The sequence below is a fragment of the Canis lupus genome, chromosome 23, assembly GCF_011100685.1.
Source record: "Canis lupus familiaris isolate Mischka breed German Shepherd chromosome 23, alternate assembly UU_Cfam_GSD_1.0, whole genome shotgun sequence".
NCBI lineage: Eukaryota > Metazoa > Chordata > Mammalia > Carnivora > Canidae > Canis > Canis lupus.
The window spans coordinates 17943380-18087558 of NC_049244.1; the positions used below are offsets into that span (position 1 = coordinate 17943380).

General features: G+C 38.6%; 1 long non-coding RNA gene and 1 pseudogene across 1 annotated transcript; one reads left to right on the forward strand and one right to left on the reverse strand.

The window, feature by feature from the left end:
• Nucleotides 1-26821: 26821 nt before the first annotated feature.
• On the reverse strand, nucleotides 26822-113222 carry LOC102156347. The gene is made up of 3 exons (XR_005376947.1): nucleotides 113019-113222; nucleotides 58881-58985; nucleotides 26822-27616 (listed from the first exon to the last, which is right to left on the reverse strand). It is a non-coding gene; the product is annotated as an uncharacterized LOC102156347 (long non-coding RNA).
• On the forward strand, nucleotides 55477-55703 carry LOC119877430 (annotated as a pseudogene).
• Nucleotides 113223-144179: the final 30957 nt, after the last annotated feature.

The window sequence follows — 144179 nt, forward strand, 5'->3', positions numbered from 1 at the left end:
AAGAATAATGTGAAGCAAGCCCTCAGCCTACCGTTGCCAGGTTTTGATGGGTTAGATAAATGAAAGAATTTACTTCATTTCTGTTAGAATTCCCCTGTAAGAACTCAGCCCAGTCTCTATTTGGAGCTTTGCAGTTTTCTCCAATCTTTCAGTTGTCTTCTGTTAACACTGAGATTTCTATGTGTGATGAGCATTGGGAGGTGATTTTTTTTACCAGCCACACACCAAGATGACTCTAAATACCCTCTCATTCTTCTCTGGTTTACACTAATAATAGCTTCCAAGTAGGGAATGTGCCAATCATTTCACATGTATTATTTCATCACCATTATTCAGACACAGAAATTGAATCTCAAAAGATGAAGCAGTTTGTTCAAGGACACACAACTAGTAAATGTCAGAGTAAGAGTGGCAACCAGGCCATTCTCTCAGGAGTATACTACTCTGTCTCCCTTACTAAATATTTACAGATAAATAGAATCTCAATTGGACAAACTCATAATATACTTCTACTCTCCTGGCGCAATGTTTGAATATGCTAAGTAGAGTTTTCCTCTTGGCCACAGAAGACCACTATTAAAATGATAATCACTTAGTACAGTGTTTCCCACAGTGTGATGCAAAGACCGCATTGGCATCACCTGCAATACAGTTGAGGCTACCAGGCCTTTAAGTTTCTCTCCCCCCCCAAATCCTACCATCACCTCCTATCAAAATTCAGTTTCAGGAGGCTGAAGTAGAGGCTGGTCATTCACAGTTTCAATAAACTTTCACTTACTGAGTTTTCTTTTGTATATTGAGGTTAAGCCGTCTTTTGCACACTGAAGTTTGAAAATCATTGACTTAGCAGAACTCAGTCCTTGCCAATGGAACTTGTAAGAGTACTACATTTGGGTACCTTTATTAGTAAAGGTCATTTCTAAACCACAAATCTGAAGACATAAAACACAAACAGGTTGATCTGACAGGGTAAAGGAGTCCAGAGATTAGTATTTGAGGAGGAGGCCTAAGTTATGTTGTTTGTTTTGTATTGTTTTGTTGGGATGGCAGAGTAAAACAAGCTTTGCCTTTTAGTGATTTTTGTCTATTCATTCCCCTCTTCCCCCCAACATTTCTTGAGAAAGCCAGATTTAGCCACCTGTGTTTACTGGTAAATTGCTTCTGCCGCTTGTTGGAAAACCCCCTTAGAAACCAGGGGATGGCAATGGCCTCTGCAAATGATTACAGATAGCTAAGATTCCATCCCGAGGGCAAATGCCAAGAATCGTGACCAAGAGCAACATTCTTAACCACAGGGGAGTCTTCCCACTGTGCTCACGTATAGTTTCCAAAATGCATCATTATGTCTCCAGAGCAGCCACAAATGCTGAACCCAAGGCATATTCTGCTACAGCAAAAGTGCCTCCCTGGCTGTGATGAGGGAGAAAGTTCCCCTTCTTCCTTGACCTTTGTTCCATTAAACTACCAAGGTCACTTGGAATTTCTCCAGTTACTTCTTATTTTTTTAAAGCGTCTACAAAATACTTTGCAAAATGATCCCTGAGTGGTGCGAGAATGTGAAAGGGTATGTCTCAGTTCCTGGTGCAAAGAGATAATGAAGCCAGAGGGGCAAGAGGACCAGACCCGATTTTCAAGAAGTCCATGTATAGGCCTAGGATTCACTAAACACTTTGACAAGCATTGGTATAATCACCCACCAGTTTTGATGCAGTTGCCCTAAGAGCTTTACCACCAACCAGAGAATGACTTGGCCTGGAGATTTAAGAGTCATCCTGAGGGCTTCCCCCCATCCAGAGCCCACACTTCTCCCTGTATGAACTGGATATTCCCTCTTGATGATTGGCAGAGCCCAAAGAGCTCAACAAAAGCACTGACCCATATAGACCTTGTCAGTCAAGTTAGACAGGCATACATGGTCCTGGAGACCTCTGGGTGGGGAGAGAGGTAGAGGTAAACTTAATGTTGCTTTGACCAGCAATGCTATGCCCCATTTGGATGCCCCTGTAGCATATTAACTAACAAGAGTCCAAGCTGTCAGCTTCCTCATGGGTGAATTGCCATCCTTTTAGTATGTGGAAGGGCCCTTTTTTCATTTGAGCCTTTGAACCTTAAAAAAATTTCATTACTCTTAAGAACCTAAGTGTTTAGACCAGGACCTCTCTCTTCCCCCCATGTATGAAATTTAATCCAACTCCACAAAAATATATTGATTTCTTACTCTGGCCATATAGTGGGAATATTCTGATTTTCAAAACACTGTGTGCCCCCAAAATCACTTGGAAGTTTTGTTAAAACACAAAGTGCTGGGTTCTACTCCTAGAGTTTCTGATTCAGAAGGTGTGGAGTGAGACCCAGAAATGGCATTCTTAACAAGTTTCCAGTGAATGCTAACGCTGCTGGTCTAGGAACCACAGTTTGAGATCTACCATCATAGAAGGCTAAAATATAGCTCTCGGTTCAAAAGGTTTAGTATAAAATACAGTTAATATGAATACAAGGTAATTTGTATACCTGGCAGGTAATTAGTGTTCAATAAATAGCTGCTGAATTGATGAATAAATAAATGAATGAAAAAATGGAATGGAGACAGTATGCCAGGACAAGGAATAGGGGAATTTATTCTGGTTACAGGGCTTGCCATTTGAAGAAGCATCAAGCAAGGACCTAGTGGCATTGTGCTTTGAAGGTCAAATAGGATTTATAGAGAGAAATGGTTGACTGGAGGAAGTTTACAAGCTAAGAGGACAGCATGGTAAAGGCACAGAGATGGGAATGGAGCTGTGCATGGTGGGGAGTGGTGTGGAGGTGGGTATGTGTGACATTTCATATGCCCGCACTCAAGCCTTGACCTCCAGCAGAAGCCACTTTGCTACTGACTGATTCTCCTTCCTCTACCACCTAGAAAGAATCTACTTCTCCTTTTATTATTTCTTTCTCCTCTACCCTCAGTGTTCTTTCCTCTTTAGGAAATCTGAATATCCCTTATCTAAAGAGCTTTTGGGTCTGGGGCAGGTGTTTTGGGGGCCACCGTGCATCCATTTAGCCCATCTCTTATTTGGGGGCAGCTATAGTACAGGTACATGCATATGACCAAGACCCACATCAACCATGCTCTATAGCTTCTCTCTACCTTTCTATCTAAGAACTTTCAACATTGAGAAACTGTGTCATCCCATATGTGGGATCAGTCAGAAGGGTAGTGCAGTTTATATATTTGGGGCCATTACTAAACAGTGGGGGAGAGGATTCAGTGGATGCTTCACCCAGCATCTTGTCCTTTGGAGGTGGGTTCCCCAGAGGGTCTGCCATGGTCTTCAACCTAATTGCCACAGTGATAACCATGTCAAGAACACAAACTTTATTCATTATTGTTGTTGTTATTAGCTTATCCTCCCCTCTCTCACTCTACCTCTACCTCAACTCCATTTCCTAGGATCACCTCCTAAATAAACTACTTGCATTGTATCTTTGTTTCAGGAACCCAAACTGATATCTGCTCAAGGCAAACACACAGCACTGTCCTAGCTATGCTTTCTGCAAATGCTTGTCTGAAGAGGCAGTGTAATTTCAAGAGCAATGACCTTCCCTTTGGCAATGATGAATTTGCAGAAGACATATTAGTTTCCCATGAGACCACAAAGGCATTTACATCACTAAAGACAAAAAAGACTGTTCAGTTTGAATGAAAAATTTACTTACTTCACATTGACTCTTGATTTTTGTGACTTTAGTCTTACAGTTTCAAATGAGAGTCCTCTCCAGGATAATCCAGATGTTCAAAACCCCATCATCCCTCAAAGACATCCCAAATGATGTAAAACTTATGATGTTATAACTTAGGACATTAGAAAGTGAGGTACAAAGTACCTACTTTGCATCTGAAGTGGCAACCTTATGAACCTGAGGGACAGGACACATCGCCAACCATAGGGAAGCTCCAGAATCAGAAAGTCAACCATGTCTTCAGCTGGGTAGGGGAGGGGGCTAGAAACAACTAAAAGGATTACAGGAAAAGCTCCCAAAGCTTCATCTAGGATTAGTTCCAAGCATCTGATTTAAACTGGAAACCTGATTTTGTGAACTCTATCTGGATTTTTGTGGGGTTTTTGGAGGGTTTTTTTTTTGTGGGGTTTTTTAGGTTTTTGTTTTTTTACAGAAGCACAAGCATATTTAGCAGCAAGCAAATTCCCCAATTCCCTTTCAAGAGGATGATAGCAGAGGCTTTTAATGGAGGGAAAATGAATGGTCACCAGCATGAATAGTTCATCATTCACTCCCCAGGCACCAGGAGATCAGCATATACAAATTACACTGATGTGGTGCCAAGAGGAGGCTGCCCAGAGTTTTCCAGGTAGGAGGTTCCGGAAAAGCACTTGAAATTCCAACCACCACATGATATGATTTGAAGACAGCTGGAAACCTCCATAGGCATTTGAGGATCTGAAAAAGCACTCTGAATTTCAGGTGTCTTTACTTTTTGCTAAAATCGCTGAAGATACACACTGGGGAATAACTGTATACTCTTTCAGCCCACATTCTGATCTGAATCAATTAGTGAAGTTGTTCCCTTCTCGTTAAAATTCTCAGAACTCTCCCTGCCCTCGAAAAAAATTTTTTTAAATCCTTTTACTATGGGGTAGTATATGGTACAAATAAAAGACAATAAATCATAAGGTAAGAGAGTGAAAACTAGAATAGGTGGAAAAGAAGGTCACAAAAGAATCTTCCTTTGTCCTAAATAAAGAGCTCAGTTATCTCAACATAAATAATTTATCCCCTGACCCCTCTCCTTTATTATTTGCAGAGAACCTAATATTTCATAGCATAGTTTCACACACATTACACCAATTGATCCTGATATCTACCCACTAAAAATGGACAGGACAGATGTCTTCAACCCTATTTTAGGGATAATGGAATCATGTTTCAAAGAGTGAAATTACTTGCCCGAAGTCTTAGGGCTGATTAGTAACTTGGGACTGGAATCCAGGACTTGGGACTCTCAGTCTAGTGCTTTCTCTGCTACACCGCCTTTCCCAAGCCAAATGACAGATGGGCCTTCAACAATTTCCCTAGAAAATTGCCCTCATTTGTGGGTAAGACATGTCTCAAAGTGAGCTCTGTAGTCTGTTGTATGTTGATCTATCCTCTGAGAACCATATCTTGTTCAGACCACCTAGGCTTGAATCCTAGATCCTCCATTTGCTAGTTGCATGGCTTTGGGAAAGTTACGTACCATTGCTGAGTCATGCTTTTTCTATCTTTTAAACCAGAATAAATACAGTCCTTTCCTGATGAGATGAGAAAATAAAGTAAAAAATTCAAGTAAGTCATCTTAACACAGACCTTGGGATTTCGTTGGTGCCATAAAAATGAGTTGCTATGATGAAGGTAATAACACTGATGGTGATTGTTATTATAAAACCCAACAGGAGCCAGTGAATTAGGCACCGTCTGCGAATTAGGCAAACTCTTATTTTGGCAACACATGCCTCTCTTTTGGGTTACCTTTTATATGCACGTATTTATTCAAACTTTATGTAATGCAGGTTTTATGGAAAAGGAAAACATAGGTAGATGTGAGTTGCTATGGAATTAGTTTTGGGGGATATGTCAGTCCTGTAGATTTTTATTATCTTATTAAACAAATACACAAAAATACCACTATCTATATTTCAATGTTGATAGTATATAGTCAATTAAGGGTGTTAATTCACCCAGTGTTTCAGGTCCGAAATATTACAATTAGAATGAAAAAGTACAAGATCAGATCAACATAATTTAATATATTTTAAAGAATATACAAAGAATTATACAGGGACACCTAGGTGGCTCAGTTGGTTGAATGTCTGCCTTTGGCTCAGATCATGATCTCAGGGTCCTGGATCCAGGCCCACCTCAGACTCCCTGTTCAGTGGGGATCCTGATTCTCCCTCTCCCTCTGCTCTTCCCCCCGCTTATGCTTTCTCTCTCATGCACTCTCTCTCAAATAAATAAAGTATTTTAAAAAACAATTACATAAGATATATGTATAAAGGTATATATTTATAGAGAATAATAGTATTAAGCACAATAAATTATTCTCAAAAAACTTGAAATTTAATCCTTGGGTATATCTCAGTCCTAATTCAACGGTCATATCACTGATGTTGAGTCTTTTCATCCATCTCAGTGATGTTATGACCAAGAATGTACTTTTACAGTCGAGTGGGCTCATATATGGCTAAAAATTTGCCCTCCATGTCAAAACAATTATGTGAATTCTGAGATTCAAAACTCTCATTTCTAAAATTCCAAGGACATTGCACTTTTTTCTGTGAGCATGGCATGCTTGGATCAGGCTCTTTGAATATAGAGGCTTAATAGTTTAGCCTAAAGCAGCTACAGAAACAGAAATCTGTGAGTTAATATTTGTAAAGTACTTTGAAGTGTGGTTGGCAAATAGTAAATGCTATATAAGTGTTTGTTAAATAAATAAATCTCTTTGGAAACAATGACTGCCTTTTCAACAAACTGCTATTTAACTCTTCAAAATTCTACAATTTGTTTACCCTGAGACAATTTGCCAAAGAAAATGAGGACAGCCTCTATCCTGCACTTTGTTGAACATGTTAACAGTTTTTCATGGCCTCCTGCATTTTCAACTCCAGTGTATCATATCGGTGACAACATTCAACTTTATAAAGTCCTAGGAAATCTACCAAATTTGGATTTTGGCAGCTCTTATATTCCAAAATGTTAATGTCTGAAGGCTTGGCTTACTTAGTTAACCATTTCAATGAATGTTTGCAATACATATGTTTAGCCATTTCACACACCGAAATAAATTAAATCTAGATACTTTGCTCTGTAGAAAATGGTATGGTTACCTCTCCAGCATTCATTTTATGCCATCCCCATTGCGTAGCAGAATGTGATTTTTCCAGAAGACTAACCCATCGCTAGCTCCAGAATGTATCCTAATGGGTCTAAGCCAATTAAGAGAATCTCATGCCTCTTGCCAAAGTGATTGAATTCAGAGAAGATAAGAGAGAGGATGAAAACTTTTGTTCAAATAATTGTAGGAAGCCATGCTCTTCCCACCCCTGATGTAAACATAGAAGCATATATTCTGAGTTCTTGCTGGTGGCCATCTTGTGATCATAAGGAAGCCAGGCTGGGTATGAACTCAAAACATAGAGAATTTCTGAGAAACAGATGCAAGACCTCAGTTTAACTAAGGGCTAACTCCACTCTGGAGACCTTAATTTAACCAAAGCCTGTTCCACTTTGGAATTTTAGATTAGTGAAACATAAATCTAATTTGTGAATTGGTGTGAACTGGGTGCATTTCAGTATTCAGATTTCGACAACAGAAATGATGAATTGGCTAAATTGAAGTAATAAAGGACCGTGATGAGGGTTCTTTTATCCATGACTGGAAAAGTGATAATCCTTTTTATTTAGATTCTTCAAAAAGTGAGTAAATCATGAACAAAGGAATAAGGCATGCAGAGAAATATCATCTAGTCTTTGGTGATTTCCATCATCACATCACTCTGACTTGCCAAAGTGATAACTGATAAAATGGTAGCTACACCATTTTACATCAGTAATTCCTTTTACATCAGTAATATCAGTAATATCTACTAAATACCTCTGTTTTCTTGCTGAAAGAATATACAAATTCTGTATTACCAGAAGGGTAGGTCCCATCGATTTATGTGTGCCAGTTTGTTAGCTTAAAATTTTCACTCCAGTACCACTTTAGTGATATTCCCATGTTAGAGGTATTCTGAACTAAATAGAGCTATGCTTTCTGCCCCTGCCTCGGTGCAATTGCTTCACTAATGGGGATACATTAAAATTCAAAAGGGAGAGTAATTTGCATAAAACCACCAAGATAGTGGCAGTACAATGATAAAAGTTCAAAACTCTGCTTTCTTTACCCAGTGCTCTGTGCATACGCAATGAAAATAGAAATATATTGTTTCAGTTAACTATTGCTATGTAATGAATCACTTAAAAATTCAATTTCTTAAAATAATTATTTATTCTCATAAATCTGTGGGTTTGCTGGGATGCCTCTACCTCAGGAGGCAGATGTGTAGGCCTGCTCCACTTGTCTCTTCACCTTCCTTGTGTTCTTCTCATGGAGATGGCAGGGGTGCAAAAGAGATCACCCAAGTGTACAGGTATATTTAAAGCCCCTCCTTATGTTGCATGTGGCAACTTCCCATTGGCCAAGACAAGTCACATGATCAAGTCAAAGTCAAGGAGAAGGAATTGTAAAGTTACAGGCAACCTGGAAAAAAATGAGATAACTGAATCTACTACAAATGTAAATAGACTGAAGAGTATTAAGTAAAAAAGAAAAAAAAAAAATGTACTTCCTAAAGTCAACCAAACACAAAATGTTTGCTATGAAGAGAAAAGCGGTCATTGTAGCTGTGGGTAATGAGTGCAAAGCAAACACCTCATCTGAATCAAGTTCATTTATTTAACTTGAGATGAGGATTAATGCTATAAATTTCTCATTAAATATTTAATAACAGCTCTCTCATCCAGGTAAATTAGTCTGTATATCACTAATGCCAATAAAACTCCAACCAGGCCCTAATTTGAAAGGTATAGATTTGAACACAAACTTGTGTAAAAATAGGAGGCTTTACCAAAGGCAGATAAGCAAAATGTCCTTTTCTCCAATCTTTAAGTCATACTGCAAGCAGAGTTTCAGATTTTATCAAGACCACTGAATTTACTGTGGGTCAGAAATAACATGGTACTTATGTTGCCCACATTTCCAAAATGCCACCCATTTCTAATACTCTAAGTAGTACCAGTCCTCAGGAAGAAAGGGTTTATGACAGGAATATTCAAAGAACAAATGGCCAGCCTCAAAAATTTTGGTTAAGAGAAATGCAGTGGGGTCAAAGAAAGGAGGAGCAACAGGAATATAAGCTGAGGTCATATGAAATATAAATTCCTCAAAGTGAGAACTACAAAAGCAACAGGCAGATCAGCAGTAGGGTGGTGCTCCTGGGCTACTCAGTACATAGCAGGGGGTTTTGAAGGGAGTACCTCTCGCCCCATGATCAATGGAAACTCTACCAGGAGCTGATGTAGAAAGAAACAATGATCATTTATCAGTTTTCCCACCATGGACAAGTAACATAGAGTACAAGTCACATGGTAAAATTAGAATCTGGATTCAAGTCTGGAGGCTACTACAGGAACAAGTCTTAACCCCCACTGCTTCACTAGCTGTGAGGATTCCTGCAACCCACTTAGATTAACCAATGTAAGCCTTAGTTTGTCATCTGTAAAATGGAGAAATTAATAATACCTATCCCTTGGTGTTGTCCAGACAGCTAAATGGAGGTAATGTACATCAAGCAACTAGCAAGATGCCTAGCAAGTAGCAAAGGTTCTTATAGGAAGGAAACTTTATCATGCTGGGAGTGACCCAATAATATCCAGTTCAAGATCCTCATGGTCATGATAGTGGATCACTAAAGGTCAGAGACAGAAAGTGGTGCCATAAACCACTTCATTTATTAATAACTGGGCTAGAATGAGATTATTATTTTCAACTGGTTTCTTTTTGTTTTTCCTTTTATGCTAAATCAATGATTTTCAGCTTAAGGTTCCAGATCTGTAAAAGAGAAAAAGCACAGGCTTATAAGGTAGTTTCAGTATTTCTGGAAATCTGGAATTTGGGAATTTACTCATAAGCTATGGAAGAAAAATTTTAAAATTGACTTTCTTTGTTTTATATAAGCTCAGGATAGTACCATGGATGCTCTCATGCTGCCCAGAAGTCTGAAAAGATTCTTAAAAGATTCCAGAAACTATTGCAATATAACAAACTACCTCATCATAGGATTTTCTGGGACATGGACCTGACTCTGACCCAAGTCCAGAAGACATCCTATCTAAATAGAACCTACTCACTCAGACCCAAATGCAGAGAGACAGCTAAAATAAAGTTACCCATAACAATGAATGGTGTTTACTGCTATATTCTTACTTAATTTCATTATGTAGTAGCATTATAACAGAAGTAATGAGTTCTGCATTTTCATAATATTATGATAAACTTGGATAATTGGTCTAAATCTGGATTTATGCATTTAAAAACCAGTAATAACACAAATGGAACTAATTAAAAAGGACGCAGTTTAGTTAAAAAAAATCTTTCAAAATACAAGTCTTTGGTAGCATTAAAAAGAAAAAAAAATCCTGAAATTACTGTACTATATCAAGCTACTTCTTGCCACAAATTTACATTTTAGGGCTACAATTTTAAGATTTCAAAAGTGAACAGATCTCCAGGAACGAATACCTAAATTTGTCTTTTCCAGATTTGCTAAATTCATTTTTTATTCCAGTGTGGCAAAACTTATGAATCTCTTCTTGGAAGCCGTTTGGCCTTACCTGACTTGCTTTCTTGTAGGATTCATAAAGAAGTACTAGGGAACCTTCGACAGATGAATGGATTAAGAAGATGTGGTATATTTATATACAATGGAATATTACTCAGCCATCAGAAGATATGAATACCCACCATTTGCTTCGAGGTGGACAAAACTGGAGGGTATTACGCTGAATGAAATCAATCAATTGGAGAAGGACAATCATCATATGGTTTTATTCATACGTGGAATATAAGAAATAGTGAAAGGGATTATAGGGGAAAGGAGGGGAACTGAGTGGGAAAAACTAGAGAGGGAGACAAACCATGAGACACTTCTCACTCTGGGAAACAAACAAAGGGTTGCCGAAGGGGAGGTGGGTGGGAGGGATGGGGTAACTGGGTGACAGGCAATGAGGAGGATGCTGATGGGATGAGCACTGGGTGTTATACTATATGCTGGCAAATTGAATTTCAATTTTAAAAAGTTTAAAAAAAAAAGCACTAGGGAAGAGACATTGTGCCAATAAAAAGAAAATGTAGTAATCTGTTAAATATGAACCTCATAGGAAAACTGAAATAAACTAAAAAACCAAAAAATGAATCAAATTGCCTACCTTTTATCTAAAAGCTGCATGTCTCATGGAAAATCGAAGTTTCTGACAACATATTGGAGATTAGGAGTTACTACTCAACATATATGGTCAACTCTGTCATTTTTTCAGAAGAAAAGCTCTACATATTTGTTTGGCTGTGAGCAAACACAAGTTTTGTAGATTTTGACCATTTCAAATGTTCTACATTTTCTGTAACTTTCCTCTCAACTTCTGATAGTTCACAGTAGACTTCTTTCTGAATTTCAAGACTTGTATCCAAAACCCCAAATCCCAAGAATATCCTACAACGAGTACCCAAGAAATGCTCCAAAGCATTTCCTTTAAAAAATGAGTTATTCCTTAGTATGCAAATGATGCAAAGGAAGGGAATTTACATTCAATAGGCATTTATTGTATTCCACACATCATCTTCTGCACATTAGATATAGTATTTCAATATCTATCATCCATGATATTACTCTACTCCCTTTCAAGAAAGAAACTGGGGGATCCCTGGGTGGCTCAGCAGTTTAGTGCCTGCCTTTGGCCCAGGGTGTGATCCTGGAGACCCAGGATGGAGTCCCACATCAGCTCTCAGCATGGAGCCTGCTTCTCCCTCTGCCTGTGTCTCTGCCCCCACCCCTCTCTCTATCATGAATAAATAAATAAAATCTTTAAAAAAAAGAAGGAAACTGAAGCTTAAAGAGACTGATTAGTCTAAGGGTAAGAGCTACTAGATGGCATACTAAAACAACCTGCCACAAGAGAAGAGACTCAAATTTGGACTGCATTATCCTCACTTAATTGGATGCAAGAGTTGCACTCAGTACACATGTCCAATGTATGAGACAAGTGACAGAAGCCCAACTTAAACTAATCCGAACAAAATAGGAGAATTTATTTAACTCCATAAACAAAGCCTAAGAGGGCAGAATTGGGACTGGCTTTTAGGAAGACCGGAATAAAGGTCGTGAACAAAGTTAAAACTCCTTTTCTCCTCTCTACACTGGTTTCTCCAGAGGGTGAAGGGCATGGTTCCAGGAACATCACTCTCAGATATAACAGTCTTGCAATATAAGACTCATATTTAATTCATCTCACTTAATATTCACAATGGCCCTATCAAATAGGCACTATTGGTATGTCTGTCTTCAAAAAAAAGATGTATTTCTTTTTTTATTTTAGAGAGAGCGAGAGGGTGAGCATGTATGAGCCAGCCAGGGAGGGGCATGGGAGAAAGAGAGAATCTCAAGTAGACCCCCACTAAGTGGGGAGCCTGATCTCAAGACCCTGAGATCCTGACACAGGCTGAAACCAAGAGTGCTCAACCAACGGAGCCACCCTGGCACCCAACTATCTCTATCATATAGAAGGAAAAAATCTTGGAAAGGTTAAGTGACATGCCCAACGTCATCTAGCTGGGATTTCAATCTATGTCTGTTCAGTATTAAAGTTGATGTGCTTATCCACAAACAAATCTACAAACGCTTTTGCAGGACTCAAAACTGAAGAGCCGGGGGGGAAAGAAAACAGTAGAAGTAAATCTGGTTCTTCTTTTCCCTTTTCTCCAGTTACTATCTCCCTATTGCCTACAATCTTCTCCTCACCCTCTGCCATGTCTTTCTTTTAGGAATAAAGAAAAAGTCACTGAGATATTTTTCAAAAGTAAATTGCTAATAACTACAGACAATCGATTAACTCAAAACCTAAACACTACCTCACCCTCTGCCATGTCTTTCTTTTAGGAATAAAGAAAAAGTCACTGAGATATTTTTCAAAAGTAAATTGCTAATAACTACAGACAATCGATTAACTCAAAACCTAAACACTACAAAAGGTGAGGGTTAATCAGCATTAATTCCTATTCAGTTATGGCCCATTTCAGTTGATGTTTATGAAGCAAGAGGGCAAAGAGGTGCCCGAGATAATTGCTCTGAAATATAATATCCAGATGATCAGCATCATAAAAGGCAGAATTCTTTTACAGAAATTAGTAGTTGCAGATCCTACATATTTCAGAATGTTGCAAGGAAATCTAAACCAAGCAGAGACTAGGGGAGCTCATCAACATCACTGAGTTCATGGACAGGATGGTTTGAACCTCAGAATAATTACAAACGGAGGTTTCCTTACTTTGAACAGGAAGCCCTGTGCAGAAATGGGGGCAGAGAGGAACAGTTGGTGACTCAAGCTCTGCCCTCAACAATTTGATTCATTTTCATCATTCATCTGTTTGGTTTTAGTGTCTTTGAGCCTAAAATTGTGCATTATGTTGTGCACTGAACCACTTTTTCCTGGTATATGCTACAGTCCAGGGTTGAGACTGTGGTATTACTGCCAAAAGACATATCTTAATTCTACTTAGTCTAATCTAAAGAGATGCTGAGCATGTCTTTTGGCAACTCCAATCAATCTGGGCAGGAAAAACTCTACATGCAACTCAGCACTCTATCTGCATAGAAGAGGTTTTATACCAGCAGAAGCCCGCTCCACAGCTCGTCATTCCACAGTTTAATGTTTTACCCCATTTTTTTTATAAGACCAGGTATGACATGATCCTACTAGAGTCTTCATGTTTAATTAGCTATGTCGTGTCCTTCAAACCAGATATGGAAATCATCTTGAGCCACATTGCATACATCATAATCTTGTCACTTTGTCCTTTTGGTCCTCTCTTCCACTGTCTCCCTAAACTTGTCTATGATGAAATTGGGGTTAGCTTCTCTTAAACAATCTTCTCCAATGTTATTTGAGTATTTTTCACAGTTCTTTTGTTTTGTTTTGTTTCACAGTTATTGAAGCAACCTCAACACAAGCATCAAATTTAACGCAAAGCATGGGACCTTTCAATGATACACCTCAGTGTGCCCAACGGTTTTATACCAGCCTATAACCCAGCAGACTGATTAATCAGTCTCTAAGGCAACTTCCAATTGTAACATTCTATAATGTCATGGACACTACAGCAGTGACATTAAACATGTAGCATATGTCAGAAGAGGCTTGCTGCCATAAGTAGCAGTTAAAGGACTAGAACATGAGCAAGACTTTACAGAGTCCTACATACGGGGCCAAATTGTTTCAGCTTTCCCAGTCTCAAATAACTACGTGATTCCAGTAGTAGCAATCAAAGGAAAGACATGGAGGTCTATGGCCCAGACATATATAACAAAACTCATATGTCTCTTGTGGCATTGAGATGATTTGGAGACTGATAGAAAAATGCCTAGGGTCCCAAGTAGTTTTCTGTATTCATATATAATATGAAGGGAGTTCACCTATATGGACTTTCCTTGCAATACATTGATAACCATGACTATCACTTTACTGAACTTTCTTGTTTTACTTCAGATAGTGAAGATGATGTTGGGGTTAGGATTGGAGGGTGGTGAGATGCTTTTGAAAAACAGCTAAGGACAAATAAACGCAAATCAATGCACTTCCTAAAAGGGCATGCCCCTCTACAATGCACTCATGGAAAGCTATTCTTTGGTATACATTTTTAATGCCAGTTTATTAACTACATTTTCTTTAAAAAGACTCATCTCTTTATATTGCATTTTATATTTATAAACAAAACAAAACAAGAAAAAAACACATAAAAAGAACCAACTTGATTATCCAACTTAATGAGCCATCCAGGTTAGCAGGCTTCCCCATGAAATACTTTGGGCTTTCTCCAAAAACCAAAATGACCCACAAAGTCTTATGACCATGGAAAATGTTTATACACTGTGCCAACATCTTTGGGTAAAATTCTAAAAGAGAAGTTTCAAAGATGTTTTCATCTGTGATAACATCGGTTGCAACTAATTTATGGTCTCTCAAGATAAATATTTTGAAGGTGTCAATACTCATTAAGAAGTATAACTTAGAGCTTGTATGTTGTATGTTTATTATTTTTTATTTAGGCAAGGCCTATACTATTTATTCATCTTTACCACACTTTGTTTCAGAAATAACTGAAAAGGGCTTATAAGAAGAAATTACACAAGAGATAGCAAAAATTAAAAGTGAAGGGAGAAGAGAATCAAAAAGAAAAACACATCAGAGACATAAACAAGGAAGAGGAAAGGAATTTAAAATGCACAGCATAGTGTGAGCCTGTGACCCACAATGTGGCTGGCAGCCAATGGGAAAAGGAAAACCAGGTCAGCTACACAATTCACAGTGTTCAGAAGAGAGGAAGCAAACCAACTGCTTGGGAAGAATTGTGTAATTTAGAGAGTTTCCTTTTTTCCCATTAGCCCAAAGGCTGGGCCAGTCAAGCTTTTCCTCAGAAAACAGTTTTGAATCAATTCTATGTCACAGGTGACCAAGTGAATGAGGCCTCAAATTCTGCTCCTTATTGAATTACTCTATGGAATATGGGCATAATATTCATACCTTTAAAAATATTGAAGTATGTATAACAAGAATCTTGCCTTTATCAAAATAAGATTTTAAAATAAAATGCATAGTTTAGAATGGCATTAATTCCTACAAAGGAAAAATATATATATTTGTAAATGCTTCTTAAAGCTATTTAATTATTTTCAGTGCTGTATAGGATTGTTCTGTAATAAGTAATCACAATTTAAGAAATGTTATCACAAAATGTCTTTTATCAGAATAATTGATATGTCTCCTCTTTATGAAACATATTTAGCGGGGAAGCCCCGGTGGCTCAGCAGTTTAGCGCCTCCTTCAGCCCAGGGCCTGATCCTGGAGACCGGGGATCGAGTCCCATGTCGGGCTCCCTGCAGGGAATCTGCTTCTCCCTCTGCCTGTGTCTCTGCCTCTCTCTGTGTCTGTCTCTCATGAATAAATAAATAAAATCTTAAAAAAAAAAAGAAACATATTTAGCTAGTTGATGCTTTATTAGCCTTCCTATGAGTACTGGATTTATCATTGTTCATTGTGAGGAAAGAAGAATGTGCTGCCTGGTAGGGAAGACTTGCCATTTGTCTTTTTATCTTTGGGACCCTCTCCTCCATGAGATGTCAGCAGCTACCCTGGACACTGGCCTTTCTCTCAGGCCCAAGTGGCCCTACTTATCACTTCTACTAGTAACCATACATTTCTGCCATCTACTGTTTGACAAGATTTGGAGGAGGGAATAACACTGGGCCTCCTGGCTTCTCCACCTGTGGCACCCCACACAGTCATTCTGAGGATCATTCCTGCGCCTCTCTTCCTTCTCCTCTATCTACCTCTCCTGACTTTGAACCTCTCTTGAAACTGATCCTGCACTCTGTTGATGTTGTATTCCATAGATTTCCCATTTCAATCCAATCCTCTATCTAAAGGATTCCTTCTGATTTCCATCATTGTTATGGATTTGTTTTTAAATACTATGTTTCATGTCATTTTTAGGAATTTGGAGTGGGAATGGGAGACAGGTGTGTGTGCTCAGCTCATTCTCATAATCCAATCTCCACAGGTGGATTGTGGAAACACTGTGTTCAGTCCTCTCCTGCACTCACCTACATAAAAATACAATTGGGATTTCCATGAGGATTAGGTTGGCAGAACAGACTTAATTAAGGAGAATTTACATTCTTACAATAGTAATTTCCCCAATACATGAATAGACATTTCTTTGTCTATATATATATATTTTTTATATAGAATGTTATTCTGTTCACATAAGTCTTAGAAACTTATTATTTATTCCTAGGTAGTTTACGCTTTTGTTGCTATTGTGAATGGTATCTCCTTTTCCATTAAAATTTCTAACCAGTTCCTGCTGGTATATTAAGAAAGCTATTGATTTTTATATATTCATTTTGTAACTGACCACCTTGCTCAGCATTTTTATTTTTTTAATAGTTTTTCAATAGATTCTCTTAGGCTTGCCAGGGAGATAATCATAAGACAATGTGCAATATGTGTACCAGTATTTTCACTTCAATATTGTTTGTAATGGAAAAAAAGTAGAAAATAATATGAATCTCCATCAATAGAGAAATAAGAAATAGAATAAGTTATAATGCATAGTGATGATAGAGCACATGTAACCTTTGAAAATAAACATATCTAGAAAGAAATCCACATATGAAAAAAGAAAAAAGAATATAAGATAGCATAAATATTTGATCAAATTTCCTCATTCCTACAAAAAACTCCTTGTGTATTTTTGGGTATAGAAAGTAAGGGAGGGAAGGAGGGAGGATAGAGAGAGAGTGAAAGAAAGAGACAAGAAGATAGAAAAAAAAACTAAATGTTTAAAATAGCTGTCTCCAAGTGGGGTGCCTTGGTGTGGGTTTTTTCCTTCTTTTTTTTAAATTGTATTTATTTTTTCACTAGAGACAGAGAGAGAAAGGCAGAGACACAGGCAGAGGGAGAAGCAGGCTCCCCACAGGAAGTCCAATACAGGACTGAATCCCAGGACCTTGGTATCGCAACCCGAGCCAAAGGCAGAAAGTCCACCACTGAGCCACCTAGGCATCCCAAGGGTATTTTTCCTTCTTCTGAAAGACCCGTAATGACAACATATTACTTTTGTATAAAAGTTATTTTCAAATGCACATTACTAGTGGCTCATTAATCATTCACAACATTTTCTGAGGTGAGCTACACTCTTCAGCTGACCAGCCACCCTGTTCTAGCCTACATAGAGGCAGGATCTGTGAAAAGATGAATGAGTAAGCTAGCCAAATGTGGCTCTTCTGTTGAAGTGGAGAACATAAGAGAGAATGGTAATGGGAGATTCTCAGAGTCATAAAAGGGAAGAGCTAAACAGAGTGTAAGTTGAGGAATCAGTTTGTGAAGTCTTACTGTAAAGTCACATCCAATATGAAATAAGTCCAGCTAGGTTGATTAAGCTAAGGGAATCTTAAAATCCAAAAAATGCCAAGTATGTTTCACTTAAATTATTTATGCCATGTCAAGCACAGTCTGGTGCAAGTCTTAAAATAAAATTTTGATGGAAGAATATAACTAATTGTAAACTCTAGGATATTAGTTTATGTAAAGTTCTCTGCTTTTAGAAATGAGCCAGATAATATGAGTAAACATACCCCTAAAAGGTATTATTCATACACTGGATATTAATCTTTATCTATGCCTACAATTCTATAACATAAATATGAAAAGATCTCAGATAATCAAATATTTGCCGTTATTAGAGTTAAACTTAAAAGATCACAAAATCACAGACTCTCATGATTAGAAAGTGCTTATTGCTTGTTGGATGTAGTCAAAGCCAGGTAAAGTTAGCATCTTTCTATAAGACCCTCACATATTGGGGATCCCTGGGTGGCTCAGCAGTTTAGAGCCTGCCTTCAGCCCAGGGCATGATCCTGGAGTCCCAGGATTGAGTCCCGCATAGGGCTCCCTGCATGGAACTTGCTTCTCCCTCTGCCTGTGTCTCTGTCTGTCTCTCTGTCTGCCTCTTTCTCTGTCTCATGAATAAATAAATAAAAATCTTTAAAAAAAAAAAAAAAAGACCCTCACATATGGTCATTTAGAGAAAGTCAAAATCTTTGCCATGGTAGAAAAAGTACTTTTTTGTCAATATAAGGAATGTCAATAAGTATGCTGTAAGGAAAAAGAAGACATTCATTGATTGCACTGTCACAAGGGCTTTATATACAACACCTCATTGCATCTTTACAATAGACCTCTAAGGTACGGATCATTATATCTGCCTACAAAAAGAAAAGTTGGCAATAAGAAAGGATAGAGCATGGGGATTTTTTTTTAATTGCCCTTTTATGTGATTCTGTTTCTGCTGCAAAAGGAAAAGTGGGTAGGCAACCAATCAGGGCTAAATAAATAACATTGAGGAAACAAGTCCATGATGACTCCAGCCAGACAAGTTTACTAATGGTCCCGGGCATTTGCCTGCCAGACTTTATCTTTGTATCATGTTGTTATTAAGTACTTTAGGAATGGCCATTTACTACTTCTCTAGAAATCTAAATTTCACCAAAGATTTCAGTTACAGTTCAATCTCACCTCTAGCCTATTGATCTTTTTCTTTGTAGTAGCAGTTCCCACATAAGGGATAACTTGACATCTGACTAAAGACCTTGTATAAGATACAAACCCCATTGACTGCCTACCTCTCAAACTATGCTACCATGACCAGGAGCTGACCAGTCACTCATTCTGGAAATGTTAACCCTCCCCATGGGTTACTGCCATGCATTTGGCCCAAGTGGCAACAACCCTGGAGTTTCTGGCTCTCCACCATTTTTGGACTTATGTGAAACCCCACTCTGGAGATGAGAAGAGCTGCCATTCCAAGAAGATACCAAAGGGGTCACATTATGCAATTCAGGAGCATGGGGAAGTTAACTTCCCATGAGATGAATTTGAACCAATGAGAAACAGAGGAGATGGGTAAATAAGCTTCACCTCCTTTATGTCTCTTATAGACTTTCCTGAGCCAGACTTTCTCCAAACTAAATAATTTTTCGCCTTTCTCTTTACCTCACTCTCCCACCCTAGACTATATCTCCTTAATAAAGTACTTGAACCCTTGCCTCAAGCCTTTTAGAACTCAGGCTATGACAGACTCACAGACAGGATGGGATACATGTCTTTCTGGACCACCAGTCATTTGTTCCATCTAGTGTAGAACATTATTGTTTTAGCTCCACTGGTGAAACTTGCATAAGGTATACATAATGAGTACATATTTTCAGGCCACTTTTGGGGAAGATTTAATTTTGTTTGTGGACATCTCAACAGCATAAATCATTAAACTGGATATAAATATTTACCTATAAAAATCTAAAACTATTCTATAATATGAAAAATCAATAAAGCATATAATAATACTTCGCTGCAGAGGCAACATTAAAATCTTCCTGCATGTGTATCACTTGCTGACATGCTGACATTTACACTAATCCATGGGTACCACCTTACTTCATTGAATCAGGATTCAGAAGCACTCTGAGCCCCTAGGGTTACTTGTTAATATCAGCCATCAGAACGCATTAACTAACTTTGACAGTAGGTATATAGAATTTGGAAGCTATAGAAATCTACTAAAAAAGTAAATTTGCCATGGATAATGACTAATAGTCAAATAATCATAAAAATGACCATAGTCAGAGAAAATGTGACAAGGGTGGAAAAGTTCAATCAAATTAGGCAAAAATTATTTTTAGTTGGTTGGCTTTAGGATGAATTTTGTGTCTTGTGTGACATTTGCCTGAGCTCTTCTTACACCTAGAACCAATCTCCTTTACCTTCCTGAGTTCCATTGCCCTATGACCTGTGTTATTTACCACGAATTGTTGCCATGCTTTTGTCCATGCTTTCCCATCTGCCTGACATCCTTCCTTATCTGGTGGTCTTCTGCCTTCTTCTAACTTAGTTCCTGTGTTACCTCCTTTAAGGGTCTTTTTGCACCACTAGACAGAGATTGACACACTATATCCCATGGGCCAAATCTGGTTATTGCGTAGCCCATGATCTAAGAATGATTTCTACAGTTGAATATTTATAATCAATCTAACAATAAGGAATACTAACTTTGAATCCTAATTAAGTGAAATGTTATTCAACCTTAACAAAACAAAACAAAATGGTAAAAGAATTCCATTCTCCTCATTAAAAAATCTGCAATTAAAAAAAATTGTATGTGATTATTATTAATGATTTTCGAAATACCTCAATAAAAATTACGGACATTTCTTTTCTCTCATTGTATAAATACCTATATAAGATCTTGATTTTGTCTCTCGACCTACAAAGCCAAATATATTTACTATCTTTATAGAGAAAAATCTGTCAACCCCTGCACTAGAGTCATGGAGCCCAAGGCAGCCAGAAAAATTTCCTAAACAATGTGCAGAGAAGGGAAAGGACTTGCCCTTCCCATTTCCCAGCAGCATTAGGCCTGCCCCCCAATCCTCTGGGCTGTGCTCTACTCTTCCCCAAGTCACAGCTCAACAGACATTTGTTAAGTGACTGGAAAGAAGCAGGATTTCTCAGAGAACCTATACATCAGTGTGCCCAATCTCCATCAAATATACCTTTCCCCTCCTGCCTTTTGCTCCTTGTTTAATTTAATGGAAATCCAATGCCTGGATGAAATTCAAACTCCACTGTCTCCAGCAAGTGCTCGAGGATGTTATGTGAGAAGCAGCTGTAAAGACCGAGTGTGATCAGTTAAATGTGAGCAGAGCTGAAAGCCTGGAAAGAATTCTATAGCCTAATAATGGTTTATTAAAAAGCCCTGGCAAGGCTGCCCTGGATTGACAGTTGGCCCTCACCTTTCTCTTCCTTTTGAAACAGCTCAGTAAAGCCAATCTGCCTCTGCTAGAGACCTGCCATTCCACACTGCAGAACTTCACCAGGGCACAGTGTTTACACTAGAATTCGATTCATCATATTTACAAAAAGGTCAGACACAACTGAACAGCCTGCCTGGAGATTTTATTTAAATCTACTGTATTTTTTTAAAGGCTTAAAAAAAACAAAAACATTCAGCCTGTGCTTGGAATGAAGGAACCATTTGATTTGGGTGATTTGTGTTTCAAAGGTCATCAGCTATAAGAAACTCAGAGCCTGGGATGAGAGGAGTTGAGAGCTGACAAATAGTGGGACAATTTTCCCTCTGTGTTCACGAAGGCTTATTCAAAGGCATTGTTTGTACACACTTCCAGAATATCCACCTTTTTAGCAGTTGTGTTTGGGGAAATTAGAATCCCAGTTTGTCTTAATGAATCAATTCAAGTCCAAAGAAATTAGGTAGGCAGGTAGGTAGGTAGGTATATCAACAGATAGATAAAAGGACAGATAGGCAGGTGGTAAATGATAGATAATTGATATAGCTGAAAAAACATGACTCTAAGCAATTGCTTGATGATATGGGTTATATATTATCCTAAGTTCAGAGAAAGGATATACAGACACACACTCTGTGCTTAATTTATGGGGAATTCTTTTTTACAAAGAATTTTCATATTACATTATTGGTTGACTAAGGGGTTCTTTGTCTATATTCCTAACTGCATTCATGTGACACGCAACTTATTATTCATTGTTGCCTGCAGTAGGAACTTGTGAGGGCAAAGGCATGGTGGTCATGTTTGTTGGAATTATTTCTTGAAACAGTGTCTTTCCTTCCAATCCATTCAGGTAAATTCTGCACAGACAAATGAAGCTCTCAATTAGCCACAAAAAATATTCCTAGTGTTGATTTGAAAACAAAATCAAAGATCCAGGAAACTTTTGACATTTTAAGAAATAAAGAATCCTATCTTAAGAATGAAAGAAACATGTATTTCACTAATGTGTCAAAGGAAGAATGAGGTACCTGTAGAACTGACATAAGTTGGAGAAAGGGGGTAAAACAAGAGGAAGGAAAAACAAGAGTATATCTCTCATTTAGCATTTTCCAGCATTTTCTAGGATCCATATCTAATACACTTTTGTTTTCAGAATAGCATTGCGGCAGGCAGAAGTCCAAATCAGTGCAGAGGCCAAACTTTACCTTTAGACTTCAGACAATCTGGGCTTGAATCCCAATTCTGCTACCATGTCATTCTCTGAACCTCAGCTTCCACAAGTATAGTGTGATTCTAACTGTGACCTGCCTCATTTGTTTATTGTGACGATTAAGTGAGATAATCTGTGTAAACATTTCACCAAGGTGCCTGAGTTTAATAAACCCTCTACAAAATCTAATGAGATAGAAAGCAAGTGCAAGTTCACACAGGTGCTGTTGGGACTTTGACCTTCCCCATATGATCTTATCTTCACTTAGAATCACGAAACTAAAGAGGCCTCGTGATTCTTAAATTTGACTTCACATCTGAATCATCTGCATAACTTTCTATTTTAAAAATCTAGATTTTTAAACCCTTCCAAACATCTATCCCATTAAATCCTCTGGTATGGATTCCTGACATTGGCATGTTTAAAAAAATAGCTCCCAGGTGATACTGGTAAACATCCATGTATGTGACCTTCTGATATAATCTAACTTCCCATCCCTTCTTCAAAATCCATGCTCTAATACCTTCAGGGTCCTGCAGTGCTCTCAGGTAGACAGAATTTTCTCCAGTGTCATTTCAATAGTTGGATAGTGTTTTCTATAGGGCCCCAAAATCTTATAATTTCTACACCTTCATCTTTATTAGTAGGGAACAACTTTTCTTATGTAATAACTTCTCCAAAATCTTATGGAAGCCATTTACCAATCCTGCTGTACGTTTTTTGTCTTCTCTGTCTTCTTCAAATATTTCTCCTAGGACACAGTTTTTAAACCATCTCAACATCATTTTCCTCCCCATTTTAAACACTAGCTCAATCATAATATTCCCCTTAAAAATCATACTAGAACATAATAGATATTCTACATGGCCTCATTAGCATAAATAATCACTTTCGTGATCTCTCACTAAGCAGTCTGTTTTGTTAGTTTCTATCATTTAGTTACCTCATATTGTTCAGGCTGTGGTCCATTTCAACCACTGATGTTCTTCAGAAACTGCTAGTAAACCAAATCTTCCTTATTTTTACATCCATGTTTAACTATCTTAGGAAAATTAAAGACCGTGTATTCATCACTCCTAAAATTCTTTTTGGAGATTTTGGAATCATCATTCCAATTTGTTGGGGCAAAAAGTAGAATTTTTATTAGAATCAATATATGTGTCATTCTTCCTTGCTTTGCATCATCTCATTTAGCCTTTGGGAAAAAAAAAAACAAAAAACTAGTACCAAGTGTTGAATCCTGTGGAAGTCCACTAGAGATCTCCAGATGGGTGAACATAAGTCCACAAAACTAGCTACAAGTGATGCCACTGAATGCTTTCCGGACCTCAAGAACAATTGTAGTTGGAGAGCTCCTTGGATCTACCATCCTCATAAAGGTATCTATAAAGGAACTAAAGATAGCTTGAGCTATCTTCCTTTTAATGAAATACACAGGTGGCTATGGATCCTTGCCTTTTCTAAACATACATAAACAATTTAATGATCTATTTCAGAATGTTGCATGGTTGTAAATGTCAAGATTGCCAGTTTATATCAACCAGAAGCTAGCCTTTGTGAGAATAATGGAATTATTTGACTGTCTCCGTTTTTCTGGAACTTATTTATGAGCCCTCAGAGGTTATTGACAATGATGCTGAGACTCAGAAATCACATTTCTAAGTTTTGTTAGCATTTATAAGTTTTGTTAGAGGCTTGGTTCTTTTCTCAGATGCTTGAATTCTTTTAAATTTACTGAATCTTCTTTTACTCACTTGTCATATTTCTTCAGCCACACTATGCTTTATTTTGATTTTAGTTTTCCTCTGTTCAGTCAGAGAATGCTTTCCATTTCAAGACAATGGAAACAAAAATATAAATTGTGGATTCTCTCTTCTTTTCATCATGTTAACACAAATCTTTCATTCAGGTTGCAGGCTTGATACTTCCCCCGATGTAGGGACTTATAAAGATCAATGAAACAGCTTTCTGAGCCACTGTACTTCAGGGAATGTTCCTCCACACATAATCTTCACTGAACTTTGCCCTGCTTTCACAGGCAGCCTTGACCATTTGACATTTGAGGACAGATAATTCTTTGTTAGAGGGTAGAGGGAATGTCCTATACATAGGATATTCAGCAGCATCCCTGGCCTCTGTCCACTAGATGCCAGTAGCATGCACCTCCTACCCCTCAGTTACCATAATTTGAAAGTATCTTCAGATATTGCCCCTAGTTGACATTCTAGTTTTTGGAAATTTTCAAAATCATATATCAAAACTGTTAGATTATACTTAACCTTCCTTGATGCCTGTTGGCATCTCTAGACTAGTTCATACTTATATTTGCTTTTAATACTTCCATGCAGTTGGATTGCAGGTGGCCATACCAGGAAACTTCCATGGAGGACCCAAACTCCCAAGTTTATAGTTCTTAGAAATTCTTTTTCACATCTGACATCTCCCTTATTTCATTTACAAATCTGCCATTTTTTAATCCATCAAAGAAAAGGTGAACACCTTTCTTCCCTCAGGGCTTCTCAGATTACAAAATTCAGACTTAAAATAGTGAAATCATGAGATAATATTCTGATGTTCTTGCTGCTTCTAATTCCAATACCTATGCTTATTCTGGGAATGGAAGAAACCAACCAGTTTGCTTTGGGCTATTCTTTGCAGCCCTTTCCAAGAAATACTTATTTATACCAGAGATAATCTTTTTCCCTTGTTTATTTCTAGCTACTTTCCAACAAAGTCCCCACCCCCTTAACTAGTGTACACTAGATGTACTTTTAGTGATGTGTCCTTGTAATAAAGTCATCTGAGCAAAACTCAGAGGGGAGAAAACTTTCAAATCTTTTGAGAAAAAAGAAAACAATCCACAAGAAGAAAGGCAACACTGTTCTTTTAGAAATAGCCTGCTGTGGTAAAAGAAATGCACAGAAAAGGACAATTGTCTGATTCAAAGGGAATGTAAAAGTCAGAATTCCTGCCAATATAGAAGGACAGAAGTGCAAACACTAAAAAGGCAAAGTCTCTGTCTATGCACAAAGAATTTCTTGTCTCACTCTGCTCGGAAACACAAGACAATGGATATTTTGCACATATTTCCCACCTAAAGCTAATGGCTCTCTAATATTAATTTGAATTTATGTTCCCAACACAAGTTCTTTCCAAGAGATTCTTGGGAAGCTTCCTGGGACAACATCCCCTCACCCCCTAGAGACATCTACCAGTAGTGTTCGACATCTGCCAGTAGTTAGTGAACCAAAGGTTTTCAGATTTCAGTGTGCTTAAGGATCAACAGGAGAGGGGTGCTGGTGGCTCAATCAGTTAACTATCTACCTTTGGCTCAGGTCATGATCTCAGGATCCTAGGATCAAGTCAGGTGTGTGAGCAGGGAGCCTTCTTCTCCTCTGCCCCTCCCCTACTTGTGCGTGTTGTGCGTGTGTGTGTGTTCTCTCTCTCTCACTTGCTCTATCTCTCTCTCTCAAATAAATAAATGAAATCTTAAAAAAAAAAAAAAAGAATCAATAGGAGAGCTTATTTCAAAATGTAGCATCTTGGCACCTGCCCACTAGAGATTCATCATGTGGGCTGGGGCCCAGAAATTCAAACTTCTTTAATAAGTAACACAGGTGGTTCTGATGCATAGCTGAAAAACACCATCCCAGGTGGGCCAGAGTGAAATTGGAAAAACCCTGATACTGGAGCCTGGTCATGTGGGTGCAAGATGTGTTTTATCATGGCATTCAATACTTCTCTCCTCCAGGAAAGAATTGGCAGATAAGCAATAGAAAATAGTGTTACAAGAGCTTGTATGCAAACTGTTCCAAAAAGAGAAGAAACATTATAAATGACTTGTTATTCACCAAAAGAAATGTGTCTAGAAAAAATATGCTGTTAGACTGTTAAGCTTAATTTTCTGTATAAATTAAGATTTCTTTCCTCTAAGAAAAATTAGGCCACAAGTACATATTTCGTCTCCCTTAATAAACCATGAAGTTTGCATATGTGGGTGAATGTGCAAATGCCTCACCAATATTCTCCATAAAAGCTGTTCATCTGTGAGCCCAATGAGACAGCCAAGCCCTTGCAGACCTAAGCTGGGACCTAGCTGTCTGACCCAAGGATGGCTGTGCTCCTAATCGATGATCGAGAACAGTCCCCTGCCACTTCTGCTTCTGTGTCTAGGCAAGACAAACTGCAGGTTGTCCACCAGCTGACTTTCATTTCTCTATAAACCTTATTTTTAAGTCTGAGAGACATCCTACACAAGCAAAATTTCTCTTTTCCAAGGTATGTGGAGCAGATGGCATTTAGTGGAGGTCATAATAACATCATCACTATTTGAACCCAAACTGACATTGCTTTTACTCTTGTTCTACCAAAATAAACAAGAGAACACAAATGAGATTTTTTTCTTTTATTAATAAATAATATACAGGAACAAAAGCCCACAGCTTGTAAGTACTCAGATGCATGAATTTTCACAAAGTTGAACACACTTCTCTAACCATCCTCCAGACCTAGATACAAAATTATCACAGAATCCCACAAATCTCCTCCCATATTTTGTCAGTCAATTCATCTTCCAGGATAGGGGTAAAGGTGTGATTTTTCCTTATTTAGGGCCCTTATTAAATGTAGTAATGTTTTTTTACAGATTTTATTTATTTATTTGAGAGAGAGAGTGAGAAAGAGCATGTTTGGGGAGGAGGGGCAAAGGCAGAGGGAGAAGCAGACTCCCTGCTACACAGGGAGCCCAATGTGGGGCTCGACCCCAGGACTCCGGGATGACCTGAGTGAGCTGAAGGTAGACTCTTAACTGAGTCACCGAGGCACTCTTAAATGAAGTAATATTGTATGTGCTCTTTTGTGTCCGGTATCTCTCAAAACAAGTATTTTAATATATGAATGCCCCCTGTTCTCCTGAGATACGGGCATTTATCAAACATCTGTAAGAATCCTTAAAAAGTATTCAATGGAGCAAAGTAATTAATTGATCTCCTGGGAAAACTCAAATCAAGCAGCAGCCCATAGCATGAAATGAGCAGATATTCACCATAGAAATCACTGCTCTCTTCCCATCAGACAAAAAATTCATACAAAATGCCTACTGTGTGCTCCCCACTGGGTTGCCAGATCCACTTTAACTCTGTGAGGCAGGAAGTCATGGCCCATCCAGAAAGCTCTCAGAATGTACCTGGAGAGTTAAGACACAAAAGAAAGAAAGAAAACTCAAGATGTATGCATATATTTACAGTACTGTGCTGTGTGTTTTAGACAATTAGAGAGAATAATGATTAGGTGCTACCTGAGTTACAGATACTAATTTCTCGAGTGACAGGCAGTAACTGCAAAGTGAGTTATGGAAGAAGGAGCCCCATGCATGGTTGTCACTAAGGGAAGGGCTCACAGGAGAGATGACATTGTGTCCTTTTTATTGCAGATATGGCTACAAAATTTGTGTTATTAATGTCACTAGGGTAGGAGCAGGCAGCTCTGGAGGGAGATAAGGACTAAGCCAAGGTGGGGAAAAAAAAAAAAAAACAGGTAACCTGGAAATAGGACCCTATTCATCAAAAAACAGAGACATCAGTGTTTAAGAATCAGTGATGGTTTGCCTCTGAAGCACTTTTCCCTCCTCAGGGAAACTCAGCACCTTTTTATGGAATCACCATTACTTGAGCCAAGGATAGAGATTCCATAATTGAATTTCATGTCTTAGCAATAGTACTCGCTGCCAGATAAGAATTTGCCCTATATAGTACCAAAGATTTCCTTCGGAGTTGGCAATAGGCAAAAAAAAAAAAATTAAAAATAAAATAAAATAAACTATCATTGATTGGGTGGCAGGAAGCCTTCTGTATATATGTTAGCTATAATCTTCACCACATCCTAAAAGGCAAATTTATCAAAACAAAGATTCAGAGGGCTCCAACTCATTTCATAGAATTGAGTAGCTTGTAAGGGGAATCGCCTGGATTTGATCCCAGGTCTATCTAGATACAGAAATAACCTAGAGCAGAGAGTAATCCCTTTTAGTTGGAGTGCTGCTATTGATCACAATGGCCCAATATAATCGATGAGCATGTGGTATTTTCTATCCTATAAATTCTTTCTTTGGATTGCTCTCAATAGTCTCACAAGTAGATTTGTCTGCATCTGACCCTCACAATGACCATACTGAGTAAGCAAAACCAATCTTAGCCTATGTCACAGGGGAGCTCAGCTAGATTGTAAGTGGGAGGCCACAACTGAAGGCCAAATCTTCTGATTCCATTATCAGTATTGTTTCCACAGAAATGTGCAACGTTAGTACTTCTGTATGGATGCGGAAGATAAGACACAATATGGTCTTGAGGCCAGGGGTGAAATAAAAATCCATGATATATTTACTGATAAAGTATCTTTGTAACACTATAGCTCAGAATGCCCTTCTTAAAAGAGACCTAGAGAGGGGATAAGACTCAAACAGTCCTGATGATTATTTATTTCATCACCATCCCAGCCTTGTTCAGCAGCATAGAAACTTCTACAGAAATGGCTTTGCCTGCATCTGTCTGAGAATAAGAGAAGCAGAGGAAGGTTAAACATGCAAATGATGCTACAAAATTCATGACTGTGGTTGCATCTGATTCCCAGCCCGCAGCTCTAGGGGGGCACCTGGCCACCCTGGATAATGGAAAGTAAGCATGAGAAGAAGCTGGCAGGCTGTCCCAGAAAATATGCCACCCTTGGGCACCCTGCCTGAGAAGGAATCCGGCAACACAGCCAGATGATTTAAATGCTTAACTGCTAACCTCAGCCTGAAGGAGCTTTGTGTTGGCAGCCTTCACTAAGAATCTCAGGCTTAGCAAATGAGCCCAGGCATCCCATACCACTAAGAGTCACAGGAAAAGAGCTTCTTAGGATAGTCTAGGCCAGACAAGCCCCTCCACCTCAGAGACACACATGAAAACAGTTTCCCCCGCAATTGAGATGAGTTGTCATCAAAGTCAAATAAACATACGTCCTTGAGGATTCTCAGCCCCCCCGCCCCCCTGCCAACCGGCTTTCTCTACTTGCTGCTAAAGGTCTCCCTAGATTCCCAGGATGGCTTTTGACCTTGTCTGTGCATGTACCTCCTCCCTTTGGTGTGTTTTACATACCAAGGGCCAACAGGTGTCTTTAGGACTACTCTCAGGCTACTGGAAGGGAGAGCCTGAAGCACCTCAAAATTCATTTGCCCCCTTTAAGAGCCCTTAATCAATGCCTAAGATGTATCAGTGTATGAAAGACCCACCCCATTTGCCCCAGCCCCAGAACAAGTCTGTTTGTGCCTAGGATGCCACAAATATTTCTATTGAACAGTTCTTTTGCCTTCTTTTTTAAGTTTGTATGTAAATTCCATTTAGTTGACACACTGCTATATTAGTTTCAGGTGTACTATATAGTGATTCAACACTTCCATACAATACCTGGTGCTCATCACAACAAGCGCACTCTTGAATCCCCCTCACCTATTTCCCCCATCCTCCTCCCCTCTGGTTTGTTCTCTATAGTTAATAGTCCATTTCCTGGCTTGCTTCTCTCTCTTTTTTTCCCTCTTTGCTCATTTGTTTTGTTTCTTAAATTCCACATACGAGTGAAATCAAATGGTATTTGTCTCTGACTGACTTGACATAGCATAATACTCTAGCTCCATCCACATCATTGCAGATGGCAAGATTTCATTCTTTTTTCATTCTTTTTTATGGCTGAGTAAATTCCTGTGTATGTGTGTGTGTGTGCATGTATGTGTATCACATCTGCTTTATTCCTTCATCAGTCGATGGACACTTGAGCTGTTTCCATAATTTGGTTATTGTATTCATTGTTATAAATATCAGAGTGCATATGTCCCTTTGAATCAGTATTTCGTATCCTCTGGGTAAATATCTAGTAGTGCAATGCTTGATGGGAAGGTCGTTCTATTTTTAACGTTTTGAGGAAGTTTCATACTGTTCTTGAGTGGCTGCACCAGCTTGCATTCCCACCAACAGTGTAAGAGCCTTCCCCTTTCTCCACATCTTCTCTAACACTTGTTTCTTGTGTTGTTGATTTTAGCCATTCTGACAAGTGTGAGGTGGTATCTCATCATAGTTTTGATTTGTATTTCCCTAATGATCAATGATATTGAGCATCTTTTCATGTGTCTGTTGGCCACCTGGATGTCTTCTATGGAAAAGGTCTATTCACGTCTTCTCCCCATTTTTTAATTGGATTATTGATTTTGGGGGTGTTGAGTTTTATAAGCTCTTTATATATTTTGGATACTAATCCTTTATCAGGTCATTTGCAAATATCTTCTCCCATTCTGTAGGTTGCCTTTCAATTTCATTGTTTCCTTTACTGTGCAAAAGCCTTTTTTTTTTTTTTTTTTTTGATGAAGTCCTAACAATTTATTTTTGTTTCCCTTGTCTCAGGAAACATATCTAGAAAGAAGTTGCTATGGCCAATGTCAAAGAGGTTACTGCCTGTGTAAACCATTTTTATGGTTTCATGTTTCACATTTAGAATTTATTTTTATGTTTGGTATAAGAAAGTGGTCTAGTTTCATTCTTCTGTGTGTGACTATCCAGTTTTCCCAACACCATTTGTTGAAGAGACTCTCTTTTTGCCATCAGATATTTTTTCCTGCTTTGTTGCAGATTAATTGACCATATAGTTGTGAGTCTGTTTCTGGGTTTTCTATCTGTCCTTTTGTTCTATGTGTCTGTTTTTGTGCCAGTACCTTACTGTTCTGATCACTACAGCTTTGCAATATAACTTGAAGTCCAGAATTGTGATGCCTCCATCTTTTCTTTTCTTTTCTTTATCAAGGTTGCTTTGGCCAGAAAAGGCCCTGAATAATTAGCCTTCTTAAAACCTAGGCTCAGGAGACAGCTGGAGAAGAGAGAAAAGGCCACCCCTCTTAACATACCCCTTTTCCCTTGAGAAGCCAACCTGCAATAAATGTCTGTCTTCTTCAGTTACATAAAACAGAAGTCTAGTGTGCATGGGGCACATTAATGTATGCACAGAATTACTGGGGAGAGTTCTGGACATCCAATGTGTACCTGCAATTCTAAGGTGCAGACTGGCTAGTCGGAAATGCCCCATTGTAGAATAAGTGTTTGGAGAGGAGTAAAATTTTGAATATTTGTGTCTGAGCATGCAAAGAGAATCTGAAAGCTCCTATGCACTGGAAAAAAAGGTCTGAGCAGCTGAAGATAAAAGAAAGGTGTGGCTGAGGCAACAAATAAGGCTGAAAGTTCAGGAAACATGGGCCTCTTTCTCCTACAGCAATGGTTCTTCAGGTGTGGTTTCCAGTCCACCAGCATCAGCAACCCCTGTGAGCTTGTTAGAAACACAAATACCCAGGTACCTCTTAATATGGGCCCAGCAGTCTGTGTTTTACAAGTCCTCTGGTGACTCTGATGATGTTAAACTTGAGAGTCACTAGTCTAAGGCACAGCTCACATAGAAACCCTGCCACCACCAAAGAGGAACTGTTGCCATTCCACAAACACTATGTGCTATGGGGTACAAAAATGGTTTAGCCTTTTGAAGCTTATACCCATCTCGCAGAGCTTGTTCTTGGGGTCTTTTTTCACTGTAGCTTTAAGGCCTTACAGAGAAAGGTCAAAGTTCTCACCTCCAAACATATCAGTCCCTAGTGTGAGCATAAGGGATGTGGTGGTCCCAGTCTCTGTCTCATGGGTGCATGTTAGCTGGAGTTTGCCCCTCCTATAAACACATTTCCCTATTGGTTGGAAAAGTCTTCCAGTGATAACATGCTTCCTGTTTGGAAGAGAAACCTCTTCACCTAATTCCAGGTCCTGTCCTTGTTAACTTATCTCTCAGAAATTGTCAAGAGATAGGATGAAGGTAAGAGGCGGCCAAGAAGGAGATTCATAGTCATGGACACAGGCCAGACTCCACTCCCTAGTGGAGAATCTTTGCTAACTTTAGGTACAGGAATGAGGCAGTGGCTGCCAGCAAAAGGTTCATTTATCTGGAATACCTGGACTACAGTCACCCTTGCAGGGTCCTACAAAAATCCCAAGAGATCCAAAGGTAGGAACCAATTTATGTAGAAGCTCCAAATGCTTGTACCAATCTACCATGGGAAGCATTCAAAAGGATGCAAAATGAAGCTGAAATAAGGAAGATAAATAGAAGAGTGAAAAGTTAAGAGTGATGTGCTGTAAGTGAAAGTACTACAAGACTTCATGGACATGAGCAACCTCTCTGGACTTCCCTTCTTCCCCTTCTTTAAAATGAATGAGTCAACAGGATGACCACTAAGACTAATTCCAGTTCTATAACTGTAGTCAGTGCCTTTCTTCTCTTAGCTGTACTGGGTCCCCGTGGGTCTAAGCACCACTTGCTAATCTCTGGGTACATTTTCCTGCTGCCCTTCCCAGGGGCAAACTTCTCCAAATTTAAAAAAAAAAAAAAAAAAAAAAAGAGTCTCCCAAAGTTTCTGTTCTTGGGTTGGGTATATAATTGATGTCTACAAGGAGAGTAGCCAAGGTAAGCATATTTGGGGGAAAAAGCATTTCAGCAGTGGAGGAGGGCATAAAATAGATATCAGTGAATATTAAGACAAAAATAAAGTTTAATAAGTATTAAGATAAATGTCCTCTTTCTTTTCTCTTAATATGTATCCATACCCTTTAGTTTTTAATGCCTGGCTCTTCTTTAACCTGCTGTTTATTAAACTCTGATTTCAGACTTTGCATATTCCTCATTTGCATGAATAAATCCTTCCAACAACCAGATGAGTCAGATACCATAATTATCTCCATCTTACCATCAGGAAACTGAGGGTTAGGGACATTAACACTCCCAAAATGGCATACAGAGTGAGGGGCAGAGTTGGAACCTAAATCCAAGAGGAGCTGGGTCCAGAGGCAGCATATAACCCTCCAGGATGCTTCATCTCTCAAGTTCCCCTTATAAACTGTTGGGATAAGAATGAACTTTAGGACACTTCATAAAGGTTTATCTGTTTTTTAAAGTGAGCCTGACTGGCTGTCCCACATTTTCTTAGGCAGAGCAGTGGACCTGACACTGAATCTCAATAGCTAGCTGAAGAGCACTCATTGTCTCCAACAAGGGATCAATGTGAATGAAGACAATCCCAAGACATCAGGGTCTTCATCAGCAAAGCCTGAGTATTACTCCAGATCCCATGCTGAAAACGCTGTGTGACCTTGGGAAAGTCACTGGATGCCTTCAGGCTTTCATCTGTCTCTAAAGTAGGGGGAGAGTCCTTTCCACCCGCCCCCCCCAAAAAAAAAATCTGGGGACATTTTCACATCACCTGAATCTTCAAGGAGATCTGCTGACTTCCAGCCCAGCTCCTTTTTATGTGCAGAACAAATACGGTAGTAAAGTTAGACAAGTAATCAGATCTTAAAAGTTGGCTTCTGGAAATTGTGACCTACAACATCTAAGTCTTCTATCAACCTTACATTTCTACATTTACATCACATGTATTGGTCACTGTGGGGTTTTTTCCTTCCTTCCCATGAGTTAGAACATTGTAAAAACACATTGACTAGTTATTTTGGAAATTAAGAGCCTTTGCTTTAACATAGAGCAGTTATCTTAACTCACACTCTGGGATCTAGCCTGCTCACATTATTGCTCCAAGTCTCATCATTTCACTAGAGTTTGCTTTTTCTCGTCTAAACCTTCAATAGAAGAGACCTGATCCTGGGGTCACCCCCTTTGCCCCTCACTGTTTTCTTCTCCACCTTTCTAGAAACACATGCTTCAGAACAGGGTAACTAATCATTTATCTCTCCTCTACTTTGAGGCATGCCGACTAGCTTTCTGGGCTGCCTGTATTTCCAAACTTTGTTGTTGTTTTTAATTTTCCTTTTTAGACTTGGTGAGTCGCAGATGAAAAGGAGTGGCAGAGAGGCAATCAGAGTTACTCTGGCATTTGAACTGCAACAAGGAAATGACAGTGTCGGTGCCCCCACTGGGAATAGATTTGCTCTTCCTATCTTTTCCCAGTAAGTTCAAACAGAAACCCAGAATATGTAAAATGACATCTCTGCTGGGAACTTGTAATGAGTCTCTCTCTCTTCCCTATCCTGAAGTGCCCAAGTTGTGGTTCAATTTAGTTGTCAAGTCATGTCAAGATTAATAACCCTTTAGAAGAGTAATCATCTTACCCAACTAACTGAATGAATCTCCCTCAGTGGGAATTCTGACTCTTGTAACCAAATCATAGTCTTAGGAATCATGGACCTGGAAAGAACCTTCTGAGCCATTCTAGGTCATCTTCATGTCTAGGTAAAACCAAGTTCAAAATAAAGAGAACAATGTGATCTGTACCTAAAACAGCCAAAGACTCACTAATCTTTTTCAGTCACACAGTACTTAAATCAAGAGACAAACAGGAAAATTAACTCATACTCTTCAGAGGGAAAGAGTAAAAGAAATGGTTTTAACTATCAGATTTTCAACATAATTTAAACTGTAAGTGAAATGTAGACTTTAATTCATTAAGAATCTTAAAAAAAACATGAACTAATATGTTGACAAGAAATTGCTGAAATAAAGGGTGGGCATTTCTAAAATAAGTATACTGTTGGCATGGATAAGCACGGCATTCAGAGCAACTAATTCAAACTGCCAGAATTATACTAAAATAACTCTGCACATTAACAAAGAAAATTCTAAAATTAATTTATATATTGTGTTACTCAGGAATCTTATTTGCAAGGATTACATTCTGGCTGATTTAATCAGAAAATGAATGAATTGAAATTATATCAGCTACGTGCAGAGTTGAGTCACTAGGAAGGTTGGAAATTGGTCAGGAACCAGGGATACTAGACCACACCCCAACTGGGGCCAGAGTTATACCACAGACTTATCCAGTGGGGACTCTGCTTCTGATGTCCCTGAAAACCAGGCAAAATAATTTACAAAAATGTCTACCAATGACCCCAGACCCCAGATGTTGCTCTTGTATCTGTTAGCACCAATTTTCCCAGAAATGTACATTGCTACTACTACTATTCCTATTTCTTTGCATTTCTAGCTCCCAATTTATATACTTAGGTGGATGTACTGATTTGGATCAAGTGCCTATAAGAGAGGTGACAAAGGTATCTATCCCTTTCTATTTCCAGGATGTTAATGGGGCTCTGCCAATACTCAGGGTAGGGTGATGGGAGAGACCAAATTATGCTACTAAACAAACCACCCCAAAAAACTCAGTGGCTTAAATGAAAATTTTTTTTGTTTCTTTTTCTTTCCTTTTCTTTTTTTTCCCCTTAGTCGTCCTTCATATCTTGCCACCTGAGACCTCTTCTCATTCTCACTCAAGGACCTAGGCTAACAGGACAGCCTCTATGTGGAAAGCTGTAGGTCATCATGACAAAGGGAGAGTGTGGTGAAACACATACCAGTACATAAAGCTTCTAACTGGAAGTGACACGTCATCCCTGCTTAAACTTTAGTGGCCAAAGCAAGCTACATGGCCACACCCAAACTCAGGAGAAAGTGGGATGTAGGGAAATACAATTCTGTGTGTTCAGAAAAAGATCCAGAAATACCTGACAGACAACACTATGAATAGCATATTGATGAGCTGCCATATATATAAAGGGGAATTCAAACACTAGGCCGTCAGAAACTGACAAGCATCTCTTATATATCAATGGTAATTAACATTCATTGAGCTGTTATTACCATGTTCCAGGCACCAATGTTACTGAATTGCCTTATATACTTTATCTCATTGAGTTGACTCTGGGACTGAGCTTTTAGCATTATTCTCATTGATGAGGAAACTGAGTTTCAAGAGATTATGCAACTGGCTCAAGGTCATACTAGGGAATAGAGAGTTAAGAGTTCAACTTAGAATTATCAACAACTATGAAAAAACGGGGAAAAAAAAATCAGAGTTTTTCCTGAATGGACAAGAGCCGCACCAAGCGCAAAGAGATGGCTGAGGGTTCTTAGGGCAAGTAAAGTGTTATCTCCCTCAGCTTTCGACTTCTGTTGCTCTTATTTTTTCCATTCCCCTGTCTTCTATTCTTGCCTCTGGCTCTCACTAAGCCTGTGAGCCTATCCCAAGTCTCCTTCACAGAGGCTCTGATCATAAATTGTGGAGGGAGAGACGACTGTACCAGAAGCAAAAGCTCTGGGCTCTGATATCAGGCTTTGGACTGGAAGCAGTTCGCAGCCACTCTGCACTTCAGTCTTCTCAACCGTAAAATGGTTAACAGTAATCTTAAATTATAGGATTGTGGTAGAAATAAGTTCAAAGTAGTAATTTTTAAAAGACAAAATTACATATGTAGAATATTATTAGTAGGAAGATGATCTGATAAAGAATGTCTGCTGTAATAAGATATATCTGAAAAAAATTTCAAAATCCAAAAGGATGAACAGCAGAAGAAATTCCTAGCCAATAGGTAGATACTTGGGTGAATTATCTTTTTCAAACTTTTTCTGGAATAACATCAGGCTAGTGCCCACTTGCAAGGCTTGTCTTGCTCTCCCAATATACTAGGTATGTATATATATCACATACCTAGTATGTGAGAGCCTCTTTAGCATCCTCCTTCCAAAATACAGATCGCCCCTGCTTTTTGAAAGTAGTGTTTCTGGGTGCCTGGGTGGCTCAGTGGATTGACTGTCCAGCTTTTGATTTCAGCTCAGATCATGATCTCAGGGTCATGAGATGAGCCCTATGTGGGACCCTTCGTTTCCATGCCCAGTGTGGAGATTCTGCTTGAGATTCTCTCTCCCCCTCCCTCTAACACGCCCCCTCCCTGCCCCGCATGCATGCATTTTCTCTCTCTCTCTCTCTTGCTCAAGAAAAAAAAAAAAAAAAAGTAGAGTGTTCCTATGAAAAGTTTCGTAAGCAGAAATGGCTTTAAGCAAAGAGTATACCCTCTTGGAAAAAGGTATAACAGATTTTTCATAAACGTGAAGTGACAGTACTGTGAGCTTTCAGGGAGTGTGTGGGGGGTTGCGGGTATCTGTAAATCGAATTCTTTAAGCCTTTCCTTTTCAGATTCTCTGATGCATTCCAGGAAGCAGTGTGTACCAAAAATGAGGTTATATCTTATTCATTTCATTGATAATGAACAATCATCACATGTGCCTCTTAGACAATATATTCTTAAAATGATTCTGTTCATTTGGGGTATGTCATTGTGAAGTTAGGATTTCTACATTCTTTTACTTTTATCAGGTTAAGTGGATAGGAGAGGTCAATGTGGAATAAAAGTGAAAGCACAGCTAATCAGAGGGAAAAGTGATGCTAATAATCGGAGAAAATGTCAGGGCCAACTAAAAGTTTCCATTAAAACATCTCCCATTACAATTTATCCTATGAGTGCTATGGCTGAAAGTGCCCTGGTCACTCCTTTGAGCATTTTCCGTTAATTAAGATAGTTTTCCATTGTGTCGATTAGAGTAGAACCGATTGCTTCTAAGCATTCACATCCACAGCAGGTCTAAATTAATGATACGTTGTTTTTTTTCAAAGCTGCTTTGTGCAAGGCAAACCCAGTGGTAGCAGATGGACATTTTCTATTGCAAAGAGAGCTGTGTATTTATTATAAAATATGGTTTCTGTTGCTTAAGACACAGTGTATTTTATGCTTCCTTTACAAAAAAAAGTAAAAGTATTCATTCTCTGTCACATATCTGAAAATTATCTTTGTTAGCATAAATAATAGAAAAATAAGAAAAGGAAAGACCCACATGGGAATAGTCTGCAGCTTTCCATTATTGTTGCATAAATTACCCATTTTTGTTTCTTAGGCTGCATTTTTTTTCTAAGTACCATTAGTTTCCTGAGACACTGAATACCCTTCAGCACTACACCACATCTCTGCCAGATTTTAATCCTATCTTAAGCAAAACACATTGAAGAAGGTTAAATTGCTTTATTTTACAAACCAAACATAAGTGATTACTGGATCTCAATATTAGGTTGTATTCTACTTCCCCGACCCTTTGGCCTAGATCACTGTCAGATGCCTATAACTAATTTCTTTGTGGTTTAACTAGAACTTCTGGTCTTCAAATATCAAATTTTTGATTTTGTTTTGTAGGACTTAGGGACCTATTTTAGCCTCAATTGTTTATAAAAACACCTGTCAACTTGTCAATGGTAAACTGGAGGCATTATTCAATTCTTCATTGATGAATTCTCACATCAAGAAACTGATGAAGAAAGGGCATAATTTTTAGAATGAGTTCCTCCAGATTTCACCTAAATATCTGCAAAGAGAGTAGCATGAAATCCTCTATCTCCGCTCCCACATAGATGTATGGGCTCAAAAATAAAACACAATTTCCCAGGTAAATATTCATAACCTGAAAATTGTGAAGACAGTATTGTTACTCCAAAGAATGTCTCTTGTCTATCCGTATGGTTTGCTGTGGTTGTGCCCTTGGAATGTGTACATCTGCTCTGCAACCTCCCTTCTCTGGCCTTCTTAGTGTGTATTTCTGTGGAGGAAAAAACCATCAGAGGAAAGGTCTCACTTGCACATTTCTCTATTGTCATTTTATCTTGGTGTTACTTTCCCTCCCCTACTCCTCTATAACTTCTTTCTGTAACTAAACAGACTTTCAAACCAGAACATTCTATTTCTTACCTTTGTATTTATGTTTCTGGCTCTTAGTCTAGAAAGTAGAGAATGGTTTATGTTTTTCTTTGGGAAAAAAAAAAAAGAAGAAAGAAATGTAGTCACTTTCACATATATGATTTAGAAAAGTATTTCTTTCCCAGAAGCCCTTAATACAAAAGAAAAAGAGAGAGAGAGAAAAAAAAAAAAAAAAAAACTCCTCCCTCTACTAAAAGGCTCCCTAGGAGGGAATGCAATCAGCCACATTTAGTTCCTTGAGAGAGAGAAAGATCAGGCAATCATCATGTACCACTTGCTGGGAGAATCTGGGAAATGAGGGCCATTTACACATATTTGGTTAATTAAAAAGTTAGTGTTGTATGTTACTGAATCTATAAGACTATATATTTTCTTTTTCTGCATTTTTAATATATGCTCTTGTACTGAATTTTCATAATTCAATGCTATACAAAAGCAATAGTACGAAACTTCTTTTAAAAGATTTTATTTATTTATTCATGAGAGACACATAGAGAGAGAGAGGCAGAGACACAGGCAGAGGGAGAAGCAGGCTCCATGCAGGGAGCCCGACCTGGGACTCGATCCCGGGTCTTCAGGATCAGGCCCTGGGCTGAAGGAGGCGCTAAACTGCTGAGCCACCCGGGCTGCCCACAAACTACTTTTAAATATCCCCAACTTCACAAAAAAATAACATACATACATACATACATACATACATAAATAAACATCCCCAACTCTAAACCCTAATGCTATTTCCCCCCTGTGAAGTAACACTGTAAAAATGTGTAATTCAGGTTTTACAGGGCATATTTTTACTAGAAAAAACAATATAAATCAGCTTCTCATTAAGGTGATATACATTCCACATTATGACTTCTAATTATCAACACTAACTCCAACTATGACTCATCATTTCCATGAGTTTTAGGACAAGAAAGCAAGAAAGTCAGAGAAGAATTTTATAATCAGTGTTTGGGTAATAGCAGATTGGCCCATTCTACCGGGATTAGAGAAATCCCTGACATCTTCTCTGCCTTTTTTTTATGAGAATTAATACACTGTCTTGTTGTCTCAGCCACTTTAAGTATGGAATTCCTATTACTTATAACAAATAGCATCCAAATATAAAATATAGCATTCTTAATTGAAAGCACCAGAACCCAATTCCGGGTCGCTTATCCAAGAGAAGGTATATCAGACAGATACCTGAGGGATCACAGGACATTATTAAAATCTGACAGAACAGGCCTGGAAACTAGCAGAAATCTAGGAGGTAATAGAGGGCTATGATTTACAAAGCCATAAGAGTGCCATAACAGACTTTTTAGTCTCAAGTGGCTCCCTCCTCATTCCTGTTTCCCTAACCCAAGATTCAATATCTAGTTGCCCATACTTAGATCACATTCTACCATCAGAGTATGCAGAGAACAGGAAGGAGTGAAATGATTGGCTCCCTTCATTTTCATACTGGGAAATGAGAAGCTCCACTCCAAAAAGATGCAAGACAGGTAAACTCCCAAAGGAACTGGAACATGAAGACAAGTGAGGATGGATTCTGGACAAATTAAAATGACAAATGATCTAGGAAAAAAGCATGAGCTTTGAAGTTAGACTCTACTTATTAAGTATATGACCTTGAGCAAATTACATCCTATCTTCAAATTTAGATTTTTAAATCTATAGGATGATAATGAGTATGATGATGAACATAACATCTGCTTTGTAGATTTCTTCCAAAGACCAGATAAAATAATGTGTACAAAAACCTTAAGCATAGAAATCATGACAAAATAAAGACCATCAGCAGCAATAGCTGCATCATTCTATTTTTCTAGAAGACATTCTTGAAAATGTTATCCTCTAGAACCACCTATTCCCTGATTATCAGATTATTCTTTTAAAACTCATGACTTCAATAGCAACATTCTAGAGGATGTTCTGGGTGACAAACCAATCAAAAACCTTAATCCAAATACTCAGTCTAAGAAGGTGAAACCTCCTTATGCTTGGGAATCAAGTATCAAATACACTGTGGGTCCCTCCCTGCTGAACTGAAGGTGCGTCTGCACGATGGACCTCAGGAAAGGTAGAAGTGCAACTAACAAGATTGGGCAAGATTTTGGAGCTCAGACTCACTCATCATCTCAATCCATTCCAACCCTCAAGGATGGCTTCTTCACATGATACCTGGGACCCTTGCATCTACGGTGATTTCACTTGTAAGGCAGCAGCTTTGTCCTTAACTCTAGCTATGCGTTTGGGTGGGGAGGCTGTAGGTAGGATTTCTGGGCTCTCACTGGCACAGCAGACTGCTCCAGAGCTGGGGGAAATGGGAACCTCAGAAGGCATTGACACCAACCCAGAGTTTCTAATGGATAACACAACTTCCTAAGGTATTAAAGTTCATGACTTAGAGGTGCTTCACCGACATCTATCAACCATTTGTAATCTGTAGGGAAACTCCTAGGTTTTTAGCTTCCAAACAGCATGGTAGGTATAAGCCTAGATTTCAGAGTCAGAGAGCTCGATTCTGATTTAGTTCCATTCCTCTTACGAAGTTTGACAGAAATTACTGACCTTCATGTGAAATCTTGTCTTGGCATAAGGGAAGTAGCTGCCCAGCAAAGGACATTTTCCAGACTCTCTTGCACCCCAAGTAGGGTCATCTAATTCTCACCAATGACATGCAGTTGGCTAAGAATCTTCAGAAGCAAGTTGCCTTCTTCATTCTGTCTTCCTCAGCAGCAATGGCGAGAGAGGAATTAGAGTCCTAGGTGGCGGCAGAGCCTGGATCACTATATGGAGTGATGCTTTCCTCTAATCAAAAATATCTGCTCTGGGCTGTGATGTTGAAGCCACATACACTTTGCAGGTCATTTCTTAGCACTGCCTATACTAGCCTAATTAATACATAAGTGCTATGTAAGCATTTACTGCACATATGAATACATTTTCTCCCAATTTACTTTTTCTATGCAGAGTTCTCATAAAGATATTCTCCTATAATAAATAGTTTGCTATACTGCTTTGCTGTTTATGCTTAGAGTGCTTTTTCCATGTTTCTATATTCTTGTAACAGAATTTAATAATTCTAGAAACTTCTGAATGGAATATTCCATGATTGACTTAATCATTTATTTATTGGTGGATTTTTAAATTTTTTTCATATCTTCCCCCTTTCAATTTAATCCTGCAATCAATAACTGTAGTTGAAAATAAATCTTAATGTGATATATTTTCTAATAATCTCTTGGTGACTGTACATCTTTTAACCAGAGCATGGTTTCAGTATCATACTTGAACAATCTGTTTGCTTGGTGTCTTTTCCACCTTAAGCCTCATTGGATGAAGAAACAAAAAGCAGTCCTCAGCATCTGTTAAGCTAACTTTTCTGTGTGACTAGCTGGACCAATCCAGACCATGCTCCATGTAATTCTGTCAGATAAGTGCACGTACATCCAAACTTAGTTTCTGACAATCAAGAATAAAACTCAGCTCTAGGGACTCCAGAGAAAGGTTAGGCCAGATGTATATAATGCATAAATTTAAGTGGTACTCAGCTCCATCAATTCACAAACCATATAAGAACTTATTCAACCACTAAGCAAAACTGTATCTGGAGACCCTACCATAGACATTTCATGCCATTGAGGCTTTATGAGCTCACCAAATGGACCATGAAAAACTTTAAGAACTGTGAATACACTTATTAAAGCAAGTGAGGAGAAACATTTTGTGATGTTGCAACCATTATTTTTCCAATTTACCTAATATGCAACATTTGGGAATTCCCAATGCTACAATGGGCTCACTCTTTAATTATGGATAATCCAACAGATTGTTGTAGATATTTTCTGACCCTTTGAAAAGGCACTAAGATACCTCAATGTTTTGTTTCCAACGAGGGAAGCAGATTAAATAAATAGCTTCAGACCAATTTTATTGATGAAACCAGGGACTGGGACTTCTGGGCACACTATTTTTTTTTTTTTTTTCCCAAAAGGTAACTGCCAAGCTCAGAAGTCACCAATCTGTGCCTCAAAATTCTTTTTTTTTTTTTAATTTTTTATTTATTTATGATAGTCACACAGAGAGAGAGAGAGAGGCAGAGACACAGGCTCCCTGCACCGGGAGCCCGACGTGGGATTCGATCCCGGGTCTCCAGGATCACGCCCTGGGCCAAAGGCAGGCGCTAAACCGCTGTGCCACCCAGGGATCCCTGTGCCTCAAAATTCTTATACTGTTTATGTATAGATAATACAAATTAAACCAAAGCAAGTGGTAGATTTATCTCCTCTTTTCTGTTTATTCCATTGTCAATCTCCTTCTTTCTTGTTTAACTTATTGTCTGATGAAATTTTTTAAGTGATCTGAGAGACAGTAACTAGTTAATGGGGAAACTGAAAAAAAGCGAGAGCTAATTAAAAATCAGTTGCCTGGGAAAGTCTCAGCAAGGTGGTAACTTATGAGCTGATGTCTACATGATAAGAAGGAGCCAGCCATGTGTCTGGAATATTCAGCAGCCAATTTGAAGGCATAACTTGGAGTGTTTAAGGCAAAGAAGGCCTTTGCGGCTATAAGCATGGTAAGCAAGAAGAGAGTAATGGGGAGTTGGAGAGTGGTCTGGGACATCCAGAACAGTGTTAGAAGCTCAGCTCTTAATCTGAGTACAATTGACAACTCATCTGGAGCATTTTTAAAAAGATCGTGGCATGATCTATTTTACATTTTAAAAGATCACTGTTGCATAAAAAACTGTGGAGAAAGAAGAGTCCTATGAAAGCCAGTCAGGAGGCTACTGCAACAAGTGAAGAAAGAGCTAATGACAGCTTGAAATAGTGTGATAGCTCTTGAAATAGGGGGAAGTGGATGGATTTCAGATATGCTTTGGAGTTAGAGGCAAAAGAAACTTTGTGAAATTGCCTATGGGTAAGTAATGAGGAATGACTATTGGGCTGTAGGACATAAACAGATTTACAGTACAGTAAACATAAACAGTACTCTACACCAAGAGAGAGGACCAGAGGGATGAGAGAAGAGAAATTCCATCAGAAGTTCTGACTTAGTGATGTTAAATTTTAAGGGCTTATTAGTCAATAAAGTATGCAATAGGTAGTTCATAAATGAATCTGGAATTTGAGAGAGGTTAGGCTTGATGTAAAGAATATATACATTTAAAGTAATAAGACTCAATGAGGCCATCTAAGAATAGAGACCAAGAAGGATAGAGAACCCATAATTGCTATGGGGCATTCCTAAAGAAAAGAAAATGGAGACAGAAAAGGAAAGTCAATATGGAGGTCAGAGGAGTAAAAAATAACCCAGTGCCTGGTGTCATCAAAACCAAGAAAACAAAATGTGTTACGAAGTCAGAGCCAACTGTGTCCAAATCCAGTGAGAGGTTGAGAAAGGTCCAGATAGCCAATGCCCCCTGGATTTGGCAATACAAAGGTAATCATGACCTACACAAAAACAGCTTCAGAAGACTGGAAAAAAAAGAACTCAGTTGAAGTCAGGTAAGGAGGCTGGGGTGGGAGGAAAAGAGAACAATGGCAATATTAACTCAATAAGTTTTTCTGTGAAGGAGCACTAAAAGGGGGTGGTGGGTAGAGGAGGGCGGTAGTCTACAGGTGTCTTTGTCATTGATACTAGTTGGAGGTGGGAAAGCATGTTCGAATACCCATAGGTAGAAGTCATTACAGTGGGGGATACTGCTTATGAGGAGGACAGGAAGGTAGAGCTAAGGAAGTGACTCATTAAGAATGTGACAGAAATGGAACCCAAAGGACAGTGGAAGAATTGTCCTTTGAGAGGATCAGGAATGTTTATCTTCTGTAACAGAAGAAGAGAAAGAATGGTCCCAACTTCAGAGACGTGGAATACCAGTGGAGTGAGTCAGCTTATAAAATGGGATGGCCTGGGGCAGCTGGGTGGCTCAGTGGTTGAACCTTTGGCTTTAGCTCAGGTCGTGATCCTGTGATCCTGGGATCAAGTCCTTCATCAGTCTCCCCCCAGGGAGCCTGCTTCTCCCTCTGCCTCTGTCCCTGCCTCTCTCCCTGTGTCTCTCATGAATACGTAAATAAAATCTTTAATTTATTTTAAATAAAATAAAATGAGATGCTCCGAGGTATTGAGGTGAGGGTTCAGAGACTTTGCTACTGGAATTCAGAGGCTTTGCTCAGTCTCCAGCAGATACGACTTTTCACCACATTTCTGAACACTATCATCCTTTCCCCTCACCAAGTTTCCACTTTCTACTACAATTTCTCATTACCTTTAAAAGTATAATTCAACGCCCCTCTTCAAGCAATTTTTGCCTACACAAATTTCTCCTTTCTCTGAATTCTAAAAGTCCTATACAGTCTACATTTGGCAATTTATTATGTACTATTTTGGTCTCTAAATGTTTGCCTTAGGCCTTTTTTGCAACTGGGATCCCAGCTCCATAAGACTGTGATTATGTGTTTTTGTTTTTGTTTTTGTTTTTAAAGATATCTGGTTTCTTGTGGTGTCTAAATACAAGTGGATGCTGTCTTGTCTTCAAACTATCTGATTGCTTATGAAGTGTAGCAAAGGTAAACTGAGTCATCAGGATAGAACTGACAGAACAAACAGTCTTTCCAAGGAATATTCATCATCACCACATCATTAATCCCAAACTCTAGTTAATTTAGGGTGAATTAAATTCCTCAGGGATGTATGTGGTATGAGTAACAGAGTTGCCACAACCATTTCTACTGCTAGCTCTTTCTATATTTCCAGCCAAGGCCAACTCTGCCTGAGAACCCTGAGATGGGACTGTTCATTCTAAAATCATCAGTCATTTATTGAGGAAAGGTTATAATACTCATTATTGAAGGTCATGGTTATTAACTCAAGTTTTGCAGAGGTATCTATCACCCTTATTCAATTCACATAACAGATAGGATAAACTAGTATAAAGATGCCTACAGCTCATAGTTCCTATATTTCCAAATGAAAAGCTCTCTGATTAAAAAACTTAAAAAAAAATTACACATTATTGTCATTTCCAATGAAGAAAACAGAATTTATTTTCTCAGGATCTTCAACTATATTGCTATTAGATTATGAATGTTCTCTTATAATTTGCATTGTTAAATTGGGATGTAAGGTATTGGGATCTAAGGTATGAAGCTGGGATGTACTAAAACCACAGCTCCCTATGTCATCTCCAAGCTATCCTTCATGACTGGTCATTTCCCAGTTGGATTTAAAGCATGTCAATGTCATCTAGATCTATGACAGTGCTGGGGATGATTAGTTATAGGAAATCATTTGGGCACTCATTTGGCTCTGGTAAGGATAGAGGCAAGAAAGATGGAGGGCGTGGATTCTTACTAGCCAGCTCCAAATCTGTTATCCCAAAAAACAAGGAGCAAAAATTTAAAATAAATAAAAAGCTGGTGTATCAAGTAATTACAGCTGGATGGCATTTTGTTTATTATAACATAAAATGCCAGCCAGAAATCCAATCCCTGACCTGTTTTCCACCACCACCCGCCACCACCACCACTTGTTCCTTTCTCTTATTTGTATTGGTTGGACTCTTTCAGTTGTTGGTGTTTAAATCAAACTTTACAAGTGTGAACTACCAATCAGTACATACTAGATGCGTTGGTGCATCCACAGGATGAGGAGGGACAAGAAAATGGTAAGAAAGACTGGAAAGAGGGACAAAGTGATATGACAATCATTTTAGAAGTCATTAACTCTAATATAGAAAACAAAGGCTATCACACAGAATGTTCTACAGAACATAAAGCTAATGGGGTAAAAGCTATTACTCCTTGTAGTGATTTTTTTTTACTGTTTTACTAAATGTTTTAGTAATTTTTCATCACTGGGGAATATTACTTCATATGAACAAAATATAATTAACTTTTAAGCCCTGATGAAGAAGGTATATTTAATGCTCTTGAAGCTATCCTAGTCTAAAATGTCTTCTTTTTTTAATACCTTTTAAAAAATATTTTATTTATTCATGAGAGAGAGAGAGAGAGAGACAGGCAGAGGGAGAAGCAGGCTTCATGCAGGGAACCTGATGTAGGACTCGATCCAGGGACTCCAGGATCAGGCCCTGGGCTAAAGGCAGCGCTAAACTGCTGAGCCACCCAGACGTCCTTAAAATGTCTTCTTGATTCTTCTTAAATTAATTATCATCTCTCCTTTACTTTTACTCCTCTTCCCTAACCATAATTCCACCCAGTCCCTTTCAAATCAACTGGGGGTAAAAAATCAGAAATTTTCTCTTCAGGGAACTCGTCTCCAGGGGAAATGATAAAATTTTGTGCCATTTGGAATTTACAACTAATTATTTTGTTCTCTGAAAACAGATTGGAGTTGTCTAAAGAGTCTATCTAGGAAAGAAAATCTCCTCTTCTTTGAATTTCTTTGTAGATGTGAAGATGAGAAAGGTTCCCTTTAATGCAATTTATAAGCAGTCATTTCACTGAAGGTGCAGGAGTACATTTCTAAATTGGTTTAGGATCATTGCATCTTATATCTGCTCTAATTCCCTTAGAGACACAATTTCCAATTAACATTGGAAAGCTTGACAAATAGAAAAGGAACATTCCTTCCGTGATGAGCAATACCTTTCTGATGCTTTCCCTTGGCCTGAAGTGCCCTCCCTGCCTTAGTCCATCTCTCTGTGTGAGATTCAGTTGATCCACCCAGCTAGAGTCAGGCTTCCTGGGAAAACTCCCCAGACCCATTCATGCAGGGCTAATAACCCACTTTTTTGTGCCATTGGTGGACTTGATACACATCTGCATGAGCTGCCCTTACCATGTACAGTGCCATTATTACTTTGCTGGTCAAAACTCCCCAACTCTGCCATAAGCAACTTGAGAACAGGGAGGATCCTTTATTTCTCTTCACATACTCATTGCACAGAGCAGGTGTTTGACAAATATCTGCTGAATGAATGATTCTCCACTCCACTAAGTACAATGTGGTCTTGGATGAGTTACGTAGTCTCTCTGTGCCTCAGTTTCCTCATATGTGGCTAATAACATAAACCTTATTGCTTTGTGGGCATGATCAGAGAGACTATGCAAAATGTCTATCAGCATGTCTGGCTCTTAGAAGAAGTTTGTGGCAGAATGCTGACCACCTACTCCCAAACCATCCCTCTTGCTAATAAATACTGGATGTTACTCTGCTATGGGGCAGCAATGTGTTTTGAGAAGGTGAATCCATCCCTCACACTCAAACAAAGGAATTCTCTTGACAATGATAGGTTTAAGGGTGGGCCTAACACTTGGTCCCACTTCATGCAACTTAAGGGGATTCTGCTAGGAGTTTCTTGGATTTTCCTTTTTTGTAAAAACAGAGTCGGGAAGAAAAAAGACTGCCCCCTTTTCCTTCCATGGACATTGTTTTATGAGGTGTGACCTCCATCCCATTACCATGAGGGTAAAGCTAAGAGAATTACAGAGAAGCCAACTCAAGGAACTTGACAGATTTGAGTTGCTGTATTAACAACCCTGAAACCATCTCTCTGTAGACAATTTAGTACAAGAGAAAATTAAATGTCCCGTTGTTAAGCCACTTTAATTGACTATTCTATTACTCGAAAGGGAAAAAATCCTAAATGATAGGATGCTTAACAAATCCTAGCTATTCATTATTATTATTAATAATTTCAGCCCAGTACTAATGCTTCTGAAGAATTTCTTCTACAACAAGGAAGTAGGCTTTTGCTGGAAATTATACCATACTTTCCCTAGTGTTATTTACAAAATAGGAATGCCATAAGTCAAGGTTTTCTTATCCATTTAAAAAAATAGGTTAAAAGGTACTGGTACCCACTGCCTGACTCACTTCCGTACTACCTCTCTAAAACCCCACGGAAACATAGTGCAAATAAAGATTGGTCTGGCTTATAATTTCCTTCAATGTTGAACTTATTTTATGGGACTTAGTAGAGAACAGGTAGGTTATGCCCTGTGTCAAAGCTAACTCAGAGGATGAACTCTGACTGAATCAACTCAGTCAGCAAACTCTTCTTCATTCTCTCTTCAAGTGGGCTTTGCCCCCTCCACCTACCCTAGATCTCAGCAACTTACAGCCCATAGTAAACAGTTAGTAGGTTAGCAATAGAAACAGGATGAGTTGATGTCTGCTTTTTGGGACAATGTCTTAAATTCTTATATTCTTCTTCACATATATTGGCATCTCTTGTTCTCTAACACTCTAAATAAGTTGTTAAAGTTTCAGACTCCTTCAGAGATTCCCAGACTTTCAGGTACCTAGAATGTTATCCCAGGTCTACTCCTCTTCCCTACAACACCTGCCATAATACATCAAAGACCTCCAATAGGAATATATATACAAGTTCATATATATATAAACTTGTATACATTATATATATTATATATACAATTGTTGTACACGTTGAATATCTTTATTATGATAAATAACAAAAATGAAGATTTTGAGGGTGAAAGGGAATGGTATTCTCCACCACACACATACCCCACAGAGCAGTCATCCTAACAGAAGACAAATGGCATACTCAGAACCAGACATGGAAGGAAGATGTGGAGGATTTATAAGAGGCTAGGACAAACGTGTAAGAGAAGAGTAACACTAAGGGATAAGGCAGTAACTAGAATCAATAGCAGCCAAGTCATTACCACCTCAAGACAGAAAAAAATGGAGGGGGGAATTAAATACCAAAAGCTGCCCTTGAAGTGATCATCAGCTGATGGACACAGCCAGCCCAAGGAAATTTTTCGTGGAAGGATTTAATGCCTGGACCTCTCCTTCTCTTTTCTAATCTTGGTCTAAGCCTCCACATTGACCAAATCCAATCAGAATTCAGAGGCTATGGCAATGCTATGATGCAATCTATACATATCAGCCTATGGGAAGAGAAGAGTGGATAATAGATCGGAAGAGGCATAGCCTGAGTCCAAAGCAGGGTTACTATGAGAAGAAAGAGACTGAGTCAGAGCTGCTGAACTTTGGAAAATATATTTCATTATACATATCCTGGCAAGGTCTAAGGGAAGTGAGATAAAAGGAAAAGCCGAATCAAAACCCTTTTACCTTTCATTTATATTTGCTTCAATATCAAGTCTCCAGATTTTAGGCCAATTATTAGTCCTCTAAACATTAATAAAAGTTTGGATTTGAGTGAGAGATGCTGACAAAACACAATGAGAGGTAGAAAAATTGGAGGAAAATTAGACGTCAATTTCTCTCACACTCCCACTGTGGCAGTTGCAATAACTTTGAAAAAGATGTTCCTTGATCTAAGCTGTGGAAACATTTTTAAAGGACTCTGTCTTAACTTGTCCTCTACTAGATATTGACCTGGCTGTTCACAAAGCAATGCACATCACTTTATAGAAAATCCACGTCTACCTGTATAAGGAGGGCATTATTCATTTCTGCCTCTTTATTTATCTACCTAAGTTTTTTAGTAACTTCTTACAAAGAAAGTTATTAGTTTCTTTTTCCTCAACATATGCCACTGAGTATAAGTGGGCTTTAGTACTTACACCATTCAAATATATTTTGTATATTCTTAATTAATTTTTACTTAGTCAAGTAAAAACCAATTTTCCTTTCAGAAAAAAAATGAGACTTGACATATTTAAGTCTAAATCTATGCCCCCTCCTCCCTGAAAAACTCCAATCCTTCTCCTATCACCAAACATCACAGTTTGTGGCATACCTCCTTCCAGATCATTTGCCTATGCTTTTAAATATACATCTACAACTATATATTTATAAAAATAGACTTCATGGAAATTACATAGTATTACATAGAGTTTTACTGTGCATATAATTTTGCAACTTCTTTCTTTTATCTCAATAATATATATCAGATATGTATTGATGTTACTTTACATAGATTTGGTACATTCCTTTTAATATTAACATAAATTTACCATAGTTTATTTAAACATCCACCCATTGATGAGTATTTAAGTTAATTTGGGGGAAGGAATATAAACAATGCTACAGTGACTTTTTATACATGTGTTCTTGATTACAAGTGCATTCATTTTTGTAGGGCAATTAGAAAAGCATGAGACAAAAAAAAAAAAAAAAAAAAAAGAAAAGCATGAGACTGCCCATCCATAGCTAGGAGTGCTAAATGGTCTCTGAAGATGGTTTCACATACTGCTCCTCACATCAACAGGTAGAGTCTAATTTCCCATCTTCTTGAAAATGAACAGAACCAATTTATTTGATCAACAAAATGCAGTGAAAGCTGTGTTGAATTTCTGAAGCCAGGTCATAAGAAGCCTTGCAGTTTCCACCTGGGGGAAGCCAGCCACTGACTGTGTCAGAAACATGACTACCTTGAAACCCTCATGCTGTGAGGAAGCTTAAGTTAATCATTTGGAAATGCCATATTAGGAGAGAGAGAGAAAAACCAGTCAACTCACATCTGCTCTAGATATTTAAGTTGAGGTACTGTACATGCCATGAATGAAAAAGCCAACCTGGATGTCTAGTTCAGCTGATTTTTTGGGTAACTACAACCCTAGCTGTCCTCTGACTGCAACCACATGAAAGATCCCAATGAGAACAACCCAGCTAAGCCCAGTTCCTCCACAGAAGCCATAGGAAATTAATTTTTTAACCACTAAATTTTGAGGGTTTTTTAATGTAGCTATAAATAACTAGAACAAAAATGTATGCTAATTTTCATTGCTAATCAGTGTTTCCCAGTGAGCCCTCCCAAGAAAGCTGTATCATTTACTTACTCTCCTACCACTACTATATGAAAATTCCTATGTACTTACAACTTAGTTCTTTACAGTAAGAAAACTTAAAAAGGGTATTTTTTCTGGCTGACCTTTTACTTTGACTCTAAAGCCAAAAAAAACACGTTCGTGTTTTCCATTTGTAATAAAGAGATTTTGCTGTTCTTGTGCTCCACATACAGACAGACAGGGTCAGACAGACTCTTCTTCCTTTCTTAAATAAATGAGTGAAAGATCTTTTTTTTTTTACTCAAAAGTGTGAAAATGGCTCAAATGGTAATTGTAATATCTGGTTATCTGGTATCACATTTGCAGACCATGATATTTAAAAGCAATGTTTGAAAAATGACTCTGGATTGTGTCCTAGTGGTCAATCTAAGGCTAATCCCAGGTCCACACATGCCTGGAGGGAGCTCATCCCAATGCCAACGTGGTTCTAAATATATAACGCTTTTCCTTTCATCTCTCCAATCCAATTAAATACTAGCAACGTAACCTCTGTCAGAAAATGACTGTAGAGAATTGGGTCAAAGCACCTCGGTGAGAACCTCTTCTGGGCCAATCAGAGGGTCAGTCCAATTATTTTCAGTGATTTGGAGGGTGACAGAAAGTCTATCCTTCAATTCTATCATTTAACTACTAGCAGCTAGACAGTCTCGGTGCTAAGCCTATAGAATATGATGTTCCCAGCATGGACAAAGTACGCACCTATCAGTGATCCTGGCCAGAAGTACCTGTCCTTTCTATGTCATCCTCCTTTATGCACCCAAAGAAATCCATCACTCAGCTTCTCCAGTCTTTTCCATAAAATAATCCCCCAAATGGCATTGTTTTATTACAAATGTAGTGCATTGTCATTTTAGAAAGAGATACAATGCCAAATCATCAAATCCTTCCCTCTTTGTTCCCCTTCCCCAGTCAGAGCACTTTTGGTAGTACGGTCATTTTTCTTCCAGAAACATTCCTATGCATCATTGCACTGTTATTCCTACTACTGTTGTTGTACAAATATGGAATCATAATACTATTTTGCAACCACAATTGTTTACTTAAATCATGTATCATGGACTCTTGCCACAGGCACAGCAGCTTGCTGACCTTGTTTGTCCTTTCTAAACAACTACATGGGATTCCACCATCTTGTTTCTTTCTGGTGGGAATTATGAAGAATTATTGGAGAAAAGCAGATTCTTACCTTTTTATGCCAATGTCTCATTTCAAAATAGAATCAGTAAGGGTTGGACAGCAAAGTAGAACAATAAATAAATTTGGAAATGGAAGAAAAGAAGCAATGGCAAAGCAGCTGGGGGGCACAGACTCTGTGTGAGTCTTGTGGTTGCTGATCAGGTCAGGAAGGAAAAAGAAAGAATGGCATAGTCAATACTGATCATGTCACATTAGCATCAACGTGTTTTAGCTGGAACTTGAGAATACTCATATAGCCATCTTTTCTTTTAGACTATGGCAGGCTATTATTTAAAGGAATATGATAAAACCCCATTAAAGAACAGGAATTATTATATGTCCTCTTTCTGATATACACTGTACATTGAACTACATTCTCCAAAATTGAATTGAATTCAAATCCTTGTGATTAGAAGACCTACAAGTAAAACATCTATTGGGTTTCACTGACATCACCATTATTAAAAAATACTAATAGGTATTAAATAGGTATTAAAATATAAATAAATACTTAGTATAACTAAAATATTAATAGGTATTAGTATTAAAAATACTAATAGGTAAATTCACCTCTCAGCATTACAAAATCATCTAAAAAAAGTATTCAACCTCTGAAAGACTTTTACTTAATACAACTGGTATTACTAACAAAACAACAAAATAGCACCATGGTTTTCAACTGAGAGTCTTTGAGCCAATGAGTATGGACAGATTTCTAACGGTTGGAATTTTTTAGTTATCATGAGAGAAGCAATCAATTATAACCACAGATTATCTAAGAAACATCCCATGAGTACATTTGGGACCTATTCCAGAATCAGCTTGACTATTTCAGTAAACCAAAAATAATTCACTGACTCTTAAAAAATATCTGGCTCTTCAAGTCAAATTAATCCCAATCCAAGTGCAGCAGAAGGATAATGGGAGCTCCAACATCCCTGAATATGTATTTTCTACCAAAAACAAACACAGTGAACATTGACTCTGTCCCTCTAGCACTCATCTAGCAACCTTCACTGTCCGAAAAGTAGACAAGAGCCAGAAAGGAGATGAAAAACAAAACAAAACAAAACAAAAAACCCTCTGAGCATCCAAAAGAGCTGCCATAAAATCAAAACATTAAATGCTGTGCAATTTATTCAGGGGGCACCAGAGCCTTCAGGCAAAATTGTACAGTTTGGAGCCAATTTTTAAAGGCTTGCTTATCTGGCTTTCTCAATTCACACTAGATTAGACATGGCAATTAAGAGGAAGTAGAAAAGACTGACTACTAATGATAGGCTGACATTAGTGAGAAATACAAGAAAGAAATACCACCACCAACAAAAAACATGAAGGAAGACATATTAATTCAAAATCCTTTCAGCTTGAGGTCATGTAGTACAGACACAAATGGCCTCAGAGGCCCCATAGCCTGGAGAAAAGTGAGTTCATATTTCTCTTCACTATACTCTCTGTAAGGAGGCTGAAACTGTAGAACTAATTTTTAAAAGATTTTTACTTAAATGTCATATTGTGTGTGTGTGTGTGTGTGTGTGTGTGTGTTAGTGCTGAAGTTTCATTAGGGTGCAACCCCATGTGATATCTCATGAGGTGCTAACTTTCCATATTCTCATTTATTTGAAAAAGGAATGAAGGAGCTTTCATATACAGGGAGAGGTAACCTAGTGATGCATCCTCCAAGTACTCTACTAGCCTGTTGTATAAATTGCTTGTCTACATACCAGTGTCTCTCCTTGTCAACTGAAATAAGGGCCTTGCCCACCCACTCCCTTAAAATGTGTATGGAGCACTGAGTAGATCCACTGAAGATACCAAAACAAGATCTTTCTCACAAAGGTTAATTGGCATGACACATAAGCTTATGTATACACTGCTTTTCATAGAAGGATAAATCTTGGAAAAAGAGTAGGAGTATAATTTAAGAAGCATCTAGTCCAAGAGTTCCTGTATTGTGTTCCAAAGAGCCCTCAATTCAAAAGAGATATTTCAGAGACCACTTTAGGGAGTAGAAAAGACCAGGCAGATTGAGGGGGGCGCCAGACCCCTATACACCTTTGCCAAAGCAGCCCTACTTTCATCTGTCTGTCTTGATGGTCTATAAAAATCTTCTTTAATAGAGGATTCTAAAGCCAAAACAAAAGTTTCAAATCAGTAATTATGACCTAGCTATAATTAGTGGTAAATAAATATCAACAAATGTCTATATTAGGAAAGTAAATGAGATTTGTAAGTAATACCATTTGTTTACATTTAAGACATAGATGTTCATTAAAGTCTACACATTTTTAAAGAATAAATGGAGATTTAAGGATAAGTTACACATAATTGAGTGAGTTCCCATCTGGGGGATAAAATGAGGTAAGGATTGGTGAAGAAAGGGAGGATGAAATGAAATAAAATTTAGGGAAAAAAAAAAAGAACTCTTGTTGTATCAGTTAGGAAGGATGTTGGATTTGAGCTTGATGTTGAGGAGAATAACTGCAATGACTTCTAATGCTTTGATAAAACCTCAGATGTGAAGCCTTCTGGCCAAATGTGCAAGATTTCATACCGTTGGAGCAATCACCGTATCCCTGGGGACTGCAGCTTTCTATAAGTTTGTTGTGACTGAACCAAGGAAGAAGGCATATGCAGATTTCTACAGCAATTATGATTCATGAAAGATCTTGAGGAGATGAAGAAGGCTGGCATCTTGAAGAGTGCAAAGTGACTTGGGAATGTATAGAATTTATTTGGGTTGAATTCCATGGATGTTTGTCAGTCCCCTGTGTTCCTGAACTATGAAACATGAACATTAGGCTCTAGAATGATAAATTCTTGATAAACAAACAACAAACAAATACTATGGGCAGTAAAAAAATAAAAATAAAAAATAAAACAAAAGGAACTCAAGTGGATGGTGAGGATCATATGAAATGAAGAGTATAAACTCTGAAACTAAGATTTAAAAAAAGATAAAATAAACTTCTTACTCTAGTTCCAAAAGAAAGAGTAAAACATCCTTTAACTACACACAGTTTCCAGGTAGCGATGCAGCCTCATTTTGAGCATTTTCAACCACAGTGACTCACACAGGCCAGAGTTGTGACCTGGGACCTTTTCATCCTTAGAAAATTCCTCCATATTCCAATTCTTTGCAATTTCAGTCATTGACAAGGATTTTGAGGTCTGAAGAAAATATCATATTAGGTTGAAAACCAAATGTACTCTTTAGCAAAACATTATATCACAGCTTTAAAAAAATGACTATATAAATAGATGTGTGAAACCATGTTGGACTTACAACCCACTGAGACCAACTCAGTGCCAATTCATATATGATTTATATCAGGGAAATAGGGGTATCATGGGTCTTGGAAACATATGAACTGTAATGATAAAGTGAAACTGATGTTCAAGGGGTATAAAAACAACAAAAGCTGTACATATATTTCTGAAAAACAGAACTCCATGGAATTTTCTAGGCTTTGTGATATAAAGAGAGAGCAAAAGTAGAAATGCAGCAAACTATACCAGTCAAAAGTTTTCCTTATGCCTAACTATGGTAGACCCATCTAATTTTGTAAATATATATATTGATATAAATATACTTATATTATCTATTATATATATTATTAAATAATGCCTCTATTTTCAGAGATGAGTCTCTAAAATATCATTTTATAACTTTCCAATGAATTAAACAAAGAAGAAAGAACAATACTCCCCTAAAACTGTCTTCCCAGTTTAAAATATCATTCAAAATTTTAGATGTAAAGTGTTAAAACTGAAAACCATTCAGTAATTGTATTCTCATATTTTTGCTTAGATCATCTTGAATGAAATTGTGACAAATAAAGACAATCAAAATCATCTCATTATACCCAAGAATATTTTACATTAAGTCCCTGGGAACTTGTGAATAAATCATCATTGTTGTTTCTTTATCTTTCTTCTGTTATTTATAGCGTAGGTGTTTTTTTCTTTGCTTTGTTTTGCTTTATTTCCTATTTTCTTACCAGATTAGTCAAAGGAAACATACAGGTCATTTATATCCTTAGTTAGATTTTTGTCTAATCCCTTTACTTAGGAGATTTGCCCTTTCTTTCCTTGTGTATTATTTGTTACAAATTAAAGTATAAAATCTCCCTAATCACTTCCACCATTTCCTGCTTGTGTTCTTGGGGATTTTGATACCAGTGGAGATCGCTGACCCAAGGAAACCTCAGTACTTACATCTCCATTAAGATATTTTCTCAAATATCAAGATATTTTGTTATAGTTTAAGATCTTGACAAAATTGCATATTTCACAGTGCAAAATAGAATCTAACAGTACTCATCAAAGGCTGAGGATTTCCAGTTTTCTCAATGAAAGGACTTTTCAGAGCTGAGATACCAACCAAAGTGAATCCATTACAATATTTTGGGGGCTAAAAATAAAGGTTATCACATTTGCATGTCTTTCCTTCTCAGTGTACAAATTCTTCACAGCTGTAATCTATTTCCTTCATCTTTATGTGGTTTTATATAATCTGTGTTTACTCTCATTTAGTAAATCTTATTTAACACTGGAAAACTAGAATATAAAAAGACATTGTATATATTTTTCTTTAAAATATAATAATCCTGGGACAGCCCAGGTGGCTCAGCAGTTTAGTGCTGCCTTTGGCCTAGGGCCTGATCCTGGAGACCTAGGATTGAGTCCCATGTCGGGCTCCCTGCATGGAGCCTGCTTCTCCCTCTGCCTGTGTCTCTGCCTCTCTCTCTCTCTCTCTCTCTCTGTCTCTCATGAATAAATAAATAAAATCTTAATATATATATATAATAATCCTTATGGATAGCCCCAGGATTGACCTTGTGAAGTTCTCTGTGAAATCAAGCTCCACCAGTCTTACAACTCTTTGAATACTTTCACTTATTATGCTGGAAAGGCCAGATAATGCAGAATTAACTTTCATAAATTTCATAAATCTGAGCTTTACTTAATTACTGAATTCCCAGGTTATTGTCTATTTGTAAAATAAGTTTATCACAAATCAGTTTTGAGACGAGGTACAGTGATAGCAGTCCAAAATTGAGTTTATGAGGAAAATATAGGTGTTCAGGGTGTGCTTAAATGGATAGGTCTGGAAAGCAAAAACAGTAGACTCTTAGATTGTCCATGTGATGAAGATAAAGACCATAGCTAATTTATTATCATTGTATTCCCAGAACTGAGAACAGTGACTAACACATAGTAGATGCTCAAAAAATTTAAATTCGTTTATGAGCCATAAAACAGAGTATACGGCATTCTGTTCAGAATGAGAGGTGAAAATTATTACCATCCTACCTAGAATGAGTTTAATATACTTGAACGACAAAATAACATTAAGTGGTGATTAATTGGCTCCACCAGTTAACCTGGCAAAGACAGGACTAATTAGGGTTTGAGGAGAAAATCACTGGAATACACTGTTACATTTGGAAGAGGAAAACACTTAGAATGCCTTTCCAGCTCTTTGAAAGAATGGTGGGATGGTGAGAGGGTGGGTGGGAATGCAAAAATATAAAATCAGGAATGAGTATGTGTCAAAAGGATAGGACACCAACCTAAAGAAATGTAGAAGGGTGACATTAGAGGGTGGTGGAAGTCCTATCGGAAAAGAAAGCTGGGGCTCTGTGTGCGTGCACACATGCATGCACTTGCTCTTGGGTAGAAGGGGCCAGGCAGGGCCTAACTGGCAATCTAGAGAGTTCAGCTTTAGCCCTAAGACCTGAGTGTATGTAAGAGGCTTCCAAGCAGGAAAATGACAGATGAAAATAAGCTTTAAGCAAAATTAATTTAATAGAATGACAAATGGATTCTAGAAGTGGCTAAAGGAGTACAGGGCTCGGATCGTAATAAGAACCTATTAAGTACTTACCCAGTTGATGCATGAAGCCAAGGAGATCCCCTCTGAGCAATACTGATTGGCCATTAAATATCTATAGGCTCTTTGAATCAGTGCTTTTTCTTCAAGGAATGAATCCTATGGGCAAAAAATGAAGAAGTAAGCAAGCATTTACCTACCAGTCTGTGAATTCCAGTATTCTTTGAACAATGGAAAAAGAAATTATGGAAAATTATACAAATGCAGAAAATGATATATATCCACAATAACAAGTAGTAATTAAAATTATTTTTATGAAATAATAATCAAGTTATAAAATTCTAAAGTTGAGGACTGGGGTAAGTAAAAATCAGAATGGAAGGCAGATGCATCATAATTTCTCATGTGTTTACTTTTTTTCCTATGGCAATTAGCAGGAAAAAAAAAAGAAAGTGCTGGGCCTTGGTAGCTCAAGCCCAATTCCAAGAGACATGTGCATTGATGTAAGAGATTGTGCTACAAAAATTATTTTATCTTCAAGGGGAGGTTTAAAAAGCAAAAAGAAGAGAAAATACATGGAAAACTAAAGACTGAAATCTTGGAAAGAGCCCAAAGTTAGAGAAAAGAAGAAGCTGAATGAATGGAGAAAGGTATTTTTACTTTAAAAATAGAATGATGGAAGGAAGAGTTGAGGCACTTGGATAGCTCTGTTGGTTAAGCGTCTGCTTTTGGCACAGGTCATGGTCTCAGGGTCCTGGGGTCAAGCCCCACACTGGACTCCTGCTCAGCAGGGAATCTGTTTCTCCCTCTTCCTCTGCAGCGCCCCCCGCCCAACTCATGCTCTCCCTCTTTCTCTCTCACAAATAAATCAATACAATATTTTGAAAAAAGGAATGATGAAGAGATGCTGAGAGACACAAGAATTTAAAGGAACAAGAGGTAGACAACAGAACCAATACTATAGAAAGAAGTATGCAAATTAAAGAAAAAACCTCTAGATTTGAAGTCATCAGTCTTTTATGAGGTCAAAGGATCTTAATGAATATAATTTTTATGAAGCAGGAGGACCACAATTTCACATTTTTCAGAAAGGTCAGTGGTTTAAAAAAAAATCTATATACTGCCTACTAGAGACTCTCTCCACATCTAAAGACACACACCCAGTGAAAGTAAAACGATGGAGAAAGATATTCCATACAAATGGAAATGAAAAGAAAGCTGGTACAGCAATACTCATATCAGACAAAATAGACTTTAAAACAAAGACTGTAACAAAAGACAAAGAAGGGCAATGCATAATTATAAAGAGGTCAATCAAAGAAGATATAACATTTATAAATGTTTCTGTACCCAACATGAGAGAACCTAAATATATAAAGCAAATAATACAGACATAAAGGGAGAAATTCACAGCAATACAATAATAGTAAGGGACTTTAACACTCCACTTATATTAATGGAGAGATCATCCAGACAGAAAATCAATAAGGAAACATTGGCCTTAAGTGACACATTAGACCAGATCGACTTAATAGATATATAGAGAACACTTCATCCAAAAACTTTGGAATACACATTCTTTTCAAGTGTGCACGGAACATTCTGCAGGACAGATCAGGTCACATATTAGGCCACAAAACAAGTCCCAATAAATTCAAGAAGATTGAAATTAAATTAAGATCTTTTTTGACCATACTGGCATGAAACTAGAAATCAATACAAGAAGAAAGCTGGACAAAAGCCACAAACACATGAGGATTAGGTTATATATTCCTAGACTACCAGTGGTTTAACAAAGAAACCAAAGAGAAAATTTTAAAAAGAAATACTTTGAAAAAATGAAAATTGAAACACAAAATCTCTGGGACACAGCAAAAGCAATTCTAATAAGGAAAGTCATAGCAATATGAGCCTATCTCAAGACACAAGAAAAATTCCAAGTAAACAATCCAACATTATACCTAAAGAAACTAGAAAAAAGAACAAAAACTATGTTGGTAGAAGGAAGGAAATAATACAGATCAGAGCAGAAATAAATGAAATGGAGATGAAAAACAGTAGAAATGATCAATGAAACTAAAAGCTAGTTCTTTAAGAAGATAAACAAAATTGATAAACTTCTAGATAGACTCATCAAGAAAAAAAGAGGGCCCCAATCAATAAAATTGGAAATGGAAGAGGAAATGATACAACTGAAACCACAGAAATACAAGGATCATAAGAGAATCCTATATTTATACACTAACAAATGGAAAAATCTAGATGAAACAGATAAATACTAGAAACACACAATATTCTAAAACTGAATCACAAAGAAACAGAAAACCTAAATAGACTGATTGCAAGTAATGAAATTGAATTAGTAATTCAAGAACTACCAAAAATCAAGTTAAACTTTCAGAGATAAATTCTTCCAAACATTCCAAGAGTTAGTACCTATCCTCTACTTATTCCAAGAAACTGAATAGGAAGGAAAGCTTCCAAACTCATTTTATAAAACAGCATTTTCATAAATGATATCAATACCAGACAAAAACACCATGCATGTGCAAGCATGCACACAATCTCACACACACACAAATTATAGGCCAATACCCTGGATGAACATAGATGCAAAAGTCCTCAACAAAAATATTAGCAAACCAAATTCAACAATACTTTAAGAGAGTCATTAACCATGACCAAGTGGAATTTATTCCAGGGATTCAAAGATATTTCAACATCCATAAATTAATCAATATGATACACCAGATTTACAAAAAAAAAATAAAAAATAAAAATCATATGATTATCTCAGTAGATGCAGAAAAAGCATTTGACAAAATTCAACATCCATTTATGATAAAAAAAAAACTCTCAACACAGTGTATATAGAAGGAATGTACCTCAACATAATAAAGGCCATGTATGACAAACTCACAGCTAACACCATATTCAATGGTCAAAAGCTAAATAAAAGCTTTTTGTCGAAGATCAAGAACAAAGACAAGAATGCTAATTCTCACCACTTTTATCCACCATAGTATTGAAAGTCCTAGTCACAAAATTAGGGGGAAAAAAAAGGAATAGGCATCCAAATTGGAAAGGAAGAAATAAAGCTGTCATTATTTGAAGAAGACATGATACTATATATTAAAAACCCTAAAGACTCTATAGAGAAACGATTAGAACTGAGAAATGAACTCAGCAAAGACACAGATACAAAATTAATATACAGAATTATTATTGAATAATTATTGCACAAACAATGAGCTATCAGGAAGAGAAATTAAGAAAATAATCCCATTTATAATTGCATAAAATACCTAGGAATAAAGTTAACCAAGGATGTGAAAGGACTGTACTCTGAAAACTATAAGGAAGTAGTTAAAGAAATTGAAGATGACACAAAGACAGGCTTACCTTGGAGATATTGCAAATTTGGTTCCAGATACCACAATAAAGCAAATATCACAATAAAGCTAGTCAAATGAGTTTTTGGATTCCCATTCTCAATGCATTTAAAAGTAAGTTTATACTACAGTGTAATCTATAAAGTGTACAGTAGTATTATGCCTAAAAAAGCAATGTACTTATTTTAATAAAAAATATTTTATCATGGCACCTGGGTGGCTCAGTCAGTTGAATGTCTGACTCTTGGTTTCAGCTCAGGTCATGATCTCAGGATCATGGGATTGAGTCCCATATTAAGCTCCATGCTCAGCGTGAAGTCTGCTTGAGATTCTCTCTGTTCCTCTCCCTCTGTCTCTCCCCCTCCTCTCCCTCTCTCCCTCAAATTAATAAATCTTTAAAAAATATTTTACCACTAAAAATGCTAACCATCATCTGAGCTTTCAGCAAATTGTAATTACTGATCATAAACCATCATAACAAATACAATAAGAAGAAAAGTTTGAAATATTGCAAGAATTACAAAAATGTGACACAGAGACATGAAAGAAGCAAATGCTATTGGGAAAATGGTGCTGATGAACTCACTCAATACAGAGTTTGCCACAAACCTTCAACTTTTAAAAAACACAATTATATGGGAAGTGCAAAATGATAAAGTCAATAAAATGAGGTATGCCTATAAATAGAAAAATAGTCCATGTCCATGGATTGGAAAATTTTACATCATTAAAATGTCCATACTACCCAAAGCAATCTACAGATTTGGTGCAATCTCCATCAAAATATGAATGGCATATTTTCACAGAACTAGAACAAAGAATCCTAAAATTAATATAGAACTACAAAGACCCCTAATAGCTAAAGCGATTTTGAGAAAGAAGAACAGAGCTAGAGGTATTACATATCTTAGTTTCAAACTATATCACAAAAAAATGTAGTAACCAAAAGGCTATGATACTGACACAAAAATAGATACATAGATAAAAGAGCTCAGAAATAAATCCATACATATATGGTCAATTCATCTATGACAAAGGAGGCAACAGTATGCAATGGGGAAGACAGTCTCTTCAATAAACGGTTCTGGGAAAATTGAACAGCTGCATGCTGAAGAATGAAACTGGACCATTCTCTTATACCATATGCAAAAACACATTCAAAATGGATTAAAGACTTGGAATGCAGGACCTGAAACCATAAAACTCCCATAAGAAAGCATAGGCAATATTTTTTTGACATCAGTCTTAACAATATATTTTGGATCAGTCTCCTCAGGCAAGATCAATAAAAGCTAAAATAAACAAATCACATCAACCTAAAGCTTTTGTACAGTGAAGAAAATAATCAACAAAATGAAAAGGAGAAATAGTGATTGGGGAAGATATTGCATATCACACATGCAGTAAGGGACTGGTATCTAAAATATAAAGAACTTACACAACCAAATAACCTGATTGATTGATTGATTGATTGATTGATTGATTGATGAGAGTAAGATGGGGGAGACAGAGATAGAGGAAGAGGAAGAATCTCCAGCAGTCTCTCCCTGAGTGCGGAGCCAGACATGGAGCTCTTCCTCACAATCCTCAGATCATGATTTGAGCTGAAAAGAAGAGTCAAACACCTAATGACTAAGGGAACCAGGTGCCCCTAAACAACCTGATTTAAAAATGGGCAGAGAACTTGAATTATTTTTCTAAGTAAGACATACAAAGGCCAAGAGGCACATGAAAATATGTTCAACATCATCAATCAACAGGGAAATGCAAAAACCGCAATGAGATATCATGTCACATCTGTTAGAATGGCTAAAATGAGAAAGACAAGAAATCACAAGTGTCGGCAAGGACATAGAGAAAAGGGAAGCCTTGTACAGTTGTACAGGTGGTAATATAAATTGGTCAAGCCTTTATGGAAAATAGTACGGAGGTTCTCAAAACATTAAAAATAGAATGACTAGATAGATCCAGCAACTCCACTTCTGGGCATTTATCCAAAGAAAACAAAAATACCAATTGAGGAGATATATGCACTCCTGTTTTAATTTCAGCATTATTTACAATAGCCAGAATATGGAAGTAACCTAAGTGTCTATGAATAGATGAATGGGTAAGATATATATATATATTTACACACATACACATACACAGAGGCAACAAAATATTACTCAGCTATAAAAAAAGAATGAAATCTTGCCATTTGCAACACATGGCTGGACTATAGGTTATGATGTGAAGTAAGAGAAGTCAAACAGTGAGAGGCAAACACCATATGATTTCACTTGTATGTGGAATCAAAGAAAAAAATGAACAAGCAGAACAAAACAGTCTCATAGATATAGGAAACTGTTGCTTAGCAGAGTGGGGATGGGGTTAGGTTGCAGGCAAAATAGGTGAAGGGGATTAAGAGGTACAAACTCCCATTTATAAAATAAATAAGTTAAGGAATACAATGTATAGCATAGGGAATATAGTCAGTAATATTGTAATAGGTTTTTATGGTGACAGGAGGTGACTACATTTATAAAGATCACTTGAAATATATAAAAGATCAAATCACCACAGTGTGTGACTAAACTAATAGAATACTGTATGTCAACTATACTTTAATTAAAAAAAGAAAAGAAATAAATGTAGAAGAAAGGGGAACCACACTTGAGCTGCTGTAGGTAGAAGGATGCCAGCAGGTAACAATGACTATAAAATTTCATGGCCCTGATGGTGAGGGACACTTGGAAGTTGTCCTGAAAGTACCATCATGTCATCCTACCAGACTTTAGCATCAGAAAATAAAACTGCAATCATATTAGGCCAGAAGAACTGAGGATTAGTTAGATGTCTTTTTTTTTTTCTTTTTTTTTTTTTTTATGATAGTCACAGAGAGAGAGGGAGAGGTAGAGACATAGGCAGGGGGAGAAGCAGGCTCCATGCACCGGGAGCCCGACATGGGATTCGATCCCGGGTCTCCAGGATCGCACCCTGCGCCAAAGGCAGGCGCCAAACCGCTGCGCCACCCAGGGATCCCCGGTTAGATGTCTTAGAAATGAGGAAACTGAACTCTGTTGGGGAAAAATGGGGGGACACCTGGGTGGCTCAGTGGTTGTGCAGCTGCGTTTGGCCCAGGGTGTGATACTGGAGTCCTGGGATCGAGTCCCACATAGGGCTCCCTGCATGGAGCCTGTTTCTCTCTGTGTGTCTCTCGTGAATAAATAAATAAATTTTTCTTGTGAAAAAAAAATCTGTAAGAAAAAAATGGAAAAAAAAACAACTTTGCCCAATGAGGGGATCCTGGATAACATTTTTAGCTGTAAGGATCCATAATTTTCTGTGTGAATTTCAAGAGAAGTCACAGAGTATTTTACAGAAGGGTTCTCAACCAGGGTATGATTTTGTCTGCCAGGGAACATCTGGCACACTCTACAGAGTATTAGCTGTCACAACTGGCAGGTAAGGTGCTATTGACATCTTGGGAGTATAGTTTAGGAATGCTGTTAAACTTCCTGTGATGCACAGGATAGCTTCCCCACCACAAAAAAAAAAAAAAAAAAAAAAAAAAAAAAAAAAAAAAAAAAAAAAAAATTCCAGCGCCAAATACCCATAGTAACAAGATGAAGAAACTGTTCTGGAGTATTATGCAAATACTCCATAATAATATTGCAAATACAATCCATAATAAAATTTGATTTCCAATTTTAATCCAAATAATTGCAAGGCTAATCTAAAGCTAGTTTGACTTTGACATTAGTCCATCATTTTAGTAGACCTACTTCTTTGAAATCTCATTTTGTCTACATCTGGAATTTCAAATGTCTAGAGTGAAGTCCTATGGAGAAAGACAAGCTTCCCAATAAAGTATGTATTAATGGAAGCAAGGCCTCCCCAGGAGTTTGGCTTATACTTACAAATGCATTCACCATTGAAAATTGAGATTTACCAAGGACAAAAGTCACTGCACAAATCAATAATCCCCTGGGGTAAAAAATGCTCAGCTCTACGTGAAGGTTCTGTTTTCACCTTAGGATTCATAATTATTTGCCATGTTGATAATCTCTGCAGGGAAGGAATAGGGGGACAAAATCTGTTGTGTCAAAAGGAGTCATAGAATTTTCTGGCTGACTAAAACAACACAGAGGTGGAAGCAGAAGTAGAAGTCTGTTTTGCTGATAGAGATAGAGGACAGGAGATTACAAAGGGCATGTCATCCTCAATAAAAGTCTAGGTGGATTAGACTTCATGGCTGTTTTCTTGAAAATGTCTTCCTGTTCTTCTTAATACTCTTATTATTACTGTCAGCATGCTGGGGATAATTTTATTTTTCCTCTTTTCATTTTGCATTTTTAGCTGCAAGAAAAGACACTGTTATCATAATAATTCTGACAGGAGTATACATTTAAATACCACATTGGGGTTTACATGCATTTATATTCACAGGGCATGTCCACATATATATTTAAAGGGGTGAGTAACCTGACACTATGTTGGTTTTGCAACATTTCATTCTTTTCTGTTAATAATTTCAGGGAAAAAAAACCCTGAGATCTACTAAATACTCTGATTTGGGCTTCAAAGGCACCCAGGGATGCCTGGGTGGCTCAGCGGTTAAGCATCTGCCTTCGGCTCAGGGCATGATCCTGGAGTCCCGGGATCAAGTCCCGCAATGGGCTCCCTGCATGGATCCTGTTTCTCCCTCTGCCTATGTCTCTACCTCTCTCTCTGTGTCCCTCATGAATAAATAAATATATAAAAAAGACACTTAACAGAAAATTTAATTATGATTTCACTAAATGCTTGCTTAAGATGTACACTTTATTGTTCTACGTTCCCATAGATTTTTCAAGTCTCATCCCTTTATTAAATTAGGCCATCAGCCATACCTAAAGTAATTTTACTCAGGTAACATTTAATGATGTTACCTATGTTTTCATAAGACCACTAGAACAACCAGTTGTCAAGAAATCTTTCCCTTTGTCACCCAATATCCTTCTTCCACACTGATGTCCACCTGGTAAGTTCATCTCTGTGCTTAGCTTCAAGATTTATTTACAGGTGAATAATATGCAAGACTGGCCCAGGTTATAAAATGGTAGTTTTTCCTATTCAATTTTAAAACCCATATGTGATTATAGAATACCTGTGTAAATAGGTTTACTGAAGAAAGACAAGAAAAATTAAGAGAACAGGAAGGGAAAGGAAGGAGCTCTTAAGGATGAATTAGGAGAGCATCGCTTGTTACTGAAATACCTCTAATTGCTTGAAATTTAGGACAATTCTGAAAACTCACTTATTTTCTAAATAAGGACAATGGTGTAAAACAAAGCAGAAAAAATGGGAATTGAGAGCTGTGAAGAAAGTCACACAAAAAAATTAGTTCACAAAAGGTATAATCTCCAGAGTATAAGTTGATGAGGATGCAAAGAAAGCATGTTGAGCTCATATTCTGTAAGAGATACTTAATTGGTTTAAGGAAAAAATGAAATTCAGTGGAAACTTCTCTAATCTTGACCCAAAAAAGGTGTTGGGGTAGGTAGGAGAGCTCATTAACAGAATTGCAAGGAGCTTGAGTAAAGAGTGAACCAATGTTGAGGAAAAATGTTAATATTAATGAAGTCAAACGCAATTTTAGTGTTTTAAAATGTTTTTCATTCCTTCATATTTTCAAATCATTTCATTATTTATTAACCACTATAAAAAGATGTATTTCAGGATGATAAATACATGATTTGATCCTACTTCTCCCTCTGCCTTTGTCTCTGCCTCTCTCTCTGTGTCCCTCATGAATAAATAAATATATAAAAAATACACAACAGAAAATTTAATTATGATTAACCTGATAATATCTTAATCATTGCTTTGAATTATGTCCAAAACCTGATTTCACCTTAATTATTCAAGCATCTATGTTGCAATCACAGCTCAGAATCGTGTCACCATGTCACTTTGTAGTGTTCCTAACTGAATTTTCATAATCAGGCCATGTCAAATTTCTTACAACATAAATTATTATCACTCATGAGGTTTTTTACCCAAAGCTCTAAATTGGGGATTCAAAATGGATGGTGACTTCACCATGTAATCCAAGATGATTTCTTCAATTCCTTGAGCCACTTTGAATTTACAGTCAAACTCAGTGTCTGAGATAACTATCTTACCAGGTGCCTATTACTATCTTACTTCCTGCTTCCTTGAGTCTTCTCAGATTTACTCTTGTTATATTTAAGCGTCCAAACTGCCTCATATAGAAAGTAAGTAAAATAAATGCTGTTTGATATTTTCAAGGAAGCAACTGTACTCAGATTAACATGCCTAAGTGATGAATAAATCAGACATAATCAATATTTCCATTCATATTGATGCAAATGAGTTATGCAGATTAATAAACCCACAGGTTCAGGATTCAAAAGAAATGGGTGACACTTAAAAATATAATGCCCCAAAAGTCTAGAAACATCAGTAGTAATTGAAATGATGACCCAAAGCAATAATATTTTAATTATCTGGACTTGTATTATTTCCTTCTGCACAAAACATTAAAACTCAAACTAGGTAAGCATGGGAAGCCTAGTGAAAAATTCATGCGCTGCTTAAATTATTTTGCAGGACAGTGGATTCTAAACTGTATTTGCAAGTTTCTACATGTTCACATACAGTAGGATTTCACAGACTCAACTACTTGATTGTGAAAGACATACCTCAATTAGCAAAAGCCTATATATTGTAAAGATACTTAAATGAGTGCACCCAAGTATATATAGTAACTACAACCAGAATAACAATGAGCTTTTAGAAGTCCCAAAGGAAACCTATTTTTAATGATGAGGAGAGAAAGATTTGCTATTAGCATATTCATTATGTGTATGCAAATCGATGATTCCAACAGCTGCTTAAGAGTGTTAAAAAACAATTTGTTCTATTAAGCAGTTTAAACATTCTTCTTAAAATCCTGTTTACCTGTTTAATTTGCTGAACAATGTCTTTCTTCAGAGGACTGGGGGTGGGGTGGGAAGAAAGATTCAGATTGTCTTCCCTCCTGTCATTTCTCCTCTGGTGAGATTCTTAAGCAAAAAGTGAGAGGCGGAGGCCATGGTTTAATGTTAATATTTTGGTGACTTTCTATATTCTTTAATTAAGTGCTGCAGCATTTTGCGTTTCTGGCAGGGATAAATTTTGCAGCGGTAAAGATCATTTTTCTGCACAGCGTCATCTCTTTTCTCGTCATGAATCCTCCAGTGAAGCTCAGAGTAAAAAGGTTGGAGAATGTAAAACAAAGTAAAAAAAAAAAAAAAAAAAAAAAAAATTTTCTCAAGGCTGCCGGGGAAACAATCAACGATGACCTTCCTCCTGGCACCTGATCAGTTCAGGTCTCAAACTGCATGCTGGGAGAGTCCTGAAGGCTTCGAGGTCTGTCCCCTACTCTGGGATTGCAATTCCGAGAGCCTTTCATTTTATTCTTAAGCAAACATAAGTGAGAGTCTTGCACAGACGTCCCAGCTGTAGGCCTCAGTATTTGCTCTGCCTTCGCTCATTTCCCTGCTCCCCTCCCTGCAGGAAAACCAGGGCAAATCATCCCTTCTGCCGGTTCCTGTCAACCTATGAAAATAAGCCAGTGAAGTCTCCTTCAGGACCCTGATTTCAATCCTTGAGCCCATATCCCACACCTATTCCCTTGCTCTACCTGCAGCCCTTTGATCTAGACCAGGGCTCTCCAGACTTCACTGTTCACTTGAATCATTCAGAGGGCCTTGTCAAAATGCAGGTTTTGAATCAGGAGGATGAGACCTGCCATTCTGCATTTGTAACAACTTCCCAGGCAAGGCAGCTGGTTGCTGGACCCCACCCAAGCAGCAAAGGGGTCAAAGCTGAACATCAAGTCCCTGATTTTACCTCTAGGCGCAGTAATGAGAACAGTAAAAATACTACTAGCAGCTAAGACATATGTGAACTACATATCTAACACTGAATTTGCTATTTTCTCCTCAAATGTGGCAATCAGAGGTAAAAACAGATGAAATAATACTACAAAACCCACACAACTAAGGACGGGGTCAAGATGCAAACAGAAGCAGTCCAGCCACAGATCTGCTACACTGTGTCCAGACATGCCCAAATGGGAGACTTTCTGGCTTTCCTTTCAGCCTCTGGGCTTCAGCTTTCAGGCAGGTTTTCTGTTTCCCTTGTGCTTCGGGACCTACCATCAGCTAGTTCCATGGCAAAAGGTATCTATTCGGGTTTCCGGAACTACTGCACCAACTACTCCAAGGAGATGAGGAAATAACAAAGAAGAAAAGTTTCAGATTCACTTCGGTTTAGACTGAGACATTTTGTAAACTTTAAGAATCCCAAACATGTACTTTCACCAGCACTAATCAGACATAAATGACCTAAAGGTAATCAACAACCTCGTGGTTTCTGCCCTAAAGCTACATCCAATAAGTCTGGGATTTATTGGATGATGTACCGTAGGATCCCAACATGTCCAGTTGCCGGCAGAGTCCTTTAATGGCATTGACAGTTGTGAGGGCCCAAGAGAAGACACTAGCAGAATGATTATGTCACCTAATCTGTGTTATTAAAGGAGTCATCAGTGATACTTAGGTGGACAGGATGACCTATGGCAGATGCATAAATACCGTGACACAAGAGTAAATAGCACTGGTCAACAGTTACCAAGACACAGAGGATGTACATCCTATCACATCCACTTGTGATCAGGCTGGGGAGGCCAATGTCCATGGTCTAAATGCTGATGCTAGGATGTAGATTGAAGCTATACAATGCAGAGACTGTATTCTTTTTTAAAGAAATCATAACTAAGGAATCCTAACACTTGCCCCATAAGATACTCTGTGATCCTGAGTATTTCTGTGATGATGGAGGAATATCCTCCTCAAAATCTCCAGGGCAAGATACTTCAGGTACTGGCATATGTGCAACAGAGTTTTTAAGAATACTTCCTGTACAAGACCAAAGAGGTCTCTTGTTTTGGTATAAAAATAGTCAGCAAAAATGTTTCCTGCATTCTTTTTCTACAGGCCCCTCTGCCTATTGTCCCTATTCAAAACGACGATGTTTACTGTCTCACACCTGTTCCTGGCGTCTCCAGTGGAGAGCCACACTATTTTTTATGCCCAGAGAAACATGTCTGCCAATCTCAAGTTTGACCAAGCTTCTCCATTGCTGGTTGAAAAGGACTGCTACCTCATGAACCTGAAGACTCGACTTTTCAGTTTGAAATTTCTATTGCCCCTGAAATTTTCCAATGGTTCATGTTCTTAAAAAAAAAAAAAAAAAAAATCCCAAGACTGATACTGTGTTTTGATGATATCCTAGTGTGAAAGCAATGTAGAGGGAACTGAAGGAAACAATTTAAACAGCTCACAGTGTTTCCAGCTCTCAGAAAGAAGAAAACCAAAGAGATAAAGGAGGAAGGGGAAAATGAATAGGATTATCTAGAGCTGTTTCCTTAGACGATACTGATATTGGAACAAATCTTCTAACATATGTTCAGTTTGTTCTTTTACTCAGTAAATATTTACTGAAGACACTCCCCATAAGGGATAGTTTCAGGTGCTAAGGATACTGCAATGAACAAGGCAGACATGATTCTTGCCCTCAGAATATGTACAGAATAGCAATTCATGCAACCTATCTTCAATGTATGATGAAACCACTTCAAATTTTCTTTTAAGTCAATTTAGTTTTTTGTAGAATTTTTCTTTTCTGCCACCATTTTCTTTTCTGAGAAGTTGTTCTGTAGATCCAAAAGTCTAGCAAATATTGAATAGTACATTTGCATGAAAGCATTCTTATTAAACCTATGCTATGGGGGGTTGGTAATTAGCAGAGAAACAGGCTGGGAATCCTTGAATTTGGCAAGGCAGAATTAGAATGGAAAAGCCAAAAACAGAAAATGGGCCAAAGTTATATATTTAAAACAAGAGCAACAATAAAGGCTAATTATAGCATATTATATACAATATTTTTAACTCCCATAACAACCCTTGTGCAAGTACATTTATTAAAACCACTTTTCCAGCAATACAAAATGATACTTAGAGAGGGTGAACAATTTGCCCATGGTAGTAAAACAAAAGCCAAGGCCTAGATCAAACCCAAGGGATCTAGGCCAAAGACAAAGCTCTCAAATGTCATGATATGCCAGCCTCTCAGAACCTGGCCTGTGGTGAGAGAAAAATAGAACATGGGACAAAGTCATCTCTAAGCCAATTAAAAGAAGATGCCAAATTCAAGAATGATTGAGGATAATAAATCAAATATGAAAAGCTCATTTAAAATTATAGATGATGGGGGTTGGAAAAGCCGTGAGATGAATAGCAAGCCAAAAGGTCCAGACAAACTTTCTTGGTTCACATTCTCTGATAGGGTCCCTTCAGAAATCTATGGTGTCAACCTTGAGCGTGTGCTCCAAATAATCTCCAAAGCTGTGCATTTCTGCCCCAGCATCTAATAATTCCATAATTTCTTACCACAAATGTTTGGCTGTTTGATAGTGTCACGGACCTTAGTCACAAAGTACTTTAGCACTGTGGTAGCCACCACTTTTCCCACAAGGTCACCTACCAAATACAGTGGAACACAAACGGACTTTTCTGTTGTGAAAGTTGAGAGGGTCCCTGATACACTCTACAATTGTTTTTTAAATCTCTACCAATCATCAGTCTATAATAATGGGTTGGCAGGATTCCTCCTTTTTTTTAATATAATTTATTTTTTATTGGTGTTCAATTTTCCAACATATAGAATAACACCCAGTGCTCAACCCATCAAGTGCCCACCTCAGTGCCCGTCACCCAGTCACCCCCACCCCCCGCCCACCTCCCCTTCCACCACCCCTAGTTCGTTTCCCAGAGTTAGGAGCCTTTCATGTTCTGTCTCCCTTTCTGATATTTCCACTAATTTTCTCTCATCCTTAATTATGTGACAGCATGTGTAGGTCTGAGGACTTTCCCAGGTAATTTGGATACAGCAATTGTCCATGAACTTGGGAGAGAAATATAACCCTAAATCATTTAGGGCACTTCCTCTAGCAACTTTAATACACAGATACCTCCCTGATATCTTTTTTGGTTGAGCAAATTATATAGATAACTGTTTGGGATTTCAGAGAAGACTTAAATTATCTGTGGAACGGGTGACCAATAGTGGCATTTACTGAGAAATTCAGGAAAATTTATAAAGCATCAACATGAGTTATCTGTCTATAAGTATGCCTGCCATAGAAGAATCACATCATTCCAGAAAACATTATCCTGGTCATATTAGATGCTGCATATCCAGAAAGAGACCACACAAAAACATTGACAGACAACAAGGTTCTCTCATTAGAAATTTAATTAACCCCATTTTTCTGATTCTAAACCCCTTACTCTCAGCCTTTATATTGGACTGAACAGTCTTATCTGACAAAGTGAGAAATCTAGGCTATATCCTATAGATATAAGTGAGTAAGCAGTATTTTAAAATAAAGGATAAAATGATGGACCTGAGGGGCACCTGGGTTGTTCAGTGGTTGAGCATCTGCCTTTAGCTCAGGTCATAATCTCAGGGTCCTGGGATTGAGCCCCACATCAGGCTCCCCGGAGGGAGCCTGGTTCTCCCTCTGCCTAGGTTTCTGCCTCTCTCTCTCTCTGTCTCTCATGAATAAATAAATAAATAAAATATTTTTTTAAAAACGATGGAGTTGATCTTAAGTAAATGTGTAACTCTAGAAGTAGAGAAGATCGCTGAAGGGGAGAAGGGAACAGAGACAAGATTTGGACAATTGCAAAGATACAATATCTATAGTTGTTTTATAGTTTAGGTTTTCCTACCAGTTTGTTCTCAGCCCAAGTCCTTCTCTACCTAGACTCCTGAAAACTCTGTCTTTTCATCACTTTCAACCAGTTTCTACCTAGCCTCAGATCAGCCTGTCAACATTCTCCCCATCACTCAGATGCAGGTCTTTCTTCTGGTGGTCTAGCCTTAGGGCAAAGGGCAACCATACTCTTATCAGGTATTGCAGTTATCATGGCTGTATAACACGCTATGTCAAATCTGTTATCCCTCATGATTCTGTGGGTCAGGAATGTGGGCAGGGCTTGGCTAGCCATTCTGTTCCTTGGAATACTGACAGGGGTCACTCAGGAGGTGGTTATGTTGGTCTGGAGGATCCAAAATGGCTTCACGTACTGAATGTGTGCCTTGGCAAGGATGGCTGGAAGACTGGACTCAGCTAGGACTACTGGCAGGCACCTCTAATGTGGCTTTTCCAACATGGCACTTCTCCTGGCCATACGTCTACCACGGCAACTGGCTTTCCCCAGAACACATGTCCCATCAGACTCAGGCAGAAACTGCATGGCCTTTGGGCATTTTCTGATCTAGGTTTGGAAGCTATGCAGTGTTACTTCTGTAATATTTTAATAGCTAAAAGTGAGTCATATGCCAGCTTAGATTTGAGGGAAAAAGAAATAGATAACATCTTTTGATGGGTGATTGGCAAGGTCACATTGTACAAGAGCTAGTGAGATGGCAGATAATATTGTGACTGCCTTTGGAAAATACCTTCTGCCACAAAAACAAAGAATTGAAGCCAGACAGACCTGAGTTCAAATCCTACCTCTTCTTCCTCATTGTACAACTCTTAGAAAGTTACATAATATAACAGTTTTTGTCTTGTTCTATGAAGCAGTATTTAGAAAATGCTATTTCTTGTAGTCAGAATATAGAAATAAATGAGAAAATATATACAAAGCAGCCTGACTGTAGTAAATGCTCAAATGTGCATATTTTTCACTCCTCCCTCCAGAGCCTGTAACACTGCAAGCCACAATCCTAAATAATTCTTAGAGAACAGAAGTCTTCACTGCTTTCATACATCTACTAATTCTTAATAGCTGATTCATTTCTACTCCTTTCTCTTTTTTTATTTCACTTTCTTTTTCTACACATTGTTTACAGCACCTCATCACCCAGAATGGTGACAAATGGATCATTCACTACAAATCAGCCCACATAAACACATCCATTTCCTCAGAATATTATCAGTAATCTTGGGCCAATGGGAAAAAATAATATTCAAAAGCTTATCTACAGAATAAGGAATCTATTTATCCCCTGACAAGGAGCAAAACTGCAGATCAACCCCTGTCTAACTCATCACAAATTCTAAATATACAGGTGCATATTCCAAAAGTATATATAATGACATTAGTTTGTGGTAAAATGACAAATTCCACTTTTATTACTGAATGTAGGGGCACCCGGGTGGCTCAGTGGTTGCACATCTGCCTTTGGCTCAGGCTGTGATCCTGGGTCCTGGGATCGAGTCCGCATCGGGCTCCATGCAGGGAGCCTGCTTCTCCCTCTGCCTATGTCTCTACTTTTCTCTGTGAATGTAATAATTGAATTAGAGTGTAAGATTCTATATAAAATTTCAAATCCAGGCCTTAAAAAGCACTGACAGTAAACTTGTCAGTGTAGGTCTATGAATCGTTTACAATAAGAGAACCATACTTACTCATTTCTATTGTATACTGACAAAGTGCTTTAATTCTTCCTCCCTTCCAATCTTTCTTCTTTCTTTCACTTTTCTTGCTTGTGACCATACGCCTCATTGTTAACAGTGTATTTGTATTCACTCATTCTCTAGAGCGCATAAAATTATGATGAAACACAAAATCTGGGCCAGCCCAACATGGGGCAACCCTAGACTGATTTTTTTCTTTTATTTGAATAAGAAAGCAAGGAGCGCTGATGGAAGTAGGTCTCCTGTAGCTCAGCTCTCTAAATGTTCTGCAACATGGTAGGAAACCTGAGTAAAATGATGCAGATCAATACAACCGTCCTAGGAAGGTGTTGTGATGTTTTCCTGCTGTCACCCATGAAACAAGCTTAAGATCATTGATGATTCTTTGTGCTGGAGGCACGAAGCTGCATTCAGTTACTTTGAAGAAACCATAGAAAACCCGCTAGGACAGTGGGCCTGAGATATCTTGAGCCTCATTCTTCACAAAACAGCATGGGCTCTGAACACCAATCAGATCAAAAGATGACTTCCCCAGTGGGGAGTCTCAAGCCCAGAAATGCTCAATGCAAACACGAATAACACCGAACAGTGCTCTCTGGGGCACAGGCCACGAAGAGTCACATAAACATACACAGCCTACGTCATCTTTGCCTTTTTCTTCTAAGAGAGGCAAAGATAACCACGCTACTTTCAATGGCTTGTCTGCATTTTGTCCCATCAGAGTGTGCTGGCAGTCCTGTTTGAGCTGAAATGCTGTGGCCTCAGACAGAAACCAGGAATAATTGGAAGCTAATTTACCATGGAAATCTTAATGATATTTGAAATCACAGATGAGTGCTTTAGGGAGATAACAGGAGGAACATTCAGAGCAGGCAGCAGGCACATCACCGACAATCATAGTTTCTTTCCTCATGAGCTACAACTAGCCCCCGTCATTCTCTCTACATCAGGCAGAGATCTTCTGTGCCCAAACTTTTTGCAAAAAAGATTGATGTTATTTTTTTAGACTAAGTTTATTTTAATTATGCCTGCATCTGGAAAAGGAATTTTATTGTAGTGAAAAACAGGGACACTTCTCTACCTTTTGTTCACTAGATCTGGCCTATACTCATTTGTTCACCCAGAAGTGGGTTCAAATGGCTCTCTTGTCTGCTTTTACATTTCACAGACTCATAGGTTTAGAGGGGCCTCAAGCGCTGGGCTGGTACAAACATGACCCCCTGGCAGCTTCGTTGGTTTTCGTTCCCTCACCTAACAGCATGCCACAGAGGCAGGTCTGGAACTGCTCGAGGCTATCCCGAGGAGGAGCAAAACGGAGACCAGATCCCAATCTACCGGTTTCCTCCCAGCCCACCCAGATCCTCCATCATAATGGCTCCATATTATATCCATTCAGTGTGAAATCTGGAACCATCTTTTTCTTCTTAGTTTGTTTTAATATCATATCCCAGCACTGGAAGAAGAGCAAATCACATCAACATTTGGTGTTAAACCTCAAAAATTCCTTTCATTAGCCTTTCTAAAACACTACTCTCTCCTTCTCTGCCCTTCTCTCATTCCATGAAAAAAAAAAAAAATTAGCAACAGGGGCTTCGCTTTATCATGCCAGCTTGGAAGAGGTCCAGATATGAGTTTCTGAGACAGTTTATGCTATATGATTTCTATTTTTTTGTTAAGTAGAAGCTAAGATGCTAAAAAAGTATTAATTGGTGATACAAAAGAGAGAATTTATTCGCCTTGGCAGTATTCTCAAGTGGTTAAGAGTTTAGGCCTTGAACTTGGCCTGCCTGAATTCAAATCAGGATTCTCCTACTTCCTAGTCATTGACCAACTATTTCACCTGACTTCTCTCAGTTTCCTTATTTCTAAAATCGGGATAATAACATTGCCTTGTGGGGCTATTGAGAGCATTGAATGGGAATGTGTATAAAATCTTGTCAGAGTGAGGGCACATGTGCTCAATATTTTTTTTTTATTTGAAGTGAATGCACAGTGCCTTTTACTGTATATGACAAATATGTGGGCATAGTACACAGGATTTGAGAACAGAAAATGAAGCTCCTCAGTTCCTAAATACTAAGAAAATGTGTGTGTTGTAATTAAAAGGGCAAAGTGGAGAGGAGTTTAAGCAGGTGATGAATGCAAGAATGAGGCCTGACCTCCATTGTGCTCAGCCAGATACATCATGGGCCTCTGTCACATGTCACCATTGAACTGGTACCCCTAGTCTCTCCTGGAGGAGATACATGACCCACAAAAGGGACACATGAAAATACTACCCCAGAAATGCATCAAAGCCTTCAAAGGGTCAGAACCAAATCCCCTGGAACATAGTCCATTACAAGAGAAATTCTGGCCAGTCACAGACTCTCAAAGAGGGATGTTCATGCAACAGAAACTTGGTTCATTCTCCTACTTAGATTCAACACGGGGTCTCACAACCACCAAGGGCTTCCTGAAAGGGGCCTGAGATTTCACATTTCATCTACTCTCATCTGTGAAGTCAGTCTTCCAGGTGTGGCATTGTGGGAGGGGGAATGGAGCAAAGGGGTCTTCTCCTTAACTTCCCGAATGGGAGAGAGGAAGGATAAATTTTACCTTAACATTAAAGATTTTAAAAATATATCAAAGACAATCAGGGAAAATTCCTATGCAGTGATGCAAGATCTTAATCTACATTTAAGTTTCTTTGCCACTTTATCTGAGTCAAAAAAAATTAGAAGAAAATAAAAATAACCCTTAACTTAGCATTCTTGTCTAGGCAATTAATGAGTATGCAGACACCTATAGAAGCTGACTTTGCTTTTGCCCCATCTACAAACAAGTGATTCATTTATATAATTTTTCTTTTCTATGGTGACCAAGAGGACATCATCACACTCTACCTACTAGAATATAAGCATCCAGATGTTTCTCACATTCATGCTAGCTAACAACTACAGCAGGAAAGAACAAAAGACAAATTATTTGCTCTATTTATATTTCTACTTTTAAAGCTAATTCCTAAACCTACCAAACTACCTTTATTACAAGCCTTTTGAATATGAAAAATTATATTTTCCAACATTAGAGCTTGCAAACCAACATGATTGATTATTTCCAAGTGGTCATAATATTAGGGGTAAAAATAGGCTTTAATTTGACAAATAATTAGCTTTGCATTCAGAAATGGATAACGTAGCACCACGCTAAAAGACAAAAGTGCTCTTTTTTCTTTTCCTGCTGTGGATATTAGGAATACTTCTTTAGTCATATACAACAATGCACAAATCACTTATTTTATTACTTCTCCAAGAGAGAGAGTCTCAATTATTGAAAATCTCTTGAGCTAAGAATGTGCCTACTTAATTGGTAATTCAGAACTGAATCTATTTTCCTGAATGTTAAGGTTGGGAGTGCTTCTGAAGACCAAACTCCTTTTTTACCTTTCAATATCCTTCCTGATATGGCCTCTGCTTCCCTTTCCAGTCTCATACCTTACATTTCTGCTTCTTGTTTTTCCTGCTTTGCCATCTGAGCTTTGTTTTGGGTTCTGGGGACAAGTAATGCTCACTTCCACCATGAGACAAATGCACTTACTCTTTCCTTTCTAAATCAGTTACCTCCACCACAGACATCATTGATGTCTGTGAAATCTTCCCTTAGCCTCCAGACCAATGGTCTTTGTTTTATACCATTGCACAAATATATATATATATCACTCATATTTATTTGTATCATTATTTCATTATCTCCTTCATAAAGCTTTATGAGAAAATGGATTTTGACTATTTAACATTTTATTTTAGATGAGGCATCTAACATGGTGCTTAATATACATAATAGAAAGTCAATAACTACTTGTTGAAGGAATAAATATATTTCTTTTGGAGGGAAACCCATCAATAGTCTCACATTTTTCCAGATAGGAAGTCAACCAACCAATGCCATTCTAGGTATATCTACCTTAGCAAAAAATGAACAGACTACAAATTAATATCTATTAAGTCCTGTGAAGTAATATATCATGTCCACTCAATTTCATCTTTTCTGCTAAATGTATCTTTTGTTTAATGATGCAGATTTGATGGGGACACGGGATCAGGGTTCTTAAGTAGCCTATTTCATGGCAGTACCCTATAGAATTAGTTCTTCTGTAGGTTAACTTCTGTAATAATGTTACCATAAGATAGAATGTGATGCTGAGATGGATAGAGATGAACCACTTTATATATTCACTGGTTCTCATGGCACTATTTTGACTCTGAAGAATTCTTAGTGCAAAATCCAACAGAGCCCTAGGGAAAAAAAGAGGCATTCTGTCTTCTAAAACTATCTCTTCAATCCCATGGCTCCTGAAGAAACGTTTACAAGTAGTAAAAATAGTAAAAAGTAAAAACTCTTGGTCCACCATTTTTGGTAGACCTGCCTCTTCACGCAACAGCAGAATGCATGAAAAACCTGTATTAAACTCACCTCACATCCACACAACATTTTTCCCATTGTCTTTTTTAAAAGATTTTTATTTATTCATTCATGACAGACACAGAGAGAGAGAGAGAGAGAGAGGCAGAGACACAGGCAGAGGAAGAAGCAGGCTCCATGCAGAAGCCTGACATGGGACTCAATCCTGCGTCTCCAGGATCACGCCCAGGGCCAAAGGCAGGTGCCAAACCACTGAGCCACCCAGGGATCCCCTCCCATTGTCTTAAAATAGCTTTCAAACTCTTCTGACTCTTTTCTCCTACCACAAAACAAGACTATCATGCACTAACCTTAAAGGACTATTTCTAAAGCACAATGAATCAACAGAACTGAGAAATTACATATATATGTTATTAAAGAAATGTCGAAAATGATTAAGAAGGAATTTATTTCAGCTTCACAAATCTTTGCAGCTCTCAACATTATGGAAAAGTTAGCAGAAATAAAATACCTCGTGACATCTCTCAGAAAATAAAAGAGAAGAATATAAATTTCAGAGAAATAAGAAAGTGTCACCAAGAAAAATGTAGAGCAAAAGATTTAAAATAAAACTTCTGAAACTTAAACCTTTTGTATGCCTTGGTAACAGTAATGATAATATTCAAAATGATTAATAATAGAGTTAGTACTCAAATAATTGGAGTACCAAGCAAGGGATTCATGGATAATGTCATGTAATAGTAGAGCCACCACTTAATCTAGGACAGAATGCCTCTTTTTAAAAGTAAAGTCTATTATGGAATCAATCCCATGTCTTCTCAAGACAATTGTCCTTTCCTCTTTTTATTCTCAGCTTTCTTTATTGAAAACAATGCAAAAATGAAGGAGCACACTATTAGATTTTGTTTTCGTTTTTCTTTGTTGAATATGTTGTCTCCCCCTGGTTAATATATAATTTAGTCCAAACCTTCACATAGACATAATTTTCAAAGTTTTCATTTCCAAATATATATAGTTTGGGCAGGAAATTTAGTCATAGGTTTGAAATTCTGAACTATAATAGCTGTCAAGCTGACCGACCAATTGGGCCAGTAAATTTGGCCCCATATTTACCTAATGGTGCAGAATCATCAGCAATCACAGAGGATTATCTGTTTCCTGAAAACAAGTTATGCAAGCATGAATATGCCCATTATGCATGTGTAAAAGATTTACATCGAATCTAGTATTCCCAAACCTAACACAGAGGTTGTTTGTCAAGTTCCAACCTTATACTTGAATTAAATTTTCTCTCATTTGGTTATAATCAAATTCCCCCTAAATACAGGGAGAGGGCTTGATTTCCAGGTTAAGAAGAGGCCTATCTTCTTGGGAGAGTCTCCTTATCCTTCATGAGAGGATTGTTTGTTTGTTTGTTTGTTTGTTTGTTTTTAAGATTTTATTTATTACTCATGAGAGACACAGAGTGAGAGGCAGAGACATAGGCAGAAAGAGAAGCAGGCTCCCTGCAGGGAGCTCAATTTTAACTCAATCCCAGGACCCTGTGATCACACCCTGAGCCAAAAGCAGATGCTCAACCACTAAGCCACCCAGGCATCCCTCATGAGAGGCTCTTGATGAGCTAACTCATATGTTTAAAGCTCTCAGGAAGGGAGGAAAGAAACATTTAAAAGGTTAAAAGGAAATCCCATGACCTGAAATGAAACAGATGGAAACTCAAATACACGAGAAGAAATGAAGAACCAGAAATGTAAGTAAATATAAAATACTTTAAAAGCATATTTTTTTCACATTTCTTCTCTTAACTTATTTAAAAGACATAAGATCCTATAAAGCAACAAATACAATACTGTATTGTCCAATTGATAACAATACATGTAATATATGTAACAATAATAGCACAAAGAAGAGGGAAATAATAGAGATACATTGGAGCAGTTTCTGTATTTTATCAAAATTAAGTTAATACTAACCTTTAGGAGATTGTGATAAATTAAGATGCATTTGATAATTTCTAGAGAAGCCTTTGAGAGAATTGTTTTAAATAGCGTTAAAAATCAAGAGAATTTAAAATGGTACACTAAAAATATTTTCTTTTTTAAAAATTTTATTTATTTATTCATAAGAGACACACAGAGAGAGTGGCAGAGACATGCAGAGGGAGAAGCAGGCTCCCTGCAGGAAGCCCAATAGGGAACTTGATCCCAGGACCCAGGATCACGACCTGAGCCGAAGGCAGACACTCAACCACTGAGTCACCCAGGTGCCCCTAAAAATATTTTCTTTAAAAAATAAGTCAATAAATGAACAGAGAAATACGGAAGTAGGCAATTCAACAGTGATAGTTGGAGATTTCAATATCTAGGAACCAATAATAGAACCACTTTACAAGAAATCAGCAAGGGTACAGAAGACTTGAACAACACTATCAACCAACTCAAATTAGCTAACTTATGTAGAACATTCCACCCAACCAATGCAGAATGCATGGTTTTTTCAAGTGCACATGGATCATTTTCCAGGATAAAACCACATGGTAGGCTATAAAACAAATCTCAATAAAAGACTGAAATCAAACAAACTGTGTTTTCAGCCACAGTGGAATTAATTTGGAAATCAAAACAGAAAGAAATCTGGGAAATACCCAAATACTTGAGAATTAAACAACACACTTTCAAATTAAAAGGGAAAAAAAAAAGAAAAGAAATAAAACTAAAAGTTAGCTCTTTGAAAAGATCAACAAAATTGACAAATCTTAACCAGACTAACCAGTAAAAAGTGGGTGGGTGGAGGACACAAGCTACCAAATTCAAGTAATAGAAGAAATCAAGGTAAACTCAAAAATATTTTGCATTGAATGAAAACCAAACACAACATACCAAAATTTTTGGCATGCAGCTAAGGCAGTATTTAGAGAGGGATTTGCAGCTGTAAAGGCATATATCAAAAAAGAGAAAAGCTCTCAAACCAATCACCTATTCTTTAAATGACTAGTAAAAGAAGAGTAAACTAAATCCAAACTAAACAGCAGAAACGAAATGACAAAGATCAGAAGTCAATGAAATGAAAATAAAAATGAGAGGAAAAAAAGCAATAAAACTAAAAGTTGATTCTCTTTCAAAAGATCAACAAAACTGACAATCTTTAATTGAACCAACTGAGGGAAAAAAGAGTGAAAATACAAGTTACCCAATTTAGGAATGAAAGAAGAAACATCACTAACATAGCTACAGAAGCTTAAGAGATTATAAGATAATTATAAACAACTATGCCAATAAAATAAAATAAATGAGATGAAATGGACAAGTTTGTAGAAAAAATAGACCACATATTTAAATAGATATTACATAAAAAATAAACAAATGAGCAATACATATGTGAAAATATATTCAGTTTCATTAGTCATTTGGGAAATAAAAATTAATTAAAATACAATTAAAATCACATTGAGATATTAGCACCTACTAGAATGGCTGTCATTAGAAAAAAAAAGTCCAAAGTATAGGCAAAGATGTAGAGAAACTGGAACCTTTCTTTATTATTAGTGGGAAGGTAAAATGATAAGCCACATTGCAAAACAGTTTGACAGTTTCTTATGAAGTTAAACATTGACTTACCGTATGACCCAGCAATTTCACTTCTTGGAACCCATCCAAGAGAAATGAAAACATGTCCACACAACCCTTTGTAAGTGAATGTTGATAGCAGTATTATTTTAAAATAGCCAAAACAGGAAACTATCCAAATGTCCATCAAATGATGAATAAATAAAAGTGGTACATCCATACAAAGTAATATTATTCAGCAATAAAAAGAACAAAGTACTGATACATGCTACAGCTTAGATGAATCCCCAAAACATTATAATTTTTAACAAAAGTCTGACCCAAAAGACTACATATAATTTCGTTTATATGAAATATCCAGAAAAGATAAATTTGAAGAGAAAGAAAGCATCACAATGATTTCCTAGATCAGGTGTCTGCAAATGGTCTGAAAATAATCAGAAGACATTTTGAGGTACCACAAATGTTCTAGAGCTAGAATGTGACAACGTTCATATAACAGCAAAGTTTTTAAAAAATCATTGAACTTAGGGGTGCCTGGGTGACTCAACAGGTTAAGCATCTCCCTTCAGCTCAGGTCATGATCCCAGAGTCATGGGATGGAACCCCACCTTGGACTCCCTGCTCTACAGGGAGTTTGCTTCTCCCTCTGCCCTCACCCTCGCTTATGTTCTCTCTCTCTCAAATAAATAAAAACTTTTTAAAAATAATTTAATTAAATTACACATTTACAATGGGGAAAATTGTATAGCATATAAATTATTTCTCAATAAAGCCATGTTTATTTTAATAGCGAATAAATAATATGAAAAAGGGAACACAAATGGCTCTGTTTGGATGAAAATGCCTGATTTCTTCATAAAGCATTATATATTAAAAGCATAATGAGATACAGTTTTTACAATTCAGGTACTAAAAAATGTTTATGATACACCCAACCGATAATGATATGGACAATAGGCACTCTTATTTATGGCTGGGAGGAATATTAATCTGCTATCTCCTCTACAGGGAGCAATTTTGCTTTATCTATCAGAATTGAAAATTACATGTTCCTTGACTCAGTAATTACATTCCTACTCCCATTAATGCCAAGTGATGAATTTACATTATATTTGCTACAAGTAAAAGATTGCAAACAATCCAAAAGTCCATCAATAGAAGACTAAGATAAATTGTAATAGAACCAATGAGGGGAATCTAATGCAGTTTTAGAAATAAAGAGCTCTCTGGCCTATTAGGAAAACATCTGCACTCTCAAGTGCAAAAAAGTAAAAGCAGAGAAATGTGTATACAGTATGTTGCCGTTGTGAAGTATGAGCAAATATAGTAATATATAGTAAAGACATTAAAGATATGTTCTGTGCTTGCTTTCTGGGAGTAGAGGTGAGTTCCTTAAAAAAATAGGGAAGTGATAAAAGTTTACCTTCTTTGTCTACTCTTTCGTACTTTTTCAATTTGACATCATGTGCAAAAATTCAAAATCAGTAATGCCATGTAAATTATCTCTAAAAGAGGGCTTTGAGTAAGCTTAAGAGGGATATAGAGAGAAAGTACTGGGCTCATACTAAACGAAATTATCTTTCCATCTGGTTATAAATCAAAAACATTGACTCATTCATTAATATAATGGTTACAAATTCTTGTTTGTTGCTATAGCAATAACTATAATTTTGACTTTAAAATGTTTTATTTGGGAGAAATTTCTACTTAATTACTAGGAATGTTATTTAATTTGAAGTTGATATTTTGCATAGTATAAACTTTTAAAAAATCAAACATGGCATTTGAAAGTGAATTTCTTTTTAAGTTGAAGATTTATTTTCCTATAATCTATGATTTTAAAAAATCAGAATATTATTTTAAAATGCTGGAAGCTTAGACAATAATTATACTAAAACCTAAAAATTAGTCTTTGACACAAACTTTGAGAGCAGATATAAATGATTTCTGCCAATAGGATTAATGGTAATTCAGCATAGTTGGAACAAGGATTTCCCCCTGGATAATCTCATTCAGACACATGTTCCTTTTCAAACTTCATTACACATAAATATTTCAAGGTTCTTAAGCTTTTTTTTAGTTATCCTTTATTTCTCACCCAAGATTTTTTACTTTGGTTCCCATGCTGTCCCTTCTATCAACTTTATTTCCTCATAGCTTGAAATTTTCTGATTTGCTTAACAAAACTCCAACATTGCAATACCAACAAGCTGAAGAATGTCAGAGAAAATAAAATGCCAAAACTCACACAGAGGAGACAGGAAGACAGCTGATATCACCATCTCTCCAAAGGGCCTTTTCTACCACAAAGGTCCCCATTGTCTCCTAAAGATTTAAAACTAACCATTGACTCTGAGCCTCAAACGTTTTTCCCTTTTAAATACAGCCAAATTCACTTGGAATTTTCTCCCGTGCCATTTAGCAAACATTAGTCAAGGGGTCTATCTGTCAGAGATAGTCTATTTCGCATTAAATATGAGAAAACAAGTAAGTTCCAGTCCCAACCCGCCAGGAACTTAGAGTCCAATAGGGAAGTCAAACATGTACACACATAATTATAATAAATTGCCATTTGGGCAGTAACAGAAATGTGTACATGGTAGAGGGCATGCAAATAAGGTGATTAATTCTGGAAGCAGAGGGAAGGTGCTTGCATAGAACTGATGATGTGTGAATAGGTTTTAAAAGGATGAGTTAGAAATGTGTTAGATGCTCGATACAGAAAAACACTGTTGGCAGCAAGTGGGAAACTGTGAAGCAGTATGATGTGTCAGGGGAAATACTCAAGTAGTGATGCACTGATGAAAAATAAACATGGGGGGGTGAAAGTTACAATGACAGGCATGAGAATGGGAGGTTGACCCCCACTAGGTTTCTCCTTCTTTACCTCTAATGTTGTGTTTCAGAGCCAGGAGAATTGTACAGAACTTGGAGAGATTCAGATGTTATATTTATAGGTAGCTGATAGGCTATACATCAATATACAAACATTCCTTGCAGCTTTGTCTGCAGTGGCAAAGGACAGAAACAAACTACATGTTCGTAATTTGGCATCTGATTAAATAAATCATGATAGCTTTATAAAATCTGGTACCATGAAGTTAATCTTTTTTAATAAGGCCCTGCTCCATGTATTAAAGTCGATCTTGGGACACCTGGGTGGTTGAGCATCTGCCTTTGTCTCAGGGTGTGATCCTGGAGTCCAGGGATCAAGTCCCACATCGAGCTCTCAGTATGGAGCCTGCCTCTCCTCCCTCTGCCTATGTCTCTGCTTCTCTCTCATTGTGTCTCTTGTGAATAAATAAATAAAATATTTATAAATAAATAAATAAATAAATAAATAAATAAATAAAGTGGATCTCATTCCAGTATAAAATACTCAGTGGAAAACAAAAAAAAACAAGAGGCTGATCAGATATATACTGCCTTTTATGTGGTATTTTAAAATATATACATACTACCAGACTACGATCTTCTAAGCATGTAACACTACCATTAAAAAAAAAAAAAAAAAAAAAAAAAAAAAAAAAACAGCCCAGAAATTCATTCTTTTCCACTAGTCCCTTTCTTTCATCTGTGGAAACAAGCAAGATAATACTAATCAGAACAGTGGGAGGAGGAGAGGTAAAGCAGTTAAGAATCATATTCAGGGGCACCTGCATGGCTCAGGCAGTTAAGTGTCCAACTCAGTTTCCGCTCAGGTTATGATCTCAGGGTCTTGGGATAGAGCTCTGCAACAGGCTCCATGCTTAGTGAGGAGTCAGCTTGAGGATTTCTCTCCCTCTCCCTCTTCCCCCACTCATACTCTCTCTCTTGCTCTTTCTCTAAAATAATTAAATCCAATCTTAAAAAAATTCATACTCATTTGTGGATTGTCTTACAGAATTAAATATGGTCAAAAAAAGGTACTACATACAGGGTCGCCTGGGTGGCTCAGTCAGTAAAGCATCTGCCTTCAGCTCAGATCATGATCTCAAAGTCCTGAGATGGAGCCCCACATCAGGCACCCTGCTCATTGGGGAGTCTGCTTCTCCCTCTGCATGCTTCTCCCTCTGCTTATACACTCTCTATCTCTCTCTGACAAATAAATAAATAAAATCTTTTTAAAATGCTACATATAACACTTCAGTTAGAGGTTGCACCAGTACACTGTACTTTTGATCAACAAATAAAATCTTATTTTTACTTCCTAGGTATACAAATGATTGTAGTGATGTTGGGTAGAGGCATGGGGAATGTCAAGCAGGAAAACAGTATGTCTGCTGCAACATGGACACTCAGTCCTCCAAATATAAATCTAACATCAGGGAAGCAAGTAGTTCTATTTAACAAAAGCCTGAAGTTAATGGAGGACAAATTGAATAATATAGACATTTTTATAGATGCAGCAAGATGCTGTTGTCCTATAGATGTAGACTGTGTCACAGTTATTTCTGTCTTGGCCGGTGTCATTTTAAATTTTGTGCTGGCAAAACATCCTAAAATTTGATGTATGTCATGTACTGAAAAGCTTGAGTCTACTACGTAAAATTCGTCCTCCTTGGGATGCCTGGGTGGCTCAGTGGTTGAGCGTCTGCCTTTGGCCCAGGGTGTGATCCTGGAGACCCGGGATCGAGTCCCACATTGGGCTCCCTGCATGGAGCCTGCTTCTCCCTCTGCCTGTGTCTCTGCCTCTCTCTCTCTGCATCTCTCAAGAATAAATACATAAAATCTTTAAAGAAAAAAAAAACTTCATCCTAGCTTTCAACACTAACACTTTTAGACATTTGACCTATCCTAAATTCATCATGAATATATCTGTACATATCCATAGAAATAAGATGAATTTAAAGGAGAAATAAAAATGTGTTATGGGTGCAAGGACAGGACCTGATCACATAATACCCAGAAGTAATCTGCAAGTGCACCGAATTCAGTGTCCAGAGCTCTGTAATCTGCTCTGAAGGAACCACAAAATGAAATATATTGTGCCCATCTCATTATATTCCATTCCTTAAAACACTGTTGTAAATGCTCTAAAGAGTTATGGGCCAACACAACCTGGTCAGTTCCCCCTGTGTGCTTTGAGGCTGGAGAGCTAGGCTCTGTAGATGCGGAGAGGTGGAGCAGTGACAGAGGACACCGCCTCTGTCTTGGCCTCCCGGGCTCTTCCCACAGCTGTCAGGATGCCAGCTGTATCTGTCTAATCTCTAGCAGAATCTGTGGCTGCAGTTCCTCCTTCTATAGAAATCCCAGGTGCTAATGACCTCACTCTTTTTGATTAGTTTCTTTCATTTCCAGGTTTCAGGTAACATCGGGCATTTTTCCTGCTTTCACTCCTTTAAATATCAGCTCTTGCCCAAGTGGACACCAGCATCCAGGAGGAGTCTAAAGACCACTCATTTGTCTATTTGTGCCTCCCGCCTTCTAATGGATTCCTCATTATAGACCTCAGTTTACTCTGAATCGATTTCTGTTCATCTCCTTAGGTTGAAGATTCAACTGGCTGCCTCCCAGAGGTCTAGTTCTTACCTCTTCTGAGGTCAGGTGTGATCTGAACTCAGAAAGGTCGGGGCCTTGGTCTGCATGTCCCCAAGGCCACACACACTTGATTTTTTTCCATGTAGACAATCCTTTTTCACTTGTTCAGCATTTTAGCCATATAAGAATGAGATACCATTAGACCTTGAGCTTCTGGTTTGCTGTTTTAGTTTTAAACTTATCTGATCATCCTCATATCTCAGTCCAAGCTGTTCATAAAGATACAAAAGGGGGCTTTAGGTGTCTGCCTCTGATGGGTTCCCCAGAAGGCAGTCTCTGAGACACAGACAGCATGATGGGTGTTTATTACAGAATAATAATCAGAATCAGCACCTATGGAAGGGAAAGAAGGAACAGGATTGGCCAGAGGGAGAAGCTGGGGTGTGATGCCGTCCCAGTGAAGGGCTCTGTCAACTGAAGCCAGTGGGAATTCTGGAACTGGGAGGGCTCCTGAGAGTTGTTGTGACTGGTGTGAGTGGAGGGAGCCTTTACACTCCTGCCTTGGTCAGTAATTTGAAAGAGAGTTGCCCAAACAGAGCTGAAGGACATCTCTGAGCAGTGCTAGTGGCAGCTGGGAGAATAAGTTCTTCGTTCGCAAAGAGAGGTCTGAGCAATAGCACGGTGTCTGAAAGGGGCCATTCTGGCCCATCCCACTTCCCTCGATTCCCATCTATCTCTTTCATTTCCGAACTCTGTCGCTTTCTCTCTTCTGGTTACAGACTCCCATATGTGTCCCGGCCTCCTTCATGTCTGGGAACTATCCACCCACCCCTAACCCACACATGCTCTGCCTTTGACTTCTTAGACCTTGGCACTCATCTCAGCTTTGCCATCCTGGGATCCTTTTTCTTTCTTGAGACTACAGGACACCCTCCTGCCAAAAGGGAAATTAGGTTGTGGATTCTGTGGATCAGGTAAGCCAAATTTTGGAAAGTAAAATACCTCCTTCACTGAGAAAAATAACCAGTCACTGAAAATAGGCTACTTCTTTCACTACATTTGGGGCTTAGATAGAGTAAAAGAAGAAAGGCAAAGGTCACTTTGGGGTTTTTAAAGTTCTTGGTACATAGCTCACACCATGAGACCTACAATTTGGAGATTCTGAATATCAAATATTCCAAGAGCAAAACATCATTTAGGGACAATCTTGAAAATCTGAAAATAAGTTATCAAGGGATGATTACCCAAGATGAGAGACTTCACTGCAAGCCCAGGCAAAGAAAGCCTCCAGAAATGTATCTTTGCTTTTGAAAAGTCATCCACTACTCTCTGTTACTATTTATCCTCAAATTTACTGACATAGGTTCAGTGTTTCAGCAAGTGTAATTTTCTAGAAAAATGATGTGGCCACAGCTATCACAAACTCCATGTACTAGCTGGAAAGGGATCTAAACATGGCTCTGATGGGTTCAACAGTGCATCAGTCTAGAAGTCAGAGATGAACTACTATTATTTGGACTTAACTGTAGGAAAAGCTAGGAAAGCTTTTACAGTAAGACTGTAAAACTGTAAAGCTACTGTATTAGAATGTAATAGACTTGAGGCATTTTTGTATAATACCAAACACTTGCCAAGCAGCAATAGCATTGTACTATCAGAGCAAATCTAAATATTGATGATCACGGTGATCATTTTAAATCCTCCCCCAAAATCACTATTTTTAATTATGTTTTTAACAAAGGAAAAAAAATTTAAATTTTTAAATCCTTCTTTGGAGGGGTTAGAATAAAAGAAAATTTAAAACAAGAGACAACTCTTAAAGGACAACTAAAAAAAACGAATTTTGGGTGGAGGCTAGGAAAATAAAGCATTCTGGGTTGTGAGCAATGTGTGCCAGATGCAAGTTAGACAAAGGTCTAGTGCTCCCCAAAGGAGATTCACTCCAAAGCCAGAGAGGGTGTGGACCCAGTCCTGTTGCAGGTAGCATGAAAGGGAGCTCATATGTGACCAGCTTGCCTTTGGACTCCGTTCAGAAATGCTCTCTTGCAGTAACACAGGGGCATCCAGGCAGTCCCCAAGTTGACCAGGCACTGACATAGAAGCGATGAGAATCATTGGTGGTCATGCACTTACTAAACAGGAATTAGCAGCCATATCTGGATCATGAAGCAGGCTTCTCAAACTAATTGAAATTTTGGTGGGAAAGGGTGTGATCAGGGATGAGAAATACCCCCACACACTTACACACCCCATTCTTCATGCTCAAATGTACTCTAAGCTCAGATGCTTTTCCAAGGTTTCTTGGGTCTTTGCTCTACCTCAAGGAAGCCCCTCTTCCCACTTCGGGCAAGGAGAATGGCCTCAATCAAGAAGAATGAGAAATTAGGGGTGCTGTGATTCTATAAAGGTAGTATTTGAATTGCTTTAATCTGCACTGATTTTCCAGTTCTAACAAATGCTTCTCCAGAGGACATATCTACACTGGCCACTATAGGCTCATTGTCCTACCTGTTCAGGGGACTACTTTCTACAAACCTTTGGAATCAATACCCTGATTGTAATCCCCACTGCCACAACCACAGGGCAGGCTGCCACTAAGCTTCCGCTGAAATTAATGCTCAGCTCCGTCCCTGGTAACAATTCTTTATGCTTTTCCCAATGCCTTCTAGATGAAATCCAAACTCAATTATAGGACACAAGAAGCTTTCCCTTGAGTTTGTGCTGAATTGTTGCACTTACATGTTGGTTTTTCCATTTACTTGTGAATTTCCTAGGGAAAACACCCTCACCTTTATTCCTTTTAATCTCAAGGCCCTAACTCCTGAAACACTGAGTAGCTGCCTAAATTAATGCCCACAGAACAACTGGCAATCAGTCCAAGTTTCTGTGAATCCTGGACAAGGTGCTGAACCTTAGGTATAACGTGGTCCATTTTAGCCTCTGGAGACAGCAAGTTCTTTAACCTCACTGTAAAATGTCTTGGCATTTACCTATCTGATAAGGTTCTTATGAGGACTAAATGAGATCATATGTGTAGAAGGCCTAGATCACTACTGGGCACATAGTTTTTATTCAGTAAGTGTGTAGTCCATTTGTTTCCTTCTCTTGGCCTCAGTTTATAATTTGTAAAATTAAAAAATTATACTAGGCGATTTCTATCTCAAAATGTCCCTTCTACCTCATAATGAGATTTTAGCACACAATTATCAGTCATCGATAGGGGGGGGAATGAAAATCAGTAAAGATACAGAAGAGTTGGACAACACAACAAAGTTTGAATACATCCCGTGAGATGTCTGTGACCTGAGTACCATCTGTAGACTACTGCCCCCAACAACTGTAGAGTACACATTCCAAGTGCATATGGAAAATTATCCAAACTGACCCCATGGTGGGCTACAAATAGTATGATACATAACAATAGAAAATGAATAAAATATGGCCACATCCACCAAAATGGAGGAGTCCTTTAGACACTAAGCTGATGAAAAAAAGCCAGATATTCATATAAAGTTAACAAAAACAGGCAAAATTTGTTTCTAGCATTGGCAGTCAGGATAATAGTTACCTGGAAAAAGAAGGCATGAGAAAGGTTTCTGGGGTTCTGTTTCTTGATCTGGAAAGTGGTTAAATGGTATGTTCACTTTGTATTAATTCATCAGGGTGTAAAAAGATGATGTGTCAATAAAAGTTTATTAATAACTGCCCTCCCCCCAAAAAACAGTATGGCTAACATGCCCAGCTAGATAGCGGTGAAGCTGGGATTAGAATCCAGTATGTAGTCCCTCAGCATCCTCATGGTTATACCTCAGCCCTATGCATATTCTGGTTTTTTTTTTTAAGATTTTATTTATTTATTAATGAAAGAGAAGGGGAGGGAGAGAGAGAGAGAGAGGCAGAGAAAGAAGCAGGCTCCATGCAGGAAGCCTGATGTGGGACTCCATCCTGGGATGCCAGGATCATGCCCTGGGCCAAAGGCAAGGCGCTAAACCACTGAGCCACCCAGGGATCCCCCCCATGCATATTCTGAAAGCTCTTCTCAGCCTCTCAGGTTTCCTCCCCTACTCTAGGAGGCACCTTTCTCAAGGAGGAAAGAAGGCATCAATTTGAGGCTCATGTCCCTATGCCCCCTTTCAATTTAGGGCTTTATCTCTTTATGACCTCTGAAAAAGAACTGACTTGTGTTTCTTACTTCCAACAGATTATTCTATCAATATTTTATCCAGTCTGCAACAATGTGTTCTACCATCATAAGAAGTGACAAGAAGAGGCACCTAGGTGGCTCAGTCGGTCAGTTAAACATCCGACTGTTGATTTCAGCTCAGGCCATGATCTCAGGGTGGTGAGATTGAGCCCTGCGTCAGGCTCTGCACTGGGCATAGAGCCTGTTCACGATTCTTTCTCCCTCTGCCCCTCTCCCCACTGAAAAAAAAAAAAAAAAAAAAAAAGAAATGACAAGAAAACTTATTTCATCTTTCTTATCCAGAGTTACACCATTATTTTATGAATTATTCAACAAACACTAATCGGACATCCTCTACAATACCGGCACTATTCTAAAACACAATTCCTATGACATTTGCATCAACAAAATTAAAATAATAATTGCATCTTCTTCATTGAGATTAAATTAGATAATGAATATAGTATGCACAACTTAATGCTTATTATATAGAAAGTGTGAAATATATTTTAGCCATTATTTGTGCGTTTTATAACTTCGACATCCTCATTAGTGTTCCCAGCTCAAGAGGAGAAAATTGGACTCCATTTCAATCATCTGCTGTACATACACACAAAATAAAAGGAAAGAGAGGAATGAGGAAGATATTTTGAATTTGGACCATTTGGAGTACAGAAACCATCAAAGCAATAAGGCATCCTAATTCTACTCGTAACAAATGATCCAGCTAAAAGCCCGTGAAGACCGTTGTCCCTACCTCCCTGCAACTCTGCAGAAATCATGGAAGGCAGAGCAGTGTCTCTGATTTCATGGGATGTAGGGCCACTTAATGATGACAAATTAAGAAACCCGGTGGGGTGGTTCCTCCAGCACCTCCAGCTATGAATTATAAACATGCTGCTCTAAAAGGGCAATGCCCTGACTTGCCTTAATTAGATCACAGCCTTCCTTCCTTTATTACCTCAACAGCTTGCACTTTCTTTGCAGCCAGGCTGACCCCAGGGCACCTTTGTTTTATGTTAAAAAATAACTTTGCAAAGCTGGAGCGTGTGGCCATGTTAACTCTAGAATTCAAAAGGGCTTTCCCCACCTGCCCGCACGGCCTGCTGTTACAGGACCAGAACACAGGGCTGGGGCTTCCCTTTTCCTAACAGCCACCGCATATCCCCATGAGGCAACATGTCAGCACAGAAGTTTCTGCAGGCTAAAAATACATGACCAGGTTTTCAAAATAGCACAAAGAAAGCTTTCCACAGCAACCTGTTCTATTTGATTCACCTAGGAAAACATATCCATGCGGTGATTCTTCCCACAGCCTCTGGTTCACACAGAGGGCCAGTTCTTTGAATCAAATTTCTGAGCTCTGAAAGACACTACCAGCATAATAAGGTTAAAGGGAAACCTAGAGAATTATCTACCAGACATTAGCGAGCAGTTTTCCAAAAATATGTATTACAAATACTCTAGAGAGAACAATAAATTTGCATTTATTTCCTCTATCTTTGTAAATGGTCTCTGCTCTACCGACATCCATTACTCACCACATCACGGAGACAAAAAAGACCTAATTATGGTCTGCTGCTTCTCCAGAGAAAGATTCTCCCGTGAAAGCCAAAATGACAACAACAAAACAGAAGAAAGATCAAAAAAGCTGAAATTCTTTTAAACCATACAAAATCTGGGAGAGGGCACCTGGGTTGCTCAGTGGTTAAGTGTCTGCCTTTGGCTCAGGTCATGATCCCGGGGTCCTGGGATCAAGTCCCACATGGGGCTCCTGGCAGGGAGCCTGCTTCTCCCTCTGCCTCTCTCTGTGTGTCTCTCGTGAATAAATAAATTAAAAAAAATCTGGGATAATTTGCTGCTGTCATTATGAGAGATGTATTACTGTGCCAAAAATATCTTTTTGGGATGATGGATGTTATTTGTCATGATCTGATTCAAGAGGCAACAGAATGGACCACGTCCGGGATATCCACCACCACAAGCCTAGAGTCCCAGGCTGGATCTGAGATTCTGGGAGGTTCACTGGGCAAGTAGAGGACAAGGCTGGTGTGGTCTAATACTTTCGCAAGTTCCTTGGCAGCAAGAACTGGGCTTTGACAGTGCTGCATTCCTGACATCTATACAATGGCCAGCTCAGAGCCCCTAATGTATGGTTTTGGTTTGGTTTGTTTTTGTTTTAAAGATTTTATTATTTATTTGACAGAGAGAGAGAGAGAGGGAGAAGGAGCACAAGCCAGGGGAGCAGCAGAGGGAGAGGAGAAGCAGTCTATAGGAAGCCCAACGTGGGGCTCCATCCCAGGACCGTGGGATCATGACCTTGGCCAAAGATAGGCGCTTAATCAATTAAGCACCCCTAATGTATGGATTTTGAGCTAAGAATTAATGAATGGGGGCAAGTACTACTGCCTGAGAGACAGGCAGATTATAATATCTAAAGCAGTTTCTCAGCTGTGAAAAACAAAACAAAACACACCATTGTTTTCATTTACATTGCACATGATATTCTGAATACTACAGCACTACCTCTGACACTTCTGATACCAGATGTAGGAATTTTTCCCACACCAGCCATTTCTGTGACACCTGCTGGTTGTCTGAAAGCTGAACTCAATCCTCACACTGTGTATCTAGAGACAGGATTAAATCCCACAGGTTAAGCTCTTGCTCCTACAAGATTCCCCCTCCCCCACTTCAGACACTAGTTTCAAGTTCAGGTTGTCACTTGTGCTTCAGAGCAAAGGGCCAGAGATCAGAGGTTACCATGACGCCCTACTCTGGTTTGATTGCTTTGCTAAAGTGGCTCATAGAACTTAAGACTTTATTTACAAGATTACCCATTTGTTATAAAACAAAAAAACTAGGAAGAACCAGGTGGAAGACATTCATAAGGTAAGGTAGGTGGGAAGGGGTGTGGGGCTTCCATGCTTTCTGGGGTGACACTCTTCCTCATCTTCCAAAGGAAGTTCTCCAAACCCTGACCTTTGGGGGTTTATGGCAGCTTCATCAAGTAGACATCAATTGATCAAATCATTGGCCATTGGTGAGTGAACCCGGTCACTAGTCCCTCTCCCTGATCTTGAGGTCAGACATGGGGCTGAAAGTTGCAAACTTCTAATCACATGGATGGTTTCACTGGTAACCAGCCCCCATTTTTAGGCTACCTAGGTAGGGGCTTTCCAAAAGTTGGCTTATTAACATAACAAAAGACAACTTGCTTGCTCTTATCACTCTCATCACAATTAGGAAATTCTAAGAGCTCTGTACTAGGAACTTTCAGAAGGAAGACAAAATATATATTTCTTATTATAAATCACTATATCACAGTCACTATTAACATTTGGCTAGAGGGGATCCCTGGGTGGCGCAGCGGTTTAGCGCCTGCCTTTGGCCCAGGGCGCGATCCTAGAGACCCAGGATCGAATCCCACGTCGGGCTCCTGGTTCGTGGAGCCTGCTTCTCCCTCTGCCTATGTCTTTGCCTCTCTCTCTGTGTGTGTGACTATCATAAAAAAATAAAAAAAATAAAATAAAAAACATTTGGCTAGATAATTCTTTGTTGTCTCGGGCTATCCTGTGTATTGTAGGATGTTTCATAGCACCCCTGGACTGTGCCCTCCTACCCCAATCAAAAACGACAGTCAAAAATGTCTCCTGATATAAAGGAAGAGGGTCAAAGATCTAGGGAGATCCTCATCAGAGAGGTTTGACAGCAGGAACCTTGGCAAGGTGGCTGAGGTTTAGGGACAAATTCTAGTCTCCAGAAAAGACTTGAGAAGTATATTAGCATCCTACCTATTCATTGAAAGTGGTCTAACCCACAGTGGTTTGAACAATAAAAGATAACTTATTAGAATAGTACCTAAAAAATGCAGCGATAGCTAACTTCAGGTATAGCAGGATCTAGGAGCTCAAACACTCTCATCAAAACTCAGTTTGTCTCCATTATTAGACTCTGCTTTCCTGTGTGATGGTACAGTGCTTATCACTCCAGATCTACCTCTTACCAGCTCCGAAACCAACCCTGACAGGAAGAGAGCTTCTCCTTCACAATGGTTCTAATAAAGAAAAAAAGAATTCTCACAGCTGAGTCTTTTTGGACCAATTGGGTCATGTGTGTATCTGTGACTAATCAAAATCAGAAAATTAAGCAGTTGTGAAACATGCCAAGAGGCTGGATCTAAGTCTTGTGGCACTGTTGGATAGGGAAGCAAGGAATAGGACAGTTTCACCCGAAGTACTTAGATTTACATGAGGGGCGGGGGGGGGTGGGTACAGAATAGTTACCTAAAGAAATTCAACCTGGTAATATCAAAAAGGTGCAGTAGTAGGCACTGGGTAGGTAAAAGAGCATAAATACTGAATCAGAAAACAAAGTAAGGGGATCCCTGGGTGGCTCAGCAGTTTGGCGCCTGCCTTCCACCCAGGGCATGATCCTGGAGTCCCGGGATCAAATCCCACGTCAGGCTTCCTGCATGGAGCCTGCTCCTCCCTCTGCCTGTGTCTCTGCCTCTTTCTCTCTCTGTCTCTCACGAATAAATAAATAAAATCTAAGAAAAGAAAAGAAAAGAAAAGAAAAGAAAAGAAAAGAAAAGAAAAGAAAAGAAAAGAAAAGAAAAGAAAAGAAAAGAAAAGAAAAGAAAACAAAGCATGGGCTCCTGGGCTAGTATAAATACAGAGACCCAGTGCTGGCTCGGTCTACAAGCTGCTCAGGGTACTATTTATAAGTATTTTGTCTGAAACTTCCTTTTCTAGATCAGTGAGTATTTATTAAACATGAAGAGATTTGTACATTCAAATAGCAACATTTAATCTCCCCCTTCCTGGCTCTATTTGCATACCTTTGCTTTCTTTCTTGCCCTTTCTAAAGATCCCCTTTGGTAAATTCAAACTTGAGACAGTTCCCCCCAAGCTTGATTACAGACACTTTCTATTTTGTGCTACTCACAGACACTGAATTATGGAGTGAGATCTCCTACCTGTCAAGGCCAGGTTGAGGACAGGGAAGGGAGACTTGTAATATCTTGCCCTTGTAGGAGGAGGACAAAATTTCTTCCTACTCTAGCTAGGGAGCAATTTACATCTAGAAATGGAACAATGACCCCTAATAATGTTTAGAAATTGTGGTCTCCCTGACATGACCACAGGTGCTATTTTTACTTGCTTAAATGCTAATCCCTTTTATAAATCTTACTGAACATTTCTCTGCAGACTCTATCTCATCCTATCAGTCTCAGATGACAAGTTCTATGGAATAGGAGAAGTCCAGCGCATGCCCCTTATAATTTTACAGGCTTTTAATCTCATTGTGTGACAACCTGCAGAAGTTCACGTGGAAATGTCAGGAGACTGGTCTGTTTTCATAAATTTAAGTCGGTTATTCGTAAACTGGAAGTTCTTTGAGGACAGTCACTTTTATTTGTTGAAGGCAACTTCAGTGTGTGGAGGGACAAGGCTTGTGCTAACAGTAGTCTACATTGGTGTCTGTCCATTGAAAGATTTGTCTGACTTTAAAGACTAGAATCTTGAATCCCCGGTGTTGAGCAAGATCAGTATCTGTGATAAGACTTGGAAGAGATTCTTTAAATGTATGCATTCCTGGATGATAAAAGTAGACTTATTAATTTGTGAGCATGACAGCATTCAGTGAATTCTAAGACCAGTCCAGGTTGCTCCTGTATTAGGGACCTGATAACAACCCTGAACTGTCATGATAATTGTCTGGTTTGGATTCTTCTTCTGTTTTCAGGCTTGCTAACCCTCACTAACATAGCAAATAAAGCCTTGTCCTGCTCTCTTCTATAGGAAGCCACTACAGGGCAGTGTACTGTGAAGACTTCAGATCTGTAGAATCTCACAAACCTAGTTTTGAGTCTTGTTCTGCTTCTTACAATTTTGAGACCTGGCGCTCATTTCACATCTTTTTTCTTATCTCTCATCTGCAGGCACACCTATTTGACAGCATTGTGCTAAGGTTTACTTACGGGGCACACGTAATGTTTGGCACAGAGTAGGAGCTCTACTCATGGTGGCTATTGTATTATTTCAGGGCCTTTGCTTACTGATTGAAAATAATCCTTGGTTTCTGCATCGGCAAGCATATAGCATTCTTTTTTCAGAGTGATCTTTGCGTCTCCAACACTCCAAGTGAACTGCTGGCCACCTCCTTTACGTGTTGACTAAGGAAAAAGCCAGGGTCTCCCTGTTTGGTCTGTGGCCATGTCCAGCAGAGCACTCCCTCCCATGCCCAGGATGGCTCCTGACTTTGGGCAATATAGTGCTGCTATCTGAGTAATACCACAAAGCACCCCATAAGAAGAGCACGCCAGAGACATAACAATCATTCCACACATGATATGGTATTGGCTCTGTGATTGTTTAATGTGATACTAAGAATTGGTTATGTACATGCATATCTCATAGAACAGATGATTTTTTTAAAGTAAGGGCAACCTCCACTAGGAATTGAGCTCCATTTGATACAGAGCATCCCTCACTACTGAGCAATACACATTTGCCAAGACCTGTTCAGCCCATTTTCTTTTTCTCATTTCTTTACTCTCCAGGTCATGTGTTAAAGGAATGCTATCACTTGCCCACCAAGTGAATAGAATCAGCTTACAAACAATCTCCAGTAAAAAGGATCTAGACAAAGCTATCATTCTTTAGGGGCTGTTTGCATATCTTCATTATGCATACTTGGAATTTTTAGCATCTGATTATGTGGCTTGTTTTCATGGGTGATCACCCTCATCTTTCATGTGTATATTCAACTCTAAGCTTACTCCTTAGGGTTTTATGCTCTGTCATAGACCTCATCTTCGGAAATTTCTAAGCAATTAATTTCTTTAACAAACATATATTGAGCATTCCCTATGGGTAAGACTCTGCTAAGTGCTGAGGATACATATCAAATGAACCATTGCTGGAATGCAATGCAGAATACAATAGTTAATATAATAAATGCATGAGCTATAAGCTGTGGCACCATACAAACATCATATCTAATCAGAAACTGAACCTTGGGGTGCGAGGGTAGCTCAGTCGGCTAGGTGTGTAACTATTGATTTCCACTCAGGTCATGATCTGGGGTCATGGGATGGGGTCATTTCTAGCTCTGTGCTCAGCAGGAAACCTGCTTCCCCTCTTCCTCTGCCCCTCCCCCTGTTCACATGCACTCTCTCTCTCTCTGTCAAATAAATTAAATAAAATTTAAAAAAAGAAAGAAACCAAATCTTGTGGGCCTCTCATGTCTGCTCTGATGCTGATACTGACATACCTACATAAAGGCAGGGGGCATGACCTCAGACACTGCACTCCAGACAGATATGACCTTACAGGCACAAGATTACATTCATGGCCAGAGAGCTGAATGAGAAAATGGGGAGCATGTTCTCAGGGATTCAGCTGCTAAAGGAATCAGAAAGGATAATCACACAGGGGTCAAAGGGTTGATTACATATTTCTTTGCTCATCTAGATCTTAGTTTCAAGGTTGTCACAAATGATTCTTCATATGTGAAATAAATTTATGACCATTGCATTCATGATCACTCCTGGATAATTCTGTGGCAGGCACAAGAGACTGAGTTATAAAAATAACCTGACTTTGCCCTTTACCAACTTTCCCCATCCTTTGATTTCACACCATTATTATCTTTGATGTTGTGTTGGTTATTCTTGTTAATAATTATTGTGTTGCCTTTCTTTTTCTTAAGGAGTGAGAATGTGTCTTCTGTTTTCCTGCTTTGCAACAACTCCTTACAGCGTATTAAGTACTAAGTTAAATTGATGGAGGAACTGAGTCAAGGAGTTTTTTGGAAATTTTATGTTTAGGAATTCTTAAGTAAGCTGAAAGTGTAAGAAACCCTGAGACTAACCTAGAAAAAGACATAATCCTTAAATTGACCACAGTTGAACCTCTACCAGGACTGTTTTTATAAACAGTAAAAATCTCAGATAACACAATTAAGGGCTCAAAGCTATTTGTCATTATCTTTGATGGAGGTATGCAATCTTCTGGTTCTAAGCAGAATTTAAGAAGAAGGTACCAGCAAGATTTATAGAAGGCAAGATACCTTCCTGTATACCAACAGAGTCTGTCTTTTTTATGTCCCATCTAGAATGGAAATAGCTATGGCATGACTTTGCTTCTATTTAACTCCAGAGCCTTGAATGTGTCACCCTTGACCCCAAATTTTGGGACACTGTCCACTAAAGTCCAAAAGGTAGGTTTTGAACAGGTTAGCCCACCCTCAAAAATCTTTATTATTTTTGTTATTTTTGAGATAAGGACTTGAGTATAGAAAGCTTTTTTAGGACATAAAGGGAACACCATCAGGGAGGAGGAGAGAGATGGTAGGGGGAGTGAAGGCAGCCAATAAAAGTGTTACAGAGCCAGTTACCACAGTGGCAACCAAAATTTAATCCTCTGGAGAAAGTGGGAAATGTTGTACAATTCATACAGAAGAATTTTCTCACTGTAAGTGTTATGTGTTGATTTATGTCCCCCCAAAAAATATATTGAAGTCCTTACACCCAGGACCTCAGAATGTAAACTTATTTGTAAATAGGGTCATTGCAAATGTAATTAGTTCAGTAAAGATATGGTCATCCTGGAATAAGGTAGGCCTTGAATCCAATATGACTGGTACCATTATAAGAAGATGATGTGAAGATAAGAGGGAAGAATATCATGTGAAGATGGAGACAGAGCTGGACTCATACAGCTCCAAGCTAAGAAACACCAATGATCATTGGTGACAGTACAAGCTAGGGTGAGGCAAGGAAGGGTTCTAGCCAGAGTCTTAGAGAGAGCGTGGTCCTGGTAACACCTTGGTTTTGCACTTCTGATCTCCAGAAGTGTGGAAGAACACGTTTCTGTATTTTGTTAGAGAAGTTCTAAGAAACTAACACTCAGAGGTATGGGGGATATTTATACGCCATCATCAGGCATCGCTTGAAGGGTGCTCAATCAGTGTCTGATGACAAGTTGTTAGCCTATCTTTATTTTTACACAGGCAGAGCAGCAGCTTTCTGGGGTTCCAGAAAAATCCTCAGGCATAGAGATCTAGTTACTGGCACTGGAAGTCCAGTGAACATCCTAAAATGTGGCAGGCCTCCACTCCCTCATTTTACCTGGAAGATAAAAGTCCAGCTCCCCAGGTTGGTGGCAGAAGAAGAAGACAGATTTAAAACCTGAGAAGGACTCAGTGCATTCTTGTTGGTTTGAAGATACAGGGGGCACTTGTCTCCATAAGCAATGAGTGGTCCCCTTCCTCCTGCAAGCTTCCAACCCTCTTCCAACCAACAAAACACTGGCTTCTGCTAACAACCTGAATGAACTTAGAAGTGGAATTCCTCCCCTCAAGCCTCCAGATAAATGCCAGTTGGCCTTGACTTTGGCCTTCTGAGACCTATTAAGGCCACTAAGTTTTGATGTGGTTTGCATACATAATAGATACATGAAACAAGGCCTTTTATGCCCTTTCTTTACAGCTAAACACTTCTCTGGATTGGTCCTGTTATATATATTATCTCTAACCTCACAACAACATTGAAAAGTGGCTCCTGTATAATTATCCCCATTTTGCCAATAAGAAATTTGACTTTCACATAGGTTGAGCAACTCATGTATATTTACCATCAATGTCCCATTTCTACTCCCACCTTTTAATGATAAAACACTACTCAAATCTCTACTTTTAAAAAGTCATTTTCTAATTCATGCCAAGTAAAAAAACTGGTGGGGCGCTGACATGGGTTGGGCTTCTTGCCCCAGGGAAAAGGAAGTGTCACTGTTGTATGGCTTAGATAGGCATATGACCAGAAGCATGTTGACCTCTCCAGGAAATCAGTGGGTAGCAGATGCCCTATAGGGAAGCAAAGGTCTACCTACAACTCACCATATGTCAAGCAGTGACAGGTCAGCATTTGTCTAAGAGGTAAGCATTCTCAGAGTTGTCACCTGGGAGCATATGGCAATTGGGATAGAAAAAAAAGTGCCCCACTAACAGGTCAGGTGTTAAATATCAGTTGCCAAAAATATATATTGTTTATGACAGCTTTTAATTTCTGAAGAAACGTGGAGAGGCATTTTTCCCCTATGCAACTTTGTGGAACTAGAGTTACATTCAATAAGCTGCAACAACTCTATACAGCAAAATGCCCAGCAGTAGTGGGATTGTTCCATGCTCCTAAAAATATGGCCCCAAATTATTATGAAGCCATTAAGTATTATCAACCAGACAACCAAATAGAAAAATGGACCAAAGGTGGTACACCTTTATGGCTCAGTTGGTTAAGGGTCTGGATTATAATTTCAGCTCAAGTCATGATCTCATGGGTCATGGGGTTGCACTGGGTTCCATGCTCAGCAGGGAGTCCAATTTCCTTGAGGTTCTCTCCCTCTGCCCCTCCCCCTGCTTGTACTCTCTCTCTTTCAAACAAATAAATAAATACTTAAAAAGAAAGTAGGAAGAAAGAAAGAAATGGACAAGAGATTAGAACAGACACTTCAAAAAAGTAGGTATCCAAGTGGCCATTAAGTATGAAATGGTATCAGCTTCATTAGGCATCAGGGAAATACAAACTGAAACTCCAAAGAGATGCCATTGACAATCCAACCAAATGCCTAAAATAAGAAAAACCAACAATATCAATTATTAACCAGAAACTGGAAATTTCAAGTGCTACCATTGGAAGGAGTATAAATTGGAACTTTAGGAAAATCTTTAGTGGTATTTACTAAAGCTGAACGTAGCCTTACTATATGTCTAATAATTACACTGTCAGGTATACCCAACAGAAAAGTGCGTATATGTTCTCAAATGACATGTAAAAGAGTGTTCATATATATATAGATTATGATGCAGTGCTTGAAAACTGACACTCCTCATATGAGACCCAATTGATAGCTTGTTGGTTACTATCAGGTTTTAACACATGCTCTGTATTGTAGTGTAACTGAGAACTCCAGCTATGAGTCAGGCAGATAGGGATTAAAATACTGGCCCTACCATTTTATTAGCTATGTGACTGTGGACACTTTTACATCCATTTTCCTGTCTTTAAAATGGAGGCCATAACAATACCAATTTCATTAAACTGTAATAAGAATTCACAATGTTAGTGCAAATATAGCAGTTAGAACAATGCACACAGTAAATGCTCCATAAGTGAGATGCCATGTATCAAGCTATCTCTCTTTCCCTACCTATATATCTGTGTGCTCAGGTATGTTTTATACATATTCAGGTAGGTTTGGCTAGAGGTGAACTGAATTCATTACGACCATTTCAGTTAATGGACAGGTAAGCATCCAGTGATACTGTAAAAATCAAATCTGTTATTTGATAAACATTGACATTAATAGGTGAAAAGGGAATAACTTTATAAGGATGTATGTGTTTCTGAGCATGTATCTTTTTAACTTTTAAAATTAAGATTAGAATGTTGATAGTGTGCTTAATTAAACACATAGGATTTGGAACTCAATATAGTATATAAAATAATTATATTAATTGCATGCATAATATGAACATTTGTTTCATCAACATTTTCATTTATTTTCAGATTTACTAACTTAACCAAAGTTTTAAAAGTTTGAAGGAGAACAAAAGTTATATGATAACCTTGAGGTCATAAGTCCAGAAGTCAAATAGATTACAGAAGTGACACAAAAGTTGGTGGTCCGAAAGATGGGTAGATAGCACTAAAGAAATAGAAGAAAAAATTGGAAGGAAAAATAAAAGAGTAAAATACTTGCATAAATCCAACAGAAACACTAAATATCAATGATCAAGTTACAATGATATGGAAAACATAATTCTTTTTTTTTTGCTTGCTTCAACGATGAATCCCGTATATGCCTTATTCCCTCTGATAAAATCTGCCTTTGATATTCATTTTCTAGCTCTTGAGCCTTTCCAGTGACTACCAGAGTGGCACAGACAGGTTTTTGATAGAATGAATTTGCACCTTCCAAGATAATGTTAATATTTTGCTCTCTCAGGAATCCCAGCACTGAAAAAAGAAAGTCCCCAGATGACAGCTATGTGCCAGCCTCAGGAACAAGTCCTAGATAGAGCAAGAGGTTCTGGGACTCAGCACAGACTTCTCTGGAGAAAATGGAGTCAAGAGGTTGCTGATGTGCAGGGCTGTGTGGAGAAGAGCTTTATACATCAGGCAGAGACTGGGGTCGGGGCAAGAAGAACAGACTTAATGACAGTGAAAGATTAAACTAAGCAACAGGAAAGATGGAGAAATTATTGAAACACAACCAAAAAAAAATGCAATCGTATTACACAAGTTGGCTCAGCTGGGAATAATATTTACATAGATATAATAACGGAGGCACAGTATTGATTTAATACAGCATTATGACATGACTATACTGCATTAGCAGAGTCAAGGAGGAAGGAATAGTGTGATAGGAACAGAGGACATGAATGTGTCAGTCAAGGTTAGGATATGTGGGTAAGAAAACAAAACTCTCTTAGTAGAATCAAAAGGTAGCAGTATAATTATATTACATATGGAGGTAAATATCCACCTCCCCCCCCCCAAAAAAAAATCTGAAAGTTGATAGAGGTGAGAATGGCAAGATTTGAGGGTCTTTATCATTATTAGATTTGCAGTATTATTTAATTTCAAAACTACATACCTATTCTATTTGGATTTTTTTTAAAAACACTAAATGAATAAGAGGTTAATCTTTGGACTCACTGAGTCTTGATTCTGAAAAGAACTACATAGCTAGTAATGTTTATAACAAAATATAGCAATGCATACATTAAGCGTGCTAATATATTATAAATAACTATTTGGCTCCACTGAATGGCTTATGTGATATTTATAAAAGTGTGGTCCCCAGACGGGTCCTCAATTACTCAAAGCCTGACAGAATTAAGATACAAGAAAAGGGTTACAACATCATTATATTTCTATAGTTTTTATGTAGGGACTAATGCTAAATTCAAAATTTAAGAATATAATGGCACTTGGTAATACTATTTGATAGAATTGTTGTATTATGTTTGTTTTCCCAGAGTAGCCCCTGGGTTCTTGGCCATTGTTAACAATTGTGACTTTAGTTGAATGTCCTATGAGATTGGCAAACCCTGTGGCTCTCTCCCAGACACCCTGAGAATAGATAGAATAGATTTTATCTATTTCACTTGCAGCCTGTTGGCACAACTGCTGAAACTTCCCTGACGAAATGAGGCCAAACCAGGTCCTTCAGGGGCTGCAGGCTGCTGAGACATGCCCATTACACCTCCTCCTGCTGGCCACTGTGTCCAGGGAGCATGGAAAAGAACATGAATGAGAAGGCAATGAAAACTTGCTTTGGTTTCTCTCATTCCTTGTGTGCTCACATTATGGAAGAAAAGGAACCTACATTTAGTTAAAACAAGGCATTTAGCAATAACCAAACTTAAATGGCAGTATTTGGGATCAGCAAGAAAAAAAATCAGAAACAAAAATTGCAGAGTATGAGAAAAAACATACAGAGGAAAGTAAAATAAGCATGAGCCTAGGGCATGTATTGTTTTTAGCTCCCCAGTATCTATCTATTCTCCTCCACCAAACCCAGCTCCAGGGCAGGATCTGATGGGTCAAACCAATCATAGACATTGCACCTCCTTTGTCAAAAGTCATTTACCAGATAGACCAAACAAATCCTTTTCTTTTTTCCCCTTCTTAAAAAAATTTCAGATTTACTGAGGTATAACTTACAAATAAAATTGTAAGAGATTTAACACATACATTGTGGTGATTTGACTTTACACACACAAACACACACACATACACATACACGTTGTGGGAGGATTTCTCCCATCTAGTTAATTAACACATCCATCACCTCACCTACTTCTCTCTTTTTTTTCTTGGTGAGAATATTTAAGTTCTGCTCTCTTAACAGATTTCAGTTATGTAAAACAGCATCTCTAACCTCCTTTCACAAGATTTTACATGAGATTCTCAGACCTTATTTATCTTATAGCTACAAGTTTGAACTCTTTCTCCTAGCTTCTTATTTCCCGACCTCTGGCAACTACTTGTCTTCTCTGTTTGGGAGTTTGACTTTTGTTTTTCTTTTTTAGATTTCCTAAGTGATACTATGTGGTATTTGTCCTTGCCTGTCTGGTTTACTTCACTTAGCATAGTGTCCACAAGGTCCATCCATGTTGTTACAAATTGTAAGATGGCCTTCTTTTTCATGGCTAAATCGTATTCCACTGTGTATATATACCACATCTTCTTTATCCATCTATCCATTGATGGTCACTTAGGTTGTTTCCATATATTGGCTATTGCTAAGTAGGTATTTATCTTTGCTCTGGGGCAGTCCAGTCTGTATAGTACTCAGAAAATCTGCTCAGTAATTATGGAAAACCACAGTCTCCCGGTTGCCATCTCATGACCATTAGGCATCAGAAAGATAACTTAGGAAAGCAAGGTGTAGAGAATCACAAAATAAGCAACCATGTTTAAGAGCTGCCTCATCTCTAAACTTTTCGGGAGTGTGAGCCAATAAATCCCTTCTACTGTTGAAGCCTATTTGACTCCCATTTTCTTTTACTTGCAACCACAAGCTTCTGACACAATACTTAATGGATAGGATGTATGAAGAAGCCAAAGAGTGATAGAGTTTTGGGCACTGGGACAGAGAATTGAATGCATCTTAAAATAATACCATTCAAACAGAGTCCCGAAGACAAAGAAAAAATTCAGTGCTGGAAACTAGAAGATAATTGCTTAATTATAGTTTGGGGACAGCATTTGTAAAGGGGAACATTTCACCCCAGTGGGACTGCAGAGAAGGAAATTACTGATTGTTCTCAAACTGGTAAAAGTCGAAATCCCTTGTCTAAGGATTATTGTTCTCTGTGATAGCTCCATAATATTCTGTTAACTTGCATATATATATATATGGCATGTTTTTTCTGGGAGCCCTAGAGAAAATAAATAAGGACAGGGAGATGAAAAATTGGCAATTTAATGAAAGAAAGCATATATTTTCATACATATATACATATCATGGACATGGCAAAATCTTATATTTGCAATAGTGATTTTAAATGTTAAAGCTTGAACTTTCAGATAAATAATATAACAGAAATTTCTGCTGTGTGGTTCTGAGCAACTCCCCCCACTCCAGTCTCCTTTCTGTCCAGATAGAAGTTGGGTCAAATCATGGTTTGGGTTTTTGCAGTCTTCCTTCCCTTAGCCATACCCCCACTGACTTGGCACCATAAGGATTCCATTGGCTGGCAGATAAGTCTTCTGTGGTAAGAGGACTCTTGATTTGCGCGTTAAAATTACACCTAACAGGTTGCTTTTAACTTGCAAGTCAATACTGAATTATCCCTTTTCTCTTAGATTTCTGAGTCAATGGCCACATAAAGAATATAGCTCTTAAATTCACCAAAACACATGGGTTCAGAACTCCTTGAACATTAAGTGCTTAAAAAAAACCAGTTTCTAGACAGAATAGACCTGATATGGAATTGTGACACGTGAAAGGTAAAAGAATAAAGGAATGACTGCATTGTGTTAAGTCTAAGATGTACATTTTTTTCTCATTTTAGATCTTAGGAACTGGGCTACATCTGACAAGTGGCCAGGCTACTGGGTTTGTTTGTTTGTTTGTTTGTTTGTTTGTTTGTTTTCCTAAGATTTCATTTACCTATTCATGAGAGACACAGAGAGAAACGCAGAGACACAGGCAGAGGGAGCAGCAGGCTCCCTGCAGGGAGCCTGATGCGGGACACAATCCCAGGATCATGACACTCAACCACTGAGCCACCCAGGTGTCCCCAGGCTACTGTTCTACTTGCCTGCATGTGTGTAACCCTCATCATAGATGTTCATAGATGTCCATAATGTTGCAACTTCAGCTAGTATGTGAATTGTTGGCCTTTTATGTGTTGAGTTTAAGCACCATTTAAAAATGATAACAAAATACCATCCCTGGTGTCTTTCTTCTGTGTGTCCTAATCTCCTCTTACAAGGACACTGATTAGATTGGAGTAAGACCCACTCTAAAGACCTCATTTAACTTAATCACCTCTTTCAAGGCCCTATCTCCAAATGTAGTCACATTCTGGGGTACTGAGCCTGAGTGCTTCAACACACGAGTTTTGAGACACAAGACACACAAGTCATTCCATAACACAGGGATAAAAAATTCTAAGATGTTAAAGCTTTATATGGTGATCCATCAGTTTTTCCTCCCTAAGTATAGATAAAATAATGAGATATTTTAGGATGAGTGGCATCTGTGCAGATTATTTCTTTATTCCTCTCAGCAGCCAATCTAACCTACTCTCTGATAAACCACAGATCCCACATTTCCCTGCCTCATGGCTCCCCAGTAGGCTCTGCTGATGGGAGACCCAATAAGGAGCCTAGAAGGTGGGAAAGGGGAAGAAAGGACTTATTTTCTGTGTCTAGCTCCTGTCAGCTTTGCTCCAATAATGGAGGGCTGCTATAGCTTCAGACTCAAGATTCTTTTGGCAGTTCCAGAACCAGCCATAGAATAGTCTTCTAAGAGATGACCACCCATGCCCACATCAGCCACACTGTAGGCCCCAGAGGTTCAAGCACCAGCCACACAGCACCAAGCCCCCAGATTCGGTGGACCCATTTCTTTTTATTCCCTACCATGGTAACTGTTTACTACAGTGTCCATATCATGGGAACCCTCCATCCACTTTTTGTACTTGTAACCTCCAACACCTGCATTACCAGTTCCTGTATTAAATTGCCTCAATCAGAAATACTTGGTATGATTCATCTTTCCCTATATAGAACCTGACTAATATAATGTCTTCTATTAGATAAAACATAGTACCTGAAAATATTTAAGTATATCTAAATGTTCTGTTTATCTTTATCCGTATGGTTCCTATAAACCACTTTATGTAGATATTTTACCTCAATTATCCACTTCTTCAATTTGGAGCTTTAAAGGTTATTTTCCATATACTCTATTTAGTCTTTACAGATTCATGATAACAAATTAATTAGCTCTATACTATCATTGAAGCTTCTGACACCTGCATGCACTCAAAGCTTTATCTATAAAAGGTAACCATACCTAAAGGGGTATATACACAGGTTCCCTAAGGGCAAAATACATCTATATTTTGTAACCCTATTGAAAATAAGTTTTGATGGTAGTGGAAGAGATAATTTTGAAAATGTTTATGATAAAATATTTTCATGCATGTACATTGTCCTGGATAAATTCATATGTAACCAAGGATAAGAGAACTTCCTAGATTTGTTATTTCTCCCTCAGAAAGTTCTTCACATGTGAGTTCTGGCCTTTTTCCCTAGAAATCTCTAGATTTCATGTCTAGTACAAGTAAAGCCACTACAGATCTCTGTGGCTTTAAAGGAAACCACTCTAGCTCTGACCTCAATCATCTTATCTGAGAAAAACAAAGGGCTTGAACAAGATCAGTAATTCCAACCCTAATAAGCATTAAAGACACATTTTCTCACTTCTCTCTCATAAACCCCATATTAAAAAAATGTTTCTCCACCAACAAGACTGCATTTAAGCTTGGATTTCATAATATCTATTCATCACAGACATACAGAATTTTCAATTGGATATTTTGATTTTCAAATTTCTTTTTACTTTTAAAACTTACTTCCACATTTTTAAAATGTGGAATATAATTTAGTAGCCCCCATAATTATGTTTATGAACCTCTATAGGTATTCCAGTTTCAGAACCACTGTTCCCAGTGAAATCCATTTGCACTTGCAGTCTAAATTCTGCACTCTTAGGTAAAGTCCACAGTTTGTGTCAGTAAAACAGTCCCTTAACCAGAATCTTCATCCAAATATACATAACAGGAACTGAAATAGTGTGGAACCAAATAGGCATATGTTTGTTTCCTTCGGGATCACTTTATCAAGCACTCCCATAGAAAATAAGGCTGGTTTTAACCCCATAAGATTCAATCATGCTTGTAAAGACAAAGTTTTGAGATTTTATATATTCAAATAATCACAATGTTGAAAGGAACCTCAGCTAATCAGTTCAATTGGATCCTGAATTTCAGGCCTTTGTTTATGATGGTCCTGCCCAATATTTGTCCAAGCTCTGCTTGAATAAATTAAGCTGATGGGGAGGTTCACAATGTTGTATGATTTAAACCACACAGACATCAGTACCCGACATATTTCCCATGGACTGAAACCAAAGACCCACACGTCCTTTACATATTCCATTACTGACACAGAGAAGGTACAATCTCCAATGCTCAAGGAAAACTCAGATCTGTCAAGTGGCATTTCCTGTATGGTTTTGCTTTCACTCACCTGCATGAAATGGAAACTGTCACACCCTATGTTTATCTGCACGGGCAAAGCAGAGACACTTAATGCAATCACCTGGATAATTCCAGTCAATGGCAAAATGCAGTAACTGAAGTAAAAGGGGATTCAGGGTTATCTAAGTCATGCAGACTGGCATTTGTTTTGGTCAAGTTGAAATAAATTGAAATACTTAATCTGTATATGCAATCTCTCTCCCATATGCCATGTCCATTAGAAAGAACATTTATGCTTCTTGTAGCTGGTTTTTCCTTTTTTCACAGCTTATATTTTTAGAATGGATTTGTATCACCCATTATTCAAGTAATTATCAGTTTCTAGCAGATTTGTTGATTTTCTTAATTAAACTTAGCTAACAAATCATTAAAAAAAAGAAAGAAAAATGCAACAGTGTTTCCTAGCGTGATTAGTTAACTATTCCTTATTTTATTCTGTACCTCCTAGACTAGAAAGTAAATTGTGCATAAAACAACACTTCTAATTTTACTACTGTCATCTTAGGCTCATGGTTCCAAGTTGCAAAGAAAAAAAATATCTTAGAACACTGTTATTTATTGAGAAAAACATAACCAGCTTGTGTCTTGAGGCAGATGATAAAAGGAAACTATAAAAGAGAAACAACTTTGGAAGTTTCACAAAAGGAAAATGCAGACTTCCAGAGACACCTCAAATCATTTTCTGGAGGTGAAATTTGTTATAATGAATGTAGGAATTTTTTTTTAAATCCCATCTTGCTGCCTCACTCATTTTCTGATTTGAAATTGAACAGTTACAGTTCAAATAAATGGTCTCTCTCAAAAAACAAATAATAAATAAGTAATAAAAATAGTCTCTCTCTTCTCTGTTTATATGACAAAATGCTATGTCCTTTCACATTTTCCTAATCAAGTAATTCTCTAGTTTGTCATATCTCTCAAAGAAATCTATTTTATTCACTACCACTGATAGGAATCTGATCCAGGCCCTGAATGTCTAGCTATGGACAATCATGACAACCTCCACACTGGCATCCCTGCTTCTATTCTCCTTCTGAATCCAGTACAGCACTGCGGACAGTGAACAAGAGCACAGACTTGAGCCAAATGGCCTAGGTTCAAATCTCAGCTCCAGCTGTGTGACCTCAGGCGAGTTACTTTACTCCCGTTTTTTATCTCAAAAAATACCTAATGGATCCCAGAACTCTTTATACCCTGCTCTGCTCCGTAGCTCCCACATCAACTGACTCCCAGTGGGTTCAGCCAGTAGGTGGCATTAATGAGTAGAGGGTTAGAGGAAAGAAAAAGCTAGAAAACCTCTTTCCCCACCTTTCCTCCTCGGACAGGCTTTCTGCAATGTCTTCTCTTCCTCCACAGCTCCAGCTCTCTCAGGATTAGCCTGCTAAGGTGATGCCTGGGTGGCTCAGTGGTTGAGTGTCTGCCTTTGGCTCAGGTCATAATTCTAGGGTCTTGGAATCGAGTCCTTCATCAGGCTTCCTGCAGGTAGTCTGCTTCTCCCTCTGCCTATGTCTTTGCTTCTCTTGTTGTATCTCTCATGAATAAATAAAATCTAAAAAAAAAAAAAAAAAAAAAAAAAAAAAGATAAGCCTGCTAGGATTACAACCTTGACTGTGACCCAGTGACCATTCCCCACTGGCCTCTTGCAACACTGCCTCCTCTCATCATTCTTCCAGCCCAGATGTGATAGCAGCTTCCTGATGCTATGAACCTAAGGTGTTTCAATGTCCCTTTTTGACATCTATCAATTCCATCACCTGTGTAGTAACCCCCTCTGTTTTACATATTCAGGATAGGGTTTTGCTGGTCAGTCCCAGTTAAACCCTGAGTGATTCAGTACCTCACAGTGTTATCGAAATGTTTAAATGAGTTAATATATAAAAAAACACTGAGAACAGTACTAAGAACTTGATAAATACTAGTGATTATTAAATATTTTTACATACTATTACTCCACTAAGTAATGAGAAATCCCTTGAGCTTTATTCTTTTGAGTGCACAATTGAGTTCACATTAATATTAATACTCAGATTCCATAAGCTTAGTTAGTTCACCTGTAGGAACTCAGAATCCAAAAAAAAAGATCCTATTCCTTGGTATTTCTGAAGTCCCCAAAGGTGACTCACAGATACTCATAAACAAGGTGACTCTTTCTTTGTAAAATGCATAATTTAGCACAACACCTAACACTCATATCATGAGTTCCCTAGGGCTGCCATGACAAAGCACAACAAACCCAGTGGCTCAACACAACAGAAATTTATTCATTCAGAGTTCTGAGAGCTGGGAGAGTCTAATATCAAGCAGGCCTACACTCCCTCTGAAGACTCTAGGGAAGAATCTTTCCTTGCCTCTTCCTAGCTTCTGGTGGCTGCCAATAATCCTCAGTGGCAGTCCTTACATCCATTGGCCCACCAGTGCCTCACTCCAATGTCCTTGTGTATGTCTCCAAATCCCACTCTACTTATAAAGATATCAGTTAGTGAATTAGGGCCCATCTAGTCTTAACCTGATTATACTTACAATAACCCTATTTTCAAATAAGGTCACACTCAAAGGTACCTAGCATTGGGACTCCATTATATCTTTCTGGGGACTACAATTTGACCCCTAACATATATATGTAGCTGTAGGCACATGCATCTTTCCTGTGTTATGCTAGTTAATTATCATAAAATGCCTGAAGTGTTATTTATCCTCATTTTAGAAAGGGGAGGCTGACATAACAGAAGTTAAGGTATCTATCCAAAGTGCAACCAGCAATAGTATACTGCAAAATTAGAACCTGAATTCAGGGTTTCTGGAGCCCACTCCTTTTCAAGTGTACCATTTAACCCTTGAATTCAGTGAGAACACTGATCTTTGTACTTAGATTTAAATTCTTTCATATTCTACAAAACCCTATACTGCCTTTCCAGATTTAGTCAAGCAGCCAAGTGAAGGTCTGGAAGGTCAAGTATATCCTGTATGAGTTAGCTGTTGTTGCATAGCAACCATAACCTCATGCTCCAGATGCATTTGCGCCTGGGGTCAACGGGAGTCATCTGTGCAGATCTGCTGCCTATGAATGGGATCATTTATATTTCTGGGTTTGGCTGGCTGTTGACTGATCTAATCTAGAATCAACCAATCCAGCCCACCACTGCTGCATGTGTCCTTCATCCTTCCCCTGAGACCAAGAAGCCAGCCTGGACTTGTTTCCATAGTGTTGGGAGAGGTCCAAGAAAAAAGGTATGCCCCAATGTACCAGGCCCCAAGTCAAGCCTCTTCTGCTGGCATTGGCTGCTAATATCCCTTTGGCCAAAGCAAGTTTCATGGTTGACCTCAGTGGCAAGGAGCAGGGCAGGTTATGCTGCCCATATCGGGATGGAACTGCAAAATAATATGGCAAAAGGCATGGATAAAGGGAAGGGCGAAGAATTGGAGCCCTCCCTGCAATTTGCTTGGCCTCCTTAGAGTTAACTATGGTGAGTGGTTTCCTTCTCCCAGCTGGCACCAGTCCCACAGAGCCACTGAATATCTAAAGTTTATTGCCTCTCCTCTTCACCCAATAAGTGATCTTCCTGCAGTCCCTCAATAAATTTTGGAAGTTCTTATAATTCTGTGGCTGGCTTTCACATAAGGCTTGAGCCTATTCAAAAGGAAAGGGTCATCATTTTAGAAATATGGAAGTACTTGAAGAATGAAGAAACATATAAATTTTTTTACTGCAGCAGACGGAATCATTTACATTGAATCGTATTTCTCTCTCCCTCTCCTCGTTCCAATATTCTTCTTCATATTTCAGCAAAAGGTTTACTTTTTCATTTTGACACTGTGATTCACCTCCTTTTCAATCGTTTATATCTAAAGAAAGCATATTTGAGAAATCTCAGTAACAGATTCTCTTTGTTCTTTAAAAAAGGGGGGGGGGGGAACCTTACCAGTATTCCAAGTGTATTCATATGCTGAGTTTTCCTCAGCAAACACTTTTTTTCCCCATTTTACTCCATTGCATCTATGTTCATTCATGATTATATTCAAAAGTTCTCAAATATAGTCGGTCTTCAATAAACATTTGTTGAATAAATAAATGAATGAGTTAACATATGCCTGAACATGCATTAATTCTCAACCAACGATGCCCATAGAGGAAAGGTGATTATTGTTTCTGTAATTTGTGAACAAAATTACTTCCATCCCAACTGTGCTGCAGGAACTCCATGTGCAGGAACCACAAGGAATATGTGGCTTGAACTGAACTTGTCATTTCATCTCCTATTTGGCTCAATACAAGAATAAGTTTTCAGCTCTTCTCCCACTCAGGAAGTTACATACCCAATCCCCTCCACTACCACAGTATGGTAAAGAACACATACATGGCCTAGAGCCGTACAGACTGGTGAGGCAGGACAGGCAATCATCTTTTCAGAGCACTCTACAGGGCACAATCTTTCTCAGAATATTCATTCAATTACACATTTGGTTGACAAATATTTTTGATAGCCTAATATTTGCCAAGTATATGTGCCAAGCCTAAAATGACAAGAAGAAAACATGCCAAAAAAAAAAAAAAAAAGAAGAAAATTTAAAAGAAAGAGAAAAAGAAAATCCAGTCCTCTCCTCTAGGAGTTTATAGGCTTCTGTGGGCATATAGTCATTGCCTAATCACACAGATAAATATAAAATCCAACCTTGATAACCGCTTTGAGAGACAGCTCCATTGTGATGTTAGTGCATACAACATAGCAGTTTGACCTAGTTAGAGAGGACAGAGGATAAGTAGGAATTAACGGAGGAAATCAAAGTGTGGGGCAAAGGGTATTTATTCTATGCCAAAGGAAAAGCAAGTGCAAAAAAACAGTGCAATAGGAAGAAGCAAAGCATATTTATTTGAAGAATTAGAAAAGGACTGGTGGATTGATTACTGTTAAGAGCTCCAGGGTCCACACCTTCCTGTGGCCACACCCTTTGATAGTACCCTCCCATACCCACACCCACACCCACACACCAATCCTGAGCTGGCTCTGCAGTTGCTTGTAGTGAAAGTGGCAGTTCCAAGTTGGGTGGGCCTCAAGATACCTTGGACACTGCTGCTTGCTCTCTCAGACTGTCAGTCTATCATGAAAACAAACCTGAGCTAACCTGCTAGAGGAGGAGAGACCACATGGAACAAACCTGTATCATCCCAGCCAGGGCTATTCTTTTTTTTTTTTTTAAGATTTTATTTATTTATTTATGAGAGACACAGAGAGAGGAGAAGAGATGTAGGCAGAGGGAGAAGCAGGCTCCCTACCGGCAGCCTGATGTGAGACTGGATCCCAGGACCCCAGGATCACATCCTGAGGCAAAGGCAGTATGAGCCACCCAGGTACCCCAGCCAGGGCTATTCAACCAGCTATCCCTCTGATGACCCAAGCACAGAAGCAGAATAAGCAAGGAGAGCATTAACAAAGCCCAACTCAGATCAGCAGAACCACCAAGCTGATCCATGGCTCGTGAGAAATGCTAAATAGTATGGTTTTAAGACACTAAGTTTGAGGGTAGTCTGTTATGCTATCTGATAAAAACAAAAAATTCATGTGTCTGAATTACAGAAAGCAAGGGGGACTGTTGTGCTAGACAAAGCAGGAGAAATAGGTAGAAAACAGACAATATAGAGTCTTATATATACGTAATAGTGGACACTTGTATCTCACCTGCCCCAGCTCATTTTCATCCTTCTTAAAGCAAAAGCTCCGGGTTTCCCGCAGGTATCTGCGCTTCCCCCACTCTCTATCTACGTGGCTTCTGTGAAGCAGAATCTAGGTAAAGCATGTCATCCAGCCTTTGGCGGGCCAATCAATAGAACCTGTTCCCCTGGCCTCAGTAATTGGGTCAGGAGAGAACACGTGACCCACCAGTCCAATCAGAACAAATCCAAGGATTCTGGTTAAGAGTGCTGGCCTAATAGAGCACCTGGGTGGCTCAATCGGTTAAGTGTCCCAGGGTCCCCTGCTCAGCAGGGAGCCTGCTTCTCCCTCTCCTCTCTGCACCTGCTCTCTCTCTCTCTCAAATAAATAAAATCTTTCAAAAAAGAAAAAAGACTGCTGAGATAAGGGTTTCTCCTCACAGTACATAAAGTAGAGTTGCTGGCAGTTGTGTTGTGGCCAAGAAAGAGAGATCACTTGAAAAGAATCAACGTGGAGGAAGTAAAGCTGGTGTAGAGAAAAAGCAGATCTTTTATTAAATTTTTAAAGTCCTGAGCCTGGATTTTGGATAGAATTATCCAATAACATTTCTTTTTTTTTTTTTTTTTAATTGAAGTCAGCTTGAATTAGGCTGCTTATTACTTATAATCAAAAGAGTCTGGGGGCACCTGGGTGGCTCAGCGGTTGAGTGTCTGCCTTCAGCTTAGGGCGTGATCCCGGAGTTACAAAGATCGAGTCCCATATCCGGCTCCCTGCGTGGAGCCTGCTTCTCTCTCTGCCTCTCTCTCTCTCTCTCTCTCTGTGTGTGTGTATGTGTGTGACTCTTATGAATAAATTTTTTTTTTTTAAAAAAAAAGACCTTCCATTTCTTTTAAAAAAAAAAAAAAGTCTGAATCCACATCAGGTACTTTTGTCTTTATCCTAGGAACACTAAGGAGACCTTGAAGGGTTTTAAGCAGGAGATGAAGGAGTAAATTTGCACTTCAGAAGCCCCTTTGGCTGCTGTGTGGGAATAGATTAGAGAAGCTCTAGGCTGAATGGTAGAGAGGGGTTAAGATGGTTTTGCAGGAGTCCAGGTGAGAGCAGATGGTCACTTGGACTACAGTCAGGTAAAAAGAAGGTCCACTTTGAGCGATGACTTAACAGAAATAAAAGGCATACTGAAGGAAAGGAACATTCCAGGAGTATCAATTCTGCTTCTGTGCCTGCAAACCAAGACATGCAGTCCATCCACAGACTCAAGAGAGGCCACACTGCTGGCAATGCTGTCCAACACTGTTGGGTGGCCCTTGCTCACTCCTTAACTCTCTAATTTCACTTTTCCTTACACCTCTAGCTTTGAATAAGCTTCTTCTCTCACTTAACAGTGGCATAATCCCCCAGACTCCTGTCCGCCCCCCTTTTGTAAATTTAAAGGCCTTCAGCATTACACTTGGCTCTTAACTCTCCCTAGTTTTGGTGCCAGATATTTACATCTTCTGTATCAAAATTTTACATCACCATACTAAGACTAATTCTAGGAAATAACAAATTTGGCTAAGAGCAAATGTGGTTGGTTCATCAGAGCATTTTGGTAAGAGTGAAAACTTCCACCAATAAGGGAACTATTATATGAGTATGGTAATATGTGATAGTGCACAAACTTTAAAGTGACCACTGTAAAAATATTGTAGGAAGATAAATTCATTTAAAGCAATATGTGTTTTATGCTCAATATATTTACATCTAGATAAAAAAATACATAAAACCTAAGTGAATGCACATTAAATGATTGTAGTTGCATTTTAAAATGTTTGCATGACTGGAATAACTTTTTCCCTCTGATTTCTAAACTTTCTCATATTTTATTTCACTTTTTAAAATTTGGGGAAAAAAGATAAAGAAGGAATAGTGCAATCTAACCCTCCAATTAGTCCTATTGGTTGGTAATCTGTCCAACTCGTTTTATAAAGATATATTGAATTTAGACATCACATTACACTTGCTACAAATGCTGTGCCCACTTTATGGATTTGGGAAGCAGTATCCTGGGAGAGTAATGTTAATGGAAATGTTAGAAAGGTCCATAATGCCATATCTGCAATTCTGAGATCCAAAAAGCTATAAAAAACTAAAAGCTTTTTGTAGGGCATTTGATGGCAAAACCTGACCTGACATGAGGCTACTTTTACCACTTAGTGAGAATATGCATCCATTTCTTTGCAGAAAGATGAGTGTGTGTCATTACAAGGTTCTTTCCAGTCCCTAATGTGTTATATGATAGGTAATATATGCACCATATTACTTTTCTAAAATCCAAAAGTTCTTTTTTTAAAATATTTTATTTATTCATGAGAGGCACACAGAGAGAGGTAGAGACATAGGCAGAGGGAGAAGATATGGGACTTGATCCCAGGACCCCAGGATCACGACCTGAACCAAAGACAGACGTTCAACTACTGAGCCACCCAGGCATCCCTAAAATCCAAAAGTTCTGATACACCTCCAGCCTCAGGGTTTCCTATAAAAAATGATGGGATGTATTATTCTTCAGGTTCAATGGTATGGAAATAATAATCACTCTCCTAATCATAATATAACTGTAGTGTCCAGAGCTTCTATTTTGACATATACTATGTGCCAGATGACTCTTCTTTCATGCTGACTTCTCCATATACTCTTTTTTTTTAAGATTTATTTATTCATTTGACAGAGAGAGAGAGAGAGAGCAAACACAGAGGCATGGGTGGAGAGGGAGAGAAAGAATCTCAGGCACATTTCCCACTGACCGTGGAGCCCGACGTAGGGCTTGATCTCACAACCCTGAGATCATGACCTGAGCAGAAACCAAGAGCCAGACACTTAGCCAACTGAGACACCCAGGGCCCCTTTTTTGGTGTACCCTTAATTCATTTCATTCTCACACAACATTATGAGTAAGCCTTTATGATCTCAGCTCTGTAGCTGAAGAAAGTGATATTCAGAAAAAAATGACCTGACCACAGTAACACAATGGCCAGTAGTGAAGTTGACCTTCCTGAGCTTTCTCTGGGCTACCTTAGCGATAAAGATTACTTTATTTTCCAATGAATTCTGCTGCTATGATTAACTATACTTCCATACCCACCACTCCTCACTTAGACCAATTCCATTCCTGTATCTCCTCTCTGTCCAGTAGCCCTGATTTAGATCAGGCAATTGATTCACCTCATAAATTGGCCACTCTTTAAAACAATTAATGTTAAATATTCTGGTTCTTTCTGCTCTGCTGGGAAAGAAAACCATGATTTCCAAAGCAATTTCCACATGTCAGACACACTGTTTGCCATACAATATCTTCTTTCATCTTCCCAACAGGGATTGAATTCAATTATATTATTTAAGTTTTCAGGTGAAAATACCATCCTCACCATGAGAATGATCTCAAAGTCATTCCAAAAGGAACTACTATTTATTGAGTGACAACATCACATAGGCAGTGTTTATCAAAATAATTCATGGATGAACATCATCCCAGTCACAGAGAGATCCCTAGCCCCTCTCTAGACCAACCTAATCAAAATATCTAGAGGTGGTACCCTAGAATCTGTCCCTAAGAAGCTTCCCCAAGAGGAAAAAATAAGACAAGATGAAATCAGAGAGGGAGACAAACCAGAAGAGATTCTTAATCATAGGTAACAAGCTGAGCATTGTTGGAGGGAAGAGGGGTGGGGTGATGGGCATTAAGGAAGGCACATGATGTAATGAGCACTGGGCATAATATAAGACTGATGAATCCTTGACCTCCACCTCTAACACCAATAATACATTATATGTTAATTAATTGAATTTAAATTAAAAATATATTACAAAAATAAATTCCAGAAAAAAAAAAACAAAAAAAGAAGCTTCCCTCAGAGAATTCTGACACTAGAAAATTTGAGCCTTGCCCCAGAGAATAGGTGTGGGCTTTGAAACTGAAGCACTCCCCCAACAGACAAATCCAGACTCCATCTCACAACAGCTGTGTGACCCTGGCTGAGTTTCTTCCCCTCTTTGAGCCTATTTCCCTATGTTTAAGGTGATGCTACTCACCTTCTTCACCTCATAAATTGTGGAGAGTAAATAAAGCACCATATATGATGTTTGTAGCATGTGATAAGTAAGATAGATATTTAATAGGTGATACTGAAAAACATAAATAGAATTAATAGATAAAAGAATGAACAAACTGAAATCTGTTTGACTCTTCTGTTGCATTTCACTAACTATGCTACTTTTCCTGAGTCTTTCTTTTTGTAAAATTCCCAGTATTTGTTGACTTAACTTGGAGAAGGCAAACTTAGAGACTCATTATCTCTCTTGTACATTTAATGCTCTTTTATTTGAGCTTGGATCTCAGTTCACACAAAAACATTATCAAGTGAGATCAAAGAGGATGTTTGCAGGCACTGATGGTGCAAGCCAGCACTTCTAAGCCTTGCTCATAGTGTTGGAGACACTCACAAGAAAACCCTGAAGCTAGCCCAACCTCAGTCTCACCTGTTTATAATGTAACTTGGTGTTTATAATGTAACCTTTGAGCATAAAATGGCTTTGTCATAACAACAGATGCAAAACCCTCAGACTGAGGTAGCCTCTGTTTTATAATATCCTTGGTCGAAAAAATGTCAAATTCTGGGCCCTAGGTAATTGTTTCTATGGCTGACTTTGACCATTTTTTTTAAATCCTTTTGGCTACTTTTAGAAATAGTCTGTTCCAAAATGCTTTACACTTAATTCTCGTGGTAGAAAAATATTGCATCCCATTCATTCATCTTTGTTATATAAAATGAGCTAATATTATGATCCCATTTTCCAGATAGGAGAATTGAGGTAGTATCTCAAGACTAAATCCTCTATGAGTCTACAGGGCTCATAAACTTGATTCCTGAACCATCTATGCATATATAAGCATTAGTGTTTTATTTGTTTATTTTGTTTTGTTTTGTTTTAATAAAATTGATAAATTTATATTACTTAGAAATGTTTTAACTCATTTTTTAGACTGCAGATTTTGTCAGGATACAATTTTATTCCTTTTATTATTGAAATGGTAAATGCCTCCACTTGTATGTTCAGAGGTTGGAGCTAAAAGTCCCTATGGGTAGACCTAATTCCATACACAACCTATGAATAATGATTCTCAGAAATTCAGGCTGCAACTATGACGAGAAGCTAGTATTTCAGATCCTCTGCCCCTGCCTTGGTCTCTAGATCACACCTCTGAGACTGCTTCTAAGAGCCTTCTTTTTTTATTATGTCGATACAGTATGCATAATACCTCTGAAAATAATATGGAGGACATTTAAAGAAGTTGAAGAAAGAGTTTGATCTATTTTATTTAGAAGACTGAGTGATAATGCTTTTCTAAAGAAAGCACAGGTACGGAGTCTAAAGCCTGGGTTTGAACAGCAGCACCTACCTACTTCCTGCATCCACCAATTGCATAACACTGAGCAACTCTTATTCACCCCCTCATTAAAAACAAGAGGCCCTAAATGGACTCCCTTGTGTTAAGCATCACATCACCAAACTGGACCTTAACTATATTGCAGTTTCAGCTTTCCCACGAATGTAATCTTTTTTTTTTAAGATTTATTTTTCTTTTTGTTTATCTCAAGAGAGAGTAGGAAGGAGGAGGAAAGGCGGGGGGGGAGGGGCAGAGGGAGAAGAGTGAGAGAGAGCATCTCAAGTAGACTCTGAGCTGAGCGCAGAGTCTGACCTGGGGCTCCATCTCACAACCCTGAGTTCATGACCTAGGCCAAAATCAAGTCAGATGCTTAACTGACTGAGCTATTCAGGCACCCCCCACACCACAAATGGAATCATGTCAATCAGAAATCACCTGATCAGCACTAGGTAGGCCATCTGACTGAGAGGCCCCACTATTCCCTAAAGGAAAATAACTTTGCAAAAACCAACCTGCCTTTTTTGCCAGTATAACTTCCTTGTTCCTGCTGACTTCTGCCTATAAAACTTCATTTTGTATATAGCTCCTCATAGCCCTTTTTGTATCTATTGGAATGGATGCCGCCCAATTCAAGGAGATTTTTGCTCAAATAAACTCTTAAAATTGTTAATATGCCTCAGTTTATCTTTTAACACCCTCAATGGAATAAGTATTATCTTCATCAAAGGCTTCCTGGAAGGAACATATAAGACAGTGAATATATGCTATATATTGGCATATGGTGTGCACTACGTATGTTTGTTTATTTTGTTTCTGAGTCCTTTTCTTTCGTTGGTTTGCAACCTGATGTCCCCAGCCTACAGACTACTGAGGAATGTGCTGGCTAAGAGCCTGGGCCATGACCTTGAGTGACCCTTACATCCATTTCTGCCCCTTTCTTGCTGTGTGGTTTTGGATAAGTTAACTCACCTCTCTTTGCTTCAGTTCCTTGACCTGGAAATTAGAGAAATAATAGTAACTACTATTGTTAAAAGAAGTCAATGAATTAGTATGTGTAATGCACTTAGCACAGCACAAACAAGTACATTAGTAAGTATTAGCTATCATCACCATCGTCATCATCACTTCCAGATTGAACCTTTTTATACTTTTGAAAATTGCATTTAGCTCAATAGACCACTACTGTGATATTTAATAAACTATTGCTTCAGTGGACCTTTATTTCAAAAATTCCCCCTCCCCCCACAAAAGATTTTAAATTAGAGTTGTAAACTAACTACCCATTGAAAGAATATACTTGACTATTTATAAACTCCAAAGCAATTCAGGACATTTTTTACAAATCCGTCCCCTTCATTCAAATTTCCAACCCCCAGAGTACAGACTGTGTTTAAAACAACACAATAGGGATGCCTGGGTGGCTCGGTGGTTGAACGTCTGCTTTCAGCTCAGGGCATGATCCTGGGGTTCTGGGATCGAGTCCTACATTGAGTTCCTCACAGGGAGCCTGCTTCTCCCTCTGCTTATGTCTCTGCCTCTCTTTCTGTGCCTCTCATGAATAAATAAATAAAATCTTTAAAAATAAGTTATTAAAAAAATAAAACAGGGGATCCCTGGGTGGCTCAGTGGTTCAGTGCCTGCCTTTGGTCCAGGGCGTGATCCTGGAGACCTGGGATCGAGTCCCACGTCGGGCTCCCTGCATGTAGCCTGCTTCTTCCTCTGCCTGTGTCTCTGCCTCTCTCTGTGTGTGTCTCTCATGAATAAATAAATAAAATCTTTAAAAAAATAAAAAATAAAACAACACAATATAAAACAAAGGTATTTTGACACTAATGCTTAGCAGTGTCATGGAGAAAATGGGAAAACTTTCTGTTTGGTCAATACCTTCAAGATCAAAGACAATCTGCAGATTTCTGAATTCTCCTACCATAATCTCAGGGCTAATAAAATCATTTCTTTCTGTGGGGATTGTGCCTTGAGTAAAGATTTAAAAGGCACTGGGGCTTTGCATAGCTCAACCTGTTTGCCCTTTATGAACACTGATTTCATTTTTGATAAGCAGGAAAAGAGATGCAAAGTTCATGTTTTTACAAAAGCCTAAACCAGAAAAAAACAAACAAAAAGGCTAAACCCACATCTGGGCCTGAAGTGGTCTTCCTCTGTCATAACTATCTGGGGTTTCAGCAGTTTTCTCATGGCTTGGTATTTAGGAGGTTATATATGTGAAGGGAGGGGCAATGCCCGGCAGACCTGTGGGAGCAGGTGTCACTTGGATGCCAGAGCCCCAGACAAAGTGTCCAACAACTCTTGCTGCGGAGGGTCTGGCCCCACCCATGCTCTCTCCCTATTTCTTAACTCAGAGGGATCAGTTCTGTCTTAAATTCTGAGAATGTCCCAGCATCTTTCCAATCCATTCCTTTTCTTAAGTTTAAACAATGTTCATTTCTCTTGGTAGCAACAAACATAATGTTAACAAGTATATTCATTGAGCACTTGGTGTAAGTCTCACCGTTCTTCTAATCTCTTCATTTCCACAACATAACACTATTTAACCAACCATTTTATAGATAGGAAAACCAAGGCAGAGGGAAGTTATGTTACTTTCCTTCTTTTTTTAATATTTTATTTGAATTCAATTTGCCAACATATGGTATAACACCCAGTGCTCATCTCTATGTTACTCTCCTAAAGTCACAGAGCTAATTGGTGTAAAAGCTGTACTTGAACCCAGGTAGACTAGTTCAAATGGGCAAATGATAAGTTCCCAGGTCGCACCCCTTTAGAAATTGTGTCTGGGCAAAAAAGCAGTTTTAGCACTTACTATGCCTAGAACGACAGGGGAAATGAAAACAATCAAGACAAGAATGCCATTCCACATCTCACTTAAGCAAGGCTGAAAAGATGTTATTTCCATTGCTTAAAAAACAAAAATAAGAACGAGACCAGTGCTTTTCAGATAAGTGAAAATATCCAGGTCCACAGACATCATTCAAGCAGAAATTAAATGCAGCCAGCTTTCCACTAGCAGAAGCACAGGGAATGCACCCGAAAGAATAGGAGGTTAACATTCCCTTTATGGCAGTGAAAACAGAAAGCAGGTAAGAACATAAGCTGCATCTTCACCTCCACACCATATTCACCCCTCACTCCTGGAGGACAGCTCCAGTCTCCTGAGTCACACCTCCCCTCCCTTTCCATTTCCTCACTGCTTTGACATTCCAACTTGCTGCTACATTTTCTATTTCTGAGCGTCTCTTTTCCCTAATGAATCCAGGCCCCAGGTCACCTCTGAGGGATGCACATGCACTTGCAGAGGCTGGGAATGGAGGTCCCCCAGGCAGAGCTTCTACACAGAGAGAGTAAATGCGTGAAGCATGAACGTATCTATCACTTACTGTGTGCATCCCATGTGCGGGAGGCTGGACCACGCTTTTTACTGTGCCATCACATCTCAGCGACCCACCACCCCCATCCTGTCAGGTAGTGTTATTTCCCTCATTTTAGAAATGCAAAAGCTGAGAATAAAAGAGATGTAAGTAATTGGCCCAAGGGTGTGTTAGCCAAGATTTCTTTGAATGTAGGCCACAGAAACCACTTTGGCCAATAAGCAGAAAGGGGGCTCTGTTGACAGGATGTTAGTAACTCCTTGCACTCAAAGACCCAGGAAACAAGACAACTCTCAGCATCAGGAATTACACAAACGTCTCGTTCAATATTGCCAGTGGATAAATGAGCTCTACCATTTTTGTCAGGCCTTACCCAAGACTCAGATGCTAGGAGAATCATGGTCCTAGCACGGCTAGGAATGGGCAGCACACCTAGGTTTATATTCCCATCAAGAGATATTGCAAAGAGGGAAAGATAAGGAGGATATGGAAAAAAATACAATCCATATCTTTGATATTCCAAAGTGGCAGAAACAGGATTGAAACCCAGGTGCTTCTGATAGGAAAGTCAGAGCACTTTTCTCGATGTTTGTGGAGGAGATGGGAGGTGGGTTAAGATAGCTGATAAGAGTGGCTTGGGGTTCAACATCTTTAACTAAACTGACAAGGACCACAGCCCAGTGCTGGACACAGAGGAGGAGCTTGATAAGTTCTTGCTGCATAAATAAACCAAAAAGATGCATAAGAGAGCCAGGGAAGCTGACGTTCTGATTCTCATTCCCCTACTTCCCACCCTTGGGGGAATCGGCACCTGTTTGTCATCCTTTTTTTTTTTTTTTTTTTTTTAATTTATTTTTTATTGGTGTTCAATTTACTAACATACAGAATAACACCCAGTGCCCGTCACCCATTCACTCCCACCCCCCGCCCTCCTCCCCTTCTACCACCCCTAGTTCGTTTCCCAGAGTTAGCAGTCTTTACGTTCTGTCTCCCTTTCTGATATTTCCCACACATTTCTTCTCCCTTCCCTTATATTCCCTTTCACTATTATTTATATTCCCCAAATGAATGAGAACATAAACAATCAATGTGATTCATCATATCAGCAAGAGAAAAACCAAGAACCATATGATCCTCTCATTGGATGCAGAGAAAGCATTTGACAAAATACAGCATCCATTCCTGATCAAAACTCTTCAGAGTGTAGGGATAGAGGGAACATTCCTCGACATCTTAAAAGCCATCTATGAAAAGCCCACAGCAAATATCATTCTCAATGGGGAAGCACTAGGAGCCTTTCCCCTAAGATCAGGAACAAGACAGGGATGTCCACTCTCACCACTGCTGTTCAACATAGTACTGGAAGTCCTAGCCTCAGCAATCAGACAACAAAAAGACATTAAAGGCATTCAAATTGGCAAAGAAGAAGTCAAACTCTCCCTCTTCGCCGATGACATGATACTCTACATAGAAAACCCAAAAGTCTCCACCCCAAGATTGCTAGAACTCATACAGCAATTCGGTAGCGTAGCAGGATACAAAATCAATGCCCAGAAGTCAGTGGCATTTCTATACACTAACAATGAGACTGAAGAAAGAGAAATTAAGGAGTCAATCCCATTTACAATTGCACCCAAAAGCATAAGATACCTAGGAATAAACCTAACCAAAGATGTAAAGGATCTATACCCTCAAAACTATAGAACACTTCTGAAAGAAATTGAGGAAGACACAAAGAGATGGAAAAATATTCCATGCTCATGGATTGGCAGAATTAATATTGTGAAAATGTCAATGTTACCCAGGGCAATATACACGTTTAATGCAATCCCTATCAAAATACCATGGACTTTCTTCAGAGAGTTAGAACAAATTATTTTAAGATTTGTGTGGAATCAGAAAAGACCCCGAATAGCCAGGGGAATTTTAAAAAAGAAAACCATATCTGGGGGCATCACAATGCCAGATTTCAGGTTGTACTACAAAGCTGTGGTCATCAAGACAGTGTGGTACTGGCACAAAAACAGACACATAGATCAGTGGAACAGAATAGAGAATCCAGAAGTGGACCCTGAACTTTATGGGCAACTAATATTCGATAAAGGAGGAAAGACTATCCATTGGAAGAAAGACAGTCTCTTCAATAAATGGTGCTGGGAAAATTGGACATCCACATGCAGAAGAATGAAACTAGACCACTCTCTTTCATCATCCTTAAAACTTATCTATCTGAAACATTCATTGATCAAGGCTCTGAGTGGAATTAGAAACCTGAGCCCTTCTTTTCTTTATGAAACCAAGACATCATCAGCCTAGCCTCCATGGAACTAGACAGCAAGCCCCTGTCTGATATATGTGCATCCAGGCAGACACACACAAAGGAATCTTCTTTGATGGAGGAAAGGAAGGTAAACCACAGTGCCCACATACTGCCTCCCTGCTTTCAGAGGAAGCTGGATGTTTCTTAGAAGAAAGGACTGTGAAGCCCGCATGGTATACTCTCTTCCTAATTCAAAATCTCAGAGCCTGAAAGACTCAGATCTAAAGGGATGTGCTGTTTTAGTGAAACAGAGAAGAAAGGAAGATCATATAATTGGGGGTCAGGAGGAGAATACCTTCTCAAGATGCCAGTTTTCTCTGTTGGAGCTTCCTTGGCTCTGGAGATCTAGGAGGGGACTTTTTATCTCTAAAGAACTACTTGGGCTTAATGTAAAAAAAAAAAAAAAAAGTCAACACTGGGGAGCCATACCTCTTCTGTTGACCTCATTGATCCTGTGACCAGTGGCATCCACAGGACCATACATCACTGGAGTTAGAGCAATTTGATGTTCCTTTAGGTTCAAAATAAGACCTCAGCTAGGAGATTGAGAGACTGAGAAAACCAATGAACCAAGTTCATTTCTGTCATTTGCAAGGTCAAGTTTCACCAGTGAGAGCCCAAAATAGTTCGTTGCTGAAAGAATAAAGAAGCTCCTAAAATGAACAAAGATGAGGGAGACCCCAGAAATCACTAGCCCCTGTCAAAGAAGCTGAATGTTTCCCTAGGTGAAAACAGATTTTTTTTTGAAGGGCCAACCGCATTCTTGTAAGAAGAAACTCAAAGCAAAACTCATATGAAATATTTTGTTTTTATAACTACCATTCAAAGCTTAATACACTTGTTTTGAGTCCTTAACACAGGGCTTAGAAGAAACAATCTCGACTTCCTTTTTCTTGTGAATTAAAAAATATATTATGATGGCTCACGGAACAGAGAAAAGACAACAGTGCTCCATAATGTAGTGCTTGAAATACACCTCCTTCAGCCTCAGACACATTGCAAGTTCCCCAGCTGTTTTCTAATAATGAGAACTATAGGTAGGGAGAATCTATCACTTGGATGATCCAAAGATCATTACTGTTTTTTCAGCAGCCTGCTTTAAAATACGATCACAGCACAAGGGCTGTGCCGATAGAATAAGTGCCATAGACACAATAATTAAGCCCCATTATGGTCCAATTAGGGAAAAACGGAAGAACTTCTCACTGTTCCATGGTTCAGGAGATGCTCAACTTCTTACCCCCTCTTCCTACATGGCAGACACAGATAATATCATGACTCAGAGTAATCCAAAGCATACACTTGGGCAGAAATGCCTCTGTCTTGAGCTTCAACTCTTTCTTTCAAAGTTTGGTATGACAGAGATATTCATGGGCAGTTTTCATCTACAAAGAACCTTGGGGGACACTTGGGTGGCTCACTTGGTTGGTTAAGCATCTGACTTCAGCTCAGGTCATGATCCCAGAATCCTGGGATCAAGCCTCGCATAGGGCTCCCTGCTCTTCAGGGAGTCTGCTTCTCCCTCTCCTTCTGCCCTTCCCCCTGCTGCTTATGCATGCTTTCTCTCTCTCTCTCTCTCTCTCTCTCTCTCTCTCTCTCTCTCTCTCCCTCTCTCTCTCTCTCAAATAAATAACTTTAAAAAAAAAAAAGGAATCTTGGGCTGTGTTCTCAGATGCCTGCTTTCTATTTTGTACCTAACTCTGGGAGCTTTGAACATAATAACATCTTGCTAAATTACCTCTGAAATAGGGAAAATAATGTAAGTTTCAAATAGCAATAACAAAAACTGAGTTGTATTTAAGAACTACCTTAACTAATCTAACATAGACTCATTTAAGAGTCATTGAGCTAAGATTTAAAAAAAAAAAAATCTAGCTACACAAGATTCAGGAATCCGTTTATTCAATAGACACTTGGTGAACACATGCTATGAGCCAGGCCCTTGCCGTAGGCACTGGGGACATCATGATAAAAAAGACACTCTCCGCCTTCATGAACTTCCAATCCAGGGGGGAAGACAGACGATGGACATGTTACCAACCAACTAATGCTACCTTTCCTGTCTTGAAAAGAGTGCTAAAGAAAACAAAACAGATTATTACGATAAAGCATACATCCATTGATGCATGCATATTTAGCATCTATACTTTGATTAAATAAATCTTGGCTTTATTTTTCACGCTGCTTTCCACTCCCATTTCCCTTGCCTGTCATTTTAGCCCTTCATTTTGCTTTTCTAAGCTGAATAATCATCAACAATGACTGTATTTCTCTGGGATGGACTATCTGACTCTAAACTGATCTCAAAGCACTTTGGTACTTTTTATTTCAGGGTCTATGTTTTAGTAAACTAAGACAAGAGTTTTAGAGTCAATGATTCTGTGATATAGAAGCTTGATTGCAAGCTTTGCTTTCACAAATAATACAACACAAGAAAAAATACCCATTTTCAGTATGTGACCTGGGTAGATACATGTTTTCAATAATTATAATATATTTTGGATATTCTGCTTAAAGCACTTCATACAAAATCACAAAATTGTGAAAATGAAAAAGCAAAATAGTGGCAGAGAAATGAATTATAATCCTAACTAAAGAATTGGATTTAGCTTTGGACACATCAAATATAAAGGGAATCTATGAGTTATGACAGACTCCATTTCATTCCCTTAGTGACAATATCAGCTCCTGATTGGCAGTTCTTATCAAAATCATTTCTTCTAATTAATATAAATCCTTCAAATTCCTTAATGCACTTTACTGATGAAAAGTAACTCTTAATTATTCTTACTACTGGCAGCAAGGAAATTCTGGAAAGCAAAATACAGTCATAATCCACAAACCCAACTGGCCCTGAGACTCTTCAACTAGAATTGCTTTTTAAGGAATGCATACCCACTGTTTCCTTTCCTTTGATTTACACTGTCATGAAAATTCTCCAGGCAGTGAAATGGCCTGGAGGCAGACAGGAGAAAACAAGAGAAGAAAAATCTCTGTATAATCCACAGGCTGAATAACCAATCCCCAGATTAGAGTTGATTGTACTGTTTTAGGAATATTACTTTACAAAAACACTAGAACTTTCTGAAAAGTGAATTGGATTGCTATGCCAGTAGAACGAAAATGCAATGCAGTCTTCCTAAAATCCCCAATTCTAAATGAAACCATTTAGTCTCATTTCCATAGCACCAGATTGTTACAGAGAAAGACAGAAACAGAGAGAGAGAAACAGAAAGAGGGAGGATCAAAGCCAAGGCTAAGAAGGCCTGGAGAAACAAGTCTCAAAGTATAATAGAAGCAGCTACTTTCTGCAAGAAAATGATTCCTAGTGACATCAGCAGTACTTGGATTGTTCAGATCAACAGAAAATGGTATTCTCCATTATGATATAAATAGGAATGAAGACACGGTCTTCTCTCCATTGGGGCAACTGAAGTGGACTGTGTATTAAGTGACATTAGAGAATCACCATTGACTTTCTTAAGTGTTATCTGGCATGCTGGTTATGAGAGCATTTGTCCTTGTTTTTGAGAGCTGTGTGCTGTAGTTAGGGGTAAAGGGTCATGACATCTGACATTTACATTTAAATGGATCAGTGGAAATAAATGTCAATACAGTAAATATGACCACATGATAACGTATGTTGAATAAAAGGTTTGTGGGTTGCATTCTATCCCTTTGACCTCTCTCTCTGTTTGAAAATTCCCGTACTATGGGATCCCTGGGTGGCGCAGTGGTTTAGCGCCTGCCTTTGGCCCAGGGCGCGATCCTGGAGACCCGGATTCGAATCCCACGTCAGGCTCCCGGTGCATGGAGCCTGCTTCTCCCTCTGCCTGTGTCTCTGCCTCTCTCTCTCTCTCTCTCTCTCTGTGACTATCATAAATAAATAAAAATTTAAAAAAAAAGAAAAAAAAAAAAAAAGGAAAATTCCCGTACTAAAATAGTGGGAAAACTGCAATAGAAAAATGACTTTGTGGCCTCCAACTGAATGAGAAGGACAAATAGACAACTAATTATAAACCAAGATAGAGGAAATAAGTGTCAAAACACAACTTTGGATTTCTGCTTGTTCAGTGCAGTATTACCAGGGCTAAAGATAATAGTGATTACCTCTGACATGGGGGAAGCAGAAGATTTAACAAAGGAATTGCTATATATATCCTTAAAAAATGAAAAAACTTCAATAGGCAGGTGAGAAGTACAGTCCTACAGAGAGATAGCATTTCAGAAAGGCAGGAAGATATCACATATGTGATGTGTTTCAGGAATGGCAAACACAAGCTGAGTGTACATGGAGTTGAAGCTAGGGTTGAGGAGGTGGAGATGAGCAGGAGCCTGGCCTGAGGCCCTGGAGTGCTCTGAGTATCCTAATCATGACTGAGGACTTTGTATGCTGGGTATGGGAGAGATCCTTGAGGTTTGTTTTCAGCAGAAGAGTGAAAATTTAAAAATTATTTATACATTTTCCCCAGCATTGTGTTATATTTATATATTTTATTTTATTTTTTAAATTTATATATTTTAAAATATAAATCAAACAATAGATATATTCAAATAATAGTAGTTATCACCTCCTAAATGTGCCAGGCACCATTTTAAGTATGATGTGTGCATGAACTCAGTCTACCATCACCACTTCCCAATGGGATAGGGATTATTATTGTGGTTTCCATTTTGTAGAAAAGAAATTTGAAGCACAGAGACTGAGCAAATTATTCAAAACACAGAGCTAGCAAGTGGCAGAGTGAGGATTAAAACCTGGGCAGATTGGCTCAGATCATTGTACCATACAGCCTCTCTTTGCACGAGAAAGTGGAATGGAAAGAGATAATGCTGTTCTTGAGAAGCCACCTTGAGAAATCTATCTGAGAAATGTTATTGAGCCTACAAAATTGTATACGATTTTAAAATTTTTATATAGAAGTTTATAAATAATTATATGCTTATTTATAAGTAAATCCTATTATAGAAGTAATATATAATATATAATAGAAGACTAAACTATATATTTAAGATTAAAAATTATAATTTAAGATTATATTTAAGAGCAAGATTAAATTTTGTATATGTAAAATATTATATTTATTATATTTATTTATTATATTTATATATAAAACATTTAATTTAAAAATTTATATATATACAAATGTAAGATTATATTTAAATGGAAGCTTAAATTTTATATATATATATATATATATATAGAGAGAGAGAGAGAGAGAGGAGTTATAAGATAATGTTATACATCTATTTCCCATGGAAGCAAAATAAGACTATGATTTCTTTTTTTAAAAAAGACTTACTTATTTATTTAGTCATGAAAGACACAGAGAGAGAGGGGGGCAGAGACATAAGCAGGGCGGGGGAAGCAGGTTCCATGCAGGAAGCCCCATGTAGGACTCAATCCTGGGACTCAGGGATCACACCCTGAATCAAAGGTAGAACCTCAACCACTGAGCCACCCAGGCATCCCAAGACTATAATTTTCTTCTCTAAAAGAAAGAAAGTGAGCTAAGCCAAAAGGAGTAGAATTTGACCAGCCATGAAGATCTAAATAAAATAAAGTAAAACTACCTTTTCAGGCAACTGTCCAGCTCTAGCAACCATAGGTTAGTACGAGGCAATTGAAAATGCCCATCTACCCTCATCCTACCTCCCTTCTATGATAGAGGCAGTCGTGAAATTCCCTATAGATGCAAATCTATACATGCAAACATTTCCTTTGGCCTCAAGAAGACATGGCTACAGCAGATCTCAGACAAAATGTTCTTGCTATCATGGAGGACAACTTTGTCATTGTCTGAGTTGATGGTAGGAAGGACACTCTTGACAGAGCAATTCTTAGATTCTTCTTTGGAGTCATTATTTTTTTTAAAAGATTTTATTTTTTATTCATGAGAGACACACAGAGAGAGGCAGAAACATAGGCATAGGGAGAAAAGCAGGCTCCCTACAGGGAGCCTGATGTGAGACTCAGTCCCAGGACCCCAGGATCACGACCTGAGCCAAAGGCAGGCACTCAACCGCTGAGCCACCCAGGTGCCCCCTGGAGTCATTAATTTTTAAAAATATATTAGTACTTTATCTCCTCTTGCCTTGTCCCCTTTCCCTTTCCAAAGTCAAGCAGGAAGAAGAATGTAGTCACTTGGAAAGAAGAGATTTTGTGACACACTTCCTTCCTTGGCTTTTGGTTTCAAAAGTCTAAGGAGGAGGTGATTTCAAGTCCAATGAGAAAGGAAAAGCAAGAGTGAGATGGACTCAGAGGAGGGTCTCCTGAGCAGTGGGGAAGAGTAATCCTCTTGATATGTGGCAGAATACAGCTAAGCCTCAGAGATATATCTCTGATGCTCCCAGGAAGACCATATCCCAAGCTTTGAGGTTCACAGCATTGTCAAAATTCCTCTGTCCACAAAATGGAAGGGTGGCAGAGCCACAAGACCTTAGGGGACCATGAGAACAGGGACAAAACATTCAAGAGGATGAAATCTCCCAATGGGTTGGCACCACCTAAGATCTTGAAGCTTTAACATGACCCTAGGGAGAGGAAGAGTCTCATGAAGGATAAGACTAAATTTCCTGCCAGCCAAGAAGATGAGTATTGTGTTGATTGAAAGGAAGGAGATGTGATATTTCTTGTCTACTTGCATTCGTGGATTGAGAATCATACTGCTATTCCTGTAATCTTTTTAATGAAAATATTTTCAAAGCTTCATAAGAGCTAATAAAAAATAGTATCAGAAAACTGTAATATCTTTTTCCCTTCCCAATAGCCCCCCCCCAAAAAAAAAGACAAAAAAAGCGGGGGTTGGGATGCAGAGAAAGAAAAAGAAGGAAAAACATGGAAAAGCAAACACTACAATCAGAGCACTATAATCTAGTACCAGTTACCTATAGATTACAATTTGAGGAAGAGCAGAAAGACACTGCAAACTATTTTCCTCCTGTTGCCTATAATTGCATCATTAACAGATATGCCAGATTCTTACGCATTACCCCGTTTGTGAACTTTCAAGTATAAATACTGCTAATGACAGTCAAGAATAATGACATTCTCTTGTCTGTGTGACAAGAGGGTTGAATCTTGATGAAATAAAAGTCTGAGTGTCTAGGGTTCCTGAAATAGGTCAGTACGGAACAGAACAAAGAATAGAACCAGGTGGCTTAAAGACCAAAGAAAAAGTATAACTATATTGTGATTTTGCCTAATGATGTGCTTTTGACCTCACCAAGGCTAATGTGGCTTTGCCTCTCTTGATTCCCAGCCACTCCCAGGCTGATGGGACATACCAAAAGGGAAGGAGAAAGCAGCTGGCCTTCCTCCAGATATAAGAAATATAATGGGATTGAAGTATATTTTTGAAATCATCCTAAATCTTGTATCTGCACACAGACCTGTAAACCCTCATGTTTTCTTGAGGAACAACGCTGCAGCTTTTATGATCAATCCTTTTGTTGAGCTCAATGATCACTGAGGTCCCTACCAACACTGAGATGCTTTGATTTGGAGAATATTTAATTACCAATATGTTAGGAGAGGTTGTTGGGATCAAGAAAAATTGATAGCAGAGTATTCTATTTGAAGGGGAAGTAGTATCTTTATTGTTGGGGGGCCTGAGTCGGAGAAATACTTAAATGCCTTTTAGAGATATACTTTCACCTAATAATTTCTATTAAAAGACTGGAGTAATGACACAGCCAGCAGACCTATTTAAAGGCCCACATAGCAGAATAGAATTATCATTGATAGTAATATAAGTGGATCATCAGCCCTGTTTGCTCGGGCCTTGTCCTCTATCCCATAAGCAGTTGGTCACGAGCATTCCCAGCCAGATCTGTCTTCGCTTCAGAAAACATTCTGTACCACTCATGCATCTGACAGGCCCAGTGCTCTACTACATCCCTGGGGCAACCATGAAAACATATGACCTAAGCCTCTCTAACTATCTCCTAACATATGAGTCCTGCCCCTGGCTGGTTTCTGCCCTGTGCCGAGTTTTTACTCCTGTTCTCTGCTGAAGGAGTCTGGATCTTGAGCTCACATGGAATCTGTGTTGAATTTTGACAGATTGCCACTCTTGATTTTGTACAGGCTAGCTGTGTCTCCCCAAATGCTGACTAATCAATGCAAGAACCTCAGTGAAGCTCCCTGGATATGGATCTAAAGTAAACATGGTCCAAGACTGCTACTCCAGCATCATGCCCTGCCCAACCCTGACCCTCAGACTGAGTCTGATGCCAGAAGCAGGTGAAACTTCAGGGAAATTCAAAGGAAGGGTACCCTTCCTACCTTACCCTGCCCTTTGAGGGAAAGATAAGTATGTGGAAGGGATTTGTATTATTGTGTTCAGACAGTAAGACTGTGGCAAACTATATTGTTTAAAAACAGCTACATGTATGTCTGGATTCTTCCATTATTTTGACATCAAGAGTTCAAATCTATTCCACTCCCCTTGAAATTTGCATAAATATCAAGCACAATGGATCTTTTGGTGAAGAATGCTATGGAAGTGACACCATACAAGTCAACTTTGGAGGGTAGGTTTACAAAAGCAATATGGCTTCCCCCTGGCTCTCTGACTTGGGACACTCGCCCTGGACATCCAACCACGATGTGGAATGAATGTCCAGATTACATGGAGATGGAATGTGTAGATATTCCAGCCAATGCTCTCAAGGGCTAATGTCTCAGCCAATAGCCATCATCAACAATCCAGCCTGGGAGTGACAACTTTCAGATGATTTGAGCCCGCAGCTGCCAATCATCCTATTCTGGAATCTTCCATCTGAGGTACCAGACACCATGGAATGGAAGCAAACTGTCCTTGTGTTCCCATCTAAATTTCTGGCCCACAGAATCCATGCGCATAATAAATAGCTGTTTTTCACAATACATTTTGGGGTAATTTGTTACACAGTAATAGATAACCCGAACATCCGTGAAGGATGTGGGTGCCCATGATGTAATCCTCCTTATAATTCCAACATCATTTTGCAAATAAGAGCTAAAATGATTACAAAAGCAACCTTGAAGGGTGAAAACTGCATCAAATGAGCATCCAGATGGCGTGAGCACATTTCTAAGAGCTGGTTGCATGCTTGATTCTGAGCCTCTGCCTTCTGCAATAGCAGATGTGATGGTCAGAAGAACAACCTCAGTCTTCCATTTTCCAAAGACAGAAAGGGCAACTCTAGGACTACATCCCACTGTCCAACCTGAGAAGCAGCTCTCCACATATAGATGCGTGCACTGGAAACCCTGTTCTCCAAAAGTTAGCCATAACTTCTTTTGATATCCACAATCTCATCTATAAAAAGACCTTTTCAAACACTCTCAATATCCAAGACTGATTATAAATGGTGCCACTATTTCATTGAAGACTGTTGCTTCCCTTGCATTACTTCTCCTTCTTGATATCATTACTTTATTTCTCTTTATGGTAGATAGAATGATTGGCCACAATTATTTGCCCCTCCCTGTGTCCATTCCCTTTGTCATGTGACTATGTTTTTCTTCCTGCTAGTGGCAAGACATATTTCCCAGCCTCATGGGTGCTGGAATCAGCTGTGTGATTTGCTCTGGCAAATGAAGGTATACTGGTCTGAGCTGATGTTTTAAACAGCACCACTTGTTCTCACGTTTCCTTGTAACTCTACCAGTACTGTGAATTTACCTCAAGTGGTATAACCTAACAGCAAAAGACTGTTAGAGTTCATTTCCCCTGTACCCTAAAAAGAATGTTTGTTTTCACTACCTAGATTCCCAGAAAAACCTCAAAGTTTCTGATACCTGGTTATTCTGGCTTTACACAATGAAAGTAACAGGACTAGGGATACTTGGAACAAAACTGTACATTGAAATAAGTCTACAGCTAATCCTCTTGAAGCAAAATAGCCTAGTTCCGCAGGAGGCAACTAGGGGAGTGGGGGGAGAAAAAAAGAACTGTATGTTAAAAATTTGACCTTTGTAAAATACCCTGGGAGATGGGGGTGGGGCTGTAAAATGTAAAAGAAACACAATTTGACCTTCACCAAAAGATCCATTGTGCTTGATATTTATGCAAAAGCCTCCACATTCACAAAATGGGATTTGTACCATGCTGCGTCAATTAGGAGAAAGAAATACTCTATAAATCAGTTACAGACTCTAGCTCTCTGCTTGCCAACCAAAACAACTGAATCTCTAATAAGTACACACAGTACGTGCATGCATACATAATACACACACACACACATACACACAGCAAGACTTCCTAGCAAATGCAGCCCGGAGACCACATTAATCAGAAATACCTGAGTTATTTCACACAATGTGACCTGGGTTCGACACTGTGATTATTTCTGGGACTGTTATATGTTATGTTATTTTTATACTAGTTTCAACAAGCCTTGTTATGTTTCCCAAGTGTAATCAATCACATTCATTATTTTCAGGTTTCTCTCAGCTGTTAGCCTTCTCATTGGGGTAACCATGTGGAATTTCACAGCCCAAGTAAGCTCGTTGGCTTGTGTGGCATTTCCATTTCTCAATTTTGGCAGGCTGCAGAAAATGGGGTTCAGTGGCTGCATGCAGTCATTCATCCAGCAGAGACAGCATCCTTCATCTGTTGCTTTTTTTTCCCTTTGCCACAGAAACCTTCCCTTTTATTTATCTGTACAAGACATGAGATTTTACTGAATCTTAATGTTAATACAAAGCACTCAAGTTTGACCTTATATTCTCATTTTTCATTTCGTGAAAAGTAGAGCAAAAGAAGCAGAAAATGGATTCTTACTAGTTTTGCCTCAAAATATCTCCAGTTCTGGGTTTCGGGATCATAAAGTGCATTAAATATCCAAAGCTAACAGGGAGAAAAGATCCCAAACCTAACTCCATAATAAGAAACATATATTAAGACTGTTTTGTAAGACACTGTCCTTAAACCTTTTTCTTCCCCACAGGAAATCATACAGGTTCCCCTCCCCACCACCACTATCCAAAAGGTAGAGCATTCCTGTAAAACCTTCCCTAAGCAGAAATGGCGTAAAGCAAAGATGCAATTACCATTCATTTATGTGGAAACACTTTTGAGCATTTCCCAGACCCCAAAAAATTACCTCTGTTGGCCTTTCTGATACGTTAGACACATCTTGCCAACAGATGCACAAAATTAATCCAGATAAAGCACAGATGCTCACATACACAGCTCAGGCTATGGTGGCTTGATGCTGAGATGCTGAGTGTAGTTCCCAGGGGAGGAATCGGCGAAGCAACTCTTGCTTGCCTCTATCATACCTCGCTGTCATAAGCAAAAATCCTCTTGGATTTCTCTCCATTAGTGAAAACAGGTACTGACATAGATCATTCATAAAAGCAAAAGTACATATAGTAAACTTTCAAAAAGTGGGGGAAACCTGTACTATGAAAGAAAGTTTTGCCCTCTCTACAATGGTAAAGCTTAACAATGGGAAATTTCAAACTTGCTTTTCTTGCTTTTCTTGATACAGAGGACCAGAATCTAAATGAACTAGAAAAAAATAGACGTGGGGGAAAAAAATGAATGTGAAGTATTTTCCTGAGTATTTTCTTGCTTTTCTTGATACAGAGGACCAGAATCTAAATGAACTAGAAAAAAATAGACGTGGGGGAAAAAAATGAATGTGAAGTATTTTCCTGAGTAGCATTCCTACCTAGAGTAAGGGGGCATTCCTGGAGTGTCAAAAACCAAGAACAAAAAAATAAATAAATAACATAACATAACATAATAATAAAATAAAACAAAATAAAAACAAGTACAAAATATTGGTGGTGGGGTGGGGGCAAGGATTAGGAATTTCATATGCACTTCCATCACCTAATATGTACAGTCTGTCCCATTACTGGGTCCTAATTATCAGAAGTATATAATGCAAGGTTACCACTACATAGAATCCATTTAAAAATGTACCTACTAACACATGCCTAATATATGCAAAACGTTATTCCAATTTCTGGCTGAGATAGACTTGAGCAGACTCAGTTTTCAAAGAGGTGGCATAGTAAGCAGTCCCCCACATACAAAGCAGGTAAGTGCCTGGTACAAGATAGGCAAAGGGTTTTGTGGTCTCAAAGGAAGAAGGTAGGACACAGGACAAGAGAGAATCCATGAATGCTTCAGATATGGCTGGATTCTGCGTGGCCAGTGGACACCTGCTGGCTAAATGGGGTTCATGGGGTCTGCTCAGCTCATGTGATATTTTAAAAACTATTTTATGTAAATTTGTTGCATAACTTTGGAATATTGCTTATAAATACCTGGAATCCTGACTTCTCTTGCAAAATAAGATGATCTGAAAATTCTGGGTCCAAGTCCAGCCCAGAAAATAATTCCTCACTTTACTAGAATCTGCTATTTGGTCTCTGGCCTGCTGCATTCCTTCTTTTTGCCTGCTCTGATCCCATATGCTCCTGTCTGCCTTAAAGACAGAATAGCAGCATACACAGCTATCCAGGAAAGATCAGAACAGAGGTACAATAGTGGCTGGGACAAGTGAGGGGGAATTCCATGTACTTTTTCTAATGCCAGGATGAAGCAAACAGACTTAATTTGGTCAGAATGTGAAGCCAATTCAGAATGTTAGGTCAGGGAACTGCCACCATCTGAGGTAGCTTTCAATCTGATTAATCACAGGTGAGCAGAGCAGAGCTATGATTCTCTGTGGATATTCTGGTACAGAAGGAAAGGAAAAGATGGCACAGGCCTGGTGGACACTGAGGAGATGGTACAAATCAGGCTTGGTTACTGCTTAGATAGAGTGACAGGGAAAGAACAAAGCTGACAGGGAGAAAGAAAAATGAAAATGCCTCTATGGCTGGAGTCCCAAGCTCAAATGTCTTCAGGTACAGTCATGTAACAGAAAGCAGCTAAATGGCAGGGATAAGTGTCAAGGATTGGTGCAGACTTTGATGAACTGGGGAATGCACATTCCAAATCAATTTATAGGAGGATCTGGGTGGCTCAGTCAGTTAAGCATCTGCCTTCAGCTCAAGTCATGATCTCGGAGTCCTGGGATTGAGCCCCATATCAGGCTCCCTGTCCAGCAGGGAACCTGCCGCTCCCCCTGCCTATGCTCTCATCTCTCTCTCCCTTTTCTCTCTCTCTCTCTCTCTGTTAAATAAAATTAATAAAATCTTTTTTAAAAACCCACAAAATCAATTTATAAACTCAAAAAACAAGAAAAGCAAGTAGTTTGCCCATCAAGCAAAACATGTCAATGCAACAGAATCAGTGAGCTGCCCACCACAAGCCTTGAAATTAGTTAACAGACATGAAAAGGCATGGTTACAGGTAGTCCACCCAGGAGAGATATCCACCAGGCCAGGGTAAACACATGTCTGAAGATGAGGAGAGAGCAAAAGGCATGAGTTTTGACTTGCAAATTGATGGATAAATGATAGAATCTCAGGATTGGGGATCATGAAGTTCAGGGATCATCCATGTGCTGATGACAGTTGAGGCTATGGATGAAGGTAAGAGAGTCAAGGAAGAAAACCAGAGGATGGGAAGAGGATGAAAGCACCGCGCAGTGGGGCTTTAAGGAGCGCCTGTTCCCTGGGGGCCGGACGAGAAAGCAGAGGCTGAGACAGGGATGTGGAAGCAGGAAGTGAACTGAGGTGATACAGTGTCACGAGAAATAGAGAAGGAAAAATATTCGAGAAAGAGAAAATGATCTCTAGTATGGAACTCCCTGTTCACTTCTGTCCCCTTCTCAAACACTCATTTAATTAAAATACCTTTCTCTCAAAATCGATGATTTCTGCAATAGCTTTTTACAGTCAAGGTAAAAGGAATTCCATCTGTTCTTGGATCTTTCTCACATTTCCTTTTGCCTCAGGGCAAGGCCCCATACCTACATCAGGATTAATATACAAAGTGATGTTTTCAACCACCAACTTGTCCCTGATGTGTGCAGATGCTGGAGAGACCATGTCTTTCATGTGATCTCTCAAATCCCTATCTGCTGCCTTCTTTGGAGACATCTGGAACTCCCCAAAGGAGCCAGGTTTTCCTGGGCATCACTCTCTCTCTTCCCAGGCAGCTGGGAATTGAGCTGTGAGCACAAAGATGCCACAATAAGCAGAAACCCTTCCCTGGGTGAAGAGATAGAGCTGAAATCAGGATACATAACAGAGTATCACGAACCTCCTCATCCCGGCCGTAAATCTGGACTCGAAGCCACTGTATGGGTTCCAACATCATCACTGAAGCCAAAATTACTCCTAAATCACCCAGCTGGGGTCCCAGATGACAGCCTGCAAGCTTAGTGATTTTGCTTTTAAAATAAATAAATAATTGTTCTCCATACTTCCTTGAAAAGATGAAACAGCAAATAGGCAGCAGATACTATTTTTTAATTCAGGGAGCATCTGTTACCCAGCTGGCTTCAGCCCTTTATGAGGCCCTGAATCACAGAATGACAGGTGCTCCTGAGATGTCCTTAATGTCAGTGCTCCCTACAACTTTATTTTTGAGACATGCCATTGCCCCAAACCATGCCGGGTGACATCCCTGGCTGAGCTAGTTTCCCACACCACCCCTCTAAAGACAGGGATTAAGAAAACTGTTATCTTCCATCTTTTCCACCACTGGCATTAAAGTTCCAAAATAAATATGGATGATGCAGGTCATTGTCACATCCCTGAGACAAGAAAGTGCTCAGCCTACAGGTTGAAAAGGGAGGGTCCTGTGATTTACCGACAATGCTTTTGCTCAAGGGCAAAGAGTGTCTGAGACAAGAAAAGGTCCAACTTGACAACAAAAGTTGAAAAGGAAATGAGATGGCAAAGTCCACCATGAAAAGTGGTATTTCTAAAGGGCACAGAGAAGCAATTGCTTCCACTCTGTTGCTGCAGCCAAAGACAGAATTCCTTGCTCTCCTGATCCCTCAGACACATCAGGCATTTCCACCTTTGCAACTGAATCGTGCTGTCCATCTTCCCTAGTTCTCTGTGCCAGCAGAATCTTATCTTTCCTTCATGAAATGGGGCAAATCTTGTCTTCTTTACAAGGCTTCCTTTCCTTTCTGGGCTTCATGCATCACTTTCTCTAAATCTCTACAGTATTTTTAAACTATGGGATTCATCTTCATTCTTAATTCGCACATGCACAGTCTAAGGTGTTGCAAGTGAAAGTCTTGTCTCCCCAGCCAGATCATAAACTTGATGACATGCACTCTCCTTGGATGTCTTCATACCCTCTGCAGTGGTAGCACCATGCCATGCCACCAAACCTTCCTAGTAATCACCACTGAACACAGGACTTTTTGCAGAGATATATGGCAAGACACAAACTACAGAACAAAAGGTTCAAAGAATTTTCTTTTATTATTTGAAAGAAATATGTAATTACATCCAAAATACTTTGCCAATTAAATTCACGCTGCTAATTTTACGTAGCAAGAAACTCCATTTGGGGAAAGATTATTTTCTCAAGTCTTTCACAAAATCCAAGAAAGAGTCTCTTAACATAAAATTCCCTCTTCCTTAGTCACCAAATTATCATAATTTCAACCAGAAGCTTTTATCAGATCAGATCATTCTAAGGAAGCTGCCTGTTTTCCTTTCCTTCTTTCTTTTTCTTTTCTTTTTTTTTTTTGTTATAAATATTTTTATTTATTCATGAGAGATACAGAGAGAAAGAGGCAGAGACAGAGGCAGAGAGAGAAGCAGGC